The following is a 141,572-nucleotide window of genomic DNA, read 5'->3' as shown; positions in this document are numbered from 1 at the left end:
TTATTTGCTAGTCCACTGGGAACCAGCTGAAGACCTCACAGCAGTGGTGTAAAACTAGCTGCGTTGTGCAGGGAGAGACCAGAGTGGATAGCGCAGGAATGGTCAGGATATTACAGGAGTCTGGATGGAGTCAGTGAAGACTGGGCTGAAAGGCAGCTGTGGAAATGCAGTGTACAGGGAAAAGGATTTTATTCATTCAATCATCCATGTGTTCATGCTTTCACTCATCCAACATGTTTTTCAGCAATGATTTTGTGTCAGGCCCTGGAGATACAGTTGTGAATAAAACTAAATCCTGCACCATGCCAGTGGTTTTTGACAGGTGTTCTGAAGAACGACCCAGTGGGATGTTATGATGGACTGGGCACAAAGAATGAGTCAGAGGAGAGAACCAAAGTTTAACACTTGGGCAAGTGCGTGTGTGTGTGTGTGTTTGTGTGTGTGTGAACATTGTCAGCGGTTCATTCAACATCAAGAACTGCACTACTTGTCAGAAATACAGAAAATAACAATGATAACAACAACAACAATAATAATCGAATCCTTTTTGAAAACCATTAAAAGCTCTTTGCCTGGATTATCTCATTTCATTAGCATGAATGGGAACTATTTTATACCCATTTTGCAGGTGAGAAGTCTGAGGCATGCTGAATATAAGTAACTTGCCCACAGCCACCCAGCTGGTCAATGGTGGAGCCAGATGTGAGTCCAACTAGTCTGACTTTGTTGTTCTGAGGGATTCAAAGTGAGGCTCCAGAGGCAGAGCCAAAGAGCAATGGAAAGAGAACAGCTTGCATGTTTTGATAGAAGTGTGGCCAGAGAGCAGTGGCATCCATGTTAGCCTGGGCAGAGGGAGGGGCAGGCAATCAGAAGGCGCTTCTTGGAGGAGATTGCTTCTTCAGCAGAGTCCAGGAATATGAGCAGCTGTTAATAAAAGGAAGAAAAGGGCAACAGCGCTCAGCAGAGGGGAATCCCCTACGAAGACCGAGCTACGGCACGGCACGTATGCTGGAGACTTTGTAGGAGGGAATTCAGCTGCCCCAGGGAGCTCATGATCTTGGACTCCTAAAAACCTGCATCTCTTAAATGTTGACCCCACTTTGATGGAGAGAGGAGGCCACATGGGTCTAAGGAAGGTGAGGAAGAGGAATCTCTGGTAAGAGCTTGGCCTCTCCTCTGACGCCCAGCAATTCCAACTCCTCTGGCTGACCCCAGACCCACAAAACAAAACCCATCTTAACCAAAGTCTCAAAGGAAACTGGGGCCACCTCCAATGGTCCAGGGGCCTTCCTTCCTGGGGACAGTACTGATAAATGTGCCTTTCTCATCCTCACCATAATTCAGTGATATTTGCTGGTTCTCCTGGAGACCAGCACCCTCCTGATTAATTGCCCACTCAATCCTCTCTGAGTCCAAGGAGCTGCATTCATTCAACTTGGCCGGGAGAACAGTTTTCATGAAACATGAAAGCTGAGGTAACAATAGCAAGCGAGAATCAGCATGCAAGGAGACACATCCACCTGAGCTATGGGGAACAGTGAAGAAGAAGCTTTAGCAGAGCAGGAACATTCATTGATTGCAACCTGAAAACTTACAAAGCCACTGGAGTTGAAGAGTGCATGGAACATTTTAGAAACCAGCGAGTTCGTCAGCATGCTCATCTGTGTGAGATGACAGTTTGGTGGCCAGATAACATCTTCCAGCAGAGCAACTCCATGCCTGTGGCTGCAGGAACTTCGGGCAAATATATGCAAACTGCAGTCTGAATATTCTATATCAGGTTGAGGGGAAGTCTTTCTGACAGCTGGAAATGACAGTCCATTCTATTTTTAATTTTAGCATCTTAACCAACTCCTGGTAGGATGTGGAAAGTCAGAAAGATTTTTTTGGAAGATAAACATGCTACAATATTGCATCTGTGGATGGATGTCTCCTAGCAATTAATCCATGGACCCATGGATCCGTGTTACCAAGAAGAAGCCACAGCGGATGGGGTGTGGAACTGAGACATGACTGGAGAACATGTGGGACTTGGTGGCTGACTCTGGGGCTCCAAAGAGACAAAATGGGGTACCCCAGAGAGGCGGTGGAAGGGCGTGAGGACAATGAGCCCTTCTTTGGCTGGAGGAGATTCAGTTTACAGTGGGACTTTCAAAGGAATTTGCAGCAAACAGGCAGCAATATAGAATCACACTTCAAAAAGGGAACTTGAAATGAAGTTAACTACATGGGAGTCACATCTATAGGAGCATTAAATGTGGCCAAATTGTTAGTAACTGAGATTGTAGAAAAGGGGTTCCTAAAATAGCATCAAGGCTGGTGCAAGTACAATGGTATTTACAACTTACTGATCACAGCCTTTTACAGATTCCTTTGTTCCTTCTCTACTCCCACTGCTTCACTTGACTAGCCTCTAAAAAGAATCATATATATATACACACACACACACACACACACACATACACACACACACACACACACATATATATAATCCCATGCCAAGGGATTGGATTCAGGGCCTGTAACCTCCCTAAAGTCATATGCAACATTTTATGTAAATGTTACTGAATGTTAAATGGAATTTTTTATTAGGACAAGTTTCAAAATCAGGTGCCAGAGAAGAACGTAAAATTTTTCATAGTGGATAGAGAAGCCACCTGAATTGCTCACCCATGTTGAGAAAATGAAATGTCCAGGAGAGTCGGGAACAGAGGAGGTACTGAGGGAGGTGATCTACCTGACCCTCGCCCAAGCTAGTGGTGACTGACTTCCTGCTTTTCTGGCCAGGCAGCCAAGAAGCAGCTAGGTTGAGATGGTCCAGAGCAGAGAAGGAACTGAGGTGGTCGGGATGTCAACGGGGCTCCACATACCTCAGCCAAAAGAACCAGAGCAGTCTTGGCCGAGGCAAGAGCAACCGGCAGCCAGAACAGAGAGCCTCTGTGCTGCCATGACAGGTAGAATAACACCCCACCCGAGATGTCCACATCCTAACCCCAGAACCTGTGAACTTGTTACTTTGTGGGCAAAAGTGACTTTGCAGACGTGATTAAGTTAAGGATCTTAAGATGTGAGATTATCTGAAGAGGCCCTATGTAATTAATCACAAGGGTCCTTAGAAGAGGGAGATAGAGAGTCAGAGAAGGAGACATGCTGGGATAAGTAGAGGTCAGAGAGAACTGAAGAGACTCTGTGCTGGCTTTGATGATGGAGGAAGGGGCCATAAGCCAAGCAGAAAAAACAGATTCTCCCCTAGGGCCTCCAGAGGGAGTGCGACCCAGCCAATACCTTGATTGAATGGCTGGTAACCTCCAGAATTGCAAGATAATCAAAGGGTGCTGCTTTAAACCACTGTTGTTAGTAACTGGTTACAGCAGCCACAGGAAATGAGCACAGCTGCCAGGGTAGCTGCAGGGGAGGGGCTGCTAGCAATGGAGGCTGGGCAGAGGCAGGAAGGGACCCCAGAACAGCCAGTTTTAAAATTCTGCCAAGGCTGGCAAGCGCAGCAGCTGCAGTCAAGTAGGAATTTTCCAGTCCTCTACATCTTCCTCCTCTGCTTGTTCTGACACAGAGGGGCCCTGAAAACCATGGTGAGATGGAAGAGGTAGAGGAGATGTGGTGCATAGGGAAAAAGAGAAAGGAGCAAGCACTCCTCCGCAAATGCAAGTCTCCAGGAGGGAGAAGCGCAACTTTAAATCATGTTCAAAGTTTTGACCATCTCCAAAAACTAGCATTTCAATAACTGGATTGAGACTGTGTATATTGTCTGGGAGTCACTTGAAAAGTCACAGGGGACAAAAAGCATGGCTGAGTCCATGCAAAGGAACACTAGGAAGTGAGGACAAAGCCACACATGATGACATTTCCAAGTGAAGCCTGTTCCCCATAAGGGGCACATTCGCTGTTTTCGAGGGAGTGGGCCACAGCTTCCATCAGCTTCTCAAAGGGGATTTTTACATCTGCTGAGGTTAAGAATTATGAATACAGAGGAAGAGGTCAAGGTTTGGGCTTGGAGAAGAGCTTGTATTCCGGCCTGCAGGGGAGTGGGGAGGGAATAACAAGAAGAAAAAGCAGAGGGGAAAAAAGACAAGATCAAGAGGGCTGGAGGACACGGTGTTCTTCACACTGCTTACCTCCCCATGCAGGGCCAGGAGGGCGAGTGGGCGACAGGAAGAGAACCCACGGGCCACTGGTGAGATCAACCAAGAGGAAATTCTGCCAGTGCAGCCCTGCGGCCGATCGACCACCTGCGCCTCCTGGCCCGGCTTCTTTGGTGCTGCCCTCTTGCCTTGCTACCTGGGGCCTGAGGGAGCTGGCAAGGCATGTTTGCTCTGATAGAAGTGAAGGCCCACGGGCTGCCCACTGAGGTCGGAGATGAACATTGCCAGTTCTGCACAGCTGCAAAGCGCACATGGGAGGGGATCCAGTCAGACCCCCACAGACATTGATAGGAGGGATTCTTTGTGAGCCCCACAATCCTGCCCCACCACGTGCTGGATGCTTACATATACTATCCCTAGTCTTAGAACATCTCTGCAGGAGACGTGTAGTAAGTATGTCTATGCCATGAACAACCTAAATCAGACAATAAAAAACAAAATTTCATAAATACTGTCCAGACAATTGCACAATAATCCCACTACATACTAAGCACTTACTATGAGTCAGATTCTGTTTCAATTAGTAGCAGTATGTGGCCAGCCATGAGAATTAGAGACCAAAATTATGGTGGTTGAAACACACAAGAGTTGAAAATACACTCTTATTTATATAAACAAGAAAATAAACTTTACTATAAAAGAGTTGGGATGGCAATATAGGACTGGCACTGTAATTCCAAAGTGACAAGGGCACAAGGCACTACAATCCTTTCATCTTTTTCTCTCCCATCCTCAGAGCTCCAATAGAGCTGCTAGAGTTCCAGCCATCATGTCCTCATTCCCAACGGCAGATAAGGCAAAAATGACTCTTTGCAACTGAGTCAGCAATTTACAGAGTAAATTCCTCTATGTTTCAAACAACAATTTCACTTAGATCTTGGTCATGAGACCACCCCCACTACAAGGAAGGCTGGGAAATGCCATCTTTATTGCAGGCAGTCCCATACTCAAACAAAAATGCACTTCTGTTACTGAGAAAAATAAAATGAACAGTCTCTGCCATAGGCTCTTAATTATAATATAAGAGTAACCCAATGAAAAGAGCATTGATATCCCACTTATAGTCGCTCAGGGAGCTCAGGGCAGAGGCCAAGCAGACCTCACACTAGGCCCAACTGATGCCCAGCTTCTCACCTTTTTCCACTTTGCCTTTGTGCCACCAGACAAATTGAGGCCATCCTGGAAGCACAGACAGGAGGTAGAGACAGAGCCCTTCCACAATGTTCATGCTGCAGTCATGCCAAATCCTCCATCAAGAGGGCGTGGAGGGCGTGTGTCCCACTGCACTCCAAGGAGTGAACCCTGAGGTCCATGAGTTTGGGGTGTGTGTGTGCAGGTGTGTGTGTCTGTGTGTGTTGTGTGTGTGTTTCAGTGTGAGTGTGGGTGTGTATGTGTAAGTATGTGTCTGTGTGTATGTTGTGTGTCTGTGTGTTTCAGTTTGAGGGTGGGTGTGTACATGTAGGTGTGTGTCTGTGTCATGTGTCTATGTGTTTCAATGTGAGTGTGGGCATGTACGTGCAGGTGTGTGTGTTGTGTGTCTGTGTGTTTCAGTGTGTCATTGTGTATGTGTAGGTGTGTGTGTTGTGTGTCTATGTGTTTCAGTATGAGTGTGATTGTATACATGTAGGTGCATGTGCCTCTGTGTGTTGTGTGTCTATGTGTTTCAGTATGAGTGTGATTGTATACATGTAGGTGCATGTGCCTCTGTGTGTTGTGTGTCTGTGTGTTTCAGTGTGAGTATGTGCATGTACATGTAGGTGTATGAGTGTTGTGTGTCTATGTGTTTCAGTGTGAGTGTGGTTGTGTACGTGTAGGTGCATGTGTCTCTGTGTGTTACGTGTCTGTGTGTTTCAGTGTGTATGTGAGCATGTGTGGGGGTGTGTGTGGTGTGTGTCTGTGTGTTTCAGTGTGAATGTGGGTGTGTATGTGTAGGGGTGTGTGTCTGTATATTTCCGTGTGAGTATGGATAGGTATGTGTCTGTGTATGTTGTGTGTCTGTGTGTTTCAGTGTGTATGTGTGCATGTGTGGGGGTGTGTGTGTTGTGTCTGTGTTTCAGTGTGAGTGTGAGTGTGTATATATAGGTGTGTGTGTCTCTGTGTGCTGTGTATCTGTGTGTTTCAATGTGAGTGTGGGCATGTATGTGCAGGTGTGTGAGTGTTGTGTGTCAATGTGTTTCAGCGTGTGTGGTTGTGTACGTGTAGGTGCATGTGTCTCTGTGTGTTGTGTGTCTGTGTGTTTCAGTGTGTATGTGTGCATGTGTGGGGGTGTGTGGTGTGTGTGTTTCAGTGTGAGTGTGTGTATGTGTAGGTGTGTGTGTCTGTATATTTCCGTGTGACTGTGGATAGGTATGTGTCTGTGTGTGTTATGTGTCTGTCTTTCAGTGTGTGAGTGTGACTGTGTGTGTAGGTGTGTGTATTATGTGTCTTTCAGTGTGTGAGTGTGACTGTGTGTGTAGGTGTGTGTGTGTGTTGTGTGTCTGTGTGTTCGGGTGTGAGTGTGACTGTGTGTGTAGGTGTGTGTGTGTTGTGTCTGTGTGTTCGGGTGTGTGTGTGACTGTGTGTGTAGGTGTGTGTGTGTGTTGTGTGTGTGTTCGGGTGTGAGTGTGACTGTGTGTGTAGGTGTGTGTGTGTTGTGTGTCTTTCAGTGTGTGAGTGTGACTGTGTGTGCAGGTGTGTGTGTGTGTTGTGTGTCTGTGTGTTCGGGTGTGAGTGTGGCTATGCGGCAAGTGTGTCTGTGAGGGAAGGTTGAGCAGGGGTGTCAGGAAAGAGGCCTTGGCTTCCTGGTTCCCTGGAGGCACATGAGGAAGCCTCGAAACAGGCCTTGGGTGTGCCCAAGGCTCCTCCCCTGGGTTCCCACACAGGAGCCATCACTGCACATTTGTGTATCCCATCTTCCCAAATGACACCATAACAGGCCTTCTAGGAACCGAGCGTAACCGCACCAAGCCTGCATTCTGTGTGCCGGGGGACACAAGCTCCAGCCTCCACCCACCAGTGGCTTCTTCCTTCCCTAACTGACTGCCAAGTCTGGGGACTCCCATCAGGTCCCCAGGATGAGGCCTTTAGGAAACCAGAATGTCCAAGCAGAAAGCTCCCTGTGCCTCACACCTGAAGCTTCCTGGCCGCTTCCTTCTCCAAAACCTCTAAGTCCAGCCGAAGCCACTCCAGAACTTGGCGGCATTGGGGAATCATTGGGGTCAGAATTGACTCTCCCTCACTTCACACTTCTCTGCAGGGTGCCTCTGCTCCTTCATCCTCTAAGGGAGGGGATTTTCCAGAACTCGTCTCCAGGAACCAGGTGCGGGGAGAGTGACTTCTGGTGCAGGCATCCCGTCCCCACAGCGTCCATCCCCCACAGCTCACCTATGCATGCTCCAGTCCTGGCCTCCAGTCTCCCTATGTCTCCAGCAGTTACCATCCTCCAGGACTCCCAGGGGCCCTGGCCTGGCTCCCACCAAGACAATGCTGGGTCCACAGAAGCCTGTGTGTTGCTGAGAGAGCAACCCCTCAAAGAGAAAATGTGTGTGTTAGCATGTGTGTGGCATGAACTTATGCAAAAACCATTGCACAGTCTCTTACTGCTCTCCCCTCGAGTTCAGCTGCTGATGAAGGGGGAGGAGGAGGAGAGGAGAGCTGTGGGTGTCCACCACCAGCTGCTCTTAAATCCTGCCAGGGCAGGTAGGATCAATGTGATTCAGCTTGTCCCTGAGGGGTGCAGAGAGGACTCGTCCTGTTCCTTTGCAGCTGAAGGATGATGGCTGAGCCCTGGCAGGCCCTAAGGTTCCTGCTGGCCATTCTACTGACTCTGATGACCCTCACCTACCAAGCAAGGAAGAAAACCTTTCTAAGTGTCCATGAAGTGACGGCAATAGAAAACTATGCGAAGGACACCTTGCAATGGATCACCGACCAGTACAACAAGGAAAGTGATGACAAGTACCACTTCAGGATCTTCCGAGTCCTGAAAGTCCAGAGGCGGGTGAGTGTATGACTTCCCGCCTCTCCCCAGGCCTGATACGCCCACATCAGGCAGCCACTGGTGTCAGGAATAGTCCCACTCAAGGGAAATTCAACCTTGCTTAGTTTGAAGTGAGCACTTTAAGAGAAGCATAAATTCACTAGGGTGAATGAAGTTACGGCACTTAAACGAAACCCAGGGCCAGGGATCCTCAGAACATTACATCCCAAAGGCCAAATCTGCCTGCTGCCCACTTTTGTAAGTCGTGTTCTTGTGACTCAGCCATGTGCATGAGTGTGCTTTGTCTGCCACTGCTTGTTGCTGCCACACTCACGCTGAACTGAGTAGTTACAGAGACCGCATGGCCAAGAAAACCTACAATGTTTACGATGTAGTCCTTTACAGACCCCTATCCAGAACCACTAGCGTCACTTGTGTTATCCAAGGGATAAATTTGCCCAAGGGGAAAGATCATGTTTCTGATGGTTTCTGGTTAATTCTCTTTGAATGACAAAAACAATCATGAGTCAAACAGAAAGAGAGAGGAGCCCGCTAACCTGCCCAGGACCAGGTCCTTGCCCTTGGATGCAGGGTAGCGGAGCTCCCAGGCACAGAAACCACAGACAGGGGAGAAGGAGACACGCTGTACCTCCCCACCACCTGCCGCCCACAGATCACTGACCACCTGGAGTATCACCTGAATGTGGAAATGCAGCGAACCACCTGCCAAAAGCCAGAGACCACGAACTGTGCCCCCCAGGAAGGGGAACTTCACAAGGTATTGGGTAAAAGCGCTTTAACTTAGACAGAAGTCCTTTTCAGTGAGGTTTTTCTGTGGCTTTAGAATGAGTTGGGAAGAATTAATTGGAATTTACTCAAGCTGGCTTGAAAGAATGCATGGGTAACACCTCCTTTCTCAGAGGGGAAAAGCAAAGGTGGAGATGGCTGGGATGCTGCTCCTTTGTTGCTGGAAGGAGTGTGAGGAGGCTGAACGTATCTAGAGAGAGGAGTTGAGGTGGCCGAGCTGCAGGGGCACACTCTGGGGTGAGGGAAGCAGACAATTCTTAATATTTGAGCAGCCTGTGGGAGGGACCTGGCAGGTGCGCTGACTGAATACCTCAGCGTCAACATGACAAGGCTGCGCAAGTGCTGGGCTGTGCAAGTGCTGGGCTGCTGTCCTCTCTCATTTCATCCAGCTGTGTTCATCCAGGGGGAGAAGGAGGGGAGGAAACAAGTTCGGAAATGATTTGACTGGGTGAGGGGCACAAACTTGCATGCGTGTGCTCTGCTGGGAAGCCACCACCCCCGAAGGCAGCTCCAGCTCCAAAAGGCCTTCTTCCCACACGGCACTGGCCCATCTGTGGGACAGTAAGCAGATCCCAACCCACACCACCAGCACCACAGTGTGCATGGGCAGAGTGAACCCTGCATACAAAGCGGCCTTGAAGGTTGCCAATCCTATGCACCCTGCAAATCTCTTGACTTTACCCAAACAAATGAAAACGAGGCTGCCTGGATGTCCCACTCTGCCTGGCATGGCCCTGATCTATGCCTAACTTCTCAGTGCAATCATTCATAGCATCCCCTGTTGCTTACAAATGTCTCCTGGTTAGGTTCATAAGTTATATGATCAGCCTAGTTATAATGGCCTGGGTGTCCTCAACACAGAAATGTGACCCTCCCTGAGCTCCCTCTGCACTTTTTATGTCTTTTAGTTCTTCAAGATCTAACAAGGTAGACTTTTTGTTTTTTTCCTGAAGAAGATTGTGAAATCTGCAAAAAGAGTAATTAAAGATAACAGTAAAGTAAAATGAAAGACGATTTTTGACTCGAGAGATTGAATTAGTGGAGTGGGTATTCTGAATGTTATTTTAAGACAAAAGTAAACACTAAAGCCTAGCACCCCTACCCCAGGCTTTCAAATGAAGAGCAACAAAACAAAATTACGCTAAGAAATTATAATTAATAACATGCATAATATGTTTAAAGTATTATTTTTATTATGGAAAAAGGAAGCAAAATAGAGAAGATAAATTTGGGAGAAAATAGGGATAAGTGAGGAGAGAGATGATGCAGTGGACAGATGGATGAAGAAATGAAGCAAGGCTGCAAGCATGGAGAGAGAGGAAGCAAAATCAGGAAGTAAAGATGGATGGGTGGATGGAAGGAGGGATAAATGGAAGAATGAAAGGAGATGGATGATGGGTAAATGGAAGGATGGATGGATGGATGGGTTGATGAGTGGACAGATGGGTAAATGGATGAATGGGGGGATGGGTGGAAGGATAAATGGATGGACAAATGGATGGCTGGACATATGGGTAGATGAATGGAGGAGTAAATAGATGGTTGGAAGAATGGGTGGATGAATAAATGGAGTCAAGAGAGGACAAGTAAGGGAAGAAGTGAGTTTTAAAAAATGAGTAAAAATGAAGAGGGGGAAAAGAATCAGCAGTACCCATGGTGAATATGGGCTGCTCAGACACTTTATTTCTAAATATCTCATTTGATATTTATTATGATTTCAGTCGCTTGATGGTAACATTGCTGGGATCATTCTAGAAAATGCCCTTCTGTTTGTGGTCAGATAGGATTTTAGGGGTGGAGCGGTGGTGGCCTTTTCTTCATTTTCATGTCTTATATCCTCTTCCTTCTCCTTTTAAATTTCACCTTGCATCTTTTAAAATACTGCCTTTGTTTTTTTGTTTTAGCAAGTCAACTGCTTCTTCTCAGTGTTTGCTATACCCTGGTTTGAACAGTACAAAATTTTGAACAAAACCTGCAGCAGTGACTAGGTGTCCTGGAACATACACCTGTGGCTACTGCATGTGAGAGAATCCTGCAATGAGCAATAATCCTTAAAATAGGCAATAAATGTTTGTCAACATACTCTCTTAAGATCGTGATTCCACTTTTTTTATTTTTCCTTTTAACCAAATTCTTCAGCTCATAGTAATAATCTGAAACTCTGCTGGGCCAGGGCAGTTTGGGGGTCCAAATGAGGTGATCCACATTATTCCTGACCTTATCACCTATGCCTTCATGGCAGCAGAACTTCAATTTCATTATCACATCAGGCAAGATTTTAAGATTCTTTAGATTTTAAAATAGTATGGAGAAAATGAGAAGCAGAATAAGGAGAGGGAAGAAGCTCAAAGCAACTGAACAGTCAAGAGATATTTGCAACTATGGCCTATGATGGCACCTCTGAGGGGCCCAGTGAAGATCACCCTCTCTCCTTGTCTGAAACGCGAAATAAGAAGAAATCACACAAAGAACTAAGAAAGACAAGGCCTTTGCTACTGATGCGATAACCAGGTGGAGAGATGTGCCTTACTTTTGCAGGCAAGTGCACTTTCTAATTGCAAACTCCAGAATTAGACTTCTGCCCCTTTGCACGAGCAACACTGGACCAAACTAGGTCTGTCTATGAACAAATTCCTCTCCTGGAGGAGCAAAGAGATATATGTGCTCCCCATGTGAAGGAGGCAGACCTGGTGACAATGCCCAGTTCATTCTTCCCAAACAGACCTGTCAGATTCATCCCACCAGGAGAGGAAGTCCCAAGGACAGGGAGAAGCCAGGAGTACTCTGTTCAAGGGGCTTTCTTTCCACAGAGGGCACAGCAGCCACGGGAGGAAGCATCCCCCAACTCCATAGCCTGATTCAAGATCTCAGATGATGTCGCCGGGCTCACCCCACTCCACTTCCTCCTCCATGTGGTCGCAGGGAGGCTGCCAGCAGCTCAATGTAGGTGTGTCCTCCTTCATGTCCAGTAAGAAAGAGAGGAAGATCTTGTTCCCAAGAGCTCAAGCAAAAGCCCTGGGTTTAATACCACAGGCGAGGTCTAGGGACACCATAGCGTGCGCACGCGTGCACACACACACACACACACACACACACACAAACACACACGGCATTCATCTCCTTGCGGGGAGAGGGAGTTGGGGTATTTATCCAACAGTTCAGTTCCCGTCAGTATTGGCTCTTAGGGGGCATAAATTCCCTAGTACCTCTGGCCTGGGGCAGCTCCAGGGCAGAGTAAGCAGCAGAGACAGTGCACAGATAAAGGGGCACAGGGTCTGGCATCTGGAAGTCAAGCTGATACACACAGAAAGTGAGAGATTTGAGAGATTATAGACAGAGCACCGACAGGAGAGCTCTTGCACGTGTGAACTGTCAGCTGAGATGCACGTCAGCAACACCAAGTCTCACCAAGATGGGGCTGGCTTTGAAAGAACAAATCATTTTTTTTGGCTTTTACTCTCACTATTGAAGTGCTGGAATGCCCAGGACCCTGTTTCAGTGGGGAGCCCAGGTGGGGTTTCCCTCCACTAACTGCCTGGGATGATGCCAACCTACAATGTCTTCATCTTTAACTGAGAACAACAGCACCTACTCCTTGAGGCAGTTGCAAAGATTGATGATGATAATGCATATACATTGCTTAACACAGTGCCTACCACGAAGCAGGCATTCAAATACATATTAATCATTAGTAGGAACGCTGGCAGTGGCAGTGGTAGTAATTTAATACTAGTCAACATTCAACACTTTTCTGACATTTTTGGCTATGGTGTCCCCAAAACAGGCATTATTATTCCAGGGGAGATTAAAAGAGAAAGTGGAACATTTGTGCCCATTAATCTCTTGGATTTCTCAGCTAATGTTGTGGGGCTTTCTTTGAAGTTTTTAAAAAAATTAGTGTATATTTCCAGGAAGTTACAAAGCTAGTACAGAGAAGTCCCCTGTGTCCTTCCTGTAGTTTTCCCTAATGGTTATCTCTTATCACATCATAGAAAAATATCACAATTAGGAAGCCATCATTGGTACTGTGTGTGTGCCATTGAGTCACATGTGTACATTTGTGTAACAGCACCACGCTCAAGACACGGCACTGCTCCATCACCAGAGAGCTCTGCTGTGCTGCCTCCCTGTACTCAACCAGGGCCTGGGTGCCCACTCCTGTCTCGATGCTGGCTCAGGCCCACCCTTCCTGTTTGCCAGTTATGAAAGCAAGGTGGGCAGGGGGTGGTGGTGGGAGAGTTCACTTTAAAAAATTCAAAGTAATGCCACAAAGTTTGGTAAAACATTATAAAAAGAATAGAGTGTCCATACGAAATTGTATTTAAAGAGATAGAAATACACATTGGGTACAGCGTGCACAGCTCAGGTAAGAGGTGCGCCAAAATCTCAGAAATCACCACGAAAGAAGGTATCCATGTAACCAAACAGCACCTGTTCCCCAAAAACTTATTGAAATAAAATAATAACAATAACAATAACAATAATAAGAGATGACTAAAGTTGGAAAGCAAAAAAAAAAAAAAAGATAGAAATAGTACAATTAGACCATATAAATAAAAGGTGTTCAAAAAGAAAGAACTTAGAGATTGAACAAAATTTAAATTGATAAGTAAGTAACATTAGAAAGACAAATTAGGTAAAAAACAAAAAATGTTTAAAAGTCTTGAGCAAAAAATAGCTAAAGGCTAAGCATAAGCACATCCTATTACCCACTAACTCTTAGGCATATATCCAATAGAAACACATGCATGTGGCCAGGCACGGTGACTCATGCCTGTAATCCCAGCACTTTGGGAGGCCGAGGTGGGTGGATTGCCTGAGGTCAGGTGTTCAAGACCAGCCTGGCCAGCATGGTGAAACCCCATCTCTACTAAAAGTACAAAATATTAGCTGGGCATGGCAGCGGGCACCTGTAATCCTAGCTACTTGGGAGGCTGAGGCAGGAGAATCGCTTGAACCCGGGAGGCAGAGGTTGCAGTGAGCCAAGATCGTGCCACTGCACTCCAGCCTGGGCAATAAGAGCAAAACTCTGTCTCACAAAAAAAAAAAAAAAGAAAAACAAAGAAAGAAAGAAAGAAAGAAAGAAAGAAAGAAAGAAAGAAAGAAAAGAAAAGAAGCGCATGTAATGTGTCCAGCATTAGACAGGTACACGCATGCTTGTTAATAGCTATTGTTCTTAGAAGTTGAAAACGACCCAAAAGTACATTATCAGTACAATAAATTGTGGTATATTTACACAATGGAATTCTATACAATAATGAAAGTGAACTATAACTACACAAGACAACACAGATGTATTGAATTCAAGAAGCCAGAAACAAAAGAATATACATTGTATGACTCCATTTCTAAAAATGCAACCAACAACCTGTGTTAAGCTAGGATGTTAGAATCTGGACAGAGGCTGCCTTTGGAGGCTCTTCATCTACAAAGTGGAAGAAAAGTTGCCATTTCATAGGGTGGTCATGATGATCAAATGTGACAATGTGGGCAGCAGACCAGTGTTGGTTACCTAGTCAGCCCTCAATTAGCTTAGATTTGCAGGACTGGGTGCTTTCTGGCCTTTTTGTTTTTGTGATGTTTGTGGGGAGGTTGTTTTTGCACAGGAATTTCACCTCCTTTAATTGTCTTCCTCCATCCTCTCTTCTCCCTCAGGTCTTGCTGTCAAGTTTGAGGTTCTTGCTCTGTGTTTATTCTTTCTCTTTAGCAATACTCCCTCAAGTTGCCATTATGACCGGCTCGTGGCACTGATGCCTGGGAAGAGGCTGAATGGTCAAGTGGTACAATAGGCACACTGTCAGCCATTGTCTGTGGCTGTGAGACCATTTCTGGTCTAACATGCACCTTCTCTAATCAACTGTCAGCCAGAGAAGGGGAGAAAACACAGGTCTTGTTTTAGCAGCCACAAGAATATGGGAGGCTGCTCAATGACTCAGTGTGCAGAAAAGAGTTTGCATGGCCCGCCTGAACTGCTGTCTTTAGAAAGACTGCTTGCAGGCTGGGCGCGGTGGCTCACACCTGTAATCCCAGCACATTGGGAGGCCGAGGCAGGCAGATCACAAGGTCAGGAGATCAAGACCATCCCGGCCAACATGGTGAAACCCCGTCTCTACTAAAAATACAAAAAAATTAGCTGGGCGTGGCAGCATACACCTGTAGTCCCAGCTACTAGGGAGGCTGAGACAGGACAATTGCTGGAACTTGGGAGGCAGAAACTGCAGTGAGCCAAGATCGTGCCACTGTACTCCAGCCTGGCAGCAGAGAGACTCCATAAAAAAAAAAAAAAGGAAGGAAGGAAGGAAGGAAGGAAGGAAGGATGGAAGGAAGGAAGGAAGGAAGGCTGCTTATAAGGCTGGTCTTGGTTGGAGTTTGAGAACTTGGAGGGTCAACAGTTTGATGGAAAACTTTTCCTACATGATAAGAGGGCCTCAGTGTGTCTACACTCTCTGTACAGCAGTGAGGTTGATGTTGAACCCCTGCTCTCCTCTAGGAGTCTGGAATTTTGGCATATGCCAGGCAGAGGCTGCCTTCATGACCAGCCCCCAATAAAAACCCTGGCTGCTGTGTTTTAAGGAACTTCCTTGTGACACATACTGTCGCAGCTCGCTTCTGGGGGAATTGAGCGTGCTCTGTGTAATGGCACCGGGAGAGGACTCCAGAAGCTTCTGCCTGGTTTTCTGGACCTTTTGCTTTTGCTGGTTTCGCCCTGTGTCCCATTGTTGTCATATCACAGCTGTGAGAATGACACTAGGCTGAGTCCTATGAGTCCTCTAGTGAGTCACTCAATGTGATTTTGGTCTTGGGAATCTCAGACACACAAAACTGTGTGTGAGTCACAGTGTTGTGTATGTGCTGGGAAGAAATAGGGCTCCCCACACTAGGGTCAGAACTAGGGTTGTTTTTGCACAGGAATTTCACCTTCTTTAATTGTCTTCCTCCATCCTCTCTTCTCCCTCAGGTCTTGCTGTCAAGTTTGAGGTTCTTGCTCTGTGTTTATTCATTCTCTTTAGCAATACTCCCTCAAGTTGCCATTATTTCCGAAAAGCCATAGAGAGGTGGGGTGGTGTAGAAAGAATGATGAGGTTTCAAGCCGGGCACGGTGATTCACGCCTGTAATCCCAGCACTTTGGAAGGCAGAGGTGGGCGGATCACAAGGTCAGGAGATCAAGACCATCCTGGCTAACACGGTGAAACCCCATCTCTACTAAAAATACAAAAAAATAGCTGGGCGGGCTAATGGTGGTGAGTGCCTGTAGTCCCAGCCACTCGGGAGGCTGAGGCAGGAGAATGGCGTGAACCCAGGAGGCGCAGCTTGCAGTGAGCAGAGATCACACCACTGCTCTCCAGCCTGGGCAACAGAGGGAGACTCCATCTCTTTGAAAAAGAAAGAATGATGAGGTTTCCCCAATGATTATGAACATTCTGTTCTAATTACACAAGCTGGGTGGGCATGGTGGCTCACACCTGTAATCCCAACACTTTGGGAGACTGAGGCAGGAGGATCATTTGAGCCCAGGAGTTCATGACCAGCCTAGGCAACAAAGGGAGATATTGTCTCTACAAAAAGAAGTGTTTTAAGAAGTTAGCTGGATGGCCGGGCGTGGTGGCTCATGCCCGTAATCCCAGCACTTTGGGAGGCTGAAGTGGGCAGATCACAAGGTCAGGAGATGGAGACCATGCTGGCTAACACAGTGAAACCCCGTCTCTACTAAAAATACAAAAAATTAGCCAAGCATGGCGGCGGGCACCTGTAGTCCCAGCTACCTGGGAGACAGGCAGGAGAATGGCGTCAACCCAGGAGGCGGAGGTTGCAGTGAGCCGAGATCACGCCACTGCACTCCAGCCTAGGCGACAGAGCGAGACTCCATCTCAAAAAAAAAAAAAAAATTAGCTGGACATAGCGGTGTGCTACTGTAGTCTCAGCTACTTGGGAGGCTAAGGTGAAAGGATCACTTGAGCCCGGGGAAGTCGAGACTTCAGTGAACTGTGATTGTGCCACTTCTCTCCAGCCTGGGCAACAGAGCAAGACTGTGTCTCAAAAAAAAAAAAAAAAAAGACAGAAAGAAAAGATTGTACCAACTCCTGAAGACCACTGAAAGTGTGTGTGAGTGAGTGTGCATGTGTTTGACATGTATGAGTGAGTGGGTGGGCGGGGGGATGAGTGTGTGAGGCTGTTAAAGTGGGTGTGCCTGTGTGTGAGTGGTGAGAGTGTGAGGGTGTCGTGAGTGTGAGCGTTGTGTATGGGGGTTGTGAAGGTGTGTGCATGTGTGCATGCGTGTACAATCATGTGTGTGTGCATGTGTGTGTGTGCATGTGTAATGAGACCCCAATGAAGGAGACATGATCCTTTACAGTTTAATAATAGCCAGTGCACAACTCAATCGTCTGAGCCCTCATCCAAGGTTTCTGCTCACATGCTCAGGCTTCCAGACAGGAATTGTTCCAGAGCTGGAAATAGTTTATCCAGGGCACGGTGTATATCAAAGACTCGCAAATTAAACTCTGTGGAAGAAGAAAGAAAACAGACTTTGGGGGAAGTATTTTTCAAAGGCAAGCAACAGGCGCCTGTTCCCCAGGTCTGTCCCTGTAGCCGCTCATGAACCCCATCGGCAGAGAGGGGAGCTGCCCACAGTCAAGGGTAGAAACAGAAAGGAGGGCCAGTCTGCAACAGGAAAGTCACCCTGTCTTCCCCCTACCCAGCCACTTGGGACCCACAGCAGGTGCAGCTGGAGCCTGCGGCCTGGCAGGACCCTGTGATATGGACCAGGCAGGCCAGCAAGGAGCAACAGCATCGTCCCCTCCTCCTGCACCTCCCTAGGCATGGGGGAGCCACTTGTATCTGCCAGCTTTCAAGGGGTGCCACTGACGGACCAGGAAAAATAGGAGGGAACAAGGAGGAAATTGGACAATGCTTAGAGACCTGGAGAGGGAGAGAGAAGACAGAAGAAGGACCCCAAGGAAAGGCAAACACTACTTTCACACAGAGGGTCTGGGGAGCAGGCCAGGTTGGAGACAGGTCCAGGCGACTAGAAGCCTGGGTGCAGGGCTGTACCAGCCCAAATATAAAATCTCCCTCTTTCCCCCTTAGGAGGTGCAGGCAGCTCCAGGGGTGGGCCCCAGCTGGCCCCAATTCACATAAGTGGAAAAACTGCCAACTTCTAGCTGTTGCTTTTTAAAATGTTCACTTCACAAGTCCCTTTGGGATGACTCCTACTACACACCTTTCTCAGCTTCTTGCTTTGCAGGGGACAGGAAGAATTGCTCGTGTCATTCCTCTTGCATTTGGTCCGGCCAATCTTCACGGTGACTATATACTCCACTCCTGTCGTCAGCTGCAGAGAATCAGTTGTGCTGTTAGTGTGGACTCCAAGCATCCGGTGGATGAACCTCTCCTGGAGAAGCTAGGACTGAGAGTAAAGCCCCCAGAGCCATAGTCCTTGTTCCCAGAGCTTACCCACCAAAAGCAGGGCTCCCTTCTCCCTACTTCTGGCTGGAGGGAGGGCAATGGCAGCCAGAGCCCCTGGTCATAGGTTGGTTTGCTGCAGCAGCCACAGAAAGCTTCTCACCTGCCTCCTTTCCATCCTCAGGACAGAAGAGGTAACATGAAGCTGGGTTGCCTGGCCACCACAGGCCACTCCCAGGCTGGCTCATGTGGCCTTCATAATGCAACAGAGTCAGCATCTTGTCCCCACCCTCCCAGTCCCTTCTGCCACTTCCTGTCTCCCTACTATCCTTCCTGACCAACCTAGCGGAAGGCAGCTTAGCAATACAGTTAAAAACAGTTTTGAAATCAAATTGATTTGGGGTACGCACTTTCCATTTACTGACTGACCTTGAGCAAGCTACTTAGCATCCTCAGCTTTTCCACTTACAAAGTACAAATCACAGTTGTGCCTGCTCATGGAGTTGTTATGTGGGCTAAATGGAAGCATGCATTTCCCTTAATGCATAAAATACATTTTAAATATTTTCATAATTATAAATTATTAAATGTTTTAGCAAAGTGTCTGCAGCATTACTTTGAAGCAGATTCGGTGTTAGGAGAGTGACAGAACACAAAATCTGGCTTTATCCCCTGCAGACTCTGTCACCATGGGGGAGTCCCTCCATTTTCCTGAGCCTCAGTTTCCTCATCTAGGAAACAAGGAGAATAATGCCAGTTTCCTATTAGCATGTACAGAAATGAAGGAAGGAGGCGTAGTGGGTACACGAGCCACGGAGAACGCACGCCAGGGATTTCCCCATGGCTCTTTCACTTGTGATCAAGTGTGAGGCCATGAACCCTACAGGGGTTGGAGCCTGGAAAAGCCCTTGTGGGCAGGGAGGTCCTACTCCCAGAAGGGAGACTCTAACAGAGAGCTTGGGGGGTATAGTTCCCTGTCCGGTTCTGAGCTGGATTCCCTGAGTAGATGTGTGGATTAGTGGATCTTCACCAGTGCAGGAGCTCTGGGAGGCTCCCTGCTGCCTTGCCCTGTCACTGTTGGTCAAGCCCATCGAGAGGGCTTGGTCGTCTCTGGGGTGGTGACTGACGCAGAGAGTGCCCACACTGCTCCTGGGAGGAAGACACCCTTAGCAAATACTGGGACAGGGCAGCAGGGGGGCTAGGCCTGAGGGCAGTACCAGGCTCCCAGCACCCAAGCATGCAGGGGCCATCCATGCATGGGCATTTGCAGGGCTGTACCAGGCATGGTCACACTGACTTTCAGCACGCTCGGAATGTAAGAAAAAACTAAACCACCAGTCATCACTGTAAGTGATGTTCCAGTGTGCAAAGAGTTATTCATTATTAGACTTATTTGTTTGATAATGACAGGAGTAGTAGTAATAACGGCAAAGATTTTTACAAGTGCTATTAGATGTTGGCACTGTGATAAGTACTTCCCTCCTATTCTGAGCCACTTTGCAGGTGAAGAAACTGAGGCCTGGAGAGTCTGGATGTCACTTGACCAAGAGCCTCAATCAGAAGGAGCTGGGCATGAAGCCCCAGAGGCACCTGACAGCCCTCCATGCCTGCCCTTGTTCCCTCTGTGAGGTGTAAGGACAGACACAATCGTCTGGGCGCGGAGGTGCCCAGAGGCCCATGCCAAGATCCACCCAGCTACCAGGAGGCATGCGTGTTCTGTCTCCTTACCAATATGAATGACATCAAATGCTCATCATTATTCTTTAACAGCTAACTTAATGGTAATTGATTGATTTCACAAGACAAGCCTCCTTGGGGTCTCAACCAAGAGAGGAAGAACCAAGAACCAAATGGACAACATCGCCATCTTGTGGTAGTAGTGCCTCACTGAGCTAGTCCGCGGGACAGTCTGCACTGGGATAAGGATTTGACCTACGCTGACTGGTCCTGCCCACCCTGCACTCCCTCCTTGCGGGTTCTCTCAGTTACAGTTGCCTTACTCTCTGGCCAAAGAGCTTTCCCATAGCCAGTTGTGTTTTCCCAAATCCAGCTAATTGAACTAGGACATAGCATTGTTGCTGCCCCAACTTCTACAGTCGGCCCTCTGTACTTATGAGCTCCACATCTGTGGATGCAAACAACTGTGCATCAAAATATTCAGGAAAAAAATGTATGGTTGCCTCTATACTGAACATTTTTGTCTTGTAATTAATCGCTAAACAGTACAGTATAATAATTATCTACATAGCATTTACACTGTACCAGTTATTATAATTAATCTAGAAATGATTTACCATATGTAGGAAGATGTGCATAGGTTATGTGGAAATGCTATTCCATTTTACACAAGAGACCTGAGATCCGTGGATGTGGGCATCCTGAGGGGTCCTGGAACCAATTCCTCATGGACACCAAGGGTGACTGTATAATTTATTATTCTGACCTTGAGGAAATGTTGGACCAATAAAAATGGTTCCCAAACAACTTTTCTTTCTTCTATTATCCTTCAATTAATATATTTCAGAGAAATTTTATATGTAAAACAGAAGGTGAGGTGATCTGGCTGAACCCTGCTTCTCACATCCCCTCCACTTCCAGAATAAACCCTCTTTGTAATGTGAAGTTTGTATAACACAGAAAACCCAGTTTTGAATTTTACAACCCTGGACATTGAAAAAATATTGGGGGCTACAGGCCTACAGAGAATATTTGTATTTTGCCAAATGAGAACTTTAAAGGGAGCAAAATCATCCTTGCTGTCACTCTGGCAGGGTCGAATATCAGAATGAAAGGCAATTCTTTCCAAGGAAAAAGAGTTGGCCGGGCGTGGTGGCTCATACCTGTAACCCCAGCACTTTGGGAGGCCAAGACGGGCAGATCACCTGAGGTTAGGAGTTTGAGACCAGCCTGGCTAACATGGTGAAACACTGTTTCTACTAAAAATACAAAAAATTAGCTAGGCGTGGTGGTGCACACCTGTAATCCCAGCTTCTCGGGAGGCTGAGGCAGGACAATCGCTTAAACCCGGGAGGTGGAGGTTGCAGCGAGCCGAGATTATGCCATTGCACTCCAGCTTGGGCAACAAGAGTGAAACTCCATCTCAAAGAAAGAAAGAGAGAGAGAGAGAGAGAGAGAGAGAGAGGAAGGAAGGAAGGAAGAGTTCAATCCTCAGTGAACATTTTTGTTTCTAAGTGTAATGGAGTTAGAGTTCATGCCAGTCCTTAGAAAAGAATTTTAGAAGCATGGCTGAGGACATTCTGGGATCTGAACAACTCTACAATGGACCCACTGCAAGTGAAAATGCTCCCCACTCAGGACCTCACAGAGAACCACTGCTCGGTTGTTTCAGGAGCCACCCCAGAATCCTCACGTGTCTGAAAGGGCAAGAACGGGGCCTGCTGATGTCTGGGAAGAGCAAGGTACAAACCTGCATCTGACTTCGAATTAGCTTCTGAACTCGATATAAGTAGGTGTCGTTGCTGGCATTGTTGTAGGATTGAATGAAGAAGTTAAGCGTTGAATTCATGTTCTTCTTGCTCATAGGCTTCTCCTGGAAGCCCTCCCACCTTTGGAAGTGACCCAGCTTGGCCGACAGGACCAGGGCAATCAGCAGCAGCAGGGGGTTTCTCCAGCATCTGATCCCCATGTCTACAGCCTCGGGAACCTTCTTCCCAACTGCACCTTCCAGGGTGTGGTGGTGCCAGGCAGTAGCTCACTCGTTCTCCCACGGTGACCCTCACCAACATAGGCTTTCCTGGGGGATGGCCTGCCTGCATTTAAACAGAGATTCAAACTGAACCTTGTCACTCACTTTCCAGTCAGTTCATTTTCTACCCATTTACACCACCCATTCAGTTCTTTGGTGATCCAGGCAAGCAAAAATTTTAAACACTTGCCAAGGTGTGCAAGCCCCTCTCCCTGCCTTCACAGGTCTCAGGGAAGAAAGCCCCCAGAACAGCCCCTCCAGTGCTCTGCAATAGGATCTGGGTCATAGAGAAGCATCACTTACGGGAAGGGAGGAGGCCTTATGGAGAAGGTAGTATCTGAACTGAGATATAAGGAAGCAGTCATATGGAGCAAGAGGTGGTACATTCTTCTTACCTACCTTGGGCTCCAACTGTCCTACCAAGACACCACCTGTTCCCTGTGCTTCCTTTAGAGACACGTTCTCCTTGCTCACCTGCCACCCACCCACCACAGATTTCTGCCTGCGGGATCCCCCTGTACCTGCAGGCCCTGCCCTGGCTTTTGCTACCTTGTTGTGACCCTAGTGGAGCTTTGTGAGGTAATTGCAGCCTCCCTATGAGGGACAAATAAGCTGTGAGCCCCATTTAGAAATTATCCTGCAGACCCCTGAAGATTAGGTGTCACTTACCCCCAAAAGTCCATAAGTGCCCTATTTTAAAAACATTTACTGGCTGGGCATGGTGGCTCACGCCTGTAATCCCAGCATTTTGGGAGGTTGAGGTGGGTGAATCACCAGAGGTCAGGAGTTCGAGATCAGCCTGGCCAACGTGGTAAAATCCCGTCTCTACTAAAAATACAAAATTAGCTGGGTGTGGTGGCATGCACCTCCAGTGCCAGTTACTCGAGAGGCTGAGGCAGGAGAATCGCTTGAACCCAGGAGGTGGAGGCTGAAGTGAGCCGGGATGGCGCCGCTGCACTCCAGCCTAGGTGACAGAGTGAGACTCTGTCTCCAAAAAAAAAAAAAAAAGAAAAAGAAAAAGATAAAAGGAAAAACAAAAAGCAGCAGAAAAACACCCTAAATGGAATCCCACCAGAACAAAACATTAGTGGAATAGTTGATGAAATGTGAATAAAATCTGCAGATTAGTTAATAGTATTGTGTGAATGTTGATATTCTAGTTTTCACCGTTGTACTGTGATTGTATAATACGTTAAAATTTGGGGAAGTGGAATGAAGGGTATATGAGAATGCTTTACGCTATTTTTGCAACCTTTGTTTAAGTCTGAAATTATTCCAAAATAAAGGTTAAAATGTCCAAAAGTAAATAAAACATTGTTCTGTGAAGAGTAGCGTGCTGAGGTGGGGGAAGCAGGAGCCTTAGGATCCAACTGTCCCAGCTCAAGTCCTTCGCTGGGGACTCTGGGAGAGTTACCTCATCTCCCTGTGCTGGGTTTCTTCATCTGTAATATGAGAATGGGGAGAAAGACTCCTCTTGGATTGTGGTAGAGACTAACTGGATATAGGCAAAGAACCTGCTCCCAAGTCAGGTGTCGGTGCATAAGAACATCTTCTTCGTGATTCTTCTGTGACTCTGAACCCACACTTAACCCTTGGCCTGGTCAGGCCTGGAAACCAGGCCACCTTCCATCATGACAATGTTGCTAGCACCTGTGACAACATCCTCCCTTGGCCCCAGACTCTGTCTCGAGAGGACTTGTCCAGCCGGTGGAGGTGATACGTTTGAAATTCCCTGAGCCTGAGCTGCCGAGGGCCACTTGCTGTAGAATAGATAATGAAAGATTCTGAGTAATTGGGAGGCCACTCAGACCTGGGTCATCTCAGCACGCCCCGGACACCTGGAATACTCCTGTCAGACTGAGGCCCGTAGAGAGGAAAAATAACATTGGGTGGGCCATATTAGAAACCCCACGGACGTGGGGCTCAAAGCATAAACAATAAATCTGCTTAAGAAACATGGGAGTTGGTTGCGTCTGTAAAGAGGAAAATAAGTCACTGGCAATTTTAATTGAAGAAAAGGAAAACATAGACCCTGGCTATGCTACAGGAGATGTGAGGGGCCTAACAGGTCACACTGGCATTCCTTAGCTTGTGGCAGTAGAACGCTGATCTCTGACTCTGTGGACATGGAATCAGGAAAAAATACGATTCTGGTCAGGTGCATGTATAAAGGGAGACAGGGAGCTTGGTTACAACATGGAATAGGGGCAGAGCATAGTGGCTGACGCTTGGGGGCTGAGGCTGGAGGATTGCTTCAGCCCAGGAGTTCCAGACCAGCCTGGGCAACATGATGAAACCCTGTCTCTACAGAAAATACAAAAATTAGCCAGGCATGGTGGCACATACCTGTAGTCCCAGCTACTCGGGAAGCTGAGGTGGGAGGATCGCCTGAGCCCAAGAGAAGTCGAGGCTGCAATGAGCTGAGATCGCACCAAGCACTCCAGCTTGAGTGACAAAACAAAGGAAAATAGAGGACTTAGTTGTCTGGTTACTGCCATGAAATAATGGAAAAGTAGGGACCTGAGTATTTCCATGGAACAAGAGTAAATTAGCAGTGCTGGCTATAACAAATAGGAGCCCTGTTCTTGCCAATAAAAGAAGGGAAAAATACGAGCTCTGGTTAGACAATGGAATAACAGGAAATGTGGGGTCTGCTTATGTCCGTGGAATGAGGGGCATAGGAGAGAAGGATTGCAAAAGGGCATGAGAAAACTTCAGGTGATAGATATGTCTGTTGTATGAATTGTAGTGATGATTCCACAGATACATACGTACGACAAATCTCATCAAATTGTACACTTTAAATATGTGCAATTTGGCCTGGCGCAGTGGCTCACACCTGTAATCCCAACACTTTGGGGAGGCCAAGGTGGGCAGATCACATGAGGCCAGGAGTTCGAGATCTGCCTGGCCAACATGGTGAAACCCCATCTCTACTAAAAAACACAAAAATTAGCCAGGGAGCACACGCCTATAGTCTCAGCAACTCTGGAGGCTGAGGTGAAAGGATCGCTTGAGCCCTGGAGGTCTAGAATGCAGTGAGCTGTGATTGTGCCACTGCACTCCAGCCTATCCTACAGAGTAAGACCCCATCTAAAAAGAAAGAAAGAAAAAGGAAGGAAGGAAGGAAGGAAGGAAGGAAGGAAGGAAGGAAGGAAGNAAGAAAGAAAAAGGAAGGAAGGAAGGAAGGAAGGAAGGAAGGAAGGAAGGAAGGAAGGAAGGAAGGAAGGAAGGAAGGAAGGAACGTATCTTTCCCAGGAGTCCAGCAAACCAGGCCTCCTATCTCATGAGCTGAACCTGGTAACAGGCCACTGCTGGACCTGGCATGATGGCAAGTGTGGGATTCCTGTTGGATCAACCCGTGGCTTGGTGCTGTGTGGATGAGATGGTGCGTGTCCCACAGGGGCCTTCTATGAGTTGCAGAACTTCCTGGTTCTGTCTGTTGACGACCAAGCTCAGGATTTCTTTATCAGTCAAGCTCCTAGGAGAAGCAGGAAACAAACAAGAACATGGTGATGTGTTTTATCCCAGCAGGCTCTGCTTGCGTGGGCTGAGGAACCTGCAGACAGGGAGTTTCCTGGCTGTAGCTTTTCATCACTCCTTCACCAGTAGATATGGCATTGGTGCTGGGAAAGGGTCACACTGTGACACTCTCTCCATCAGCTTACATCTGCTATCTGAAATTTTCCCATCACTCTGGGGAATCAAATCATCCTCTGTAAATAACACGGCTGATCTCAGTTGGTTTCTTCTCTCCACTCTCTCTTTTCTTTCTTTTTTTTCTTTTTTTTTGCTTGTCGCACTATTTGACAAGCTCTGCTTTTTCCCCTAAATAATTTTGTTCTAGGCTGGCTGCTGACCTGGATATAACCCAGGCAGAAAGCAAGTCTATTTGCGACCCGTCTGCTGCCGGGCACCCTCCACACATGGCCCAGGAAGGAATGGTTAGCAGTCTGTGCCTGCTTGAGGACTCTCCCAGCCATGGCTGCAGGGCGGGGGTAGGGGAGCAGAGTCCACACTGCCAGCAGCAGCTCCCACTGCAGCCCTGAGCCCTCACCTCCAGGGCAGCGGCAGAAGAACATGGCTGACCTTGGCTGGAAATGCCTTCTGATTCTGGGGAGCAGGCCAGCGGCAGGTGCACAGAATGTCAGCAAACAAGGCGGTGCTACAGATGGCTCCAAACTGGCATCACTCCAAAGGTCCCAGGGTACATTTTCTCTTTCCAGACACAGAAACCTGAGAAATCACAAGGCTTAAAAAGTCAGAGCATGTCACAAGAGGCCAAGGATGTCCAGGGTGGAGGGGCTTATGGGGAGGTCATCGTCCTTACCCAGCCTTTGGTCTCCTTTCTGCAGACGTTTTCCACAACACGGTATCTGTTTACCAGCTCTTAAATAGTCATCAGGTTCCATTTTGAAAGCAAGGAAAAAGCAGGTGGATTCTGCAGGCCTTGACACTCCTGCTTCCACCTTCTCCTGAGATCTTTCTGGTTTTCTGTAAGCAGATGCTCTTCCCACTGAAGTAATGAGCAGCAAAAGCAGAAGAGGGCCAAGAGTTTGTTGAAATCTATAATTAAGACTTCAGGTTCAGCTCTTTTGCCCATTTTTCTTTTTGGTTGTCTTCAGTTGATTGGTAGGATTTCTTTATCCTTCTTGCAAATATCATCCTCTGGGTTGTGGTTGTCTTTTCATTTTATTTATGGCATGTTGATGAAAAAATATTCTTAATCTTAATGGAAAGAATGTATTGATTTTTCTCTCATGGTTTGCATTTTTATGTCTTATTTAGGAAATCAAGGTCATAAAGCTACTTTTAAATAATTTTTTTCTGAAATTTTTAAAGTTTAGCATTTCCCATTTATGTCCATAATCCATCCAGATATTTGTGCATGGTACGTTTACTAATGTTTTCTTCAGAATTTTTGTATCTATCTTCATGAGTTAAACTGGCCGATGATTGTTTTTTCTCATATTGTGCTTTCCTGGTTTGGGTTTCAAGGTTATACTGGCCTCATCCAATGAGTTGGGGAGCATGTCAGTCTGGGTCTCCACAGTCAGCACAGGCACACTTGCAACAGGAGAGTTCAGGGAAGTTTCCATACAGGGCACTGTGCAATGGTGCAGGTGCACAGAAACCCCAGGGCACAGGGCAAGTGTCTGCAGCTAGCAGCAACCATGCCAGCAACCCTAAGCCTGAAATATGAGGTAAACAATTTAGAAAGAATTGGAGTGCCAGCTGGCCACCTTGTGGAGGGAGCAGGGGACAAACACCATGATCTCAATCCCCTCTGTCCTCTACCTCATGCCTAGGCATCTTGTTGTCAAACACAAACAGAAGTTATAGGGCACAAGAGCCCTACTGATGGAGTCCACAGCAGCCTGTGTTGTGGAGCAGAGAGCAGCATGGAGAAAGTGCATTAGTCAGGGTTCTCCAGAGAAACACATAGATATGAAGATATTTATTATAAAGGATTGGCTTGTACAATTATGGAGGCCTCGAAGTCCACCATCTGCTGTTTGCAAGCTGGAAACCAAAGAAAACCAATGGTATAGTTTGAAGGCCTGAGAGCTGGAGAGCCACGGGTGTAGATTCCAACCCGAGTCTGAAGGCTTAATAACCAGGAGTGCTGAGCGCAGGAGAAGATTGATGTCACAGTCCAAACAGCCAGGCAAAGCTAATTCAACCATCTGCCACTCGGGCACTCAGTGGATTGGATTGGAAGGTGTCACTCACATTGGAAGCCATTTGCTTTTACTCCATTCACTGATTCAAATGCGGACCTTTTCCAGAAACATCCTCACAGACCTATCCAGAAATAACATTTAACAGACATTGGGCATTCTGTGACCCAGTCAAGTTGACACATAAAATTAACCATAACAGAGGGGTAGCAAGTGGGGCTAGGGGGCAAACAGAAATTAGCCAGCGCCAGACGATTTCCCTCTGTCTTAAGTCTCTTGAAGAGCTGCTAGTTTTTACCTTTTTACCCATTCCTTTTAGGGATTGGGAAAGGGAGATTCTATGATCTGACTTCATTTCATTTCTTTGTCCAGATACTCTCCCAATGTGGAGCTGATTTTCATCATTTGCAGAAGTTATCTTCTATAAAATCTCTGCAAACACAGAAGTAGTAAATGCTAAACCATTGTCCCCAGGAAAAATACAAGGCTTGGTTTCCTTGAGTCTCTGGTTACAACACTTTCTTTCAATTGATCAATATATAACCTCGTTTCATGTGTGTCTCTAGTTAGAGGTGTCTTTTAAAATATATATTGTTGACTCGTTATCATCAAGCTCATCACCAACAGCTCTGTAAATGCCTGAATGAAGCTTATTTAAGACACATTTTCTCCATAAGGCACCTTACAGCCTTCCGGTGCTTAGAAACTAGATAGCACTGCAGCACTATGCCTGGGGCCATTTTAAACGGCAAAATCGCCAACCAAAAAAGCACAAAACTGAAACCACATGTGGTGGCTCATACCTGTATTCCCAGCACTTTGGGAGGCCAAGGCTGAAGGCACTTGAGCTCAGGAGTTCGAGATCAACCTGGGTAACACAGCAAGACCCCACCTCTTAAAAAAAAAAAAAAAAAAACCACAAAATTGCAAAATGTGACACTAAACAGGCTGTGAAAAAGGACACTTGTTAACAATATAAGAGCTGGAACAAAGCTGGGAGTGGTGGCTCAAGGCCAAGGTGGGTGGATTACCTGAGGTCAGGAGTTCGAGACCAGCCTGATCAACATGCGGAAACCCCATCTCTACTAAAAATACAAAACTTAGCTGGGTATGGTGGCATATGCCTGTATTCCCAGCTACTTGGGAGGCTGAGGCAGGAGAATTGCTTGAAGCCAGGAGGTGTAGGTTACAGTGAGCTGAGATCGAGCCACTGCACTCCAGCCTGGTAGACAGAGTGAGACTCCATCTCAAAAAACAAACAAACAAACAAAAAACAACAACAGCTGGAACAAGAAGGCAGAGTGTTGCTGTGTTTGACCTCAGCTTGGAACATATGTGTCAGGCCACCCACATTTTTTCCCACTCTGAATGCCCGTGAATGACTGCAAAAGTGCCACAAGTGTTGATTTTAGGATTGCAACTTAATTTCAGCAAGTAGGTGAATTTGCAAATATGAAATCCATGAAAAATAAGGGTTGACTGTTTTTAAAGCCAGTTACTACCATGCTAAGAGTAGATTTGTGAAGACCCAGTTCTTCCCACCTGATTACGAAGAAATGCTAGCACCGCACCCTAAATAAGCCTGGGACAGTGTAATTTAGTGATGGGAAAATTATTTAACTTTCCAAGACAGTCTTAGATGTTTCCATAAGAGCCAGATGTGATGCAAACCAAATATACCACAGTGGAAAAAGGTTTTGTGAAATTTGATGCATTCAACTATTGGCCATTAACAATCAATTACAAACACGTATAGCAACAGAGAAAATATATGTTTCATAAACAAACAAAAAATACAAACTACAAGCATACTCCTAATAATACTTACATGTGTGTAAGTTTCATGGATAAAAATGAGATAGCACTATATACGTATAAAAAATTAAAAACGTTTCACTGGGTAGGTAGAATTATGACCATCTTTTTTTCCTAAAATTTCTCCTAATGTAATATTAAATAATGATGTGAAAGGAATTCAAAGAGTATGTGGGAAATAAACCATTTTTCCCTTTAAGCAATTGTGTCTGTGGCTCATAACCATAACTTATATTAAGCATAGATAAGAAAGGTCCTAGAACATATAATATAAATAAAAATTGTCAAAATGATCTTTTGCCCATTTGCCATAAATAAAGGCATCAAGTTAATTTCAAAACTTGTTTGTAGACTTTTATATCAGCGAATAAAAAGAAGAATATTTGGTCGGGCACAGTGGCTCATGCCCGTAATCCCAGCACTTTGGGAGGCAGAGATGGAAAGATTGCTTGAGCTCAGGAGTTTGAGACCAGCCTGGGCAAGACAGAAAGACCTCATCTCTACTAAAAATAAAAATTAAAAAAACAGCTGGGTTTGGTGGTACATGCCTGTGGTGCCAGCTACTCAGGAGGCTGAGCAAGGAGGATCACTTACTCCTGGGAGATTTAGGCTGCAGTGAGCTGTGATTGTGCACTTCAGCCTGGGCAGCAGAGCAAGACCCTGTCTCAGAAAAAAAAAAAAAAAAAAAAAAGAAGAAGAACACTTACTAATGACAATAATATGTATCTTCTCGTAAGCATTTATTTTAACTTAATTTACCATTTTTTGTTTTCCCTAACAGATATTTGTGTATATTTAATTTTACCTTTTCTAACTTTTTGGTCTGAATTTTGTAAAGTAATTTTTTAAGGAAAGGTTAAGTAAGATTAATAAAGTTACATTTGGGGAAACTTGTGACAATTTTGACAGGGTGTGATATGTCACCCCACACACATAACACACAAACACATAAACTGATGTTGTTTCAAAAAGTTTTTTAGAGATTAACAAAAGCTGTTTAATTATTTCTCTGAAATGTGCCATTCAAATGTTCTTGGGTTTTGTTAGTCTATGAGAAAAATGAAAAGAATCACTGTAAATAGAACAATTAAATTCTATCCTTAGATTTGCACAACCTCATCCACACAAATGGAAGATTTATTTTCATTAATGCATTCCTTTAACGATTTTGGGTGAAGAGCCTCCTGAAATGGACTTCCTTCTTCCCTGCCTTCTGAAGTAGAACACTCTGCTTTAGATGGTTTGACCTTGTCCGATGACTCTGAGCCACGCTTAGCATTTCAGGCAGAAGCAAGGCTGAGATGTCATCAGAGGAGGCCACTGCAGACCTGGGCAGGTACCCTTGGGCCATACCATGCAGGGCCATGTGAGCTGAGGGCTGTCCCCCAACCCCAGCGTAGGGGCTCCAGCTTCCCAACTTTGTCAATGCAACCAGAGTGGACCAGGGTGAGCACGGACTCCCTCTAACCTAGCTGTTGTGCTGTGAAAACATCTGCAAATCCTTGGAGGCCCTCCCATCAGGAAATGGTGTCTCATTTCCCTCCCCTTTAATGTGGGTGAGCCTTCTTGCTTTGCTTCAGTGAAGCAGCAGTGATGTCCCGTAACTTTCCACACTGGATCTTTGCCTGGTGCTTTCTCTCCTTCTGTGAACACACGCAGATGGCTACACCCTTTCTCCATATCGATTCTGTTCTTTTCTGACTCTGGCTTTCTTAGTGTTGGGGTTCTCCAGTAGCTTCAGGCCTGTCTTGATGGATCATATTTCGGGGTGTGTGTTGATTCAGTCTGAGTGTCCAGGTGTCCACCTCCATCTGCTCACAGGGAAAAGCCAGCAGTACTGTTGGCTCTGCCTTGTTCAGGCTACAGGCTCCTTTCCTGCTCTGACTTCTCAGAAACTCCCCGAAGCCTTTTTCTTCTTTTCTTACACGTGTCTGGAGTTTCTGAAAAGCAAGGCACATAGAGGCTAGTGCAATCCACTAGGACTTGTGCAACGATAAAATTGTTCTCTGTGCAGTCCAATATAGTAGTGTAGGGGGGCATCTCATGCTCCATCCACCTAGGCTCCTGGTGGAGTCTGAAAATTAAACTTATATAAGACAAGTTAATAGCAGAAAAGCACACAGATGTATTTGATACAAGTTTTACATGGCATGGGAGACCTCATAAGGAAATAAAAACCCAAAGAAGCAGTTAGAGTATGTTACTTATTTACTGAATTGGACAAAGAATAGTAAACTGAAAACGTGATGAGGCAGAGGAGCTTGGGCTAGGGTAGTTAATTGGATAGAAAAGTGACTAGGAAGATAAGGGTTAGTTTAACAGGGTTTGTACAGAATTCTCTTGGACTCAACTTCCTGCCTTTGATGATAAAAATGTTGCTTTATTGCTAGTATAAGAAGGACATCTTTCATATGGGAGTTTCATCTCTTGCTTTAAAGAAACAAGAGGTTGGGGCCAGGCGCAGTGGCTCACGTCATAATCCCAGCACTTTGGGAGGCCGAGGCGGGCGGATCGCGAGGTCAGGTGATCGAGACCATCCTGGCTAACACGGTGAAACCCCGTCTCTACTAAAAATACAAAAAATTAGCCGGGTGTGGTGGCGGGCGTCTGTAGTCCCAGTCACTCGGGAGGCTGAGGCAGGGGAATGGCATGAACCCAGGAGGCAGAGCTTGCAGTGAGCCGAGATTGCACCACTGTGCTCCAGCCTGGGCAACAGAGCGAAACTCTGTCTCAAAAAAAAAAAAAAAAAAAAGAAAAGAAAAAGAAAGAAACAAGAGGTCAAAGCATCCAGTGTGTATTCTGTATGCAAAAAGAAAAGAAAAAGGTCAAAGTAATCTTCTTACACCTGTCGTTTTTCAGGTGTCTTTTTTTTTTGAGACAGAGTCTCACTTACTCTGTCACCCAGGCTGGAGTGTAATGGCGCGATCTTGGCTCACTGCAACCTCTGTTCCACCTCTCAGGTTCAAGTGATTCTCCTGCCTTAGCCTCCTGAGTAACTGGGATTACAGGCATGCACCACCACACCCAGCTAATTTTTGTATTTTTTGTAAATTTTGTATTTTTAGTACAGATGGGGTTTCATTGTGTTGGCTAGGCTGGTCTTGAACTAGTCACCTCAAGTGATCCGCTTGCCTCAACCTCCCAAAGTTTTGGGATTACAGGTGTGAGCCACCGCCCTCAGGCATCTAACTTAGTCAATCCACCAGGTGTCTAACTTAGTCAATCCAGCAGGGTGATATATTTTTAACTCTTTCAGTAGCCACTGGCTATGTGTGGCTATTGAGCACTTGAAATGTGGCTAGTACAGCCCTGAAATGGAACTTTACATTTTACTTAATATTATTTAATGTGAATGTAAATGGCCACCAGTGGTAGGCAGTTCCATCCTGGGCAGCGCAGGTGTGGGCAGTGGGTCCTTTGGCTCTTCTCCAAGGTGACTTCTACTCTTCTCCTGATCCACACCAGGGGTGCTTCTCCTTTTCTTTTCCTTCTTGTTTCAAGGATTCCTCAACTGTCTCTCTAGTCAGGCCTTATTCTGTGATGTTCATCTCTCTGCCCTGCCTCATTTCCTCCCCCAGCCTCTGGGAGAAGAAAGCACTTGCTCTACACAGTAATTAAATTTTGAAGGTTTTCTCCCGCTTTGGTGTGGACTGGCAGAATGGTGGGAGTGCCCACAAATTTCCTGTGACAAAGAAGAGAATGAAGGAAATTACCAGAAACCACCAAAAATATCTCTCTTAATTGCAAGTACTAGCTTCGAGGAGGCAGTCTGTTCCGGCTCCTTTTCAACTGACTACAGATTTGAGAATCTAGAACTGTGTGCTTTAGAATAGGGGTGGATTTCAAAATGTGCATTTTCTAGACCCCAGCTGCAAGAGACCTTGATACCAAAACCCAGTGGCCTAGCAATCAGTATTTCTTAAATATCCATTAGAGCTTCTGCATCAAACCACCTTTGGGAACTGATTTAATCAACACACTGATTTACTTAGGAGTTTTTGATTTAGCCTCACTCCATTAAACGCCCATAGACTGCTCTGCTTTCCAAATGCTTATATTCACTTTTTACGGTTTTTCTCTGATCTCCCCTGCATTTACGGTCACCTCCAACTTCCTGCCTCCTTCTCTCTCCAAAAGCACACAGATCAGCTTTTCAAAGTTAGAATAACACATGTAGTAATCGTAAATAAACTGCATGAAGAGCTGAGATTTCTTTCTATTTCTACAGAGGCCTGAAGTGTATGAACTCTGTGATATGTGCTTTAGTCAACTTTCTTTCTAGGAGTTTGGCCCCTCTTGCCTTGCTCTCTACAGACAGTCTTCATTTTTTAAAATTTTGCATGCCAGTGCCCAGAGGGTATTTATTAATAGTTTGAAACTGTCATAAATCCTCAGCATCTCTGCCTTAGCACTGCCAAGCTTGAATGGTCTAGACATTGTATTCAAAAATAACTCCCTCTGGGACAGGCCTGAAAGTCTCTGGCACAGGATTCTATCTATCTACGGATACTTCTCCTAGGAGATTAAAAGTCTTCCTGGCAGGCACAAATTTTGTCCCTGGAGATCCATCCACTATGGCCAGTATTATGTAAAGGATAAGAGTTCAGTGGTTGATATCCACTGAATATAATTCAGTCAACAAAAGAGTGGATTGTGCATATATTGCATATATGCAACTCATTTATAACCAAGGAAGACAGGACCAACAGAAAGTTAGTTTGGGGAGATTTAAAAATAACTGAACTTATATTGGGGAAGTCTTGCTCTTGGAGATAAAAATGGCTTTTATTGCCAGCTGTTGCTCGTTTTTTGGTAGGCGGTATCAAGCATGTGATGCTTTGGTGGCTACACCAGATTCTCTTTTGCAGAACTTGCATGTAGGGTGTGGGTTCCATCCAATCTGTTATCCCCCTGTTCCTTCATCCATCCCATTGCCATGCGAGTTTTACTGAGTAGGTGATATTTACTAGAGGCCACGGATCATTTACCATGTCCTCATACCTAAAAGATTAAAGTTCACCTTGGCCCAGGACCCCTCTGGGTGGTCACGCCCCCTGCGCCGATGTCCCGGGAGTTAGCTGTGCGTATGCTCGGCTCACACACACCCCGCTCCGGGGCCTCCTGGGAACTGTAGTAGGCGGCTCGCGCATCCCCGCCCCCATGACAGAACCTGGGCTACAGCTCCCGAAAGGCCTCGCGCGTCGCGCCTGCGCCTGCGCCCCTGCGGCCGCCAGAGGGAGGGCTAAGGCGCCTGGGCGCGCAGCGAGCCGGCTGAGGGTGCTGTGGCGGCTGCGGCTGGCGACATGGACAACGCGGGGAAGGAGCGTGAGGCGGTACAGCTGATGGCGGAGGCCGAGAAGCGAGTCAAGGCCTCCCACTCCTTCCTCCGAGGGCTGTTTGGGTGAGCGCCAGACCGTGCGTGCCCTAGGGGGTCTCGGTACTTGGCCCCCTTCCTTTCACGCTGACCCCCCGAGTCCCCCACGCGACCTCTGGGACCCTCAGACCACGCCTAGGGGCCCTCAGCCTGCAGGCGTCCTCCAGAAATCCTGTAGGGCCCCCTAGCGCCCCCTGGAGCCCCCAGGACGCCCCGGGGCCCTCAGTCCGCACGCGCCCTCCGGAGACCCCACAGGGCCCCCCAGGGTCCCTGGAAATCCCGCATCCTCCCAGGGGCTCTCAGCCCCCACGCGCACTTTAGAGACCCCCTAGGGCCGGCAGAACCCCCCAGGGTTCCTCAGCCCCCACACACCCTCCAGATCCCCTAACACGCCCCCTTGGAATCCCCAGAGTCTCACAGGGACCCTCAGCCCCCACGCGCCTTTCAGAGAACCCCTAGGACCCCCAGATCCCCCCAAGCGCCCCAGGAAGCCCCTAGAACACTATAGGGGGGCTGTCAGCCCCACGCGCCCTCTGGAGACCCCGGATCTTCCCCGTCGCCCTGGCCCGGGTTGGTGCGGGGGTCCCACTACCTAGCAGGTCAGCAGCTCCCTGAGGGCCGGGGGCGGGGTAGCCCGGGGCGCGCGTGGGGCCCCCTTCTCCGTGCGTGGCGAGTCGTATTGGTGCATTTCGCCACGTTGAAGCCCGTATCGCTCCGGAGACCGGTCCGGGTGAGGCGCGCCTGGGAGGAACCGGAGGGGTCAGTGCAGGGGCCGCCCCTGGCGCCTGGCACGCGCTTCTGGGGGCGTCCTGCCTGCTGGTGGGCCCCGCGGGGGAGGGGGCTGCCAGGCGCCGGATCCAGAGCTGGTGTGCTTGTTGGCCTCCCGCCAGGGGCCTTGCGCCGAGTACACCTTTAGTAAATACTTGAATAATGAACGAATGTATTTTCTCAGCATAGTATTTTTCCTTCTCCGGAGATTGATTGATAGCCAGGGCCTCCTGTTTGATTAACGGTGACGCTGCTCCTGTTTAAGTCAGCGCCCTTTGGGAATCCCGTTAATCTCCTGTAATTCTTCCTTGCTCTCTTAAGGAGGATTTTGAATTCCAAGCTCTCAAAAAGCAGAGCCCGCACTGACAGCCCAGAATTCTTCTGGGCTGTTGAATATGTGAATGATTCAGCTGTTTAGGATGAGAAAGGCAGAAATTTTGTGTGTGCCTGTTTTCGTTTTTTTCTTTTGAAAGTGAAAGATCCTTTGCTGTTACCAAGAGCAGATACTTAACCCATTGCATGACTAGACACGATTTCATTTCTGTACACATTCAGTTCAGACTCTTATTTCCGAAGACACACATAATGGGCTCTTAGCTTGTTTTGCCAACTTCATTCTTTTGGCTATAAATTATAGTACTTTACGGCTATTGATATATCTTTAGGAAATGCTTAAGGACAAGTTTCGTGCAGTACTCATAACTGCAGAAATGCATAAAGGGCTGCAAAAATGCATGAAGATAAGGGTCCCTGTCCTCAAGAACCTCTAAGAGGACATTTATCACAGCTGGTTTCTAAATTTCTCATGTGATGTGTAGGAGATATAGCTATGAATTATGTTTTGTTTTGCATTTAAAAGTTATAACACCCCGTCTCTACTAAAATACAAAAAATTAGCCGGGCGCGGTGGCGGGCGCCTGTAGTCCCAGCTACTCGGGAGGCTGAGGCAGGAGAATGGCGCGAACCTGGGAGGCGGAGCTTGCAGTGAGCCAAGATGGTGCCACTGCACTCCAGCCTGGGGGACAAAGTGAAGACTCCGCCTCTAAAAAAAAAAAAAAAAAAAAGTTATAACAGTACCATCAAGTGCTAGCGCCACACTAACTCCTTTTAAATGTTTTGATTCACAAAACATTTAAAATTCACTCTGATAAAATTTAATGCCATAGTACCTCATGCCAGGAGGTTATTTTAATGTTACAACGTATTTCAAGTCAGGAAGTGCTTCCCTGTGGGAGAGTCTGTAACTGGCAGAGGAAAAAGCATGACAGCACTTGGTGCTTGTCTCAGGAGAACACTTCTTTTGGGAAAGAGGTTTTCGATGTTTTTAGGAAACTAGGCCAAATCTTGAGCTTATAATCCTTAAAGGATTTTGAAAAGCCTTTGTTTTTAAAGAAACATCTCCCTTTTAACTGTTGCTACCTATGTTATTGACAGGACATATACGAAGACCAGTCTTCACCATTCACACTCACTTTACACAAAAGTTAGTGCATCTTAGTTCTTACCTGGGTACAACAGGTCAGTTTATTATCTAGCTTTGGGACTTAGGGCAAGTTACTTAGCCTCTCTGTGCTTCAGTTTCCAGTGTATAAAATGGAGACAATAATAGTATATCTCAAAATTTATGCGGGTTCAGTGAGGTTATGTTTGTAAAACGTTTGGAACCATGGATGTTGGAGACAGTGACTATGAGATATTAATTAACATATTAGTCAAAATTGTCAGCTCCAGTTATTTATCAAAGAAGTAGTAGACCAAACAGATGACTTTTCCAGAATTTCAGAGTCAAAGACCTTTTAGAGTACATCACTGATTTTTTTTTTTTTTTTGAGACAGAGTCTCACACTGTTGCCTGGGCTGGAGTGCAGTGGTACGATCTCAGCTCACTGCAACCACTGCCTCCCAGGTTCAAGCGATTCTCCTGCCTCAGTCTCCTGAGTAGCTGGGATTACAGCCGCCCACCACCACGCCTGGCTAGTTTTTTGTTTGTTTGTTTGTTTGTTTTGTATTTTTAGTAGAGACAGGGTTTCACTATGTTGGCCAGACCGGTCTTGAACTCCAGACCTCATGATCCATCTGCCTTGGCCTCCCAAAGTGCTGGGTTTACAGGCATGAGTCACCGCGCCCAGCCTCATTGATCTTTTAATGAAATAAAATATCTGAAAGAGCTTTAACCATTAATGCAAGTGTGATTTATACTTTGAAGACTGTTATTTCCAGTAATACTTGCTCCAGGAAAGCTTGCAGGAAGAAGAGTACTTAAAGTTTTAGGAGCTGAGTAATATTATATAATTACTGAACCCAGAAAACAGACGTAGTGTCTCTGTGACAGTTGGACAATTAAGATTCTGTATCAGTGTTAGATGTTTAGAATCCTACCTTATAGATGGCACGTATCATCACCTTTCTAGACTGGAATACATGTCACTCCACCCTGCCCCTGCCTTCTTAGCTGTGGAATGTCCCCATATTCATTCCTAAAGGTCTACATGTAATCCTTTATTTAAAACACAGGGTAGTCCATCTCTATGTCAGACTCCTGAATTAACGTAACACAAAATTAATAAAACACACAGACTGACTTGAATATCATCAGAGCTCATGAGCTGACTAGCTAGTGCTTTAAAGAGGACAGGCGATCTGTTTTGAGGTTGTGGCGGTCATTAAAAGGTGCTTTGCATATTGCAGATATTTCACATCACAGACATTCTGAATGTTCTGTCCGCAGATTAAAGCCTGTCATGAGTTTTCCTCTAGTGTTTACCACTCACTCTGGTTTTGTGGCAATACTGTATTCTTAGTAGTATTCTACAGTTTTGTTGTTGTTGTTGTTGTTGTTGCTTTCAGTAAAATTAGATGAAAATATGCTTATGTATTTATGAGAATGTGTCAGTCAAATATTTCTTCTCTGTGTAAGGCACAAATCCTCTGCCTTATCTGCTTGATAGGTAAGGTATCAGTATTCCTTCCCCACCCCCACCTTCCTCCCCAGGAAAAGAGCTGACAAGGGATGCAAACATTGCAGGAAACCACTGTTGTGATGGTTTGTGTTTCTGCTTAATTACCAGTTAAACAGTGATGTGCTTTTGTAGTTGTGGAGTTAAAACTTTTTCTCAAGTTTGTAGTATAATACATTTAGTAAAACTGCTTCCAAAGGAGTTATATTGTCCTTTAGTTTGTTGACAGGAATGAGCTATGGAATTTTGTAGTTAATTTCAAATTCCAACATATAATGTTAATGAGGTACTGGTATGATTTTAAATCGGCCTGAGGCTGACATTAAGATAGTTTTCAATTGGAAAAGCCTCTTTTAGTACTGTCCCCTCCATCTTGTTGCTGTGAGACCTGACTGGGAATAACCTGCACAATGCACATAGAAGAAAGTGCTTAAGAATGACAGTGGATAGGAACACTTTTACACTGTTGGTGGGATTGTAAACTAGTTCAACCATTATGGAAAACAGTATGGCGATTCCTCAAGGATCCAGAACTAGATGTACCATATGACCCAGCCATCCCATTACTGGGTATATACCCAAAGGATTATAAATCATGCTGCTATAAAGACACATGCACACGTATGTTTATTGTGGCACTATTCACAATAGCAAAGACTTGGAATCAACCCAAATGTCCATCAGTGACAGACTGGATTAAGAAAATGTGGCACATTCCAGCCACAAAATGTGGCTGGAATACTATGCAGCCATAAAAAAGGATGAGTTTGTGTCCTTTGTAGGGACATGGATGCAGCTGGAAACCATCATTCTTAGCAAACTATCACAAGAACAGAAAACCAAACACCGCATGCTCTCACTCATAGGTGGGAACTGAACAATGAGATCACTTGGACTCGGGAAGGGGAACATCACACACCGGGGCCTATCATGGGGAGGGGGGCGGGGGGAGGGATTGCATTGGGAGTTATACCTGATGTAAATGACGAGTTGATGGGTGCTGACGAGTTGATGGGTGCAGCACACCAACATGGCACAAGTATACATATGTAACAAACCTGCACATTATGTACATGTACCCTAGAACTTAAAGTATAATAATAATAATAAATAAAAAAATTAAAAAAAAAAAAAGAATGACAGTGGAGACCAGATGCAGTGGCTCATGCCTGTATCCTAGCACTCTGGGAGGCCAAGGCGGGAGGATCACTTGAAGTCAGGAGTTTGAGACCAGCCTAGCCAACATGGTGAAACCCTGTCTCTACTAAAAATACAAAAATTAGCCTGGTGGGGTGGCGGGCACCTGTAATACCAGCTACTTGGTAGGCTGAGGCAGGAGAATCACTTGAACTTGATAGGCGGAGGTTGTAGTGAGCTGAGATCGTGCCACTGCACTCCAGCCTGGGCCCCCGAGCGAGACTCCGTCTCAAAAAAAAAAAAAAAAAATGCCAATGGAAAGATGTTCTTTATGGTTAATGCTGTCTTCTTTTGCCTTTCAGTGTTTAGTCTCAGAGTTTACACAAGAGCTATAAATCTGGCAATGTCAATGTAAATTTAATGAAAGGCCCCACTGGGTTATCTTGAAATAATTATGAATCTATAATTTATTAGCTGTTTGTGAAAATTGTGAATATTAAGCATTGCAGACTATAAATTATCAGTATTCTTCACTTGTGTTTATTTCAACAAAGATTGCTTTTAAGTTTTGCCAAAATATGGTGGGGCCATGTGATAACATAGGTGAAGCATTTAGGTTTTCCTCAGTTACAATTGTTGTTCAAATGCAGATTGAACTTTTAAAAAAATTATTAGGCTCAGGTTTACTTATAGAGACAGGTGATACAGTATAAGAAATATATATGTATATTTGTGTATCTTTCTCAAAAGAAATAGATTATAAATTGAACAATTATTTTTATAAATTATATAATACACATAAGAAATATAATTATATTATTATTCATGGGGAGACCAGGTGGAGGCTCAAGTTCTCATTTACTATTTTGGTGACCATAGTCAAGTAAATCATACTCAGAACTTGTTTTTTTAGTTTTCAAATGGGCAGAGGGACAGAATCTGGTTTTCACGGTTGTTAAGGATTGAATGAGGTCAGAATGCTTATTCAGTTGCACAGAGCTATATAACTTTATTATAATTGTTTGGTTTTCTGATTTTTTTTTTTTTTGAGACAGAGTCTCGCTCTTCGCCTAGGCTGGAGTGCAGTGGCGCGATCTCCGCTCACTGCAAGCTCCACCTCCCGGGTTCACGACATTCTCCTGCCTCAGCCTCTGGAGTAGCTGGGACTACAGGCGCCCGCCACCACGCCTGGCTAATTTTTTTGTATTTTTAGTAGAGATGGGGTTTCACCGTGTTAGCCAGGATGGGCTTGATCTCCTGACCTTGTGATCCACCCGCCTCTGCCTCCCAAAGTGCTGGGATTACAGGCGTGAGCCACGGTGCCCGGCCGGTTTTCTGATTTTAGGTTGTTACAGCTTGGTATCAAATGATAAGCTGTTACCAGACTGGCCTTTTTCTTGTTGCATTTTTGCAGTTTTCTCCACATATTCTTTCATTCTTGTGAGCTCTGTGAGGTGCGGTTACTCTGGAGAGAGAGGGAGGGCCAGTGGTCATGTGTGGCTCCTTGGAAGTGTACCTGTTTTGTTGCTGTGGCTAACACGTCACCCAGCCTGAGGCATGTGGTGGGCACGTGGTAAATATTGGTGGAGAGAATGAATGTATTAATGCTAATATAAATGCTGATTTTTTTCTTTTATTCTTACCTAGTTTTCAAGAGTAAAGCTATACCAAGTAAAGAAGACTTTAAGTCACTTTCTTCCGTTTTATGTATGTATTTATTTTTTTGAGACAAGCTCTCACTCTGTTGCCTAGGTTGGAAGGCAGTGGCCAGATATCTGCTCACTTCAACCTTGACCTCCTGAGCTCAAGAGATCCTCCCACCTCAGCCTCCCAAGTAGCTAGGACTGCAAGCATGCACTACCGCGCCTGACTAATTTTGTATTTTTTGTAGAGACAGGGTCTTGCTATATTGCCCAGGCTTGTCTGCAACTCCGGGACTCAAATGATCTGCTCTGCTGACCTCAACTTCCCAAACTGCTGCTGTTACAGGGGTTAGCCCCAGTACCAGGCCTTTTATTTAAATATTTGTTTATTATAAACATTGTAACTGTACACGGTAGAAAAGTACAAGGAGTACAGAGAGTTTTCTTCTTTTTTTTTTTTTTGGTGGAGTCTTGCTCTGTTGCCCAGGCTGAAGCGCAGTGGCATGATCTTGGCTCACTGCAACCTCCGCCTCCTGGGCTCAAGCAGTTCTCCTGCCTTAGTCTCCTGAGTAGCTGGGATTACAGACATGTGCCACCACGCCCAGCTAATTTTTGTATTTTTAGTAGAGACAGGGTTTCACCATGTTGGCCAGGCTGGTCTTGAATTTCTGACCTCGTGATCCGCCTGCCTCGGCCTCCCAAAGTGCTGGAATTATAGGCGTGAGCCACCGTGCCCAGCACAGAGAGTTTTCAGTTGAAAATAAAAGTTATCTGAGCCTTTTCCATAATCTCACTCCTAAGAAGCAACCATTTTTAACTTTCTCATTAGTTTTTCTGATGGTTACCACCATATTTCTAAATAATTTTAGAGCACTTCTACTTCCTGATTTCTTGATTTTAGACAGTATCTATTGATTTTGCTAAAAATGATGAAGAATTTATTATAACTTTCATAGTCTTAGATTTTCCCCTTTACCCCCTCATTTTACTTAGTTATATCTCAATCTCTATTACCTTGTGTATATAAACAGCAGATTTAAATCTTAATTAATCATATGAATTAATGCTGAATAAGTATTTAAGCTAATCAAAATATTTTACTTAAAAATTTTTTAATATATTTTTCTATTTTTGTGAGTTATGGAGTCAAAGAGAATATATTGTCCAAATTGCGATATTTTTGATATACTAAGGAAATGGGTAAAGTCAGTACTTTCTTGAATTAAGGTATCTTTTTTCATGGTAAGGACATGTCTGTCAATTCCAGTTTTAGTCCGTGTTTTCATTATGCATTAGTGTTGTATTTTGAAGGCCTTTTTGAATATCTGTGAAGATAAACATTTTTCTCCTTAGAGTTATTATATGTTAATTAGTAAATACGAGGCCTCGTATTGTACTGTCCTTGCACTCCTGGAGTAAATCTCAGGATTGTAATATAATAAATAAATTGATATTTTTAAATTTAGATTTTTTTAGATATTTTTAAATTTAGATTTATTTATTTATTTATTTATTTATTTATTTGCGACAGGGTCTCACTTTGTCGCCCAGGCTGGTGTGCTCATTACTCACTGCAACCTCCGCCTCCCAGGCTTAAGTGATCCTTCCACCTTAGCCTCCTGAGCAGCTGGGATTACAGGCACAGGCCACCATGCCCAGCTAATTTTTGTATTTTTATTAGATATGGGGTTTCACCATGTTGGCTAGGCTGGTTTCAAACTCCTGGGCTTGAATGGATCTGCCTGGTTCATCTCCCACAGGGCTGGGATTATAGGCGTGAGCCACTGTGCCCGGCCTAGATTCTATTTTTACATATATAATTTAGGATTATTTTATCTACAGTTCATTTGTATGTAGTCTTTATCAGCTTGAAGTATTGCTGTTGCAGGTGCCTCCCAAAAATAATTTGGATTTTTTCTTTTTTTTTTTGGACTCCAGTCTTTGAAGGTTTAAGAATACACCACAGTGAAACCATTGGGGCTTTTGATGGGTATTTCTTTGCTAACTTTCTTGTTTTTGTCTCTGGAGTTTGTAATTAAATTTTCTTTCTCTACTGCTGTCAATTTTGGTAAATTGTGTTTTCCTGGGAAATAATTCATTTTATCTAAGTTTTAAAAAATATATTTGCATTGTGCATAGTAGTCTTTTCTGACTTTTAAAAATGTTCTGTTTTAGTAATTTTCTTCTGTCACTTTATTTTTGTATTTGTGTTTTTTCCCTTTTTTCCTTGATTCTTTTGATTCTTTTTCCCTAAACAACGAATATTTTGATTGATTTGTTCTACTGGTTTTGTGTTTTCTGTCTTACTGACTTCCACTTTTATCTTTATTGCTTTCTTTGGCTTCTTTTGTTTTTCCCTCTGGTTCATTTTTCTAGGGAGGTGTTTTTTCACTGTTTTCATTATTTTATTTGTATGGATTCAAATATTCATGGCTATACTTTTGTTCCTAAAACTGCTTCAGTTGTATTTTATAGATCCTGTTATACAATATTTTTATCTTAGTTTGTTTCCCCTTTGTTCCAAGAGGTTTTTTTTTAAGGGTTTTATTCCAGGTAGAAAGAATGGCCTTTCTTTGTATATTATTACTTAAACTTTTTTTTTTTCATTATGATCAGAGATTTTCTTTGCCACTTAATATATTGTTGGTGTTCATGAATGGTCCAGGTACACAAATTTTTTTTAGACACGGAGTCTTGCTGTGTTTCCCAAGATGGTCTTGAACTCGTGGCCTCAAACAATCCTCCTGCTTTGGCCTCCCAGAGAGTGCTGGGATCATGGGCATGGGCCACCTGCACCCAGCCCCCATGTACACTTTGTTTTTTTGGAGACAGAGTCACGCTGTCGCCCAGGCTGGAGTACAGTGGTGCAACTCACGGCAATCTCCGCCGCCCAGGTTCAAGCGATTCTCCTGCTTCAGCCTCCGCAGTAGCTAGGAATACAGGCATGTGCCACCCCACCTGGCTAATTTTTGTATACTTAGTAGAAATGGGGTTTCACTGTGTTGGCCAGGCTGGTCTCAAACTCCTGACCTCAAATGATCCAATTGCCTCAGCCTCCCGAAGTGCTGGGATTGTAATCCCCTGTGTATACTTTAGAAAGTGGATATTTTCTTGTCAAATTTTGATAGAGATCCCTCATGTCTAGTTATTGATTATATTGTCTGTGTCTTTCATGTCTGTATTTTTTGTTCACTTGATCTGTTTTGGACTTAGAGGGGCATATTAATATCTGCTTTCTTATAAGTGTATTTCTATCTTTTTTAACTTTTGCAATTTCTGCTTTATAAAGGGGGCTACTGTGTTTTTGGTGCATAGATTTTCACAACCAATATTATTATGAATTATATTTTTAGCATTATGAAGTGAGCTTCTTGAAGGCCTTTGAGCCCAAATTTTGTCTCATTGCAGGGTAGCAATCTCTATTTTCTTATTGCTTGTATTTGCATTCCTTAGGACTGTATTATGTAAGAGGATCATACATGCCGTCTGTTACCGTGTGCCCTCTGCTGCCAGTTGTGGCTGTGTGACTGACTTCGACTGATAAAGTATGAGTGGAAGGCACTTGTGCCATGGCTTTTTCCTTCTGTAAGAAATTAAGAAGAGTATATATACCGGATAAGTGGTACATTCCACAGTAGAGAATGATGACACTTGGAGAAAGAGCCAGCAGTCACAGCCAGTCTGCAGTAACAAGTCAAGTGACTGAGAGAAGCCTTTGGGAGACATCAGGGTTATTTGCTGTTATGACAGTGCTAACAAGAGCTGCTTGATTTGTTTGGTATACTTTTGACCATCCCTTTATTTTAAGCCTTTCGGAATTGGTATTTTAGTTGTGTTTCTTGTATTGAGCACAAAGTTGGGTTTTATTTTGTGAGCAGATCTGAAAATGACAAGTATATGATTGGTTCTTAACTGTCATACCACTATATGTACTGTATATTATATTTTCGTTGTTATTTGTCTTCATGTCATCTCTTTTCTCTTTTTAGGAAGGTTTGTAATTTTGTTCTACTGGTTACCTTTATGCTATAAATGTTTTTAAATATCCTTAGCTCCTTTTCCTTACTTAGGTGCCTATTATTTTGTTTACTCTGGAAAACTCCTATTACCTATGTGCCTCTCAGTGAGCATTTTCTACATCTCTTGTTCTCTAATGTGCCTGTTTTTTTTTTTTCAAGCTGTTTGTACTTTATCAGACATAGAAGTGTTTCCTTATTATTTTTCTACCCTTGTCCTCACATTTTGTCTTAGATATACAATACAACATATGCAGTGACACCACCACTCATTTCAACTATGTTTCCTAGTCATCTCTTAGTTATCCCTTGGGTTCTGGCTTACACTGGGGGTGCTTCATGGATGGCCTGATTGTATAATCCTTGGCTCACACTTTTTTCCCCCTTGAGTTTCCGGTAAAGGATTGTTCCACTGTTCTTTTGCTCTATATATTGCTGTTGAAGTCTTAGCCTGATTTTCTTAGTTTTAGAAGTAACTTTGCCGTTTTATGTGGAAGCCCAGAAATGTTCTTCATTTATAAAATCTAGTCATCTTACTAGGATATGTTTCATAGTAGGCTATTCTGGGTCAGTTTTCCAAGTACATGTAGGCCTGTTCAGTATTTAGATTCATGCCTTTTGTTTCCAGAAAATTTTCTCAGATTGTGAAAGTGGGTTTTTTTCCTCCCTTCTTCAGGGACTCTAATTACATTGATATTGGCTCTTTGCCCATCCTGTATCACTTTTACTTAGATCCTTTTCTCTTCATTTTTGTTCTCTTGACTGTTTGCATAGTTTTCCTTATTGTCAGTAGAATCTGCTCTCCCCTTAGGTATGTTATAACAGAGATTTTATTTCCGAGATCATTTTGTCTTTTTATTTCTGTCCTTCTAGAATTTGAAACAAGAGTTCATCATCTTACTTTTTTTGTGTGTATTTCCATGATGAATTTTTAAATTTCTAACTTATGATGTACTTTCATATCTGTTTAATAATATTTCAGTCATATGGAATTGTTTTCCTGTGCCTTGTGATTGTTTTAGGGAACATATTTTAATTCTTGTTTCTTTTTTGTTTTGGGGTTGTTTTGGTATGACTCAATTTTATTTTAATATTTATTCCTTTTTTACAACTTTTATTTTAGATTCAGGGGGAACATGTGCAGGTTTGTTAACTGGGTGGGTATATTGTGTGATACTGAGGTTTAGGGTACAAATGATCCTGTCACCCAGATACTGAGCATAGTACCCAATAGTTTTTCAACTGTTTCTCCCCCCATGCCCCTCTAGAGTCCTCAGTGTCTACTGTTGCCATTTGTATGCCCATGGGTATCCAGTGTTTAGTTGCCACTTATAAGTTAAAACATGTGGTATTTGGTTTTCTATTCCTGCATTAATTCACTTAGGATCTTCTTTCTTATATAGTAGCTTCATATGGATGCTGTTTCTCATTAATGTTTAGTGTAGAGAGTCACAGAGATTCTTGGACACACAATAGCATGTGTTTCTGTGACAGGAGATGAGGGGTTTGTGTGACTTCACGGGTTTCTTAGTTTAAATGCTGCCTTGTGTAGGTACAGTTAAATGCGGTTTCTTTAATGAATGGTGCTGTAGAGGGGTAGATAGAGGGTTGGCGTAACTTCTAATTTTCTGATACTCTTTTGTATCAAGAATGTATTTCCATCACTTGCCTTCTTTCCTTTCACTGCCAAGCCTCCATAGAGTTGCCCCCACCTTCTAAGTTGCCTTCTCCCAGAAACAGTGTCTTCTGGAAACTGCTGCCTGTGGCAAAGCCCCTCTATTCGTTCCCAACTGCAGTGCTCTAACCTACCAGGTCTTCCACCTGGTCTGGGGTGTTTGCCTACCCTGGTAGGGCACTTCCTTGCTGAGAGTTCTTCCCTGGACAACAATTGCCAGGTTAAACTCCCCTCTCCTCCACAGATTCCCCTCTGACTGGCAGCAGAGGCAGTGTTGCTAGCTCTGGTAGTTTTGGATTTTTTATTTCCTCAATTATATTTAATGGAGGCTTGCTGAATACTGCCTCCTTTTGCTGTGGGCACGGATTATGGGTGGTTGTGTTTGCTTTTTGTTGATCTGTAAGGTTTTTGGAGGATGTGTGGATATATTTATCTGTAAGCAGCCACCATGATTTTTTGGGAATCACATGTCTCATCAATATTTTCTGAAGACTGAAATTCAGCTTAAATTTTTATAAAGACTGAAATTCAATTTAAAAACTGCTCTTGGTAAATTAGGTTGTGTAACAGTCATTTCTGAATTAATCTAGCTGTTACCATTATCTTAAGTATTTAAATATCTGTGTTTTGTTTTATTAATAGGTCCAGTCTATGCCTATTTCTTCTCTATAAAGATGACTACTCCCCATATAAAGTTGAGGCTTTAGAAAACTATTGTCAAAATAAAGTCTAACTAGCTTTCTTTGTTATACTTGTTCTCAAAAGCTTTATTTCAGGAAATTGTGCTTAAACAGAAATACTTTGGTCACAGTCCTTAAATGTCTCCGATTATTTTCTCTGTTTGAGAATCTATGATTTTTGTCCTTAATTAAGCAGAAGCAAAGTGGAAAGTTCCTAGAAAATTGATTCCAAAAGTCCAAGGCCACCGAGGCAGCGCTCCCCTTAGTGGTACAGTGCTAGCTGGCTTGGTGGAATTTCTCTTTCTCTCCAAGGCCAAGACAGGCCTGGCTGCTCCAGGGAACTGAAAGCTAGTAAATAAATGACAGTGTTCATTTGTAGGTAGTCTGACTCAAGCCCATGCCCTGGACCTTTCCACCATACCTTGGGCTTCTGCATTACTGATTTATAAAAGAACAGTGAAACATTTAGATGCTGCCTTTTGATGTAAGAATTCAAATTAGCATTCTAGAGAGTATCTCCCTCCTACCTTTTTTTAAAAAATAGTTTTTAATTGACACATTGTATTGCACATATTGTTGGGGTACAATTTGTTTTTTTGATATACGTCTGTGTTGTATAATGATCAAATGAAGATAGTTAGCATACTCATCCCCTCATACATTTATCATTTCTTTTTGTTGAGAACGTGTGAAAATATCTCTTCCAGTTGTTTTATGTCCTCCTGGGGCCTCTGTATCTCCCCCACTGAAGAAATCTCTACTTTTGCATCACATAAAAGATTTGTACTGTTTTAAAATATATTAAGACCTGAAATAGAATAATTTTGGAAGGGTTAAGTTTATCAAGTTTTTAGAATCTGTGGAGATTCCAGAAGTGAAGCATCAGGTGGAAATAAATTGTTTATAGAGCCTATAATATCACAGTTCTATATGGCAGAGGCACTTTTAGACAGATTTTGAATTTTCCTCTCTTCTGAATTTTTTCTACATTTGCTTATTATTTTGAGGCATACATGGGAAACCTTAAAACATTAATGTGGACAGTTTGTTCCATCCAGACACTAAGCAGTCAGCCTTGTTATTGTGGCAGGCCCTGTGCTGCTTCCTTTCCCCAGAGCATCAGTCTAGTGGCTAAGGAGATACTGCTGGTAAATAATGAGAAAAAAGCTATCCTGCTTTGTGGGGATCCCCCCAGGCTCCCCACACTGGGCAAGTCCCTTTTCAGTCTTTTGGGATGGCTTGAAACACCCCTTCATGGCATCCTGATGTTAGAGCTGAATTTTGCCTCTGGTTCCACATGCTTATCTTCATAGTACTGTCACTGTCACTTTTTGTGGTATTTCTACTCTAATATCTTGTGATTTTTAGAGGCAGCTTTATTTCTACCTCAGGAGTTGTCAGCCTTTTTCTTTGAGGTACATCTCATGATGTGTGTGTCATTAGTTCTCACAATTCTACGATATCTCCTTCCTCCCACCCACAGTTTTAAAAAAACTATGGTTGTCATAGTTTTACAATGCTCTGAAATAGTTATTATTCAGGATGGGGGAAATCAAGATTCTAGATTATTTGAAGATGAATTGGTTTTTATAGCTCTACTGTTCCCTGGCTTCTGGTGGGACATTTGTGGCTTTGACTATGTTTCCTCAAGGGAACATGGGGAATTCATAGGCTTTTTCTCAGACCCTTCTAGCCATGAAGCTTGATATTCTTTCCTCAACGTTGTGACCTCTTTGTGGGCAAGAAGTTTATTTCCTTAGTGTTTTCTGGCACATACAGATCTCAGTAAATGTTTCCTGAGTCAGTATGGTCAAGAAGAAGAGAGTCTGCCTTGCCTCTGGAATGCAGGGGTGGTTCAGCTGCATGAACCACCAGGCAGCCAGGTGGCAGTGGTTTTGTGCTTGCTGGGCAGTGTTTTCTTTCACGGTGGGGAAAATGTTTTCTTCTTCAAAGTCAGATTCCTGTAATACAAAACAATAGTTAATTTAGCTCAGTTTAGCTTCTTAACGTCAATTGAGTGTCATGTATTTAACTTATGTCACTGTGTAATATGGATTCTTCACAGAATATTGTTTCCAAGGATCTTCTGCCTCACTGTGAGACCTCTGGATAACAGTTGTTACTTTGAATGCAAATTCTGAATACTTGTCCATAAAATTTACAAAAAATTAATTTTCATATAAAACAAAATAAGCATCAGGGGTAATTTCAAAAGTACATTTTTTCATGAAGTTTTAAACTTATGGTCAGTTTATGACAAATGGATTTTTAAAGTGAGGCTACCTCTGGTGATTCTGTTTCAGGAGACAGGATCTCATGGTTTAGCAAGGTTCAAAGATCACTGAACTTTAAGTCAAGTGTCAGGTACACTACTGACCTTGGCTTAAATTTAATCCCTTGGATAAGCCATTGACCTCTATATGCCATTTTCTTTTCGGTAAAATGGAGATAGTGTCTTTCATGGTTGTAATAATGAAAATGACATATCATATAAGGAAGTATCTAGCATAAAACCTAGAATAATGTAGGAACTCTGTTAATTCTAGCTGTATCTATCTCTGAAAATAAGTGGATAAAATACATTTTAATTAAGCTAGTTTTATTTAGAAACCTTTAATAAGAATGATTGAACTATAATTACAGTTCAAGATTCCCAGTACTCTTTAGAAAAACAAGACCCAGGAAAGTAGCAAGACTTTATGCCAAGGGAGGTATGGCTAAGGTTGAGAACGTTTTCATGTCAGGAATTTTCCATTTAGGAAACTTATTAGCTATTTTTCTTTTCTTTTTTTTTTATTGTGTAGATTTGAAGTGGAGGGAAAGGGACGTGAAGGTGTGAGAGAAAGCTGTAGCTTACTCTGACACTTCATGTTTGGTATGGCTTGTTGCCATTCCATCTTTCACTGTGTAACATAGTCCCCAAAGGTTTTTGTTTGTTTTTTGATTTTTTTTTTTGGTGTGTGTTAGGGAAGAGGCTTTATTGAGATTTAATACACATACCATACAATTCACTGATTTAAAATGTACAATTCAGAGGTTTTTAGCATATTCACAGGGCTATGCAACCACCGCAGTTTTAGAACATCTTCATCACCCCAGAAAGAAACCCTGTACCATTTAGCTGTCATTTTCTCTCACCTCCCTGTTTTTCCCCAACACTCCCACCTCTAGATGTCTTTGTCTGCTTTGCCCTGCTGTAACACAATAACCTTGGCCTGGGTAATTTATAAAGAACAGAAATGTATTTCTCACAATTTTGGAGGCTGGAAAGTCTAAGATCAAGGCACCAGCATCTGGTATCTGGTGAGGGCTTTCTTATTTTGTCTTCACACGGTAGAAGAGAGAACCAGAGAAAATGGAACCTCACTTTCACAAGCTCTTCTATTAGTGGCCTTAATAAATTCATGAGAGCAGAGCGCTCATGACCTGAACACCTCCCAGTAGGCCCTACCTCCCAACAATGTTGCATTGGGGATTAAATTTTAACTTAGTTTTGGAGGGGACAAAAACATTCACAACATAGCACTACCAACCACTGACCTGTTTTCTGTCTCTAAAAATTTGCCTACTGTAGACCTGTCATATAAATGGAATCATTGTGACTGCTCAACCATGGTGTAGTATGTATTAATACGTCATTTCTTTTTATTGCCATTAATATTCCATTGTGTGTGTATACCACTTTTTATTTATCTGTTAATCAGTTGATGGACTTTTGAGTTGTTTCCACTCTTTAGCTTTTTTTTTGTTTCGAGACGGAGTCGCTCTGTCACCCAGGCTGGAGTACAGTGACACTATCTCTGCCTTCCAGGTTTAAGTGATTCTCCTGCCTCAGCGTCCCGTGTAGCTGGGACTGCAGGTGCCCACTACCATGCCCAGCTAATTTTTGTATTTTTGCTAGAGATGGAGGTTTCACCAAGTTGGCCGGCCTGGTCTCGAACTCCTGCCCTGAAGTGATCCGCCCACCTCGGCCTCCCAAAGCACTGGGATTACAGGCATGAGCCACTGCGCCTGGCCACTTTTTAGCTATTATGATTAATGCTGCTGTGAACACTTGCATACAAGTTTTTGTGTGGATATGTGTCCGTCCTTCCTTCCATTCTCTCTTCTCTTTTCTCTCTTCTCTTCTCTTCTCTTTTCTTCCTTTCTCTCTTTTCTTTTCTTCTTGACAAAGTCTCGCTCTGTTGCCTAGACCGGTGGGCTGGAGTGCAGTGGTGCGATCTTGGATTACTGCAACCTCAGTCCCTCAAGTAGCTGGGACTATAGGCATGCGCCACCATGCTGGCTAATTGTTTTTGTATTTTTAGTGTAGATGGGGTTTCGCCATGTTGTCCAGGCTGGTCTCGAACTCCTGACCTCAGGTAATCCTCCCGCCTCGGCCTCCCAAAGTGCTGGGATTATAGGCGTGAGGCTCCTTGCCCTGACGGGAAGTATTCTGATTTCTGTTGGGTGTGTACCTAGGAATGGAATTGCTCGGTTATATGGTAACTTTAGGTTTAACCTTTTGGGCAACTGCCAACCCATTTTCCAAAGTGGCTGCACCCTTTTATATTCCTCCCAGTCGTATATAAGGTTTCTCCATGTCTTCCCTGACTCTTGTTATTTTCTGTCTTTTGACAGACAGTAGCCCATCCTAGTCATTCTAGCAGGAGCCACGTGGTATCACATATGTGGTTTTGATTTGCATTTATTCTAGATAACATGTTCCTTATGAGACATAACAATGTAATATTCACAAATGTTTTTATGCCTTCCATACATGGATCTAGATATGATAACCATTCTGATTGAGTACCTACTCTGGGTGAAGCTCTGCAGTGGCAGCTGTATATGGATTATTTCTTTTGATCCTCATAATAACTCCTAGGTATACATAATATTATCTTCAATTTACACATGTCAAAACTGAGGTGTGAAGGAGTTAAAGAACTAGTCCAGGGTCAAACTGTTGGTAGTTAATGCCTAAGGTCTGAGTTACACCTGAGCCTTGCTGTATGCCCAGCCTCTGCTCTGCACTAGGACTTGTGTTGACACGGAGCTGCAAGCTCCTCTGCTGGAGCTTGGAGTTTATTGGAGTTCCTGGCACGTGTGTGTGCACTCTTTCATGTACATGTGTTCATACCAGGCCCAGCATCCAGTGTCAGCCTCGACCTCTCCTGTCTCTGAGTCCTTATGTCCACACCCCACTGAGTTCCTTGTTATGTGTACTGTACAGAGTCTACTGCATCTCAGTTTTCCGCTGGTTATTTTATGATTGTATATAGACAAGATAAACGTCTTTCATGGAGGGACCTTAGCATAGTAAGAGCAAAGTTAACTCTTGGAGGATTATGGAGGATAATTTTGGCTTTTATGTGAAAAGAAATTTCCAAGTAGCTTAGAGCTGTCCCTCAGTGGAGTCAGCTGCTCGGTGAAGAACTTTGCAGAACTGTATATGTTCAAGCAACAGTGGAGGTACCCTTCTCTCAGGGTGTTGTAAAATGCATTTCTCAGGGTGTTGCAAAATGCATTTCTATACTGGGCTGGACCCTGAGGCCTCCTCCAGGTTAGAGAAGGACTTGCCCTTACCAGAGTTGACATCATACAGCTGTAGAATGTAGAAAGCCACTTTCTCATCTGATGTGGCTTCTGAATAAACATAATGCTGAACTCTTGGGAGATAACAGGGAAAAGATGTCTTTATCCTTCAAAATTTAATCTCCTTTGAAAAACCTACTTTTAACTACTCAAACTGATATAAAACTTCCAACTTTTATAGATGGGAAGGACTCTGATTAAAGATGTAATCAGAGTAACATCTTTAGTCTGTAACCCCTCTGGTTCTGGGGTCAGCCAGATCTGTGTTTGAGTCTTTTTTTTTTTCTTTTTTTTTGTTGTTGTTGTTTCGAGACATGGTTTTGCTCTTGTTGCCCAGGCTGGAGTGCAGTGGTACCATCTCAGCTCACTACAACCTCTGCCTCCCAGGTTCAAGCGGTTCTCCTGCCTCAGCCTCCTGAGTAGCTGGGACTACAGGCGCCTGCCACCATGCCCAGCTACTTTTTGTATTTTTAGTAGAGGTGGGGTTTCACCATGTTGGCCAGGCTGGTTTTGAACCCCTGACCTCAGGTGATCCGCTCGCCTTGGCCTCCCAAAGTTCTGGGATTACAGGCATGAGCCATCATGCCTTGCCCTGTGTATGAGTCTTAATTCTGAGCTATCCTTTCCATGTCACCTCGGGCTAGTAACTTTACCACTTAACACCCCAGTTTCTCATTTGGAAAACAGATAGTAAGAGTATCTCCTTTAAACAGAGGTTAAGATTCTGTAATGCTTGTCTGACACATAGCAAGTACATACTAAATGTTTATCATTTGAGGGAGGGAGAATTAGAGATGTGGATGGTTGTTAAAATGTAACCTATTTTTTAACTTTTTCTCAGAGGAAACACAAGAATAGAAGAGGCTTGTGAAATGTATACCAGAGCTGCAAATATGTTCAAGATGGCTAAAAATTGGAGTGGTATGTACAAAGAATTTGTTTGTTTTTTAGGCAAATGGTTTAAAATCACTTTGAAGGAAGAAATGACTGTTTTCCCTTAATGAGCAAGACTATTGACCCCAGAGACAGGTGTCAGTGCTGAATAACTGGCCTGGCTGCTGCTGACATGGAGACTGAAGGGGTGTGCTCTAAGTGAATGAAGCTGGAAAGCCTGGCTTAAGTTCAAGCACAGGGACAGTGTCTGTCTTAGTTTCCATACTTCTTAATACAGTAGGCATGTGGTAACTTGGTAACTAAAAATAGTTAAAATTACTTGGAATTAGAGTAATCTTTGTTTCTTACTAATATGCCTAAATAAATACAGTGCTATAAGGAATGAAAGTTGGAATAAAAGTCATTAAAACTAGTGGGATAAAGAGAAATGCCTGGTTTTCTTTACCTGAACATTGGTTGAGAATGACCATTCTCTGCTACACAATAACTGATTGTGATTCCACTGAGAACTATGACAGTGTGGTTTGGGGGGAGGGGGATGGATTTACATTAACCTCAAGAGACTCATGGTTATTTTTTAAAGTAATGCTTTCTACCCAGTGAGACCGGGCATAACAAAATTCACAGGATTATTGTTTTCATTGGTCTGAGATGAGATGGCTCTTTCAGAGAAATTCATCCCTCTCTCTTCAGCGAAAGAGATCTTTCATGCCTTAGTGATGGGATATTTCTATAGTGAAAATGGAGACCACCGTTGACCAGAGCAGGGGACGTGGGTGTTGAGCTCTGGCTCACAGCTGCTGTGGGATTGGAAGTGGGACTCTTGCCCTCTACAAGCTGTTTCAAGGCAGATACTTTAAAATCATTTCAAAGGAGAAAAATGCTTTTGAACTAGTTGAATCTAAAAGGTAAGATCTTTATAAGAAGTTTAGTTTTAGCTAAGGCTTTAGATATGCTATTTTTCAAAACACACTTATGCCTGAATTGTCTTGTGTTTTTAAAATGGAGGAAAAAACAGTTTGTTTCACATTTCATCTTTTGTTTTGGTCAGGTCTTGTAAGTAAAAAGTGATCTTACCTGAAGAGACTACTTATTTATTTATTTATTTAAGACAAAGTCTCACTCTGTAGCCTAAGCTAGAGTGCAGTGGTACAATCTTGACTCACTGCAATCTCTGTCTCCGGGGCTCAAGTGATTCTTGTGCCTAAGCCTCCCGCGTAGCTGGGACTACAGGCATGTGCCACCACACCCAGGTAATTTTTTGTATTTTAGTAGAGACGGGGTTTCACCATGTTGCCCAGGGTGGTCTCGAACTCATGAGCTCAGGCCATCCATGCAAATAATTATTTACATATAATAATTTGCATATAATAATTTAAGCGATTCTCCCGCCTCGGCCTCCCAAAGTGCTGGGATTATAGGCATGAACCACTGCGCCTGGCTGAGACCACTTATTACTAATTGTATCTGGTGATCAGATATTCTAACCTTTGGAAATTCCATTTCAGGGAGGCCACTGATCACGTATATAACTAAGGCTTCATATGTGCACCACCCATTATCTGTTGCCTGGGATGACGCTCTAGCCTCCTGACATCGCCATACTTCTGCACTTTTCCAATCTGTTTCCACTTATGTCTGAGGTTGCAGTTTTTTGAATTTCGGAAATCAGACCTTGGCGATGACCTTAGCAGTAGGATGGGATATAAATACCTCTCACATGCTTAGCGTTCCAGTAAAGGAACACTAGGCATAAATGTGTTAATTAAGTAACATAACACAAGTTAAGCAAGGTCATATCATTCCAAATAAGAGCTGACCTCCCTGTAGTGGCCCTCAAAGACTATCCCCTTCCTTGTGTACCCAGCTCCCACCTCAGAGCCTTCGCATGTACTGTTCCCCCTGTCTCCCTACTCTTCCCCCAAACAGAATGTTGCTGGGTCCCTACTTCCTTCAGCTCCCTCTTCACATGTCATCTTCTTGGTGAGGTCTTCTCTGGCCACCCCTTTTAAAAATAACAAACTTGTCCTTCCTGGAAACTTTTTTTTTTCTCCAACATACTTATCACCATCTAGCAAAAATAAATTACATAATGTTTTATTGATTTATATTTACGTTTTTATTATATGGTGATTCTCATTAGAAAGTAAACCTTGGAAGGCCACATTTGTGTGTTTTATCTCTGCTGTATCTCCAGGCCTTGGATTATTACCTGCAAAGTCATAGGTGCTCAGTATATTTATTGAGTGGATGAATATTAGATTCCTTGAAATTCTATCCATGTTGCATTGGTGATGATCATAACAGCATTGCATCTCTTTATAGTTTTAAAAGTTCTTTCATAATGATTAAGCTAATTTGTTTGATACTCAGTTTTTGAGAGATCATCCTGACAGGTATTATACCAGTTTTGCAGGTGAGGAAATTTAGCCCAAGTTGTGTGGCTTCTCAGAGGCCATTTAATTTAATATATGCTCCTTTAAAGACACTTCCAAGTTCCCTCCCCCACCTCAGAGAATGGAGTCTTGCTCTGTCATCCAGGCTAGAGTGTGGTGGCGCGATCTCGGCTCACTGCAACTTCTGCCTCCCGAGTTTAAGCGATTCTCCTGCCTCAGCCTCTGGAGTAGCTGGGATTACAGGCATGCGCCACCACGCCCAGCTAATTTTGTATTTTTAGTAGAGATGGGGTTTCTCCGTGTTGGCCAGACTGGTCTTGAACTCTTGACTTCGTGATCCACCCTAAGTGCTGGGATTACAGGCATGAGCCACTGTGCCCGGCCCGACACTTCCAAGTTTAGATAGACCGAGCTAGCATTTGCTATTAATGATTGGAATGAATAGTCAGAGTGAAAAAGTAAGCCAGCAACTCGTTTTGGAATGTGGGAATGTGAAAATGTAAAAATTAAAGCACTTACTATTGTCTGGAGATGGAGGTAGCCTAGAAGAGCCTGGGTGTTGTGGTATTACTGAGCAAGAAAAGGATGGACCATGACTGATTCTGGGACAGGAAACATAGATAAGTTACTAAAAATGAAATGCCAGCAGGAGAGCAAGGATGTACGTTGTAAAAAAATGATGGCATTTCAACATGCCAGACCGCAGGTGTGAACTAAGGCTAGATTTGCATATAATAATGAAAGTGGCCACTGTGTGTAATGTGAGTCAGGCCCTTCTAAGCACTTTACTTGTGAAGTCCAAGCTATTACTACCTTCTTCTGAGGCAGAGCCCATCAAAGCTCCCACTTAGCCAGATATGTTACTGAGCTGCCACTTCATGGTTAAGTGCTGTCCCAAGTACCCCAGGTGCCTGGCCACTGCCCTGGTAGTGGCCTTTGCCCCTCCTAGATACCCACCAGCCTCTCATGATTCACCAGGGGCCAGCAGGGCTTCTTCAGTTCCAGCTCTAGCCCTGAGGCTGGCATCTACTCTGATTCTTCAGTGCCTTGCTTTCTTTCTGCTGCTATAACAAAATACCTTAGGGTAATTTATAAAGAAAATGAATGTATTGTTCAGACTTCTGGAGGCTGGATAGTTTAAGATCAGGGTGCCAGCAGATCCCGTGTTTGGTGAGGAATGTTCTCAGCTTCCACGATGGTACCTTCTTGCTGTGTCCCCATGTGGTGGAAGGAGCATGGCAGCTCTCTTCAACCTCTTTTATAAGGGCACTCGTCCCATTTATGAGGGTGGCGCTCTCATGACTTCGTCACTCCCCCAAAGGCCCCACCTCGTAACACTGTCAAATTGGATATCAGGTTCCAGTAATACAAATTTTGGGGGGATACTACCATTCAGATCATAGCACTACCCATGTCATGCTGGTGGCTACATATTTTTCAAAGATGCCTGGGTACTCTTTTAATCAGAAACTGAGATACAGAGCAAGAATTGAACCTGGGCAGGTGGGCTCCAGAGTTTGTACTGTCCCTTTGCCCTCAGGTTCAGAAACCCACATGAGAATTATGCATTTCCTCTGGGGAGAGGGAGTTGGAACAAGAGATGCAACTGAAGCTTTAGCAGAATTGGATGTTTATGGCCAGGTATAATCACCTGTAATCCCAGCACTTTGGGAGGCTGAGGCTGGAGGATTGCTTGAGCCCAGAAGTTCAAGACCAGCGTGGGCAACATAGTGAGAACCTGTCTCTACAAAATTTTTTTTTTTTTGAGACAGAGTCTTGCTCTGTCATCCAGGCTGGAGTGAAGTGGCACAATCTCGGCTCACTGCAACTTCCGCCTCCCGGATTCAAGCAGTTGTCCTGCCTCAGCCTCCAACATAGCTGGGATTACAGGCACCTGCCACCATGCCCAGCTAATTTTTTTGTATTTTTAGTAGAGATGGGCTTTTGCCACATGACATCAGGTGATCCACCTGCCTCAGCCTCCCAAAGTGCTGGGATTACAGGCTTGAGCCACCAAACCCAGCCAAAAATTTATTTTAAAAAATTAAAAATAAAAAAAGCCAGGTGTGGTGGCACACGCTTGTGTCCCCAGCTACTCGGGAGGCTGAGGTAGGAGGATCTCTTGATCCTGGGAGGTAGAGGTTGCAGTGAGCTGTGATCACCCCACTGCACTGCAGCCTGGGTGACAGATTGAGACCCTGTCTCGAACAAAAGAAAAGAATTGTACTTTTTTTCCTCACAAAAAAATTTATAGCAAATGTTTAATATCGGCAGTGAGTACTGCTTTATGATAATTTTTTTAGAAACCTAAAGGCTTTGTGATATTCTTAACCATGCTTTTCGTGGTAGATCAGATTCTTTCCTTTCCATTTCTACTGTACTGACTTCCCCAATGTGACTCATTTTTCGGAGGCACTCTGCCATGTTGCTTCTCTGAACTCAGAAAGTTTCCCTTGTTGATGTTTAAACCCTCTCAGAAGTGGCCTGATGCAGCTTCACCCTTGATTTCCACTGCCCTCCTCCAGTCATGGCAGGCTTGTCACTGGCCTCCACTTCCAGCCCTTTCTTACCTGCAAGCATTTCTTCAGTGTTCATGTGACTCCTCTGCTAGCGATTCCTTCCCTCTTTCTTTTCCAGCACTCCAGAATCCATGGTCCCTGATCCAAAACCTTTTCTGAAAAAGATTAGGTCGTGTACCTTGTATGTTGTGCATGTCCCAGTTGGAGACCTGGGCAGTACCCCACAACCAGATCCATCAGTGATTCTGCAGGGAAATGTGTAAATTTTCACACTAAATGGGGTAAAATAGATTAAACCTCATATAAATTTCAGTCAGATTTTGCTATAAACTAAAGAAAAAAATTTGGATTTTTAGACTTTTATGGATTTCAAAATTGTAGGCCTGATTTTCACTCTTTAGGAAACTTACTTTATCCACGAAGCCCTTCATTAGCAGTTTCTTCCACTCTGACAGCTAAGTCTAGAAGACACTAAGAAAAGTGAGCAAATATCTTTGAGTTTAGTGTTTTACCTTTCTTTAATCATTTGTGGCTTGAAGCCCTTAGCTGGTGTTTATTATGTGTTAGTGGAATTGAATTCAGTAGCCCAAGACTTGGCTTTTGGTATTGAATGGTCAGTTCAGGGAATGGTGGCTTAGTGCCCAGGGACACTTGGAAAGTCTGCTGGGGCTGAGGTGGAGAAGCTTTCATTGCTGTTTGACTTGATTCTGGTTATTTTTATATTTGCCCGAGGTGCACTGGACCACATGGATTTTTGCTTCTGACTAGAATGCTTCTTTTCAGTGGAATATAATAGGGAGGTCCACTATTTAGAGCATGGGTTGCTCTGGGGGGGACTTATTCCTCTGTGTTTAATTGTAGTGTCTTCTTCAGCTGCAGGAAATGCATTTTGTCAGGCAGCCAAGCTCCACATGCAGCTTCAGAGCAAACATGACTCCGCTACCAGCTTTGTGGATGCTGGAAATGCTTACAAAAAAGCAGATCCCCAAGGTAAGGCAGCCAGGCGCGTAGCATGCGTATCTCTGTGTGTAACTAACCAGTCAGTACTTCCCTCAACGTTAAGGTCAGTATTGGTGTCCTTTCGAGTCCTGGTAAAAAGGAATTTTTGTATTTTGGAATAATAGATAAATTTTTATAACCTTACGGATTTTTATTTTTTAATCATTTGGGGGCTTTTATGAGGAGAAAATATATTAAATTTATACTGGCTGTTTAGTTTATAGCATCATTTAATTAAACTCCATTTATACTGCATTTTAGAGAATTTTTTGGAAATAACCTTTGATTTTACGTAAGACTTCTTATATCTTAATTTTGTGAAAATGTATATTGTTCATAAAAGGAAACTCTTATGTTCCCTTACTCCTAAATACCTAAGGAGTTTTCAGATCCAGTTAATGGGAAATTGTAATATTCAATCGTTAAAAAGTCTTATTCATACAGTATCCATTTGGTTTTTTAAAAAGTGTTTTTCAAAGTATTTGTTTTGAGGAAAGAATGCAATTGGATATTTAATGTGATAAAATTTTGTAAAGGTTATTTCTTTTTAGTTAGAAGAGTGTAATTAAAAGTATTTCTTCCCTTCCACCCGTGTGCATGGCAGAAATTTTGTGTTTTTCCTTTTTCTTTTAGCAGTCCATTTTGTTTAACACCAAATCCCAAATTTTGAGAATAAATATGTCATAAAGAAATAGGGTATCTTCACGACCTTTTGTATAAGGATTAATCACAGTTTATTTCCCAAAGTGAAAAACTCATAGGTTAAATGAGCTGTTAGAGTAGTAAAATTGTAATGCATCAGTACTTTAGAATATGGTGCAGGCATTAAAATCCCTGGTTTCAGAGAATCTTCAGTGACCTGGTAAATGTTTACATGGCAATTAAAGAAGCACATGAGATTGAATGTTGTATAATCTCATTTTTAGAAAAAAATTTGTGCGTATAGAAATGTGTTTAATAAACAAAGGAAAAGTACATCTGAATACTAACAGCGGATTTGAGTGGGATTATAGATAGATAATTTTTCTCTTTATATTCTGTATTTCTAAAGGTATAACAGGGATCCACATTTTTTATGTAGTTTAGAGGGAAATTGTTTCAATTTTTGTTTATCTGCTTACCTTTCTAATTTTGTAGTCAGGCCGTTCTACTTTGCTGCCTCTTTAAACCAAAAGTAATAAACTTGGAGCTTATTATATGCCAGTATTATAAACACCATCATTTTATGATAGGGAAAATTTTTTGGCTTACTTTTTAAGAAAATTAGTATAATTTATTAGCATTATTATTTATTAGATTTGTTTCTTCATTTTGTTAGTATGCTACAATTTAGCATCTTTGAACATTATACAGAATGTTGACTTTGCTTGAGGGTTGTTTGAATAGGCATTTCAAAGTGCTTTTGCTTTTGGCTGCATGGAGAGTAGAATCTATTGAGGTGATCGTTCTTGTGATGTGGTGCCATATTCCAAAATTAATATATATGCATGGTATTAATGAGGAATATGTTTGCATTCATATTTTAGCAGATATAATTTATCAGTGTTGGTGACAACCTCCATGGTTTTATTTTTTTAATAATACAGTCTTTTGCCTGGATGGAGTCCTCACGTTAAGGTTAAGAGTAACTAAGACAATGTTACTCCAGCTACAGTTCCCTAAATTATACTGTAGCTGCTGGGAACAAAGCCATGCTGATGAATCTGGACTTGTGCATGATTTTTGTTTGCTTCTCACTAACTAACCTGCCCACCCTCCACTCCAAAATTATACCTCATTAACGTTCTAATAACAGCCACGAAGACAGCCTCACCTGAACCCTCTTTGACTGAATGGATTTTTTCGTTGTTTTTCTTAAATGCCTACGCTTCAGAGGCTATCAACTGCTTAAATGCAGCCATCGACATTTACACAGACATGGTAAGACATTGCATTGCTTGAGTGGCTGTGGGGTGGAGTCTTGAGATGGCTTGGAGTGCTCTCTCTCTTTTTTATGTTCCCAAACTGGCATTCAGATAGGAAAATGGATGTGTGACTGTTTCTTATTTTTTCCCCTAGGGAAGGTTTACAATTGCAGCCAAGCACCACATTACTATTGCAGAGATCTATGAGACTGAACTTGTAGACATTGAGAAGGTAAGCAGTGGGCACACTTCCTCAGATGTGAAGCAGGCAGATAAGCTGACTCAAAGAACTCTCTTGTCCTCAGTTTGAGAGTGATCATAGGTATAGAGTGATCATAGATGGCCTTGCCTGGAGACTTTTAGGGTCTAGCTGGCTGAAGTAGTGGGCTGTTTTCCTGGAGTTGGCATCTAAGACATGAGAGCTGGTTAAGATTTACAGAAATCACCTGTTTTTTCCACTCTCTCTGATTCACGTCAGAACATTAGCATTGCCAAAAGAACCTTCGGCTGTATTGCTTAGTTCTCTAAGGCCCAGTGAAGAAAGCGTAAGAGGTGACCTCTCTACACTCAGTCAGCATCACAGCTTTAAGTATCTGTATGCCAGTGACTCACAAATCTGACTACAGCTCAGACCTGTCTCCAAATGCTAGATTCTTGTATCCACCTGCCTGCTGACCTCTCCACTTTGTCCAGCAGTCATCTCTAACCTGTCTGGGACTGGATTCCCATCTCAGACGCCCTGTCCCCAACCCAGTGTTCCCCTCTAAACTACAGGCTTCCTTGCCTTTTCTCTTTCTCTACAACCTGTGAGCAGTTTTTGTGAGCAGGGTCCTTCCTGCTCCCAAGTCTCAGCACAACTCACTACCTTGTCTCCCAGCTCGCACTTGATCACTGCAGGATCCTTCAAACCGGTCTCCTTGCTTCTGCTCCCCCTGCCTTGCCAACCCCACATCCCCTTGCCACAGAGTAGCCAGAGTGAACCTTCTAGGCATTGCATCATATTCTGTTTCTCCACTGCTCACAGCCTTTCATTAGCCCCCTTTCACTAAGAGAAACAGCTGGAGCTGTGCGGAGCCTTCATGGCTCCACTGAATTGCTTCCTCCCAGCCCCACACTCCCCATGTACCTGTGTGGCCTGGCCTCTCCTCTTTTCTTTTACTCCCCTCCTCTTGCATACCCTGCACAGCCACCCTGGCCTCCTTGCTGTTCCACACACGTGCCAGATGAGCACTCCTGCCTCAGGACCTTTGTACCCGAGATTTCCTCTGTCTGCAAAGCTCTTCCCCAGATGTCCACGTGGCTGACTCCTCACATCTTTCAAGTCCACATGGCTAACTTCTCCATGCCCTTCCATTTTTGCTCATTTATTACCCTTTCCATGAGGCCTATTATGACCCCCTAGTTAATTTAGCCCCCCGGGAAGGCATAGCAGATCCCCACACACCTCACTTAACTTCTTGTATTGCTGAGCAGATATCACCTTACAACATGCCCTCTCATATGCGTGCTCATCATTCTCATATTGGTTGTCTCCCTTCCTCTGCCAGAATAGGCACACATGTCAGCAGAGAGCTTTGTCTCTGCTTTACTGATGTGTCCCAAGAGCTCTGGGACCTAGCGGGGTCTAAATATTTGCTAAATAAACAAGTGCTACCCCTACCTCCACCATACCAAATGGAGTCTTCTTGGTCTGGGGAAAGATCTGCTAGGCAGTACTAAAATTGGACTGGCATTGTTAACATTCACTCTTTTGACTGTGTGACCTCCACCTGTTATTCAGCACAAAATTTGATCATATTTGTTACAATTTATTATTTGACGTCTTTTTTTTTTTCTTTTCATAATTGCCATACTTTTCTGAGGATACTCCCTGATCTTGATCAAGTCAGGGCCACCCTGTGCATTGACATGTGCATGTGAACCTTCTCTCTGGAAGGTTATCTGTGGATCCTGGAGGAAGGTGATGGAGCTGGACCTGAACCTCCTTTGTTCCCTGGTGTGGAATTGATGATGGAACGGAAGGGAGATGGGTCTGGTGTGGCTGGGGTATTTATTTGGTCAGGGTGTCTGCGATGGCCACAGTATCTTTATTTAGGTTTGAGTGAGTCTTGCGGGGATGAGCACTGTGCACAGAGCATCTTTGCCAGCAGAGGCTCCTGTTCCAGCTTCCTCTTTCACAGTGGTGAGAAGGGCACTCTGGGGCAGGAGCCTGTAGTGCTGTGTCATTTCTGCTGCCCAGGCATGGTCTCCAACACATGGGTCTCCATAAACTTGAGAGCAGATAAAATGAAATGTGACATACTCTTTTTTCCTCTTGAAAAAAAAAAAAAAAAAGGGCCAGGTACAGTGTGATGCCTATAATCCTACCACTTTGGGAGGCCAAGGCAGGAGGATCTCTTGAGCCTAGAAGTTCAAGACCAGCCTCGGCAACATGAGAAATCCTCGTTTTTACAGAAAATCCAAAAAAAAAACTAGCCAGGAATGGGGGTGCGTGCCTATAGTCCCAATTACTTGGGAGGCTGAGGTTGGAGGATCTCTTAAGCCCAGGAGGCGGAGGTTGCAATGAGCCAAGATGGCACTGCTACACTCCAGCCTGGGTAACAGAGTGAGACTCCATCTCAAAAAAAAAAAAAAAAGAAAAAAATACCCAACAAAAGCAATTTAAGAATATTACTGTACACATTTGCACACACATACAACACACACACACACACGTGTAGGCACAGGGTTAGGTTGTTACGGTCCCTAATGTTTAAGCTCCTGAGTTGTTTAGAAACATCATTACCTGGTCAGGCGTGGTAGTTCACACCTGTAATCCCAGTATTTTGGGAGGCCAAGGTGGGAGGATCGCTTGAACCCAGGAGTTGAGCAACATAGTGAGACCTCCTCTTAAAAAATAATAAAAGGAAGTATTATTACCTTCTCTTCCCTGGTTGGATTCACCAGATTGTGGTTGGTGGATTGTGAAATTAATGTTTGAAAAATCAGTTACACCCAAGGTACCTTATATCTGGCTTGTTACAGATCACTTTCTTCTCATTTAGCGCTCCTACCTAATGTTCCTTCTCTGATTTTAGATCATTCACAGATTTTAGTTAGTGGACAGTGAAGTGTGTAGTTTCATAGCTTCATATTACCTCTTTTTTGAGATAGAGTATATTAGTAGCTGATAAGTCAAGCAGATGTAACATACCTAATACAAATAAAAATCTTGTGAAACCTTAAAAATATGTATAACATGTTTTGAGGTTTTCTAGAATTTTTTAATGTTTAAGTTCAGGGCTGCATGTGAAGATTTGTTATACAGGTAAACTTGTGTCATGGGGGTTTGTTGTACAGATTATTTCATCATCCAGGTATTTTGCCCAGTGCCCAGTAGTTAACCTTTTCTGTTCGTTTCCCTCCTCCCACCCTCCACCCTCAAGTAGACCCCAGTGTCTGTTGTTTCCAGTGTCTGTGTTCATGTATTCTCATCATTGAGCTCCCACTTATAAGTAAGAACATGCAGTATTTGGTTTTCTGTTCTTACATTAACTTGCTGAGGATAATAATGTCCAGATCCATCTGTGTTTTTGCATAAGACATGATCTTGTTCTTTTTTATGGCTTCATAGTATTCTGTGTTGTATACATACCACATTTTCTTTATCCAGTCCACCATTGATGGGCATTTAGATTGATTCCTTGTCTTTGTTGTTGCGAATAGTGCTGCAGTGAACTTTTCATGTGCATGTGTCTTTATGGTGGAATGGTTTATATTACTGTGGCTGTATACCCAGTAATGGGGTTGCTGGGTTGAATGGTAGTTCTGCTTTCAACTCTCTTAGGAATCGTCATATGCTTTCCACAATGGTTGAACTAATTTACACTCTCACCAACAGTGTATAAGTGTCTCCACAACCCCACCAGCATTCGTTGTTTTTTGACTTTTAATAATAGCCATTCTGACTGGTGTGAGATGGTGTCTCATTGTACTTTTGATTTGAATTTCTCTAATGATGAGTGATATTGATCTTTAAAAAATGCTTGTTGGCTGCATATATGTCTTTTGAAAAGTATCTCTTCATGTCCTTTGCCCACTTTTTAATGGAGTTGTTTTTCTCTTGCAAATTTGTTTAAGTTCCTTATAGATGCTGGATATTAGATCTTTGTCAGATGCATAGTTTTCAAGTATTTCCTTCCATCCTGTAGGTTGTCTGTTTACTTTGTTGATAGTTTCTTTTTCTGTGCAAAAGCTCTGAAGTTTCATGTGTCAATTTTTGCTTTTGTTCCAATTGCTTTTGGTGTCTTTGTCATGAAATGTTTGTCTGTTCCAGTGTCCACGATGGTATTGCCTAGGTTGTCTTCCAGGATTTTTATGGTTTTAGGTTTTACATTTAAGTCTTTAATCCATCTTGAGTTTTTTTTATATGTGGTGTAAGGGAGGGGCCCAGCTTCAATCTTCTGCATGTGGCTAGCCAGTTACCCCAGCGGCATTTATTGAATAAGGAGTCTTTTCTCCATTGCCTGTTTTTGTCAGCTTTGTTGAAGATGAGATAGCTGTAGGTGTGTGGCCTTATTTCTGGGCTCTCTATGCTGTTCCATTGGTCTGTGTGTCTGTTTGCGTACCAGTACCATGTTGCTTTGGTTACTGTAGCCCTGTAGTGTAGTTTGAAGTGGGGTAACATGATGTCTCTAGCTTTGTTCTTTTTGCTTAGGATTGTCTTGACTATTCAGGCTATTTTTTGATTCCATATGTGATTTTGATTCCAGCTTTAAAATAGGGTTGCCTAGTTCTGTGAAGAATGTCGTTGGTAGTTTGACAGGAATAGCATTGAATCTAAATTGCTTTGGGTGGTATGACCATTTTAGTGATACTGATTCTTCCTATCCATGAACATGGGATGTTTTTCCATTTGCTTGTGTCTTCTTTGATTTCTTTGAGCAGTGTTTTGTAATTCTCATTGTAGAGATCTTTCATCTTCCTGCATTGCTTCTTTTACTTCATGAAGTAAAACACTGAACCCCATAATAAATGGGTCCTTTTTAGATGGTTTTTAAAAATGATCTACAGGAAATATAATTCAATTCTATTTTCATCCTCTGGAGAGCCTTATTTAATACTGTTAGTTACAGCATAGAATAGGTATATATGGCAGATTTATGTTAGGTCTCCTCTAGGGGCATTTGTTCTAAAAGAATTGATCCCATTTTAAAGCTACTTAAGGGTATTTCACCTACACAGTGGACTCTTAAGCCTGGAAATTGCATTTGCTTTATGGCACCATTGATGCAGTCATAAGGCCCTTGTTTCTCATTCCAGAATTCCATGTATCGTGACACTCATCCAGGTGCCCCAAGCAGAAATGTTGTGACTTCCTTGGCCCTCTACTTAAACAACAGGATAACCAGCTGGTCTTAAATTTCTGGATTTATAGTTACGTGTGCTGTTGTTATTGGTGGCTGTGTTCTGCTTTTGACATTTATTATAGTCCTTGGGATTGTCAGATATCTAGGTAGGCTGATTTCTGGTGTGTAAGGATCTGCTTGTATCTGATAAATTTCACTACATGTTAAAATTCCAAACTAGATGTGAGCATTTAGAGATAGCCTGTGGCCAGTCTCTTCTCTGAAACTTCTCTGTTAAACCAGTGAATTGTGCTTTTTTTTCAAGTACAATCTGTCACAACTTGGGAAAACCATGGAATTTAATGATTGGTTTAATTAGCATTATTAAAAACCAACTTGAAATTTTTTCTTTCACTGTGATAAATATAACTGTAATTTACATCTCTAAAATTCTAACGAGCCAGTGCCATTATTGGTAAAGTGTTAAGTTACACCAAATTGTCAACATCTAGCCTTTTCTTTTTTAACCTCCAAAGCAGCAGTTACATATGGTTTAACCCAACCCTATTTATTCATTGAGTTCTGGTGCTGTAAGAATTAGGAAGATATGTAGTTATACTCTATCTGTCCTGAAAAAGAGGTTATATAATCCAGTACTCTTCACAGACAGATTTGGTCAGGTTTATCATGATTTGCCCAGTTTATTTTGATGGGAAATGGTGCTAAACACTAGAGAATGAGGCCAGTTGAAAGGAGGTTATTGATTAATCATAAATTCGCTGAAAACCTTTTATTTCATGAGTATTTCACATAATCATGATACTGGCAATAGTTTAATAGGCAGCTTTCATTTGTGATGCACTTTGCCTTCATTCACTTAGCATCTGTTACCGAGCACCCACTTTGTAAACAGGCATCATGCTAGGCTCAGGGCTGTGATGGTGAGCCAAACAGTCATGGCCCTGCCCTCACAGAGCCCACATTTTAGTAGGAGGAGATGTACCTTCATCAGGTCATCCCATGTGTGTATACATAACAGCTTTGACAGGTGTTCCAAAGAAGTATTTTCTTCCAGACTACTTCTGTATGTTACTAAGTATTTGCAAAAAGAGGACCATAGTATACATATTCTTTTATAGCTGCATTTTTCAATTCAGTATTCTGTGAAGGCCAGGCATGATGGTCCATGCCTGTAATCTCAGCATTTGGGAGGCCAAGATGGGAGGATTGCTTGAGTCCTGGAGTTTGAGACCAGCCTGGGCAACATGAAAAAACCTCATTTGTGTGAAAAATTAAAAAATTAGCTGGGCATGGTGGCACATGCCTGTAGTCTCAGCTACTTGGAAGGCTGAGGTGGGAGGATCACTTGAGCCCAGGAGGTTGAGGCTACAGTGAGCTGTGTTCATGCCACTCCAGCCTGTCCAACCTGGACAACAGAATGAGACCCTGTCTCAAAAAAACAAAACAAAACAAAACAAAAAAAACCTTTTCAGGTATCCCATTATATGTAACCACTTAATTTTTTTTCAACTTTTCTTCTACTGTAAATAATGTTCAAAATATGTGTTTTGGGGGAGCATATTAGGTTATGCTAAAGGACTGAAATCATGGACCCAAAATGTAATCATATAAACACAGTATAAGTGTCTGTTTTTCACAGAACTGTTCAATGTGAATGTTTGAGGCAGGGTTCCTCTGTAGTCCTGAGAGGCTAATACTGGCTCTGCCACTTCTAGCTTATGGCCTTCTGGTAGCTCAGTTTCTGCTCTTGGTCATCACCACCACCATCTGTAGGGAGTTGGGGGCCTGGGGCTTGATGGGCCAGGTCTAAGTACTTTTCTAACTTTAACATAGTTCCATGGCCTGTTTTGTTTTATTTGTTTTCTTGTCCCTGCGGCTCTCTTCTAACTCACTAGGAGCTGCCTTGAAGCCACTGAACTAATGGGCTTGGGCAGAAAGGCAGCACCTTTACTCTGATTTTCAAAGACTGCTAGCTCCCTCATTTGCATTTACTGGGAAACCTTTGTAATTCAAGCAGCCTGCAAACCCACCACCTGCTTCTGTATGTTTGCATGCTAAAAATGATTTTTACAGTTTTTAATCCTTGAGAGAAAAAGGCATTTGCTACATGTAAAAATTATATGAAATTAGAAATTTCATTGTTCATAAATACAGTTTTATTGGAACACAACCACACTTATTCATTTATATCTTGTCTATGACTGCTTTTATGCTACCACAAGAGAGCTGAGTAGTTGTGGCAAAGATGCACAAAACCTAAAGTATTTCTTGTCTGATCTTGTTGGAGAAAAACTTGGCTAGAGCCCTGGTTTAAAGAACTGCTTATACTTACCTCTCGTTATCTGGGATATAGAAGGTTTTTTCAATCTTATGAGAGCCTTATTTCTAAGATTGTCTACAACTGTCTACAAACCAGCTGATTCTTTGCAGAGTTCAGCTCTCACAAAACTGTGCTAACAGCAGCAGCACACACTATCTTCTGGCTTTTCTCAGCCATTTTGCTTAGTTTTGGACTCTGGTAGACACCTATTTTTTTGTTTGTTTTGAGACAGAGTTTCACTCTTGTTGCCGAGGCTGGAGTGCAATGGTGCGATCTCAGCTCACTGCAACCTCTGCCTCCCAGGTTCAAGCAGTTCTCCTGTCTCAGCCTCCCAAGTAGCTGGGATTACAGGTGCCTGCACCATGCCCGGCTAATTTTTGTATTTTTTTAGTAGAGATAGGGTTTCACCATGTTGGCCAGGCTGGTCCTGAACTCCTGACCTCAGGTATTCCACCTGCCTTGGCCTCCAAAAGTGCTGGGATTATAGGCATGAGCCACCGCACCTGGCCGACACCAGTTCTTTTTTCTGAGTTGTCACGTGGTTGATTTCACTAACTTTCATCACAGCATGACAGGGACTTCTAGCTTTCTGGCCTGTGATCTCTTTTTCCTCTCCACTTGATGCCATATATTTTTAGATTGACAGCAACATCCTTATTCTAGGTGACACTTAAGGTATTAGTGGGTGTAGTCTGTGCTGCACGTCATAGACCTAAAGTGTAATTAGGGCTTCACACCTCTCTAACAATCCAGTGTGGCTACTAAGGGTTTGACAGTGGTAGAGACATTGGGGTTGGAGGTACATTGTGTCCTTTGTAGTTATTTAGGAATCTGCCTGACAGTTACTGCCATTTTGGGTGTCTAGCTTATAGTGTCACTCTGAACTTGGTCATAGCCATCCTAGCTCATGGGAAGTGGAAGGCCTGGAGAAGGATGCAAAGTGAGATATATGGCCCAAGCCTGGGAGTGGCCCCCAGCATGTCTGTTTACATTCCACTGGAGAGAACTAGTCACAGGCTGCCCCTCACTATAGAGGAAGCTGAGGAAGTAGTGTAGCTGGGCATATGCCATGTGGGGAGGGAGAAACAGATTTTGATGGTCAGCAAGCATTCTGCTTCCAGAGGTGCATGCTTTCTTGTATTTCCTAAAGAAATAGGCCGAGTTGTGAAAAGTTTGCTGGTAGAGTAGGTTTATTTATAAAAAAAATACCTATGCAAATGTGGCTTTAAAATGCAACTCTCCAAATAAATTGTGTGTGAATAAAATATGTATGTTTTCAGGCTATTGCACATTATGAACAATCTGCTGATTATTACAAAGGAGAAGAATCCAATAGGCAAGTATTACTTTTCTTAATATAATTTAATGGGTTTTATTATGTGTGATAAAAAAAAATACTTCTTTTTATACTCTGTGAGTGTATTTGACTATACCAAATGAAGATGTACTAAGGCCCAGTGCACATCTTTTATTTTTCCATTGGCTTGTTATTCATTCTGCTTTGGTTCTTGATTTCAGCTCAGCAAACAAGTGTCTGCTGAAGGTGGCAGCGTATGCTGCCCAGCTTGAGCAGTACCAGAAAGCCATTGAGATCTATGAGCAGGTGAGGATACTGTTGTTTCTTTGGAGAGAAGTTGTCTGAATCATTTTTTAAAATTAAACTTTTTATTTTTCTTTTTATTGAGATATAATCCACACATCATGTGATGAGTACAGTTCATTGGTTTTTAGTCTATTCACAGAGTTGTATAACTATCACCACTACTTAATTCCAGAACATTTTCATCATCCCCAAAAGAAGCCCAGCAGTCCATTCTCTCCTCCCAGTCCCTGGAAGACACAATCTACTCTCTGTCTGTATGAATTTGTCTATTCTGAACCTTGAAGATAAATGAAATCACATACTATGTGGCCTTTTGTGACTGCCCTCTTTCACTTAGCATATTGTTTTCAGGGTTCATCCATGTCATAGCAAATGTCAGTATGTCATTGTTTTTTGTGGCTAATACCTCATGGTTTATTTATCAATTTATGGATGTTTGGGGTTTTTCCACTTTGGGTCTATTATCAATAATGCTGCTGTGAACATTTGTGTTAAAGTTTTTGTGGTAGTGTTTTTAGTTTTCTTAGTTATATACCTGGGAATAGAATTGCAGTTGCTGGGCCATGTGGTAAGTACATGTATAACTTTTTGAGGAACTGCCAGGCTTTTTCACAGTGGCTACACCATTATAACTTCCCACTAGCAATGCACAGGGTTCCAGTTTCTCCACATCGTCACCAATACTTTTTTTTTTTTTTTTAATAATAGTCACCTTAATGAGTGTGAAATGTCTCATTTTGTTTTTGATTGTTATTTCTCTAATGACTAGTGATGTTGAGTATCTTTTTATTTGCTTATTGACCATTTGTATATCTTTGGAGGACTGTGTATTCCAGTACTTTCTCTGGATTTAAATTTGGTTGGTTATTTTTTGGTGGTGAGATTTAGGTGTTCTTTATATATTCTGGATATTAATCCCCTATCAGATATGTGATTTGCAAGTATTTACTCTCATTCTGTGGGTTGTCTCTGGCCTCTGTTATTAATGTCCTTTGATTCACTGAAGTCTTAATATTTTGGAAGTCTAGTTTGTCTGTTTTTTCTTTGTCTGGCTTTTGTTGTTATATAGAAGAAATCGTTGCTGAATCTGTTATCATGAGGCTTTTCCCTTCTGTTTTGTTCTAAGAATTGTGTAGTTTTGGCTGTTAGGTTTAGATTTTTTATCCATTTTGAGTTAATTTTTGTATATATTATGAGGTAAGGGTCTAACTTTATTCTTTTATATGTGGATGTCCAGTTTTTCTAGCACCATTTGTTGAATAGAACTATCTTTTAACTATTGAGTGGTATTATGACCCTTATTGAAAATTACTTCACCATATGAAATATGAGGGCTTACTTCTGGGCTCTCTATTCCATTGAACTATTTATCCATCTTTATGCCAGTATTACACTGTTTTTATTTCTGTAACTTTGCAGTAAGTTTTGAAGTCAATAAGTGTAAGTCCTCCAACTTTTTGTTCTTAATTGTTTTGGCTATTCCAGATCCCTTGCATTTTCATCCGAATATTAGGATCAGCTTGTCAATCTCTGCAAAGTAGCCAGCTTAGATTTTGATAGAGATTGTATGGAATGTGCATACCAATTTGAAGAGTGGTTTTAGGGTTTCCAGAGAAACAGAACCAATAAGAGGTATAGAGGTGTATGTGTGTGTGTTTGTGTGTGAGTGTGTATGTGTGTTTAGAGAGAGAAATTACTGTAGGGAATTGATTTGCTTGATTATATAGGCTGAGAAGGTCTGAAATTTGCAGTCTGAAGTCCCAGGAGAGCCAATGGTATAGCTCCAGTCCAAATCCGAAGGCCTCAGAACCAGGAGAGTTGATAGTGTAATTTCTAGTCTGAGTCCAAGTCTGAAGCAGGAGAATACCAGTGTCCTGGCTCTAAGACAGGCATTGAGAATAAATTCTTCCTTTTAACCTTTTATTTTATTCAGGTTTTCAGTAGATTGGATGAGGCCCACCCGCAATGGGGAGGGCAATCTGCTTACTCATCTTACTGATTCAAATGTTAATCTCATTCAGAAACACCCCACAGACACACTCAGAATAACACCAAATATCTGGGCACCCTGTAGCCCACTCAAGTTGACACACAAAATCAGTCATCACAGAGAGTATTGCCATGTTAAAATCAGTCATCACAGAGAGTATTTCCATCTTAACAATACTAAGTCTGAGTCTATGAATACAGAATTCCTTTTATATTTATTTGGATCTTCTTTCATTTTGCTCAACAGTGTTTTGTAGTTTTTGGTGTGCAAGTTTTGTACTTGTTGGGTGAAACATACTCCAAAGTATTTTATTTTTCTGATGCTACTACAAATTGAATTATTTTCTTAATTTCCTTTTAAGATTGTTAATTGCTAGTGTATAGAAATACTGTTGAATTTTGGGTATCAATTTTTTGTCCTGTAACCATGCCAAACTTGTTTATTAGCTCTAATAGGTTTTTTTGTGTGGATTCCTTAGGTTTTCTATATCCAAAATCATGATATCTGCAAATAACAATAGTTTTACTTCTTCCTCTGCAATCTGAATGCGTTTTACTTCATTTTGTCGGTTGCCATGGCTAGAATCTCCAGTGCAGTGTTGAATAGAAGTGACAAGAGCAGACATCCTTGTCTTGTTCCTGATCTTGTAAGGAAAACTTCCAGTCTTTCATATTAAGTATGATATTGGTAGTGGGGTTTTGGTAAATGCCTTTATCAGTTTGAGGCAGTTCCCCTCTCTTCCTAGTTTGTTGAGTGTTTTTATAATCAAAGGGTATTAGATTTTGTCAGACGTTTTTCTGTGTCTGTTGAGATAAGCATATGGTTTTTGTCCTAATCAGCTTAATATTGTATATTACATTGATTGATTTTCATATGTTGAACCAACCTTACATTCCTGGAATAAATTCTACTTGGTCATTGCAAACTTTGAGGGGTTTCCCAAGAACACCCTCAAATTTATTAATAATTTGTTAGACGAACTTACAGAACCCACTGAAAGCTGTTATACTCACAGTTATGGTTTATTACAGCAAACGGGTACAGATTAAACTCAGTCAAAGGAGAGACTCATGGGGCAGGGTCCAGGAGACTTCCAGGAAGAGCTTTCAGTTGTCCTCTCTCAGTGGAGTTATGTAAACAGCACTTACTTCCCCCAACAGTAATGAGTGAAAATAAGCGTAGACTACTGCCAATCAAGGAAGCTCCCCTGAATCCGGTGTTTTGAGTTTTTACTGGGGCCCAGTGACATAGATGTTGACCACCACCCTTGTGGCTGACTTTACTTTTTGTAAGTGCCAGAATTGGTTTGCTAACATTTTGTTGAGGATTTTATGTCTATATTCATAAAGGATATTGATCGTTAGTTTTCTTGTGGTGTCTGTGTCTGGTTTTGGAATCAAGGTAATTCTGGCCTCAGAATGCATTAGGATGTCTTCTTCCTCTTCTGTTTTATGGAAGAGTTTGTAAAGGATTGGTGTCAATTCTTCTTTAAATGTTTGGTAGAATTCAATTATTTCTCTCTTTTTTGTTTTTATTTTCACTGATTTCTGTTTTTGTTATTTCCTCCATTTTGTTTTCTTTGGATTTGTTTTGCTCTTTTTCTGGATACTTCACATGGAAGTTTAGCTTGCTGATTTTTATCTTTGTTGTGTATGCATTTTTAGTGTTATCAATTACCTTTTCATAGGTTTGGCTACTTCCCAATTTTATTATATCATTGTACTTTTATTTTTATTCAGTTAGTTGGATTTATTGATTTCCCTTGAGACTTCAGTGACCCATGGATTATTTAGTAGTGTTTTATTTAATTTCCAAGTGTTTGGCAGAGATTTTTCTGTAATCTTTCTATTGTTGACTTCTTGCTTTTAATTCCATTGCAGTTAGATAACATATTTTTGCATGATTTCAATTCTTACAAATTTGTTTGTTTTATGGCCTAGAATATGATCTGTCTTGGCATATGTTTTATGATTATGCTGTTATTGGGTGATGTTTATAAATGTTGATTAGCTCCTGTTGGATGATGGCATTATTAAGTTCTTTAATATACTTGCTAATCTATCTGTCTGTCTTTGTCTCTCTCTCTCTCCCTCTTTCTTTCTCTTTCTCTCTCTCTCTCTCTGTCCTCTCTTTCTCTCTCTCTCTCTTTTTTTTTGAGACAGAGTCTTGCTCTGTCACTCAGGCTGGAGTGCAGTGACTTGATCTCAGCTCACTGCAACTCTCCACCTCCCAGGTTCAAACGATTTTCGTGCCTCAGCCTCCCAGGTAGCTAGGATTACAGGTGTGTGCCTTCACATCCAGCTAATTTTTCTATTTTTTAGTAGAGACAGGGTTTTGCCATGTTGGCTAGGCTGGTCTCAAATTCCTGGCCTCAAATGATCTGCCTGCCTTGTCCTCCCAAAGTGCCAGGATTATAGGTGTGAGCCACCGTGCTTGGCCTTTGATTTTCTTTCTAATTCTGTCCATTGTTGAGAGTTGGGTGTTAAAATCTCCAACTGTAGTTGTGGAGTTGTCTGACTCTTCTTTCATTGTGTCAGTCTTTGCTTCACATACTTTGCACCTCTGGATTGCTATTCTTGCTGGAGTGACCCTTTTATCATTACATAATGTCCTCTGTCTCTGGTAATTTTCTTGGCTCAAGTCTACTTTATCCACTTTATAGCCCTGCCTGTTTTCTTTTGATTAATGTTTATATGATATGTTGGTCCATTCTTTTTCTTTCAGCCTGTCTATATCACTTAACTGAAGTGAGTTTCTTGTAGTTGGATCCTGGTTTTTTTTGAGACAGAGTCTTGCTCTGTCTCCTACGCTGGAGTGCAGTGGCGTGATTTCGACTCACTGCAACCTCTGCCTCCTGAGTTCAAGTAATTCTCCTGCCTCAGCCTCCCGAGTAGCTGAGATTATAGGTGTATGCCAGCATGCCCGGCTAATGTTTGTGTTTTTGGTAGAGATGGGATTTCATCATGTTGGCCAGGCTGGTTTCATACTCCTGACCTCGGTGATCCACCTGCCTTGGCCTCCCAAAGTGCTGGGATTACAGGCATGATCCACCACAGCCAATCTGGATCCTGTTTTTTAATCCACTGTGCCAATCTTTGTTTCTCAAGTGGTGTATTTAGATCATTCACATTTAATGCAGTTATTTATATGTTAGGGCTTAATTCTGCTTTCTGCCATTTAAGTTTTTGCTTTCTATTATTTGCTTTTTGTTTCTCTTTTTCCAGCATTTTTATGGGTTGCATTGTTTTATTCTTTTCTTTTCTTTTTTCTTTTTCTTTCTTTTCTTTCTTTCTTTCGAGACTGGGTTTCACTCTGTCACCTAGGCTGGAGGGAAATGGTGCAACCTTGACTCACTCCACCTCCCAACCTCAAGCAGTCCTCCCGCCTTAGCCTCCCGAACAGCTGGAACTACAGGCATGCACCACCACACCTGGCTATTTTTTATGGCAATGGGGTTTTGCCGTGTTGCTCAGGCTGGTCTTGAACTCCTGAGCTCAAGTCATCTGCCCACCTTGGCCTCCCAAAGTGCTAGGATTATAGCCATGAGCCGCGACGCCCAGCCTACTTGATTTTCTAGTGTTTCTAAGTACAGTTATTCCTCAGTGTCTGCAGGGGATTAGTTCCAAGACCTCTCTCATATATCAAAATCTGTGCATAGTCAAGTTCCACAGTTGGCCCTGTGGAACTCACATATAAAAACGTCGGCCTTCCATTTACGTGGGTGTTGAATTCCTAAGACTACTGTATTTTCAATCCACATTTGGTTGAAAAAATCCGTGTATAAGTGGATTCACACAGTTTAAACCCGTACTGTTGGAGAATCAATGGTATATATCTTTGTGTAGCTTTTGTGGTTAAATGCTCTAGGTTGGTGTCATCATTTTATCAGTTCTGGTGAAATACAGAAATCTTTCCTCCCTTTCTGTTCTTTTACTCCCCCTATTCAATATACAGTTGTCTTAATGTTTCCTCTGCATACATTTAGAACCACATGAGTCAATGTTAGAATTTTTGTTTCAGCCACCAAACATAATTTAGAAAACTCAAGAAAGAAAGCCTGTTATATTTACCCATATTTTTGCTTACCATGTTCTTTCTTCCTTCTGGATGTTCCAAGATTATTGTTTCCTTTCTATTTAGAGAACCTCCTTTTGTCATTTTTTTTAGGGTAGGTCTGCTGACAACAGGTTTTCTTAGTTTTCCTCTATCTGGAAACATTTTAATTTCACCTTCATTTCTGAAACATAGTTTCCCTGGGAGTACAATTCTAAGTTGTTCTTTTCCTTTAGTTTGAAAAATGTGCACTTTATGGCTTCCAAGGTTTTACAAACTTCTGACATCAAGTGATCCACCTACCTCAGCCTCCCAAAGTGCTGGGATTACAGGCATGAGCCACCGCGCCCAGTCGGCTTCCATTGTTTTTGATGAGAAGTCTGCTGTCATTCAACGTGTTTTCCCCTATAAAAAAGGTGTTGTGTCCGGGCGCGGTGGCTCAAGCCTGTAATCCCAGCACTTTGGGAGGCCGAGACGGGTGGATCACGAGGTCAGGAGATCGAGACCATCCTGGCTAACACGGTGAAACCCCGTCTCTACTAAAAAATACAAAAAAAAAAAAAACTAGCCGGGCGAGGTGGCGGGCGCCTGTAGTCCCAGCTACTGGGGAGGCTGAGGCAGGAGAATGGCGTGAACCTGGGAGGCGGAGCTTGCAGTGAGCTGAGATCCGGCCACTGCACTCCAGCCCAGACGACAGAGCGAGACTCCCTCTCAAAAAAAAAAAAAAAAGGTGGTGTTCTCTGGGCACGTTCATAATTTTTTTTCTTTTAGTTGTCAGAAGTTTATAATGCGGCTTGGACAGATGTATGTAGTTTTAAGCTATTTGAGTTTCACTAAATTTACAGAATCTGTAGCTTTATCTTTCTTGTCAAATTTGAGAATCGTTTGGCAGTTATTTCTTCAAGTACTTTTTCAGCCTCCCTTTTTTTTTTTTTTTTTTAAGACCGAGTCTTGCTCTGTCTCCCAGTAGACAGAGTGTAGTGGCACAGTCTTGGCTCACTGCAACCTTCGCCTCCCATGTTCAATCATTTCTCTTGTCTCAGCCTCCCAAGTAGCTAGGACTACAGGTGCTCGCCACCACACCTGGCTAATTTTTGTATTTTTAGTAGAGACAAGGTTTCGCCATGTTGACCAGGCTGCTCTTAAACTCCTGACCTCAAGTGGTTTACCTGCCTCGGCTTCCCAAAGTGCTGGGATTACAGGTATGAGCCACCATGCCTAACCAGCCCTTTTCTCTTTCTCCTCCCCTTCTAGAACACAGATGCCACAAAAGTGAGACTGTTTTGTTATCCCATGGGTCCTTGATGTTCCGTTCTTTTTTGTCAGTTTGTCTTCTCTCTGTTGTTCCTGTTGTTGTCTTCCATTCACTGCTTCTTTCCTCTGTCCCTTTCGTCCTGCTGTTGAGCCCACCCACTTTTTATGTGGGTTTTTTTTTCAGTTTTGAAATTTTTATTTGTTTTTACTTTATATCTTTTTTCCTGTGGCTTCCTTTTTCTTTGTGGATGCTTTCCCTTTTTCCATTAGCTTCAGCTGTTGTTGTAATTGCTTGTTGAAGCATTTTTATGAGGGCTCCTTTAAAATCTTTGTTGGATATTTTGGACATTTCCGTCATCTGGAACCATCATCCGTTAATGGTCTTTTTTCATTTAGCTTGAGATCTTCCTGTGTTTTTGGTATTACGAGTCATTTCTGATTGAAAACAGGGCATTTGCACATTAGGTTATGAGACTGGGTCTTGTTTAAACCTTCTCTTTCAGTTGGCCTTCTTTGACATTTCTCTGGCTGGGGAAGTTGGGGATGTTACCTCATTACTGCCAGGTGGAGGTAGAAGTGTCAGCTCCCCACCGGGTCTCTGTTGACACCTGAGGGGCCTAGTCAGCCCTGGGCAGAAGTGGCATCCCCTCTCCTTATCTGTTTCTGCCAGCACAGTGCTGGTTTGTTCTTGGTGTGGTGAGAGTCTTCACCCTCCACTAGACCTCTTTTGACAGCACATCAGCTGGAGAAAGAAGGGGAACTTCTTTCTTGCTGGGTAGTGGCAGGATGCAGGCTGCCAGTGTGGTCTGCACTGCCTTAGTGGCAGCGGGTTGGGTAAGGATGAAGCCTCAGCTCCCTATTTGGCCTTCTCTGAAGCTCCTAAGCAGAGGTATTGGGGTCCTTCTTACAGTCTTTCAAGAATGGACTTTAGGACTCCTTCTTCAGCCTTTGATGATGTAAATGGGGTTAGGGCGTCAGTTTTTCTGTGGTATTTGGCTGGAATAGAGCAGTTATTGTCTAAGTGTTTTCTCTCTTACTGGGCTGCCCCTTTTCTAGTCCTTTGGCCAGAGAAAGCAGGCTTTTGTCTCTTCTCTTTTGATCTGCGCATACAGGCATTTCTGGGTTGCTGGTTCCTCAGTTTCATGCCATGGATATAGGAAGGGAAAAGAAAACCCAGGGAACCCACCACCACGTTTTCCCTTGGGAAACATTTGTTTTTTAGAAAATGACCTGGGCTTTTAGTAGTGCTTTGTGGGAGGATTAGGGGAAAGGATGTTTACTCCATCTTACTGGAAGCAGAATTCTTCTAAGCTATTTTTAACTGGTTAAGACTTCATGTATTTAACGGTCGTGTCTAGTAAAATTTCCACTATATGGTATTGGGTTAAAATAATGTATTTCATAGCTAAACTAACATAACATCAATAATTATTTTCTAAAGGACAACAGATGAGGATGACTTTGCCTGATATAAGAGGGTAAACCTTTTAAATTTAGTTCTGCGTTCTGTGCCTAGGTTGGGGCAAACACCATGGATAATCCTTTGTTGAAGTATAGTGCAAAGGATTACTTCTTCAAAGCTGCCCTCTGCCACTTCATAGTAGACGAGTTGAATGCCAAGGTAAGGAGTCCTTCAGCACTGATTGACTGATTTCATCCTTAAGAACACGTACACATTCTCTCTTGTTCTTGGAGTCGTTTCATTGCGATGTTAGTACCAAGAATAAACTGGGTACATTAAAAATAATAGGTATTTTTCTGTGGTATGTGTCCCAGTTGTAATCTTTTAACAGCTGTCAAAGCTGTTCTCAAAAGTTCCCTGATAGTTTATAGCCATACCACCCTGAACACACCCAATCTCGTCTGATCTCGGAAGCTAAGCAGTGTAGAGCCTGGTACTTGAATGGAGGGCACTGCCTGGGAATACTTAGTGCTATAGGCTTAAATATATGTCTATATTCACTGGTAGCCACAGTTTTGTTTTTGTTTTTGTTTTTTAGTAGTTTTGCTTTAAAGAAATTACAGGGCCGGGCGTGGTGACTCACATCTGTAAACCCTGCATTTTGGGAGGCCAAGTGGGGTGGATCACCTGAGGTCAGGAGTTTGAGACCAGTCTGGCCAACATGGTGAAACCCTGTTTCTACTAAAAATACAAAAAAAATTAGCCAGGTGTGGTGGCAGGTGTCTCTAAGAGCTACTTGAGAGGCTGAGGCAGGAGAATCACTTGAACCTGGGAGGCAGAGGTTGCAGTGAGCTGAGATCGCGCCTCTGCACTCCAGCCTAGGTGACAGAGTAAGACTCTGTCTAAAAAGAAAAAAAAAAGAAATAAGGAACTAAGGGGGAGGAGGAGACGATAAGAGTAGGATAATATCCATTTAAAAAACAACCAAAAAAACAGGCAAGCTCAGAAACGGTGTTGGAGTGAGGACTGGGAAGCAATTGGAAAGCACAGTGAGCACTGGGAGCCAAGAGGCAAAAAGGCAGGCAGCCTTGGCGTGGCCGGTGTCTGGAGTGGGAAGAGTAAAATTAAAGCCACTAAGAGAATGTTCTTTCTGTCAGCTTTGAGCAGGAAGCTAAATGTAATTTATTTGGAGTCTGTACTGTATTAAGAGCTTCTCCATTTAATGGATGGCACAGATACCTGGTCTGTGAGTGTTTACGAATTCATTTTCATTTACACTGTCTTCTTGGCAGCAGCATGACTCAGAAAAAAATGGTTTAGAAATTATTCTTAATTGAAATGGAAAATTCAGAATAGACAGATTGTCTATGTTGATTCTGCTGTTGAGTTTAACTGCATACTTCTTCAACACTTAATAGGATATAGGTAGATCTTATTTGAAGCTGGTAAAATGTCGAAAGCTTTGTTTAGTAAGTCTGAAATTGATGAGTGGTTTTTCTCTCTCAGCTTGCTCTTGAGAAATATGAGGAAATGTTTCCAGCGTTTACTGATTCAAGAGAATGTAAATTATTGAAAGTAAGTAATACTAGAACTTTGAAGAAAAATGCTTTTGTTCTGTCAGGTGACAACACCTAAGTGGGGTTGGGTATGAAGTGAAGTTTTAATCTATAAAGTCTGCTAACTGAGGGGCCCTGGTACTTTCCTGCTTTAGCATTATAGGTGTTCAAATGCAATTAAGGTCAGAAACATGTAGTTGTATTCTGAAATAGGCACCTCAGAAATGTTAGTACAAAAACTAGATCCCTAACTTGAATCTTGACTTGTATTTGAGTATTTCCGCAATTGTGTGCAATATTTGGCAACATTGGTTTTATACTTAAAGTATATATTTAGAAATGGGACTTCATCTTACGGAACTATTTTTTTAAATATTTTTGTGCTACCAGAAACTCCTAGAAGCTCATGAAGAACAAAACAGTGAAGCTTACACTGAAGCAGTAAGTTATGCTTTTGGGACATGTTACATTATTTGAAGATTTAAGTTAAACTTCTTTTCCTTTTCATTATGTAAAATCTAAACATTTATTTGAGCATGACTCCAGCATACCTTGAGTTGTATTTTTCAAAGGTCATCTTTTATATATCACACAAATTAAACAGTTCTATTAGCCATGCTGAGATTTGACTTATATTCAAAAGTAATTTAGCTGTAAGACTAGTTCAGGAGCAAATATTCCATTTATATTCTTATAATTTGCTGTTTTAATTTTTTCTTTTGAAAATAATCTGACCCATAAATAAGTGTAAAGTAAAATTAGTTAAGGCCAGGCACAGCATCTCAGACCTGTAATCCTAGCACTTTGGGATGCCAAGGCAGGCAGATCATGAGTCAAGAAATCGAGACCATCCTGGCCAGCATGGTGAAAACCCATCTCTGCCAAAAATACAAAAATTAGCCGGGCATGCTGGCACGTGCCTGTAGTCCCAGCTACTCAGGAGGCTGAGGCAGGAGAATCACTTGAACCTGGGAGGTGGAGGTTGCAGTGAGCTGAGATTGCGCCACTGCACTCCAGCCTGGTGACAGAGTGAGACTCTGTCTCAAAAAAAAAAAAAAAAATTTACATTAAATATAATTTAAAATATTAAAACTAAGTAGTGAGAATTTGCTGTATTCTTGGCATGAAATAAATGGAAGGTGGCCAGGCATGGTGGCTCACGTCTATAATCCTAGCACTTTGGGAGGCCGAGGCGGGTGGATCACCTGAGCTCAGGAGTTTGAGACCAGCCTGGCCAACATGGTGAAATTCCATCTCTATTAAAAATACAAAAATTAGCTAGGCATGGTGGAGTGTGCCTGTAATCCCAGCTACTTAGGAGGCTGAGGCAGGAGCCTCAGAACCTAGTGGGCAGAGGTTGCGGTGAGTCAAGATCACGCTGTTGCATTCCAACCTGGGCAACAAGAGTGAAACTCCATCTCAAAAATAAATAAATAAATAAAAAATAAAAATATATATATTTTTAAAATGAGGGTTTTTTCCTTTATAATTTTTGTTTTTCCATCTTTTGCCATGTCATGTTTAGAATTAAGCAAAAAAAATTTTTTTTAATATATTTTGAAACAGAGCCTCACTCTGTCACTCAGGCTGGAGTGCAGTGATGTGATCATGGCTCACTGCAGCCTCAACCTCCTGAGTTCAGGTGATCCTCCCACCTCAGACTCCTGAGTAGCTGGGACTATAGGTACGCACCACCACACCCACCTAATTTGTGTGTGTGTGTGTGTGTGTGTTTTTTTTTTTGAGACAAGTTTTCACCATGTTGCCTAGGCTGGTCTCTTAACTCCTGGGCGTAAGCTATCCACATGCCTTGGCCTCCCAAAGTTGAAGGATCACACCCAACCTCAAGCAAATTTCTCAGTAGCCTCCTGTAACATGTTCATCACAACTCAGGAGTGATAGTGGAAAGGAATGTTTTCCTGTTGAACTTTTGCCTGCCACATCATTTTCATCCTATTGTAATTTTTTTCTTTGATAATGCATTGAAATGTGTTAAAGGAATTCCGCTTCCATACATATTCTAACTCTGCAATTAATGTTTTCCCATGTTCAGTGAGTAATTTTCCATATTACTTTCACATTTTTATGCAATGTCCAGTTTCTTTTGCCACAATAATTATGACTGTTAATGAATTTTCTTTTTACACATGTTTGAAAACAGAGAAATGTCAAGCCCAGGAACTAGTCACTAGTATCATCAAAATAGTAACAGGATAATGAAAAAATAAACAATTTTTTAGTGAAGAAAGTTATAAACCGGAATGATTAATTTCAAATAACGAAGAAAGTTAGTAGATTATAGCTGTAAATGTATAAACAGCTTGGGGTACTATTATTTTGTGTTTTTAATGTATTTACATGGGGTAATTCCTGCTCCTCTGTCTTTATACTAGGTGAAGGAATTTGACTCAATATCTCGTTTGGATCAGTGGCTGACCACCATGTTACTTCGCATCAAAAAGTCCATCCAAGGGGATGGAGAAGGAGATGGAGACCTAAAATGAAATGTTTTTGTCTTTGTGGCATGCAGCTAACTCCTCTTTAGTTTTGTCTTAGGGTCAAGTGATCTTTATGGGATGCCCATTTAATGGCTTAATTGTGTTGCATATGAGCCAGACAGCCTGGGTATTGTTTAAGCTCCCCGAGTCTGTGTTGCTGTGAAATGGATGAAGGGGAGGCTCCTGTTCATCTTGTGGTAATGATGGGTTGTTTCATGCTTATCAGAACCCCCAGCGTTTTCTGAGAAGTACTTCAGAATCTCATTCCTCATATTTCATTGGTATTTGTGGAGCCTATGTTTAATGTTGCCATGTGTTTTTATGTCCTTTTTGTTAGACTTGAGTACTCAGCCCAGTTGTTCTCATAGATGCTTTGCATTTTCTCTGTGCTTTGGCATCTGGATATGTTCTTTAAATGTGTGTTTAGTTTAGGACAGTTACTAGGAATGAGTTTATAACTTTATTAGAAATCACTTCTATTTTTGTTATCCTGTGATTATTTTGATGGTGCTAGTGACTAGTTTCTTTGCTTTTTGTGTTGTTCCATATGCTAACATGTGCATGGCAAAAATTTAGAATAGCCAGGGTCTGTAGGCATCACATTGTGAGGAAAGGAGCTTTCTGGAAGTACTTGTTTCATGTATGGATGAGTGTCAAAGTGAATTTGATTTGTACTTAGACACACACACACAAACACACACCACAAGATCTATTAGAAATGGAATTTTTCTCTTTTTCTGGAGATAGTTTTCACTTCTAGTTGGAGTGGAAATCCCTTTATATTTGCATTAAAGTATTTTAATTGGCACAGCCTGCTCGTTATTTTCATGTTTATACACTTTCCCACAGTGAGGTGGTGTGTTCTGTGCTATGGCTATAGAAATCTTGGTCAGGGCTGGATAGATTAAGTCAAGCTTGAGAATGAATGTATGTAATTTTCCTGTTTATTGCACATGATGGGTTAGGTGGGGTAAATGTGGTACAGGAATGTACTGTATGCCCAAGTGGGCAAGAACCCCAACTTGTTTCTCAGGGGACTTGATTGTTAGCTGGTGGAATATTTTGGCTTATGTGTTTGAACTCTGTCATGTTTAATTGGTTTATATATGTATGCTATCTTGATTCATGAACTTGATTCTATTATTTTATATGCTGATATTTAGACATACTCTTATCTCCTGAATGTCCTCTGCATATTTTATAGTTACATGATTTATATTTGAAATGTGTTTGTTGCCATACTTAACCCAGCAGACACTCTGACATCATGGAGCTTCACTGATGACAGATAACGAAACTTTCTATGTTATGTCAGGTAGTAGTAAGTAGTATTGGAATGATGTTTTCATTTTTGATGGCTCTCAACTGGAATTGGTAGGATTTTATTGGGCTGAAGTACAGTGAGTGTTTCCAGGCCAAGGGTCAAGTGCAGGTTGTTTAAGAAATGATGAGTAGGTCAGTCTAGGAAGAAAGAGAAAGCAGCAGGAAAGGAAGTGGGAAGGGCCAGCCGAGGACAGATTGTAGAGGATCCACATCAGATGGCCACGAGGACTTGCAGGCTGTAGTTATGGTGGTGACATGCATGAGGTGGGCTGGTAGTGCAGGAAGCTCTGTGATGTCAGAGCATCCACTAGGGGTGGTGATGAAGATGCTCTGTCTGTGGGCCCTAGAATTTAATGTGGATTTCCTCCTTCCTTCCAAGTTCTGAGATTCTTAAATGAGAGCTGGCTGTCTCTAGAGGTAAGACCTGGAATGGAGTCCCAGTTGGTACTTTTTCACTCCCTCTTAGAATCTCTTATGAAAAAATGATCAGAAGGAAAAGTGGGGTTTTGTTTCCCTAGCTAATAATATATCCTACAACTAGCCAAATGCACTTTTGTGAAAATGGGGTGTGGGGAATGGTTCTGCAGCTTGAGTCCTCTGGTTTTAAGTAGTTTGTTTCTACTTGTTTAAAGAATCTTCTGGTCTGACCACTTAAGGTAAAAACCAAATGATTTATTTTAGGGCAATTATGTTTAGCTTTCATCATGATACTCCAACAGACCCCTGTCGGAAGGGGTATGTTTTTTTAACAATAGTGTTTGTAACATTTTGTTGTGTCGATTAGAGGGTCACTTGTTTGTATTGCAGTAAACACTGGGACCAGTTCTGGGGTTAATAATTAATTTTTGTTTTTAATATTTCACATAAAAAGAATCAAAGTAACTGTAATGGCTAGAAGATACCTGCCAGAAGATAAAAAAAAGAGAAAAAGCCCAGTCAGTGGTGTGCAAACTTACTTCCTTTAAATGTCTCATGGATGTAGGACAGTGACTTGTTTCAAGATGCCTGTGAGCTAGGTCAAGATGTATAGAATGTTACTTATGAACAAAATATAATTGTTTATGGTAAATTCTTGTACTTTAGCAAATCTGGAGTTAGTTCATAGTCAAAGTCAATTAATATTTCTTACAGGAAACTTGCTTTTTGTGGCAACATTTTTATAGCTTGTGTGAGTTCCTTTTTTTATTTAATGATTTCAAAGCAGTATTTTTGCACAGTTGTGACCGTGTGTGGTGGCGTCACTGTAACCAAAGTATATGCACCAGCCCTTGTGCATTTATTGTTTCTCCTGATTTTGTGCATTTAAATGTCCAAATGCAAACCTTTGTGACTTCCTCTGGAGGACCTGGCAGCACAGCATGCCCCCGTGACCTGCCTGCTGTGGTATGAGCTGTGACCAAGAGCAGGCTTCCTGCTCCATGGAGTCCTGAGTTGCTCTGGGATAGGGGATTACATTATGAAAACTAACCATGTGTAACAATAAATCTACCTTAGCAGAAAAAGTATGTTTGTTTTATTTTAATCTGTAAAGTGGAAATTATCAGTAATATTTTGACGAGTCTTCTTGCTAAATTGGCGTAGGTCAAAAGTAGCTTCCATTGTTTCAAGTTGTTCCCGTTAAGATTAAGGCAACAGACGTTAATACTCTCTAGGCTCCAGTCATTTGGTGGGAATTCCAGGGCACCGTAGTGGTTTTGCAGACTGAGGGTTTAGAAGGAAACCCTGGTTACTTCTGTTGATGCAGTCCACTGAAGTACATGATAACCCAGCAGACCCCACATTCTCATCCCTTTCTTGAATCCTTTAGGGTCTACAGTTACTTGCAAAGTTGAGGAAGGCATAGTTGCTGGAAGACTGGTGGGGAGGTGAGGCACCCCTAAGCCTGACACTCTCCTACCCCAAGAAAGTACCACTCAACTATCTGGTCAGTGTGGGCATTTATCTTAATTTTGCAAGTTATCTGCAGGGGAGAGGGGATGCCCCTGGGGAAGGGTCAGTCCCACTGACCACTGGGGCCTGAAGTTCTGGTGAGGAAGAGGACCCATGGTGGGTAGTGCAGGCTGGCTTATCCTACCATCCTATCATAGAGCCTTGACTTCAGGTCCTAAAGTATATTCACAACACTTCAAGTAAGTCAAAGCAAATGTTTTAAATGGTAGAACAAGCTGTCCCCGTCTAGGTGTTCTGAGTTGTTGATCATTCAAAGCCTAAATCAAGTGGCTCTTCTCAGAATCAGTTTCCTAATGAAGATGCCACCATGGTAGTTTAAAAGCTTAGTTTTGTCAGCCTTAGTTAAGACTCCACATACAGATTACCAAAGGTATGCAGATGATTTTCCAAGTCTCATTTAGGATGATGTGATAGATCGGGGTCCCCAACCCGTTAGAAACTGGGCCCCACGGCAAGAGGTGAGCTGCGGCCAGTGAAGCTTCATCTGTATTTGCAGCCATTCCGTGTGGCTCACATTACCACCTGAGCTCTGCATCCTGTCAGATCAGCAGCGGCATTAGAGTCTCATAGGAATGCGAACCCTATTGAACTGTGCATGCACGGGATCTAGTTTGTACGCTTTTTGTGAGAATCTAATGCCTAATGATCTGTCAGTGTCTCCCATCACCCCCAGATGGGACTGTCAAGTTGCAGGAAAACAGGCTCAGGGCTCCCACTGATTGTACGTTATGGTGCATTGTATAATTATTTCATTGTATATTACAATGCAATAATAATAAAGTGCACAATAAATGTAATGTGCTTGAATCATCCTGAAACCATTCTGTCCCCCCACCTGTGGAAAAATTGTTTTCCACAAAACTGGTCCCTGGTGCCAGAAAGGCTGGGGACTGCTGTGCTAGATGGTCCTCTGATCTGTGTGGCTCTCTCAGTGACATCAGATGAAGTATTGTTACTCCCGAGTACATGAATATCATGACGCTTGGTTAAATTAACAAGTACCCATCTTGTTTCCCAAAAATGAACTCCTTGGAGTGACAAGGTTTATTTAACAGGTTAAAAATTAAATTATACACTCAAATTTACTTGTTTGGATAATCACCTACAGCAAAATCACTTATCTGTAAAAATCACCTTAAATGTCTCCACCACACGGCCAATTTTTTCCAAATGACAACAAAGAATTTGGTAAAACCAAAGGCTGCACATCCCTTTGAAGTTTGGGCTACAGTATTTCACAGAAAATGGTTGGAAAATGGTTGAAGTAAGCTCCTAAATGGCCCTTCTTGAGGCTCTGGGAGAGGCAGTGTGCCAGTACCTGGGCACTTTCCTCATTACACACTTGGGACCAATCCACTCAGAGGGTGGCCTCGCTTCCACTCAGCATGGCTGTGCTTGGACTTGGAGGAGTGGGGCAGATGCTCTAGGAGGGCCTCTGTAACCAGTTTCCTACAGGGTTAGGTTTCTTTGTTCTCAGAGACAGAGAAATGTATATAGAAGTTATATCTTTGATGCCTACTTTTTACATTGAAAAAAGTGGCAGAGAACTTAACCACACTTACACATACTCCAGCCTGGTTGCGGCCTGCACATGAGCAGAGGTCAGGATTTCTCCTCTCCAGAATCCCACTGCCAGAGACCAGCTGGGATCCAGGCAGTTAAACAGCTTAATCCTAGGACTGTATGAAATAAAGGCTTATGGACCCTGATTTTACATTTCATTATTCATGTAATTAAGCAAATGATATGTTTCAATTAAGAATCCTATTTCTGCAGAACCTAAATTGTAACAGAAATAGATCTTTAAAAAATTGCAAAACTACTTTTACAAAGCAGACATTTATTAACACCATTTTTTTGTAGAATTTCTAAAGAAACAAATTCAAGACAAAAATCCCTCCAGTAGGTAACAAAATAATCTATTGTTTCAATTCCTTCTGATCAAGTGACTTTATTCCATAAAACAGTACATCAGCTGGGTAGGTTCGGTCTCCTCTGGATGTGTGACAGTCATTATTTATTTGTTCTGTAAACATAAGTAGGATACAGTGACATTGTCATAACTAAATTTGAAGTAAATTAGTATTGTGACCTCCAAGGGCAGGTGTGAAACATGTTATCAGCACCTGAAACACCTTGTAGTGGTTTCACTAACATAAGTTAAAACATAAGCACTTAGGAAGAAAGTCTTCCCTCATTAATTTCTGACATAGTGCAGCTACATCTTCATCCTGGAACTTACGGACAAAGTACCTTCCTCTTAGAAAATCAAAGTGTTTTCACAGCAAGTTTAATAAATTAAAAATGTAGAGAAAAAAGGAACTAGTGAACAAAAGAATTCTCCAAGGTTCCCTTTTTAAATTAGTATGTTTAAATGTTACATGTGAATCAAAGCATTTCACAAGCACATGGCACATACTCAAGGCCCTAGAACCAAATGTCAACGTTTAGCAAATACAGCAGAATTTGTCTTTTCATTGTGAATTTTTTAAAGCAATAATTAAGTCCTGCATGAAACAGCCAAAGGAGCATTTGAGACAAAGTTACTGGTTCTTCACAATCAACTCTTTAAGGCATAATCGGAGGTAAGTGTGCTGAGACTTTTGGTCCCTTCTGCTATGTTCTCATATGCTCCCAAGGAAACAGACATGTCAGTTACTTGCCTGTTTCCATCTCTAGGTGTGGAAATGAGAAGTCTGGGTTTCTGGAAATTACAGAAATCAAGTCAGAAAAACCTGGCAAAAATATTAATACTCTGTTCTACAATTTGCCACAGTCACCTCATTTTGCAAATAAAATGACTACACAACTTTCAAGTACTCTAAAGCATCTTAATTTTTCACGCCTCTGCAAAAAAATACTATATTGTTTTGCTAGACTCTTTGGTAGGACAGCTTTTACCTAATCTGATTTTTTTAAGACTGAAACTGAACAGCCTCATCTCATTTCTAATGAGATTTTAGACAAACTCATTTGATTTTATGACAAACTTCCTAGCTGCATATGTGCTGAGATTACGCTAGCAGTTTTGCAGGTGTTCAATCTGTCATACCTTGTTTACTGCCTACAAATGGGGGGTGGGGAGGCATTAATGCAACCATCCATTTCTTCTGTTGCATTTGAGGGTCCCCACAGAAAATCAGATTTGCTTCAATTCAACAGGGAAGAAATGGCTGAAAATATGTGGCCCCAGTTTTATTTCAGCTTGGAAGAAAAATACCTTAAAAGTAGTTATGAGAGAAGTAAACCCACATGGAAATATAAGGCAGGGTGAGAAGCCAGGAAGACTGCTAACGACAATATCAGGAGCTGGTTCAGTGCTCTGTACTCTGCAATTAAGACCAGCAGTTGTCTAAACAAGATAATCAAGAATTAGAACAATTAACATACACCCTACACCAGAATTAAGTGAGGTTATGTTCACTGCCTTGTTTGTCAATAAAGTAGCTGAGATCATGCAGATCAGGATTTTTGAGGGAAAGCTTTTAAAATGCTGTGATAAAGCCGTGCAAGTTAGCAGAAGTTCAGGAAAATCTGCAGAGGCCGTTCTTGCCCACATCTTTGCAGGTGAACAATTGTTTATCTTAGCCCCACATCATCTTGAGTTCAGCTACCACACACGCAGACTAACAGGATGAGAACTGCTTGAAGCTCTTATTCCATGTTGCTCAAAGAGTGAAGCTGTGTGGGCATTGAGTCTGTCTGTGGGGTCAACTCACTAAGCTCGCTGATGGTGGTGGCCAGCAGGGTGTCCTGGGACACCACGGAGTCATCTGACTTGCAGGCTGTGTCTGCAGAACTGTTCTCCTGCATGGTAGGTACAGTGCCTTGGACTGCAGCCAGGTTGTGGAAATGGCCATTTTCTGCAAAAGACAGCAATTTATCCGAAAGTTTGGACGACACATACTCTTCGTCAGGCTGTTCAGTCTTGTGTCCGTCATCGTTCTTGGGTGAGCCATCTACAATGACAAGGAAAGACTTCCATGGAGTATTCTTATCGTGTATCTATAAGTTAAACACAAAACAAAAGTCACTGAATGTGTCTCTGAACAAGTGCATCTTTTAAAACAACAGTCCCTCTACAACTTCAATTTTCAACTTTCACTAATAAGTACCCGCCTGCCGCCACCCTCACTGTTACAGAGTAGTCATCGTGGATTGTGCTTTCCCTGGGCCTTGGGGCTTCATTCACTCCGTGAGTGTTCCACTGCAGAGACAACCCAAGGAGAAAGTACCTGTTGTCTCGTAACCACCTTGGAGAATGGTGGTAGGTATTTCTCTTTAGGGTTCCGTGTATCTACGGGCAGCAGCTTGTTTCTCAAAAAAGCCAACCCATTGCTTACTGAGGTGTGCCGCCGAAGAGTGGACTTGTCGGTAAATGTCCGTCCGCACGCATTGCACATGAACGGCCTCTCCCCTGTGTGGATGCGGCGGTGACGCTGGAGGGCGTTGAGCTGGGTGAACTGCTTGCCGCACTGGTCACAGCAGTAGGGACGCTCCCCTGAGGCAGGGAGAAAGGAGACTGCTGGTGGGTCTCTTTGGCCTACTGTGCTTAATTCTGAATACACACTTGAATGAATGATGCTGCTGCAAACCACTGGGAAGCCTCAGCATCCAGCATAAGGAAGGTTATGTTGGGAACACCTTAAGGGCTACAAATCTATCTCTATAATACCAAGAATTTATGGCGTACACCAAAAAGGGGCCAAGACATGTGCCTGCAGCAGGTATTATAACTACAGGAATGACACCTGTTTTCCACAGTAATGGAGTTAAAATTACAAGTCCCCTAACAACTGAATATGCATGTGTGCGTGTGCATATACTAACATGTACAGATCATCCCTATGTCCACACATCCACATCCACTTCCTACATTCACACCATGACTAAGCTGTCTGTCCTTTTCAGTAAAAACTCCATGTAGCAAAGGGACTTAGTCTTCTCCCATTGTAAGTGCTCCCACTTTTCAGTTTCTCTGAGTTAGAAACAATCTCTAAAAAAATGCTATTATGACATACAAAGTTTGGCCAGTTTTCTTCAAAAGCTTAGTTCCAAGTAATTTACTGGTAAATCTACAAGTTTTGGAATTTTTTTTTTTTTTGGCCAAACTAAACTCCCTTCCCTGGGACATTCCAACCATACCTGTGTGGACTTTAATATGCTGGTAGAGTGAATTCCGCTGGGCAAAAGTCCTGAAACATACTTCACATTTAAAGGGTTTGGATCCAGTATGGATTCTATTGTGGTGTTTTAAGTACTCCTTAGAAGCAAAACTCTTGCCACATGTTTCACACATAAAAGGTCTTTCACCTACATGAAAAAATGAAATAAAGTCATAAACAATACAGGCATGAAAAACCCATGGAACAGTAGGCCTACACTGTTAAAACCCACGTGAACTCCTCAAAAGTGCCTGTAGGCAGCATGTTACATTTTCTAGTAAAAACTATCATAAAATATACATGTAAGATGCTTGGTACTTACTGAAAGTTGGTGTAAAATATCCTTGGAAATTGCAAGAAAAATTCCATTTGACTAGAATCAAAGAGGTATTGTTTGTTCAGCTGGCTCACATTTTAGAAATTATTCCAAACAAGAAAATAATTTCACAACTTCTGTTTGGAGGAACTGCTGGATTATTTTCAAAGGAACACTTCTATGGATCTTTATCAGAATAAAGGGGAAGTTGACAATGGGTATATATCACTATTCTAGAGTAGCAACTCCAATCAACTTGATTGAATTGTAGGACAAAAGTTTTAAATACCATCTCACTTTTTGTAGTTTAATCCCACAAATCAGACTTACCAAATTATTAGCTGTGCCCCTGATTTCACAGACATCAAAAGTGACTTTAATAAAATCTTACCATGTTAATATTCTTACCAAAGGACCAATTCTAACTTAATCCTTCATTATAACCTGACCTTGTCCCCAATCCCAAGCTTTCTTTAGACACCAATTCTGCTCATTCTGTAGTCGTAACTCATGTCATTAAATGCTAATTTCATGACATTAAATGAGATTTGCATTTAATGACATGAATTATGACTTCAGAATGAGCAGAACTGGTGTCTAATCACACAGATGTGTCTAATGAGTCAGAGACATGTCATCTCTGTCTCACCTGCATTTGAACTTCAGACTTATAAGCCAGTGTTTACAAGTAAGAGTAAAAAATGCAAGCAAAGAAGAAACTTAGAAGAACTGGAACACTTCAGTGCTGTATGCTTCTGTATCTTCCACAAGATTCTGAACCTCAGGGTTACTGTGCTGAAGCAGAATAAAGCCAACTTAAATTTTCTCTGTCACATAATAAATCATAAAGACTTTGGAAAACAGAAATGAGATAATCCTACTACCTTAATATATCATAACAGCTTATTTTCTTCTGGTCTTTTATGTGCAGGTTTTCAATACAGTTGAGGTTAACTGTACGCTTAATTGTGCATTTTAAAGTTGAACATCCAAGCACAGACTTTTTCATGTCATTCAGAGCCCTTACTCTGAATAGCCGGGTCATAAGCCAGGGTATAGATTTACCAGAGTTTACTGGAGCACTTCCTTGTGCTGTTTCCCATTCTTAGTTAATAAAAATAGCAAGAAGTGGGGATAACAGCATATAGCTCTTCCCATATGTTGGACAATTTCTTTAGGACAGAGTCTTAGAAAAAAAATTTTCAGTTAACAACAGTAAGAACTATTTTATATCTCTTGATACCTAAGACTTGCATGCCAGATCCTATGGCCTGGTGGTATGAAAGCCAAGGCCACATGCACACTAGCAACGAAGGCAGTGGGTGTGTTTATTCATTTTGCTCACTTACTAGGAAAAGCTATATCATGGCTTTAACCTGCACCACCTTGACAGATGTCAACTTCAAAGTTAATCAATTGCATTTCCTTCTACATCTAGGAAAGACATTCAATCACAACAGCATGGGTATTTACCTGTGTGACACCTTTTATGATAAATCAGCATGTGGTTCTGAGTGAATCTTGCACCACATTCATCACAGACAAAAGGTTTTTCCCCTGTATGAATTCTGAAAGTACAACATTCAGATGATAACTTAGGATGTATTTCAAAGCTTACTTTGCAGTACAATTTCCACTCTATCCTGCAAAAATCATTTATTCCAAGAGACCTAATGAGAATGACTGTAGTGACAGGTCAAGAGCCCATAATCTCCATCCCAAAATAAACTGAGTTTCTGCACAAGGTCAATGGATCCACACATTTTCCCTAAGTCACTGACCGGAATGTTCATCTACACCTGCTCATAAGCCCTGCTGCTGGTGCTATAAGGCATGTGCAGGTAGAGACCAGGCCTTTGCAGATTTTTTAAAACACTAAAGACCACCATCTAATATTTGTAAAGCTATCTCATACAGAATAATCAGCCACAAACACCTTAGGAACTACTGCTGATTAAGTGTCACATGATCAAAAATGTTACTCTCATTTCCTAATATGACATAACCGGTAGAGAAAGGAGAACTGTTCTCAAAATGCTGAAGGTGGCATTTTTAAAATGCATAGGCATTTTAATGTCACAACTAGTATGAAGCAGCAATCAACCATAATTTACTGAGCACTTCCTAAACCAAGTATTTTTAACTTATTAGATAAAGTAAAAGATGAACACCATGCTACTAACCCAAGACTGACCTAGGTTTGAGGGCAGAACTAGAATAGAACAGAAAACAATGGCTTGTTGGGATTTCAAGAATAAACATACTAAGAACTATAAGGAAACGTATTTAAAAACATCACCACACACCTATAGTTCAGAAACATATTAAGAAACAGAAAGCATTGTCTGTCCAGATTCTGGAGTGTAGACTGCCCAGATGGCACTCCTTCCAAGCCTGAGAACCGAAAGACCAGAGACGAATCCTAAAGCCCTAAATGGCATCTCACTGAGGTCTCTACTGAGACTGTGGGACCTGGGGGGGTCACAGAACTCAAGATCTAAATGAAGAGTCAGGAAAGGAGAAATAAAGGCAACGAGGCCCAACTCTTCCTCCAGCACAGCGGGGAAAGCCCGTGGCCACTGTCGCAGTCCCACCAGGGGGACGTCCATGCCAGCAGGGGCGCCCCGGGGGTCTCAGAACAAGGGAGCAGAGCCATCATTCGCAGCCCCTCTACCTTGACAGAGAACTCAACGCTGTCTCGAAATAAGCCCCCAGGTTTGGAGCGGAGAAATTAAGCAGTGAGACATCACTGGGTCCAAATCCCAGGACGACCTCAGTGCTTGACACGCCCTTCCAGTGCGCAGGGACCCCTCTGGACGGCTCCACGCGTACCTCATGTGCGTCTTGAGCGCAGACGGCTGCGAGAACCTGGCGCCGCACTCAGTGCAGCCGTAGGGCCTGTCTCCCGTGTGTGTGCGCTCGTGCAGCCGCAGCGCAGTCTTGGAGCTCAGGCCCTTTCCGCACTGGCCGCAGCGGTGCCGCTCGCCTCCACCCTCGTGCACCTGCAGCACGTGCCGCTTCACGTCCTTCTTGCGCTTGAACTTCTTGCCGCACAGCTCGCATGGGAAGTGGCGCTCGCTGCTGTGCACGTGGCGCTGGTGGCTCTTCAGGTTGCAGCGGTTGGCGAAGGTCTGGCCGCAGGTGTCGCAGCGGTACACCACTTCGGTGGCCACGCCGTGGCGGTGCTTGCTGTGCTTCAGGAAGCTCTTCTCATACAGAAACGCCTTCTCGCAAATGCTGCACTTAAAGTTGCTCTTCTTCTTATCCCCTTCTTCGTCCTCCTCCTCCTCCTCCTCCTCTTCCTCCTCCGGCCCTGCTTTCTTCGACACTTCCTCCAACTCAGCACCCACCTGGCAACCCTCATTTTTGGAAATTGGCTCCATCTCTGTGCCCACCCTGTCCGGGCTTTGGTCCTGGGGACACCTGTAGTCCCCCATGTCACCCTCAGCACTTTTCTGCTGCTCTCGGAGTCTTCTCGTATATTTCTTTTTAGGGATCTCCACAAAGACCTTCCTCCCAGCCAACCTTCCACTAGCTCTCCTGATTTTAGGGTAGGGAGGCTTAACTACCTCTTTCTTCTTGTCTAGTTTGTCCTTGGACTTCTTTGGTGGCAAATCTGAAGACATGCCATTGCTGGCTATCTCTCCTGGGTAGCCCAAGGAATCCGTGAGACCATTGGGGTGAGGGCCATCCATGGCCACACTTGCCCTGGGGACAGGAGCAGCACTAACTTGGGAGCCACTGCTCACCTCCACCTCCTGGGACTCTGAGAAATTTTGCAACTCCAAAAGTACCGACTCTAACATCTGTTTTTTTAACTGAAAACAAGTTTCTGATAAGTCCAAACATTTCAGCTTTTCAGCCATTTCCAGCATTCGCTGCACCCGATCTTCTTCCACCTGTACCTTTGCAGTGTAGACAAACTCAAGAAATGAAGCAAAGTCAGCAACCTGCACTTCATTTAAGTAGACATTAGTCCTAGTACCATCCCCACTCTTCTCGTTAAGGAACACTTCCTTAAAAAACTTGCTGGTGGCAGCCAGCACTGCCTTATGGGCCATGAAGTCTTTGCGGACGCCCTGATACTCCACGCTGACTGTCACATCACACAGGTGACCCAGGAGGCGAAGCTCATGCATCTCATGCAGTAGGTTAAATGGGGAGGATTTGGATTCCAGCAGAACCGCACCGCTTTCCATCTTTCTTCCTTCCAAAAACAGCTTTGAAAAAGAAACAAGAATTATACATGAGCAACCACTGAAGCAAAAGGACTAAAATTTATGAGGATTCCTTCAGTACTTGAGAAGATATAGACTCATTAACAATCTAGCATTACTCAGGTAAAGATTCGAATGACATTTTACTTCTTAGCACAGTTTTCTAAAGTGAAGTTCCTCATGCATTTTCCTAAGGTAATAAATTGGCATGAAAAAAATAGTGTATTCTAAGATTTGTTCCAGTGATAAACAAATGATGGAAGCTGTGATTAGTGAAATACATTAACAAAGTATTTTGCTCACCAAGGTCACTGTCTAATTTGCTTACAAATATAGACCCCAAAACTGTAAAAGAATTCATGGCAACAATAACGTCTAGTTCTTTGATCAGGACACCAGATAATTAAAACTCATAGCCACCACCATCTGGGAGCAAATCCAAAGCCTTAGGGAATCATTTCTGCCTTTGAAAAGAACCAACTAAATAACTACTTTCCATGAGGAAAACTTCTCGGAAAAGTAGTTCCCAACATCCTAAACTCCTCATAATTTGAATTATTGTTACTCTACTGAAATAATGCAAGTTCCACAGCTTTTACAAGCTGTGTTCCTTTGAGCAAGCAACTTCTCTGAACCCATTTCCTCCTCTGAAGAAGGCTGACCGGCTGTTACCAGGGTTCCATGAGCCTGAAACTTGCTGGCTAATTGTTACTGGTTTCCCACACATAGGCCAAGGTGCTACAGTGATCCCCATTTCATAGATGAGGATCTAACAGGGTAAAGTCAATGGCTGGTTGGGATCTGAGCCAGGCCCTGGTAGGACTCCGGATTCAACTCAAACTACTCCACACCCTCTTCCCCTCAGCCTCGCCAAAGAGGCAAAGGGCTATTGTTAGCCCCTAAATCTTTCCACTGCAGTGGGTATGCAAATTTCACCAACCCCACCCAAGGCCTCCAGATACCTTCACCCCCATCATCATTTGTGCTGCTTTGCCCCCAACTCCCTGAATATGTTTTCTCCACGAAGTTCGTTCCTGCCCTTCAGTTCCTGAATCTAGCTTCCTCTTTAATTCCTGTTACCATCCATCCAAAGCACGGTGCCTTCCTTCTAGCCTCCTTCGTCCAGATCACAGATGTCACCTCAGATTCAACATGTCTAGAAAAAAACTTGTCATCATCTTCCCTGAAAAACCAGTCCCACCCCTCTCCCCTTCTCTGGTCTCATCAAAGATACCGCTCCCTACAACCACCAGTCCCCCAAACATGCAAAAGACTGCTCTCTGGGAGTTCCGCTGTAAACAAGTACCTATGAGGTTTTTTGGGGGTTTTTTTGTTTGTTTGTTTGTTTTTTTTTTTTTTTTTTTTGAGACGGAGTCTCCCTGTGTCTCCCAGACTGGAGTGCAGTGGCATGATCTCGGCTCACTGCAAGCTCCACCTCCCGGGTTCACGCCATTCTCCTGCCTCAGCCTCCCGAGTAGCTGGGACTACAGGCGCCCGCCACCACGCCCGACTAATTTTTTTTGTATTTTTAGTAGAGACGGGGTTTCACCTTGTTAGCCAGGATGGTCTCGATGATCTCCTGACCTCGTGATCCGCCCGCCTCGGCCTCCCAAAGTGCTGGGATTACAGGCGTGAGCCACCACGCCCGGCCTACCTATGAGGTTTGATCAATGTCGCCTGAAGGAGACGCCACAGTAAACTGTGAGAACACTGACAAAGCCTAAGCAAGGGATCTATAAGAGTGGGGCGGGGTTTCAGTGGTCCCAGCCCCAGCCTGGGGAAACAAGGCTGCAGAGGGCTGTCAGCCTGATGCCCATACACACTGCCAGCCCTGACTTCCCCAGACCTCTGCCAACAGGGCCCTCGAGGGGACCTGATTTCTCAATCAACAAAGTGGGTCTAAGCGCGATTTCCTATGTTGCTTGGCTACTGGAGTGCAGACACTGGAGGTGGCGACAGGGCCGTCTGCGGCCGGTGACAGCTGCGTGTCCGCCGAAGCTCATTGGCATTCTGGCCGCCTCCCAGTGCGCCCGGCATCTGCACCAACGTCGGTGGCCCCTGAATCCCCGAGGCTCACGGGGCCAGAACCCTTCCCAGGAGACGCTGCTACCGGCAGCCCCGTCCACGGCCACAGTGGCCGGGCTTCCAGGAGGGCTTAAAGCCGCCGCTGTCCTCGCCATCCTCACGGCACCTCCCACCCTGCCCGCGCCACTTGGCCTCCCCAGCGCCCAGACGCCGCTTGGCCACTCCAAAGACCACCCGGAGAACAAACTACTGCAGCCACAGAGAAGCCCCTCCTCGTCCTGACGCGCCGCCTCCCAACGCGGGCATCCGGGGCCGCGTGGATCAGGCCCTCGGGCCGCCCCCTGCTCCCGCTCCCGCATCCCCGAGACCCCGCAGTTCCTCAGAGCAGCCGGGGAGCGCGGACGAGAGGAAGGCGGCGGCGGCGGGCGGCGAGGGGCCGAGGCCAGGCCTGCGGGCCACGCACTCACCTTCCAGCCGGCGCCCCCGCTGCCGCCGCTGTCCGCTGGACCAGGCCGGTAGGAACGGCCGGCCCGGCTGGGCGGGGCGTGGCACCCTGCGCGGGCACCGCCGATTGGTCACTGAAGGCCCCTCCCCTACCGTGGTCGGCCCCGCCCCTGGCGGGGCTGAGGAAGCGGCTGAGCGCGCAAGTCGGGCAGCGGAGCCGTTTAGGCAGAGTTACCTGATCTGACGTACACGGGGCCGCGCGACTGACTGGCGACCCCGGATTGCGTCACCCGCCGCATTGCGTCACCCGCCGCGAGCCAAGGCCTGCGCCTGCGCAGGAGACACCGACGTCTGCCCTGCGGCACGCCACAGCGGGGCGGAGCCAGTCGCGAAAGGTCACGTGAGCGTCCGAGGCGCGTGGTCACTTTCGCGTCAGTTCCTGGCTTCTGGCCGCCAGGCGCCAGAGCTTCCTTGTCCCAGCATCCTGCGGTCAGGGTGTGCCCTGCAGTTCGCTTCCTACTAAGAGCTGCTCAGGTCCCCGAGGCCGAGCGCACCCGCAGGGCACCGTGGCCACGCGAGAGACCTCGCGTAAAGCCGGGCTTGGAGCTGGCACTCGCCGAGGCTACTGGGGGTGCAGCCGCGCGCAGATGCCTCTACGGTCGCTGGAGAACAGGCGCCAGGCGGGGCGCGGCGCTCTCCTCTAGGGTGCTGTTTCCGCGGTGCCCCCGCCCCTGCTGGGGGACCCGGCGCGCCAGGAGCCGGGACTGCACCCTGAGGTCTTTATTGCAGGGCTTTATTTTTCCAGGAGTTCCCTTTCACTACAGAATTCCTCAGAGACCCATCCACTCTTCTGGGGAAAGCACAATTAATGCCCTAAGATTCGCTGACTCCTCGAAATCTTGCTGTTTCCACCAATTCTTGCTCAATACTAACTAAAGCCCGCTTTGAAACACCTGCCTTAAGTCAGACTTCCAGTTCTCCATAAACTGACTGCCTTTTGCTCCCAACCATTGCTAAAGCTTTGCCAGGTCATGCTGTCCCTTACTGTGGCCCGCAGTTAACTCAGCCTTGTCTTATCGATAGGTTGAGTTTGTAATGTTTGGGGACTGTCAAGACAAGTACAAATTTAAAATAAGAGGTTTATTACTTCCTGTTGAAAATAAGAGATTTCTCTCCCTTTTTCTTTGAACATTTACTTTTAGAAAACTGGTAATTAGTGTACGTACTTTTTCCACTCTTTGAAATATATAAATCCTTTTGAAGACTAGGCCTTTTTGTCCGCTTTTTAACCTAGATATATGTTTCTCTAGGACCTTAAGTATCAAGGGAACTAATGCCCCTATCTCCCAGTTTTAATGGGAGAGTAGGAGCCTAACTTCAGTGGGCCCTTTGCTCCAACTTACAAAATTATCTCATAAAGATACAAGTTTCTTTTTCCTCTAGATAAAGCCAATTGGCTAACACAGAGGATCACCCCAAATATCAGGTTAGATGAACTGTGTGTGATGAAAAGTGCTGCCAAGTTCCCTTGAGAACTAGTTATTGTTTATCTTGAAAACGTATGTAATGGATTGCTTGGCTGCACAAAAGAGTGGGGTTTCTGTCTTTGCAGTCTCTTAGTGGATTGCCTGTGATGGGTATCACATTCTAGTTTAATGCTTATTCAATTAAAAAGTGTTTTCTTTCTCCACTACCTTTCTGAAGAGGGTTGGGAGATTGTACTTTTAATTATATTTCCTGAACAGGAGCCAAGTTCCCACACATAGTAGGTGCTCAATAAATATTTGAAGAATGAATGAGTGACAGAAATCTTTCTTAGGCCGACTCTCTTTATATTTGCATTCCATGATTTGAAGAAATTGGAATGGATGCAGTTTTCACTCATGGCTCCAGCAGGCCCAGAATCATGTTTTATGATTTTGTTTTGCATTACAAAAAGGTGGCCAGGCACGGTGGCTCACGCTTGTAATCCCAGCACTTTGGGAGGCTGAGGTAGGCTGATCACTTGAGGTCAGGAGTTAAAGACCAGCCCGGCCAACATGGTGAAACCCTGTCTCTGCTAAAATACAAAAATTAGGCCGAGTATCATGGCGCACACCTGTAATTCTAGTACTTTGGGAGGGCGAAGTGGGCGGATCACCTGAGGTCAGAAGTTCAAGACCAGCCTGGCCAACATGGTGAAACCCCTTCTCTACTGAAAATACAAAAATTAGCCAGGTGAGGTGGCACATGCCTGTAATCCCAGCTATTCAGGAGGCTGAGGCAGAAGAATCGCTTCAACACGGGACGTAGAGGTTGCAGTGAGAGGAGATTGTGCCACTGCACTCCAGCCTGGGCAACAGAGCGAAACTCTGTCTCAAAAAAACAAAACAAAATTAGCCGGGAGTGGTGGCAGGCACTTGTAATCCCAGATGCTCAGGAGGCTGAGGCAGTAGAGTCGCTTGAACCCAGGAGATGGAGGTTGCAGTGAGCTTAGATCATGCCATTCCACTCCAGCCTGGGCAACAGAACGAGACTCCATCTCTGATTACATTAGCTAGCATTCAATGCTGAAAGGATTGCTTTAGTTGAGTGTCTTAATAGCTTTAATGCCTAACCAAAGAAAGAAACAGCATATGATAATCATATATTTTATATTAAAATTATCTTTAGAAATGCTACAGGAATTTATAAACTAGATCAGGTTCCAAGGTAGAAATTACAACAAGCTTATTCAAAGTAACTTCTGGAAATGAATAAGGTAAAAAACACCAGTCTAACACAAAAGTAGCAAAGTATATCGTAAACTAAAAATAAAATTCTAAGCCTCCCAGCTGACTGAACAGACTCCTTCTTGGCCAAGAGGGAGAAAATAAACCTTAAAAACAGTTTTTTTTTACCCCAGAGAAACCTTAAAAACTGAGTTCCTGGCCATGATGGAACAAGAGGTTGGACAGTCCTCATTTCTGTGCATCACCCATCCTAGCATTAAGGTTAATATAGAGGTCATAAGACTCATGGACTCTGTGGCAATACTAAATGATAAACAATGAAGGGCCATGCCCGGCAAGGGTTGTCACGCACCTCTACACTTCAGGAAGAAACTATGCTCTAACTGCCACAAGGTTTTTATTCTCTAGCAGCCAAACAAGCACTGGCTTCTAGATAAGCAATATTCAAACACTGTGCATCTCATCCACCTCCACATGCTGATGCCCCCCATCCCCCGCCATGCCACTTCCACAAATAATTACTACTTTGATTGGACCAGAGGCTGACTGCAGTAACTTTTTCCTGATGGGAAACAACCGAACAGGGGCTGATTCTGGCGGTTTACAGAGGCTGCACACAAGTGCATTAGTGTCCTGAAAAGACCTTTCAACATAAAGGGTTAAGTGTAATACATGAATACATGTAAATGCTAAGAGTCCACCCCAAAGTAAACATAGGTCACCTGTAACATGCATGTTTGTCCAGTAAGCATGGGTCAGGATCCGTTTTATGAATATTCATAGCTCTTCCTGGGGCCTGTTCATACCTGTACTTGGCTAAGCCTTTCAGCTTGAATGCCTGTCTTAGGCCCCCTTCCCTCCAGGTGCCTGCCTTTTGAGCTTCTGCCAGAGGCTATGCTTCCCAGCCTGTCAGAAGGGCCACCTTGCAGGTTATCACCCTCTAAAGAAATAAAGCTCTCCTTTCTAAGTTTATGTTTGTTGTTTTTTAAAAAATAATACGAATAGACAATTCACTTGAGAGTGTGAATGGCATACTTCACTGACAATGGAATACTATAAAAACAATCATAAACCACTGATAAAACATGAAACGGACAAATATAGTGTTTCATGCTGCAGAACTCTGCACGAGGAAAGTACACGGGAGTGAACTTTTATGTAAGGGCGTTCACTGCAGTGCACTTTTATTAGTGAAACTTTGGAAACAATCTCACCTATAAGGAGATGGTCAATAATTTGATATATCCAAGCACTGGATTATTATGCCGGTCATTAAAACAACGTTTAAAAATATGGTTAAAAATATGTGTAATAGCTTGGGGAAATGCTCACCATGTTACAATGAGTAAAGACGGCCACACTATTTTACACAGGGCCTGATTTGGTTTGAAAACAAATCTATAGAAATAGACTGGAAAGAAATGTATCAAATTCTAAACCGCGCTAGGAAGAACGCGGAAGCACGCGCAACCCCGGCGCCCTACCCACTAGACATCCTCGCTGTCCCTCACCTGCACGGCGGGCGCACGCTCACAGGCTCGTGAGGGCGCGGCCGGTGGGTCAGGCTGGGCGGCGCTCCCCGCCCATTGGCTGTCCCGTAGTCCGGCCCCGCCTCTCCCCGTCTTCTGGAGCTGCTGGTATCGCTCCTTCCAGGGCTCCTTGGAGACGGAGGGCGGGGCTAGGGCGCCGGAGTCACGTGGTGCGCGCCATCGCTGGATTACTAGCTGACAAAAGCGTCCTCCGAAGGGTCCTGCGCGGTCGCAGTGTAGTGACGTCGGCCGTATCCGGGAGACTGGAACCTGCGGTTGAGTGCCAAACCAGCACGACCCCTGCGTCTTGGTTTCGGACTGGTGGTCAGCGGGGTCTGGGCTGTGGTTTACCCAGCTCCTTTGCGGAGCTGCTGTCCTTTCCTCAACATCCCTACTCTGCTGGGCAGCCTACCTCGGTCAGCACGTCCTGGCGAGAGCTGCCCATGGGCGCTCTGGGTTCCGAGAGCTGCTTAGGGCGTGGCGTTCTTGTCATGGGGGAAGAGCAGCCCTCAGAAGAGCGGCGGCCGCGCTCACAAGGAGCCCGGCTTGGAAGAGGGAGCACCAGGAGGCGTGTGGGCTCCGATCGAGAAAGAACGCCACCGCCTCGTGGTGGCACTTCCTAATGTGCAAATTCCAAGGCTCTACAGTGCTGCAAAATAGATTACAGTCCAACATCAAATTAAGCAGCTGGGGTTCAATTCAAGAGTTGAGTTTTAACACACGCCTTTACCTGCTTTAAAATTGGGCAAGGTGTCACAACGTTAAGCCATTTCTCACAAGGCTCGTTGGTGATGTGTAAGATTTTTTGTTTTTTGATACGGAGTCTCACTGTCGCCCAGACTAGAATGCAGTGGCGCGATCTTGGTTGACTGCAACCTTCGCCTCCTGGGTTCAAGCGATTCTCCTGCCTCAGTTTCCCGAGTAGCTGGGATTACAGGCGCCCGCTACCACGCCCAGCTAATTTTTCTATTTTTAGTAGAGATGGAGTTTCGCCTTTTTGACCAGGCTGGTCTTAAGTTTTGCATCATGGATCCCTCCTCTTACCTAGTCGCAGCCTTTTGTCTACAGGACAAAGTAACTTTCTCCAGTTTTCTGTTTGCTCTTTAAAGGAGAGACTGGGCCCTAATTTGGCAAGGTGGTAGGGGAGACAGGGCTGGTGTTTAAGGTCGACCAAAGCAGCATCTAAATCTGCTCTTCCCCCAAATTGTCCAAATCAGCAGCAACAGGTGTGCACCTTCCAAACTTGCAGCAGACCACATTCAGAAGTTTCTTGATTTCCTGGTGTTCTGGGCATAGCTAGATCAGAGGTAACGGGTTCACTAGGACTCCTCAGCTTCACTTAATGTCTATTTCAGCTCCCCCGGCCTTCCAATGTCTCTTCTTCCAGATATCTCCAAGCTACTCTTCCCCTTCATCTCCTCCGCCCCCAGGCCCCAACTCTTGCCCCTCCCACCCCAGCCCCTATTCTCCCTGCCCACCCCGTACCCCACTGGAGTGGGTTTTCATCAAACCCAAATCAAAGAAACCAACAGACCTTGCTGTCACCACTACTCCAGGACCTGGAAGTTGAAGCGAGGGAGAGCCGGTGAAACACAGAAAGCAGAACGCCTTCTGTTCTTCACACCACAGGGTTTGTGGACGTGGCCACTATAAGAACAAACTCGCACTGCGTGCTGATTACACTCCTCAGCATAATTAATTTCTTAAACTTTCTAGAATAACTTAAAATTTACAAAAAGTTGTAAACATAAAAACCAGTAAACTCTTCACCTTCATCTGCCTTATAATTAAGGCAGCGGCAGCGCGCTGGACAGAACGGGAGGGGCTTGCGCTTTCCGCCGTTGGGAAACCCCACCCACAGGGACGAGCCGGGCCATCTGCCTGTAACTGCTGCACGGCCGGTTGGTGATGTGTCCCAGAAACGAAGGAGAAGGGTGCCACGCACACCTGTCTTGCCTTCCCGGGTGGCGGGGGCATGGCAAGGGCGGAGCTTCCCGCTGTGCCCTTAGAGTCCGCCCGCAACCAGGCTAGTGTGGGTGGGGACGCAGTGCCCTGTGCCCTATCCGCCCTGCCCACTGGGGGTCTGGCCCGGACCTGAGGGGCAGTAGTTGGGGCCGACCCGCGTCCTCTGTCCCTAATAGTGAACACAGTCTGCCCCATTCAAATCCTTTTCCTCTCTTAGGATTACTGCTGTGTGTCAGTGTCACACACCCCAAACTGATAATGGCTTAAGATGGGATTTATTTCTCATTTAAAAATAAGTCTTAGGTTGAGTGAGCTGGGCCTATTTTGGTGTTTACACATGGGACCTAGGCTCCTTTTAGCTTAGCACTATCCTACCTCTGGGGTATAGCTGCGCTGTTCTCTTGGCCAAGACTGAGCCAGAGCCTGTGGTCAGGCCAGCATAACCTTTCCAGGCAGCAGGATAGAGGGGGGAAGAAAGAAGGGTCTGTTGAAGGAAAATTCCCACAAGTTCAGTCCTTGTATTACATTGGCCAGAACTTAATCACGTCAGGCCTAGCTACAAAGTGAATGAGAAAGTCAAGTATTTAAGATGGGTCCCTTGTCTCTCAAAACACTGGCCTTCAGATCATAGAGAAGGGAAGGGGTGTCAAGAGGAAACAGCTACCCATGTCACTGTGCTCATCAGAATTCTTACCCTTCTCAAAATTTCCCATTCCAATATCTTGACTACCCTATCCCAAACCTAGCACACTCTTACCAAAGACAACTGGGGAAGCTGCAGTTCCCCAACTGGGGAACTTTGGTAAGAAGTTGGTCCAACTTCTACAGGGTTTTCTATTCTTTACATTGGAGAAATGCAATTGGGTTTGGCCTTTAGGATCAGTAAAAGCAGCTTCTAGTTCTGATGTCCTCCATCACAGTTTCAGTGCTTCTTCCTCTCAGAATCAGTACTGATTCACTTTCTCTTTATGAATGAGTTTAATATAGTGGCTTCATTTAAAAGCAATTGTTAGCTAACTCTAGTATTTCATCTGTTCTCATCAATTCTCAGCTAAGGTGCTAAGATAGGGCCCAGTCATCTGTTAGGTGATTCTGCTACATCCTAAGGTGATGTATCCTAAAAGACAACTAGGGTGCTTTTAAAAACTGCCCATGCCCAGCCCTACCCTCAAAGGTTCAGGCAAACAATTAACCAGTGTGGTGGCATGTGCCTGCAATCCCAGCTACGCAGGAGGCTGAGGCACAATAATTATTTGAACCCAGGAGATGGAGGTTGCAGTGAGCCAAGATTATGCCACTGCACTCCAATCTGGGTGATAGAGCAAGACCCTGTCTCAAAAACAAACAAACAAACAAAAAACAAAAAAAAACCCCTATCCACCACCACACACACAGACTCAAGCATGGTTGGGTCTGCAGTATGGCCTTGGCACAGGTAATTTTCAGTGTCCCAAGGGATTCTAGTGTGCATGGGGTTGTGAATCACAGTTCCAGGTGGGTCAACTGTGTGCATACCGGTGCCTGGGGTAGGTACTAAGCCCTGATCCTCACCCCTGTGCGGGTGCTTCCTATTATGCTTTCTGCCTTTAGCCCTCCTCCTCCCTCAAAACCTGGTCAAACACATCAGACGGGGGGAAAGAAGCAACATGTGTATTATTAAATTATTTGTCAGAATTTCCAGAATCAGAGTCTCTACTGGGCAAGTAGAAAAATAGAAAAGTTTACTACTTTGAAAAGGAAACTATCACAAACAAGTATATATTCAGGAAAGGGACTCCTAGAACTTGAGCAACAAAAAAAGAGTTCAACCTCAGCACAGTGGAGTCTGCAGTGTCTCCGCAACAACAGAAATGAACTTGTGTTCCTCATATCCTTGAGAGTTGAGGTTTGCATTTCTCTACAGAGCTAGGGCTGAATGAAGCAGAGACCTCTGCCACCCCCACTAGCTGGCCCAATCCTGGAAGCGGAAGCAGTCACTTGCGATCTTCCACACTGTGTTGCTGGGTGAGGCCTGGGCGGTCAGGATGAAGTTCTGGTTGAAGTCCCGTTGTTTGTTCCCCTCAAACTTCACTGATCCACAGATCACAACAAGGACTGTGGTCTGGCTCGGTGTGGCTTCATCATGTACAGGTTGGCAGTCTACCACACTGATTTGGAACTCGCTGGAAGGCAGCATTTCAAAAAACTCACTCAAGGATTCTTGTCCTGAAACAGCATTGCCATTCCAGACCAGGGTGGCTGTGCCCATGTACAGGCGGGAGAGCAAACGCCGCCGCTTATCCATGGTGGTGTAGTAGACGTTGACAAACTCCTCAGCAGCTCTGCAGGCCTGATCCACGTAGGTCTTGAAATCCACAGATGCCATTTCTGGTTCTATGGAAGAAAGGCTCCACCAGGGTATTTCCTCTGCCTTGGGGAATCAGGGGCTGCAGGGAAGTAAGGTTGAAGAGAACCCATGTGAATGCCAAAGTTCATTCTGCCCTGACAATGGAACATTCCTCCTTTTCTACTACTGGCAAAATAGTTACAGACTGCAGAACAATGACTGTAGGCTCAAATAGTACCCAACACCTAAATGTCTAATTTTACTAAGCCTCAGTTTGCTCATTGTTAAGATGGGATTACCACTGTGGCAAACTGAGACAGTATACATTGTGTTTAGTTAAAAACATTTAGTTATAGTCAGCACTCCATATCTGAGGGTTTTGCATCCACAGATTCAAGCAACCTCAGGGCGAAACCTGCAAATATATTGGGCTGACTGTGCTATGCCATTTTGTTTTTGTTTTTGAGACTGAGTCTCACTCTGTCACCCAGGCTGGAGTGCAGTGGCGTGATCTCGGCTCACTGCAATCTCCCACCTCCCAGGTTCAAGGGATTCTCTTGCCTCAGCCTCCCAAGTAGCTGGGACTACAGGTGCCCACCGCCACGCTTGGCTAATTTTTGTATTTTTAGTAAAGATAGGGTTTCGCTATGTTGGCCAGTCTGGTCTCAAATTCCTGACCTCAGGTGATCTGCCCGCCTCGGCCTCCCAAAGTGCTGGGATTACAGTCATGAGCCACTGTGCCCGGCCTTAACGCCATTTTATATCAAGGACTTGGAGCATCAGCAGATTTGGTCTGTTGCAGGGGTAGGGGGACTGCTGGAATCAATTCCCAGAGGATGAGGAGGGCTGACTGGACCATTAATTTTTTAAATCACACTTTATAAAATAGAGTACATTTGACTATGGAAGGCCACTCTTTCCTGAATGCTTGCAACAGACATGACTGCCCCTTGGTAAAGACAGTGGACCATTTAGAAGGGAAGAGTGGTCACTGGCTCAATAAAGGCCAACCAAACCAACGAAATGCTCATCAGCTGCTGAGTCTGGGAAAGTCTATCATGAGCTCACTCAAGAGGAACCAGGAGGGCAGAGAAGGCAGGTTTCTTAAGAGGGTAGAAACACAAATGACATGAGGACAGAACCAAAATGGCAGCCATAATCCCCATGGTAAGCTGGAAGCAGCAAACCTCTTGGGTGAGTGGGGATTAGAAGGGAGGACACCCAGCTTACATAGGTACTAATATCCACCACGTAAGTCCTGTGGAGCCACAGTGCCTCCACAGAAAGACATGTTAAATTTCAAAGTTCTTGGGTGTGTGGGCACAGAATGTGTACTATAGCTGAAATGTCACACTGTCCCCCCAATAAAAAAGTACAAAAGCATAAAAAAAATTGACATTTACTTTTTTCAGGGTACAGGTACAACTGTTATGTTATTTTCTCCATAATTAAAATATTTCACTTAAAATAGAGGACATTACTAAGATACTGGATTACTAAAATAGAGGACATTACTAAAATAGTTTATACTTACAAAATTAAATAGTGATTTTTTTTTTCATTTCAAAAAAAGACCTTTTTTTTAAATGATTAGCTTATGAAATCGATAAAACATTCCACATAGGGCTGGAAAGAGCCAGGTTCTTATAACGGCTGCAAAGGTGGTGCATTGCCTCTGGTAAAGGGCTGGCTGGGAGGGAAGCTGTCCTAAAAATGAGCAGTTAAGAGCCAATTTCAGACCTGGGTCTTTCCATGCCCTCCACAGACCTCAAAGTGAAGCCTCAACTGTACTCTGAACTAAGTACAGCGGTCCCTCAGTATCTGTGAGGAACTGGATTCAGGACCCCCGAGGATACCAACACCTGCTGATGCTCAAGTCCCTGATAGAACGGTGTACTGTTTGATACAACGTATGCGCAGCATCCTCCTATATACCTTAATCACCTGTAGGTAACTTATAACACCTAATACAATGTAGAAGGGATGTAAATAGGTGTTATACTGTATAGTTTAGGAAATAATGACAAGAAAAAAAAGCCTCTACATGTTCAGTACAAAGGCATTTTTCTTTTTCTGAAGAGTATTTTTGATTTGAGGTTGGCTGAATCCACCCCACGCGGAACCTACGAAGAAGAAGCGCTGTGTTTGCTAAGAGCTTCACATATATTACCTCATTTAAATGTCACCACAAATGAATGAAAAAGGTATTACTATAACAATTTTACAAATGAGAAAAGGGAAACCTAGGGCTGGATCAAGGTAATGACGGTTAAGAGCATTCCTGATCTATCATTTACAAGACTAGACTGAGGGCTGAAATTTTGTCAAGACGATGCTGTCCTTTTACTCGCGTAAGCAAGTCTCCATGAGGACAACTCCAGGACTGCCGGAGTGGGAATTTTCTCCCAGGGACCCCATTTCTCTTTGGCTGGAATTCCCGATCTCCACCTCACTCCTCTTCCCTCCATGGCACCAGTCCCCCCATCATCTCAGAAATGCCCCTCTTCCCCGCCCCTGGCTGTCCTTCCAAACACAATCTAACAATTGGCCACGCCCCCACACTCCATAGAAGGACCATCTCCACTTTTGGTTCTCAGTTACCTATGGGGCTGTCAGCCCCGCTGCGTCAAATCAGAAAAAGAACCAGACCTTGAGGACTGGAGTAAGAGGCTGTGAAGATCGCCGCCTCCTCCCACGGCCCGCACCGTCGAGTGTCCGGAGCTGGACGGGAGAAGCTGCCACAGTGGCATGGTCTTATTTCCTGCGAGTCGCCTTTAATTCAAACCTAGACAGACGCACGCCCTGCCCTGCCCTCCTCAGACCCGAGAGCTGCTCTGCGAGGGGACGCGCCTCTCCTCATTGAAGAGAATTCGCTGCCACGCGTTTTGCACAGTAGAGAGGCAACTCTACCACGTGGACAAAGGTACAGCCGTGTCTTATTCCCGACAATGGAGGAGGGCGTGGGGTATGCACGAGAGGCTGTCTCCGGGGTCAGACCGCCGGGGGGACTGCAACCTACCTGCGCGGCGACGTCCAGGGTCAGCGCGGGCCGCGGCGCCCACGGTCGGGATGCCCCCCGCGCGGGCCGCAGCTCCACCGAGGGGCCGGCCGCGGAGGTCACAGGGTGGGCCCACCGAGGCCTCGGGTAGGGGCACGGGAAGAGCCGCCTTTCTTCCCTCCTCTTCCTTCTTGGAGGCTTACTCTGGGTCACCGGGGCCCCACAGCCTGGGGACTTTCCGGCGCAGTTCCGCGGCTTCCCGCGCGCTGCTAGCCGGACTCCGCGCAGACGCGAGCGCTCCGGCCCCGCCCCCTCTCACATTCCCGTGACGGGCAGCGAGGTTAGCCAGTGGGACTGCGAGCCGGAAGGCTATCTCCGCCCGTGTGTGGCTTATAAGAGGTGGTAGCTTCCGGGAGTGTCACCGTCCCAGAAACCCCGGCAAATCCGCCGTCGAGTTTTTATTGGTCCACAGGGTCACAGACCCCGGCCCGTCTGGTTAGGTGGGATCCCTGATTGGGCCAAACCTCTCAGGTCCCGCCCCTAGATCCTCGCTTTTCTTTCCGCTGCGCGGAGGCCGGTTGGCTGGAGAGGGAGGGGACGTCGTGTGGGGTTGGGTGAAGTGCTTTCACCTAGTCCCGCATGCCCTTGTATTGGAGTGATTTCAGTTAAAAGGCTCGTGAAACGTCACTACTTGATGCAGTCACGGCCAGCAGCAGCTGCCTGACCCCGCCGAGGCCTTCCGTACGGCAACACGTGAGGCGCCGCGGTGCTTGAGGCCACAGCGAGGGCAAGGCCGGCCGCGCCCTGTGGCATGCGCGTGGCGGAGTGCCTGAGCCGATCGCGCTCCTTAGGAGCTTAAGCCACTTAGAGGCGATGTCCTGGTGGACACAGAGGAAGCCAGTTTTAGTCACATGGGAAATGTAGCTAAGAGTGGGAGGAGACTGGGGCGAGGGTAGGACGTGGGTGAGGCGGGGGCTTGACGGCGGCTTCCCACTGCCCTGAGGCCTGAGGTGTCCCGGGAAACCCGGGCCTGTCAGGAGTTGGGATTCTGTTATTCCGCGTCCCTAGCTAAGTTTCAGCTGTTCTGGAATGAGGACTGGATTTTTACTGAACTTTACCAACAGGCTCAACAGGATATAACCATTCAGTGTGGAGGTTTGAGAAACTGTAGCTTGTAAATTAAAAGAAAAACCTCATTTCTTTAGACAGCATTTTCAGCTCCATCTGCTGGTCTGAGGCTGAAAAATTAATTGCAAAGCCAGGAGAGAACTGGGGCTAGATGAAGTGAAGTAGTTTAACCTGTGCTTTCTTGGCGTCCCATCGGCTCCCTTTGCTTGCATTCCTAAGAGAATCTTGGTCTCAGATTTCAGGACACATTGAAAACAGCTGGGCTGTTTAGTATAGGCCACCCCTTCTCACCCCCACCCCACGCACACACTTCAGTTAAGTAGGTGGAGAGTTTGGATTATTAAAAGGACACGTTGGAGGCTGAGCAGAGAGGCTGAAGGAGCATTTTCGATGCTTTATGAACTGAAATGACTTTATGAACCCCAAGGCAGTGATACTTGGATTGATCTAAATCGGCATGGATGGAATGGAAGTGGGAATGAGAGTTGATCTACTGCACGCTCAGTAGTTTGGATGTTGTGCTGCTTTTGTTTCATATATAATAAGTCCCTTTCATTTCTTTCACATAACTTATTGGGGGAGGTACCATTATTTCTGATTTTATAGACAAGGAGGCTGACAAAGAACCATCCTGGTGTCACAGGGTCAATTCATACCTAGAAAAGCTGGTTAGAAGAACATTAGGACGTTAGAAGAACGTTAATGAAGCTCCAAGGCCTTTTAAAAATGCGAGACTTTAGCCTTGAGAGGCAGCTGTTCTGCCTTGTAGGTTTGGGTCCTTTTAGGTTTGTGTCTCCAGCATATAAAGTTGTGCCTGACCCATAGCAAGGGCTCAATAAATACTCTCTGAATGAACAGACAAGCCTGGGTTCAAATCATTGCTCCTCAACTGCATGGTTGTGATGATCTGTCCTCAACACACTCCCTGCTCTCTTTGGAAGCAACCCTGGCTTTTATTCCCCCTATGATCCTGGAGTTTGGGGAGGTCAGAGACATCCCTGGTTCCAAAGGGCATACAACTGGCACTGTATGCGTTGAGCACAGCTGAGGGTGGTGGGAGGCCCAATTAGGGCCATTGAGCCTGGAGGTGTTTGCTGAGGGATTCTGGGAAAGGATATTTTTCTCCCTTCCCTTCTGGACCCATGGTGTGTAGATAGCACTGCTGCAGCCATCTTGATGCCCTGAGTGGTAGACCCTTGATGATGAGGCAGACAGGAAAGCTGGGAAGAAATCAGGCTCTTGATGACTATGTTGGGAGTCAAATCATCCCTCAAGTTTGGACTTTTTAGTTTCAAGAGCCAGGAAATCCCTTTTATCTTTTATACTATTTAAAATTGGGCATAAACATAAAGTTATTTGCAATTTGACTAGTGTGGCTTAAGCATTAGCAGGGTGGCTGTGGCAAGTGACTTACCTCTTTGGGGCTCAGCTGCCTCCTCTGTAGAATAGGGGCAATGGTCAAATCCATCTCCTTGGGCTGACGTGAGGAGTGAAGGAAACAATGCAATGCTAAGTGCTTCATATGGGGCCGAGCACGAAGTAGCATCCAGAAAGCATTAGGAAAGCAGAATCATGCTTTGACATTTTGCATCTACCGCAGCTTCCTTATCTGCCAACAATCCCTCCAATGACTGGCTTTTAAACTTGGAAGAAGTGTATTGACAAATTGGTGGGATTTGTCACCAAATTGCATGGGCACCTTCTGAAGATGAGCCCAGTGGTTTAAGCAGCCAAGGAGCCAGTGGTCACATGTGCAGCATGAAGTCCGTCTGGGGAGGACAGGCACATCTGGTCACACAGGCAGAGTCCTTGGCAGCTCTGACGCCCAGGCTTGACTTAAGGATATTTAAGTCTGTAAACACAGGATTGATCTTTTCCCTCATTGTCAATGTTGTTCTCTGGTGCAGGATCTTAACAGCATTTGTTTGCCATGAGAGGCTGTGTGACTTGGAGCCAGTCGATCTACAGTGATAGCAAAGCAGTTGTGACTCTCATGCACTGACACCAAAAACACTTTTTTTTCCCGTCTCTCGGCCTTAGCAAGATCATCTGAGCCACTGCCAGTTCAGAGTGAGCTGGGCTGCTTTTCCAGGAGGACAGTTGGGGACCTGACTTTTGAGGAGATTCTGAGGTTTACCGAAGGAGCAAACCTTACGGGGTCAGACAGTGTCTTGTGAAATCTGAGCTCTGCCTTCTCTGTCCCTCAGTTATTGCCTCTGTAAAATGGAGGTGTGGACACTGTAGACATTAAATAGCAGTGTATCAAGGAGGCACCATCTGGAGCATTTGCCCAGCCTGCAGTGATGCCATTTGTCTGAGAAGGTTGTAGGGATCATTTCTCGTTTGGATCTCAGCCCTCTTCCCAGCTCAGCCATCAGCCATCTGGAATTGTGGGAGAGGTCAGATGGCTGCAAAGCCTCTATGTGGAATTGGAACTAAATATGCATGTTTATCAGTGTTTAATGGAAGACTGCAGGATGCTTGCAGAGTCTACAGAAGGCACGGGTAAGGTAGCTCTTGGAGTCTGGGAACAAGAACTGGACAGTGGATGCCTCAAGGGCTGAGTTGGACTGACAGAACTGTGACCAGTGTCTAGCACCTGGGATTCTCCACTAAAGTCAGATTCTCAGGAAAGAGTTGGATTGGCCCAACTCCAGTCATGTGCCACCCCTTTGCTGCCTGGGAGGGATGGGTGGCCTGAGGGATAGTCCCACCAAAAACACCTGGGGAGGAAGTTTCTCAAAAGAAGTAATGTGGAGGAGCTCTTCCCAAAGGAAGAAGGGGGGATTCTGAGAAGGCAGGAAGAACTGAGGCCATGAACACAAACAGAGGATGAAGCAGAGGTCAAGGCCATGTGACCAGAGAGAGGAGAGAACTGGAGCAAGACATGTATGCACACACACATGCACACATGGACACTCACATATGCACACTTACATGTACACACACGCACACACGAGCTATGGAGAGTGGTTGCATGGATTCCTTACTGTGATGGATTACATTTTCTGAAAATGGCCACAAAAAAAAATTTCTGGTCCCATGTCCTCATCTGGAACCTTACCTTGCCATCCCCCATCAGGAGATGGTGTTGAGTCCTTCCCTTGATCAGGCAGGCCTTTGTGACTGTGTGAGCTCAGGCTAAATGGTGTTACATGGCTGCCAAGGTTGACCTATAAAAGGAGATACAGCTGGTGCTGCTCTCTAGCTGTACATGTCCCTGGAGCCCAGCCTGTGCTGCAAGCAAAGCCCAGCTCCAGCTGAGCCACCCCACAGCAACACGTGCCCAGTAGCCAGTTGTGTGAGTGGCTTGTGTGAACCATCATGGTCCCAGGTTGGCATGGCTTGGAGAGAAATGAGCCTACCCTGCCATGCCCCATCCAAACTGCAGATGTGTGAGCAAAATAAATGATTGTTGTCATGCTAACCTACTAAGTTTGTAGTGGTTTGCTATGCAGCAAGAGAGAGTTCTTACTCATTACTTTCCAAGTCCTTGCTGTGCTCCTGCCCCAAGGCTCTAGGGAATAGCCTAGTGCTGGCAATAACTCCTTTTTAATTTATGTCTGACCTGGGTTTGCCACTTACTGCTAATGGAACCTTGAAAATAGGGCCCCTCGGCTAGGCACGATGGCTCATGCCTGTAATCCCAGCACTTTGGGAGGCTGAGGTGGGCACATCATGAGGTCAGGAGTTTGAGACCAGCCTGGCCAACATGGTGAAACCTTGTCTCTACTAAACATACAAAAATTACCCGTGAGTGGTGGCAGGTACCTGTAATCCCAGCTACTCAGGAGGCTGAGGCAGGAGAATTGCTTGCACTTGGGAGGCAGAGGTTGCAGTGAGCTGAGACCACGCCATCACGCCATTACACTCCAGCCTGGGCAGCGAGACTCCATCTCAAAAAAAAAAAAAAAGAATAAGAAGAAAAGGCCCCTCAAGGCCTTACATAGTGACGCTACCTCAACGAACTCACCACAGTCCTGAGGCTGGCTTTGTCTTGATTTCTGAGAAGGGGTCCATTGGCCAGGGACAGTCACAGGAATGAGCTCACAAGGCTGCACTCCAGAGCGGGTGTTGGTTGGTTCATCTACAGCCAGAACCAACTTCCTAGGGCCTAAGCGGTGTGTGTTCATGTGTTCTCTATGTGAGCAGGTGCAGGTGGCTATAAGAGCATGGGCCAGAACAAGAAAGCACAGTAGATGGCATGATCCCAGTGTCCAGGGGCACAAATTGACAGGGCCTGAAGGATCTATGTTCTCAGGAAGGAACATGGTCACCAGGGAGACCAGATACCCCACAGTCTGGTGACCACAGTCCCTTCCCACCAGCCCTGCCCACATTTGCCCCTGTGAATTATCCCACCCCTTTTTTTGGGCGTTTCCATATTCTGGTGGTAGATATTTTAATTTATTCCCCTCATGGGCTGGGAGCCTCTTTTCTTTTAAAGGTGACATTGTATAGGTATGTTCCAAGTCTTACTGACTTTTAACTCTCAGGGACACTGTTATTTCTCTGCTTCTAAGCCGGTTTTATAAATTACTGTGTAGGAAGTGCCTAGCACATGGTACATGTCTTAGTTTGGATTCCCCAAAAAGTCGATCTGAAGCAGGTATTTGGTGCAAGTCATTGATTTGCTAGGCATAGGGGTGTGGGGAATTGGGATGGGTGAGGAGTAGATTACCCAGGCTGCTACCACTGTGGGTGACTGGATCCTCATTATGCTGTGCAGCTCCTCATTGAACAGCATAGAACACATGCTTCAGAATTATTCCCCCTGGTGCTGGGAGCATGTGGGCACTGTGGAATTTACACACAACTCCTGAGAGTTGAAGGCTGCTGGGGAGGGTGTCATTGTCTGGCAAGAGCGGGGGCAGAGAAGATTTTCTTCCACTGGCCTGGAAAAAAGCCCTTAGCCATTTGGAAATCAGCTGGAGCCCCCTGAAAAGGGAAGTACCAGGCCTCAGACAGGCACTGAAGGTGTCAATCATAGCAGGCATTGTAAGTGGCTGCATAAGCAGTTTCTGGAGGACCCGGCACATTCAGTGTCCTTCACAAGCAACCCCGTGGTGACCTTGGGCATAGCCTTGGAGGTGGGTATTCCTATGGACCCAACCGTGCAGGCCAATTGTAGATCTGAGTGGAAAGGGGCTGTGAACCTCATTAAGCCATGGGTACTCGGAGCTGATGACACAAAGGAAAGGTAAGATGTATGATCCCTGCTCTCAATGAGCTGGACTTCGAGCTGAGGGCATGACAGTTATAAACACGAGGCTCTTAGGGAATGATGGCCTTGTAAAATGGCCTGTGCTGCTTTGTTTACTAGGAATGCCATTCTCTGGACATGCAAATCAAAACCCCAATGAGGTGCCACTCTGCAATCTTAGGGTGCCTAGAAGCAAAAAATGGAAAATGACAAATGTTGGTGAGAATGTGGGGAAATTGGAAACCTTGTGCATTGCTGGTGGGAATGTAAAATGCTTCAGTCACTGTAAAAAAGTATATGATGAGTCCAAAAAAAATTAAGCATAGAACTGCCATACTTCTAGTTAAATACCCAAAGGAATTGAAAATAGGTACTCAAGTGAGTATTTGTTCATGATTGTTCATAATAGCCAAAAATTGAAAACAATCCAAATATCCAATGGATGAATGAATAAACAAAATGTGGTATACCCATATGATGGAATATTATTCAGCCATGAAAAATAAAGTACTAGCCAGGCGTGGTGGCTCATGCCTGTAGTCCCAGTGCTTTCAGAGGCTGAGGCAGGAGGATTTATTGAGGCCAGGAGTTCCACACCAGCCTGGGCAACATCATGAGACCTGGCCTCTCCAAAAAAAAAAAAAAAAAAAAAAAAAAATTGCCAGGCATGGTGGGCCACACCTGTAGTACTAGGTATTTGGGAAGATAATGTAGGAGGATCTCTAGAGCTCAGGAGTTCAACGCTGCAGTGAATGATGATTATGCCACTCCACTGCAGCCTGGACAGCAGAAACCCCATTTCTAAAGTAAATAAATAAAAATAAATGAAGTACTGATACATGCTGCAATGTAGATGAACCTTGAAAACAGTGAAAGAAGCCATACACAAGAGTCACCTGTTGTAGGATTCCATTTCTGTGGAATATCCAGAATAGGTGAATCTGCAGAGAGAATGCCGACTGGTGTTTGCCAGGGGCTGTGGGCAGGGAGGAATGGGGAGAAGCAGCTTCATGGGTACCAGGCTTTTGAATCATGGAAATGTTCTGGAACTGATAGAGGTTGGATGATATTGTGAAACTACTAAAATCCACTGAATTGTTTGCGTTAAAATAGTCCGTTTTATGTTATATAAACTTCACCTCAAGAAGGTATTAAACAGAAAAAAAAAAAAATCTCTTTCCTCGAGGCTCAGTTGACATGCCAGCTGCCCAAAGGCATGTCCTCTGATCCAAGTGACTGGAGGTGACTTTTGTGACCTCATGGCCACTGGGTTCCTCTGCTTCTAGATGCTTTGTCTCCCAGCTGCCATATGTCCCTTCCTCCTGACTCTGAGGGCTGGGGCCAGTGTCTCTGTCCCTTCCTCCTGACTCAGGACTGGGGGCTGGAGCCAGCCGTTCCTCTCACGCTCTGAGGCTCACACTTACTTCAGCCTTGCTGAGTTGCTCGTGGCCCTGTAGCTCCTACTGTGGGTCTGGAGTTTGGGCTCAGCTGTCTTTCTCTGGGGCCGTTTGAACAGTCCTGGTGGATAGAGCAGAAAGAGCATGCGAGCTTGGAGCCAGATAGACCTGCGTGACCTCCTGTGAATGATCTAACCCTCTGAGCCTGTACAATCAGGGTACCCGCTCCCTAATGCTGGCATGTGGATAGCTGAACAATGCCTGAGTAGTGGGTACAGCTCTTGTGGCACAATTACCCCAACTCCACTCCCATTTTCTCTTCCTCTCTTAAAGGGTCACTGACTTTTCTGGTCCTGAATCCACACATGCTCCTCAAAGGGACTTGCCTGGCACACAACTGTCACTCTGCAGTATCCCTACTTGTGAGCTCTCCATATCCTAGACTAGGGTCCCAGGCCCAAGGCCCTCCATAATGAGACATGAGCTGGGTTCCCACCATTCTCCACCTGTCCCATGTTTCATCCATGTGGAATCCATGCTGCTTGCCCCAGTCCTTAGGCTGCCCTCTCTGCCTTGCATACCTTGACCCCATTTCTGTACACATTTCCACTATCCTTCAGAGACTGGCTCAGATGCCACCTTCTCTTTACAGCCATCCCACTTTTTGGAAAGGTCTGTGGTGTTCCCCCCTCAGAACATTCCTGTGCCCCTTTTGTGGCTTTCATTTCTCGCTCTCTCCCCAGTGTTAGGCCAGGCCGTGTGGGCTCAGGGCCAGGCCCTAGTTTGCCCAGCATCAGCAGAGACGTTTGAGTGATGCATGGATCTGAGGGCTGCTCTGTGTGCAAAGAGAGGCTGCTCCCAAGTGGGAGACGCTGAGGTGCTTGGCAAAGATGGGACTTGAGAGAGGCCTTGATTGATGAGTGGACTTTGAAAGAAATCAAAGAGTCTTGAGAGCTCAGAAGTGAGCAGCAAGCACTTTTTGTCTCTGCCCCTGCAGCCTGGGAAAGCTGAGTGGAGCAGACAGTGAGGTGCCCTCTTCACTGCTTTCCAGACCAGGGTTTTCTGGCCACAGTCTTCGACCTTACTCAAGGCAGGTCAGGAATGCCCAGCATTAACACCCAAGAGCATCCTTCACTAAGGACAGATGGGAATTGGAGGGTAAATACCCCAGCTTCCAACCCCTCAGGCGGGACATCTCTGAGGCACCACCTGTACTATCCTGGAGCTCCCCAGGAACTGAGCGAGGCACCTGCAGTGCTGCCCCTGTACTGGTTTCCCTGTGCCCTGCCTCACATCCTCACATCCCAACAGGTGCCCCTGAGATCACCTCTCAAATAAGTGACTTGCAGTGCAATTGTTGTCCCAGGGGCTGCTGCTGGGGACTCTGTCTAAGCTAGAGAGCAAAGAAAGGACTTTCTCTCACTATTAAAAGTCTTGAAGAATGTCTAGATGGGTTTTCCTGGTCCCTTGAAGGGTCAGTGCCTTGACTATCAGCTCTCTTTTGGTGCCAGACAGTAACAAATCTAATGCTAACTACAGTTCTCAAAGTGAGGGAGTGTCAGAATCCTTGCTAACACAAGGGTGCCAGAGCCTTAGGTTCAAAGTTTCAGATGTAGCAGGGCCCAGGCAAGGCCAGAGTTTGCATTTCTAACCAATTTCCAGGCATGCTGGATGCCCGGGACCACACTTTGAAAACAACTGCTCTTGATTAGAGAATAAAAGTAGCCTAGGTTGAAAAGTGCTCTGCATGCAGCTTATTTAATGAAGTAAATTATTATTTTATACTCTTCTGCAATTAGTTCAGGCTTGACAGTTGAGCTTAGTTTTCCTTTTTTTTTTTTTTTTTTTTGAGACAGAGTCTCACTCTGTCGCCAGGCTGGAGTGCAGTGAGTATTCTCGGCTTACTGCAACCTCTACCTCTCGGGTTCAAGCAGTTCTCGTGCCTGAGCCTCCTGAGTAGCTGGGACTACAGGCATGTGCCACCTTGCCTGGCTAATTGTTTTATTTTTAGTGGAGATGGGGTTTCGCCGTGTTGGCCAGGCTGGTTTCAAACTCCTGACCTCAGGTGATCTGCCCGCTTAGCCTCCCAAAATGTTGGGATTACAGGCGTGAGCCACTCACTGCGCCCAGCCAGTTTTCCCATTTTTAAAGCTGTCTGATGTCTTGCTCTTTGAATCTGAATTGCCATTCACAGAAGCAGCCACACGAGGGTGGTCTAGCCTTTGACAAGAGCCGGTCTGCTTGCATTGTAGACAGGATGTGAGTGACATCTTTTCTGATCAAGAAACCAAAGTGTGCCTTCCCTATATCAAACATATGGCATGTTAAAAAGTCCAAGGAAATCTCCTTTCGTCTTGACAGGTGGCTGCTCAGAGAGGCTTTTTTGTTTTTCCCTAGGAGATTTTAGAAACGGCTTGGGAAAGCAAATGTCCCTGCCTCTCCAAAGCAGCACTGCTTTTAGTGTGGTGGTATTTCAGATTTCTGAGGTGCTGTCTCTAAAATGCTTCCTGTTGAGCATTTTGGTCTAATGGCTGGCTTTGGCACTTTGTCCTGGGATGGTTCCAAGGCGATGAATGCACAGTGTATGATGGGATGAGCGTGATGGCGGGTGGGGTGATCAGCTCAGGGTGCCGGCGCAGGGCCCCAGGCAGCCCGTTCTTGCCAGGCAGTGCCTATGACCAGCAAGGGGTGGGGGCATCGAGAAGATCCTGCCCCTCCCCGTGACCCCCCACTTCTCCCGTGATGTCAGAGGGTCATCACAGGTGGAACATTCCCAGTCTCCCTTCCTGCTCCCAGCTGTGGGCACCTGGAGGGCACTCCGGGTGGTGAGGATTCTCATCCCTGCTGGGTTTGAAAGGGGAGCCCTGACAGGAGAGCCGGCCATGCCCCAAGCCTCCCCAGCCTTGCCCTCTGCATTCCTTAGAGGCCCTGGTTTCATGGGGTTGAGGGAGGGCAGCTGTCAGCAACTGGCCAAGTGGTTCTCTCTTCTTTCTGGTAACTCTTCTGTCCCCAACCTTGAGTGGAAGCAGAGGCTGCATTAATTTAATTTAAAAATTTAAGCCAAAGTTCCAACTCGTAGTAGTGATCCAAGAGTGTAGAAGGTTTCTAAGGAGAACGGGTACCTCTTGTCCTGCCCCTTGCTTTCCCTTGCATTCAGGCTCTTGGGGTAAAACACTTGCAACTGTTCCTGTGTTTTTGTTCTTTTGGCAGTTACCTCTGTAATTCTAAATAATGAGCTTGTAATTCAATTGCTTGACTTACCAATTTTGGACAATCTTCAATGACTATTACAATGGAATCTTACAAAATAGTCCCTTAGCTAATTTCATTAGATTTAGTTCTAGTGATGACCTTTATAGCTTTAAATACATAATTTCTCTCTGCTTCTTATTCCATCAGTGATAGAGAACTGTTGTCTAACTCTCTGCCCTCTGGGATGGGGATAGCAGTTCTCTCAACCATCTCTTCCTAAGTCCCATCTCTGTGACTAACCCATGAGCTGCTGTCACCTCTATGCTCTCCTCCACCTGTGGAAATAGAACTGTGACTTGCATGGGGCCACTCTGCCTGAAGACCATGCTTCCTAGTTTCTCTCCCACTAGCTGTGGCATATACCTCATCTGGCTGATGAGATGTAGTTTGAAGTGTTGTGTGGGACTTCCTAAAACTAGGGAGGCTGGGCCATCTCCTATGTCTTCATTCAACTGCCTGAAATGCAGATGTGATGGCTGGCACTTTGGCTGCTATTTTGGACCATGCAGATGTGGGCCAGATCCTAGGGATGGTGGAGAGAAGGGTGGAAGGACTTGGCTCCCTTTATTTCATAGAGCTATGATAAGTTCTCTTTTAGGCAAGTGAGAACTACTATAAGTCTATTTTGTTTACATCATTTTGAGCTCATCAGTTAGATGCCATCAAAACTAATTCTAGATAATATGGTAAGAACTGTCTTCACATTTACAGCATCAAGGATGACTACATTTACCTTCTGTTCTACAGCGATGATTAGGTTTATTCTTCGTCTAGATTGAGTCTAAGCATTGAAAAGAAATAAACAGCATTTTCATTATTAGGCCTAACTGTTGATTACTATAGAACCACACACATGTAGGACTCACTCTGTTCTCTCTCACAATGCCTGTACCCCCTAAAGGGTGACGTTCCCAAATTCAAAGTCTAGTGTACAGCCTTCTCTTTTCCAACCCTCCTTATACCATGCTTATTTTAGTTTACTTTCTATTTGGCTATATCTTTATGGAACAGGATCTTGTTTTTCTTGGAGTTCCTAATTGTTTTTATCTTTGTTGCTTTTGCTGTTGACAAAATAATGTGCCTTAATCCCTTCATCTGGTGGGCCAGTCTTTCCAGAGCACCCCTCATTGCTTGAAAGGCCCTTTACCCTGGAGTCACTCCCTAATGATCGTTGGACCTTCCAGTCTGTATGGGTTTCCTTCTCCCTCTGGAAAAGTTATTCTGTTTTTATTTTTTTTATTTTTATGGCTTTCCCCCATTTACTTGCTCTCCTTTTTTGTTTTTGCAATTTTGGCCTCTCTCTTGCTTTTTTTTTTTTTTTGCCTGTGCCTTGGGAATTAAACAAACAACTTTATTGTGTATCCTTCTATTGATTTATTATTTCCCTTATCTTGCCAGTTATATTTTTATTTTCTAAGATTACTTTCATGATTTCATGTTCCTGACTGGTCTTTTTTTCTAGTATTCTGTTCTTCTATTGTACTTTTTGCCTTGTTCCTTTTTATTTGTAAGGAATACAATTACCTCTCAAAATTTATGAGAACAGGCTCAAGTCCATAGAAACCTCTGGAGCTGAGCATCCTCAGTTCAAATCCTGGCTCTGCCATTTACCAGCTGCATGATCTTGGACAAGTTAGTTAATCTGCCTCAAGGCTTTGGCAGGATCAAAGAGTTGCTATGACCTGATGCACACGTGGTGCTTGACTTCAGGTAGGTACTGAGTGCATGTCACTGGTGGCAGATTGCATTGCCCGAAGGTGTCTGCACAATTAAAGATTTCCCAGACCTCCTGCTCTAACAACACGACTGACATTGCTCTCACAGAGAGGTGGCGTCTATGTTCCTCCACTTGAATCTGGGCAGAGAGGAGTTCCCAGGCTGGGTCATAGAAGGTGATGAGGCTTCCACCCAACTCACCTGTGCTCACTCCCTCTTCTTTTTTTTCCTCTCTCTCTTTACCCATCTCCCCACATCTCTGTCTCTCTCTCTGCTCACCCTCGAATGCAGCTACAATGCTGTGAGGAAACCTGGACTAAGCCAGCTGCAAAGAGGACATAGACAGGCCTATCTGGGGAGGAGCTGAGTGAGACCCCAGTGACAGCAAACGTCAGTTGTCAGACGTGCAATGGATGAGCCTTCAGCTGGCTCTGCTGTGCCCTTTACAAATGCATATTTATTATGCAGCCAGAGTTGGCAGCAAGGACTAAGCTGTGACAATGCATGAAGTAATTTAATAGGTGAGGCCCATTCTTGCAACCACCTCTGTGACTAGTGGAGTCAACTCAGATCCCAGATAAAGGTTGGGGTGCTGAGTGAGCAGGCCAAACCAAAGCTACCCCAGGAGGGTTGGAGGAAGAATAATGTGCTGGAAAGGGCTCTGTGGCGTGTAAAAACGGGTATCTTCTGAGGATCTAGCAGTGGGGCTAGATTTGGGTGGAAGAAGTGCCAAATGAGAGCAAAGACCTTGAGGATGAGATTAATGAGGTTACTGCCCTATGTCTGACCTGTGCCCTGCTGGTGCTCCTCTTCCAAGGGCATTCCTGCCCATGGGGAACAGAGGCTTTGGGTAAGGAACAAAGCCATCATATTGTATGAGCAGCTACACAGGGAGGCTGGCATGAAGCTAATACAGGCTACAAGTCTCTCCTGGGAGGAGGCTGCCACGTGGTGCTGAGGACCACATGGAAAGTTGTAGATCCAACAAGGATCCTGGGCCCAGGAAGCTCCACAGCATCCCTCAGTAGCAGGCTGTGAAGTATCTGACCTGTGTTACCAGTAGAGGGCCTTGGTCTTGACTGCAAGTTGTCCAGGTTCTTGGAGTTTTAAACAAAGAATTGGACAAAACGCACAGCACAGCAAGGAAAGAATGAAGCAACGAAAGAACAAAAACAAAGATTTATTGAAAATGAAAGTACACTCCACAGTGTGGGAACGGGTGGAGCAGCAGCTCAAGGTTCAGGATATGGAATCTACAGAGTCCAAATGCCCCTTAGTAGTTTCCCATTGGCCACTTGGTGTTCACCGGGTGTAAATGAAGTGGCGGCCTGCTTTCCACAACCAATCAGAGGCTGAAGTGAAGTTACAAAGTTACACTCTTATGCAACATCTGATTGGTTGCAAAAAGCAACCAATCAGAGGTACTTTCAGTTTCACATCTGCACAAAAAAGGTGAGGGTTTGCAAAGGGAGTAGTTTCTGATCTTTTTGTTACTAAGGTGTGGAAAGTTAGGGCTTTACTTTCAATTTAGTTCTAGGAAGTCAGCTTGAAACGGCCTTAGGTTCCCTGCCTTCAAACCCTATTCTTCTGCCTCATCTGGACCACCCATGTGGGGGCCGCTCTTCAAAAGATTTATCCTTAGAGAATAAAGGGCTCAGAGAAATACTGCCTCAAGCTGCACATTGGCCCAATTCAGTTTTGTTTTATTTTGTTTATTTGTTTGTTTGTTTGTTTGTTTATTTATTTATCTATCCATCTATCTATCTATGACAGAGTCTCGTTCTTGTCGCCCAGGCTGGAGTGCAGTGGCATGGCCTCAGCTCACTGCAACCTCCGCCTCCCGGGTTCAAGTGATTCTCCTGCCTCAGCCTCCTGAGTAGCTGGGATTACAGGCACCTGCCACCATGCCCAGTTAATTTTTGTATTTTTAGTAGAGACGGGGTTTCACCATGTTGGCCAGGCTGGTCTCAAACTCCTGACCTCAAGTGATTCACCCACCTCAGCCTCCCAAAGTGCTGTGATTACAGGCGTAAGCCACTGTGCCTGGCCAGTTTTTTTTTTTTTTTTTTTTTTTTAAAGTTTCTTCTTGGCATCACCAGTTAAAAGAGATTGAGAACAAGAGCGTTCTTTCAGCATGCCCACACCCCTGCCTGCCTTAACGGGTCTGAAATGTGAGGGGAAGCCAAGTAGCCAGCTTGCCTCTGTTACTCATGGCCCAGTGGGTCAGCTCATGACCCTCAGGCCAGCCTGTGCCACTTTGGTGGCTGGTGGCTACTTTGTGGTCAACTCCTGAACAAATCAGAAGTGAAATTCAGAAATGGCCGCAGAAGCCAAACTGTTCCCCGGCCCCTCTGAAATCCCCCAAACACTGGGGGAGCCACAACAAGTTTGGGGACCATTAGGAACATTTTAATCTATAAAGCTATGTGCTATGGAGGGGTAGGGGAGAGATGGTTGCAGGAGGCCATGGGAGGGTTAAGACCCACAGTTGAGAATGTTGAATGTTGACAATAACAAAATACTACTACTGCTACTACTACTACTACTGCTACTACTACTACTACTACTACTTACATTTTAACATTTTTCAGAGCTTTGCTATTTTTATTATTCTGTCCTAGATTATCGCAGCAACATTATGAAGTATGTCTCAGTTTGGGTCCCCTAGAAACTGACCCTGAGATGGAGATTTGCATGTAGGGGTTTGTTGGGGAGGGGATCTTGGGAGTCCCACCTGGGAAGGGTAAGAGGGCAGTGGGGCTTTGATGCTGCTGCAACAGAGGCCTCCACTGGCCCCTGGGGAGCTTGGAGCTTTGGAAACCTGCAGAGTTGAGGCAAGGGTTCCCCGTGTCCCTGCCATAGACTGCTCATTAGACCAGTGGGGGCTTGGTGAGGATGCAGAAGGAGCTCAGCCATCAGTGTGGAAGGGATACCCTGGCCCTGGAGCAGGATCTGAAGAGGGCACTGGGCATCCATCACACATGGGCACTCTCAGGATCTTGGCTGCAGAGCAGGCGCTGAGTAGTGAGGGATTTGCCCAGGGGATGAGCCTACCTTGTGGGATCATCATGTGGACCTGGAGGTCCTGACTTACTCAAGATCACTCAGCTACTGAGTGGCCACACTGGGATTCCAGCTAAAGACTGTTTTAGGTTAGGGCTTCCTGATCTCAGAATGGACTCCCTGACCTAAGAATAGGACCGCCTACCTCAGGATGGACTCCCCAACCTTAGAATAAACTCTCTGAACTCAAAATGAATTCCTGGGCCTAAGAATGAACTTTATGACCTCAGAATGGATTCCCTGACCTCAGAGTAGACTCTCTGACCTCAGAATGGACCCCCTGACCTAAGAATAAACCCCCAACCTAAGAATGAACTTCCAGCCTAAGAATGAACTCCTGAACCAATAATGGATTCCCTAACCCAAGAATAGACTCTTCAACCTAAGAATAAACTTCCTGACCCAAGAATGAATCCCCCGACCTAAGAATAGACTCCCCAACCTAAGAATGAACTTCCTGACCTCAGAATGAACTGCCTGACCTCAGAATGAACTTCTTGAATTAAGAATTAACTTTCTGACATCAGAATGGACCCTTGACCTCAGAATGAACTCCCTGACCTCAGAATGGGCTCCCCAACCTTAGAATGAACTCCCTGACCTCAGAATGGACTCCCCAACCTCAGAATGAACTCCCCGACCTAAGAATGAACTCCCCGACCTCAGAATGGATTCCCTGACCTAAGAATGAACTCCTTGGTCGTTTTGCAGGTGATGCCCAGGAGCACCAGTAGGGAGTGGGAAAGCAGACAGGGAAGGGAAAGAAGGCCGGCTGGGCACAGTCGCTCGAGCCCGTAGTTCCAGCACTTTGGGAGACCAAGATGGGTGGATCACCTGAGGTCAGGAGTTTGAGACCAGCCTGGCCAACGTGGTGAAACCCCATCGCTACTAAAAATACGAAAATTAGCCAGACGTGGTGGTGCACACCTGTAATTCTATCTACTTGGGAGGGTGAGGCAGGAAAATTGCTGGAACCCAGGAGGCGGAGGTTGCAGTGAACCATGATCATGCTACTGCACTCCAGCCTGGGCAACAGTGAGACCCCATCTCAAAAAAAAAAAAAAAAAGGGAGTCACTGGGAATGTCTAATGAGCTGGCAACCTGTGTGGTCTGCTCAGGCTCACCCCACTGAGGGGCTCTGGCAAAGGGTGTAGCACACCCCTCAGATACTTGTGGGATGGAGATGCTGGGCACTGACCAGCCAACTCCTTGTCTGTCATGGACTGAGGACCACTCCTGGGGTTTTGGCCCCTCTCCCAGTACCTCTTGTTGTATGCCTGGCTGACGTGCTGAGAGCCAGAATCACCCTCATACAGAGTTCCAGGAGCTGATATTGGCAGTTTTGGGGTTATAGAGGTGAGCCAGAGGGAGGGTATGGTAGGTCTGACTCCAGGGTCCATGAGATGAACCCTCCTACATGTAGAGGATGTCAAGAGGAAGTGGCTGGCTTTATAAGTCAAGAGGCAAACACAGACTGAGACATAGAAGTTAATGTGTATTCATCCATTCCTGAAACCCTGCAGGATGTACCCCATGCTATGTGCACCCTGCTCAGTACAGACACACCAACCACCACTCCCACCCTCCAAGAAACACATGGTGCAGATGAGAAGCATGGGCCTGTGGGCATGTGTGTGAATGTGTGTGTGAGTGTGCATGAAAGTGTGTGTGTGTGTATGCACATGGGTATATGGGCATGTATGAGTGAGAGTGTGTATATGCACATGGGCATGTCAGCGTGTGTGTGAGTGTGCATGGGTATATGGACATGCGTGTGTGTCCACCTGGGTACATGGGGATGTGCGTGTGTGTGTGCATGGCATATAGGCTTGTGAGTGCGCATATTTATGTGTGCACTTGGGCATATGGGCATGTGTTTGTGAGTTTGTGTGCACTGGAGCAAATGATCATGTGTGTGCATGGACATATGGGTATGTATGTGTGTGTGCATGTGTGTGCACATGAGCAAATGGTTGTGTGTGTGTGCATGGGCATATGGGCATGTGTGTGTACATGTGTGCGTGCACATGAGCAAATGGTCATGTGTGTGCATGGACATATGGGCATGTGTGTGTGCAAGCGTGTGTGTGCACATAAGCAAATGGTCGTGTGTGTGTGCGTGGACATATAGGCGTGTGTGTGTGAATGTGTGTGCACATGAGCAAATGGTCGTGTGTGCATGGACATATGGGCGTGTGTGTGTGCATGTGTGTGTGCACATGAGCAAATGGTCGTGTGTGTGCATGGGCATATGGGCATGTGTGTGTGCATTGTGCACGCATGAGCAAATGATCATATGTGTGTGCATGGGCATATGGGCATGTGTGTGTGCATGTGTGTGTGCACATGAGCAAATGGTCATAAGTGTGTGTGCTTGGGCATATGGGCATGTGTGTATGTGTGTGTGCATGTGCGTGTGCACATGAGCAAGTGGTGTGTGTGCGTGTGTGTGTACACATGAGCAAATGGTCATGTGTGTGAATGTGCGTGTCTGTGTGTGCATGAGCAAATGGGGGTGTGTGTGTGTGCATGTGGGGTATATGGGCATGTGTGTGCATGGGCATATGGGCACATGTAGGGGGGCTTTGAGAGGACATAGTTATGGAGGAGATGACTCCTGGGTGGCATCTCCTCCCCTGGTAGCAGGGTGGAGGGAAGGGGAAGGAGTTGGGAACAGAGGCGCAGAAGGCATGTGGTGTGGAGACGTGCAGCTAGTTTGTTGGGGGAACAGGCCAGGGACAGAGGTGAGTTATCACGAGAGCTAGGGCAGGGCAGGTGGGCAGTGGTCACTCTGAAGAGGGCCTGGGAAGCCCAGCTGAAGCATCATCTTGGGAAAATGGGTTAGGGAAGTGTTTTATGCAGCTGAATTAGGCTCCAGGTACTATGGGCTGTGAACCAATTGCCCCTAAACAAGAGCAAAAAATAACCTTTCATTATGCTCACAAGTTATGTGGCTCAGAGATTTGGACAGGAAAGGGCAAAGATGGCTTGTCTCAGCTCCATGACATGTGGCCTCAGCTAGCAGGCGGGAGTGACTCAGCAGCCGGGGGCTTCTCTTACCTGCTGGTGGTTGATACTGGCTTCTGGCAGGATCTCCAGGGTTCTTTCCTGGGATTCTTCAGAGTGTGAAGCTGGGTTCTAGAGCTGTAGAGGCGATGCGGGGGGTCACACAGAGAGAGATGGAGGGAGAGGGAAAGAGCCTGCAAGTGAGCCCAGTGGGTGCTGTGTACCCCTTAGCATGATCTGGCCTCAATCATCACATAGCATCCCTTCTGTTGCATTCTGCTGGTCAGGATGGTAATCAGGTTCTGCTCTACATAGACCCTCATCTTTGTGGGAGGAATGTTGACGTCATACTCTATGAAAAGCATGTGGGATGGGATACAGATTGAGGGGCTGTCCTTGGAAGTTACATCTACCACCAGTTACATGGGCCCACTAGCCCTAGCACTGTGGAGGGGGCTTTCTGGGCGCTGGATGGAGACAGGAGGACAAATTGAAGACAAGCACAAGGCTCTCTTGAATGCAGTAGCACTGAAGGTGCGGATTAAATATTATTAGGAAGAGAGTCCCCGAGACTTGGACACTAATTGCTGGTGGTGGGGAGAGGGAAGAATGAGAAGGAATCCAGAGTTTTTCCTTGGGTAATTCCATCCATAGTGATGGACTGGGGAATACAGAAGGGGATGACTGGGGGAGAGGTGGATGTGAATCTGGAATACTGTGCTGGAGGTGGGTTATGGGATGTCAAGCGGAGAAGGCCGTTTGGGGCTGCGGCCGGAGCGTGGGTGAGATTGGGGCTGAAGGTCTGCATTCTGGGGATCTGATTGCAAATGGAAGACAAAGCCTCAGGAATGACAGGCACAGCTGACCTTGTAGGGGTGTATGAGTACAAGGAGAAGCAAAGGAACCCAAGCTGTTATGCACCTGGCTTAGAGAAAGTTCTTTGTAGGTGGCAGCTGTCATGATCACATCACACCTCATTTTTCTCTGAGGGTTCCTTGTGCTGTTTGTATCAGCCAATATGCTGGCTCCATATTGCTCTTTTATAGGTTCTTGTGTGTCTGTTGAATATTAGAATTTATTATACTTCTAGTAGGAGGGGAAAATGAAAGTGGCAAATTGGATGGAATATAGAGTGATTTGTAGGGCTCACTGGAGCTCAGGAGGATTGCAGGGGTGCCATGGATCAGAGTTTACACTGGGGATACCAAGTGATTTAAGTACCTGGGAGTAGCACAAAACACTTTGATGATTCATGGAGGAAAATGACCAGGAAGAATTAGGGGAACATTTTGAAGAATAAGGTGGAGGGGAGGGCTTTAGTTGCAGTTTCAGGAAAGGGCAGTGGTGGGGACATTTTCCTCTTCCCAGACTCCCCACACTCCAAGAACTGAGGTCTTGAGCCAGGCAAGGTAGTGCACTCCTATAGTTCCAGCTACTAGGGAAGCTGAGGCTGAGGTGGGAGGATTGCTTGAGCCCAGGAGTTGGAGGCCAGCCTGGGCAACACAGTGAGACCCAATCTCAATTAAAGAAAAAAATGAACTGAGGTCTGATGCCACTGGAGAGATGGGATGCGAACCTGACCTGCTTGCTACAGCAACTGAGTGGTTAGTCTCAGGCCTGAGTGGAAAGACTAAGGAGAAATAGGGTAGGAAGGGCCACCTGGGTTCCCTGACTGGATGAGGCTCCTTAGCCCCAGCCCCAGAGAGTCCTGTAGTAGCACTTGGTGATTATCTGTCCAGAGCCCTTTCTGAAGCATTGCTCTGCAGACCGTCCAGCCAGGGTTTTCATTAAGTAGCATTAAGTCGTAACATTAAGTAATATAGCAAGGATGCATAGAAGGGCAAAGCCAGTCACTTCTTGGACCCCGAACCCCTCAGCGAAGGTTGGTGCATGCAGCGGGCTGGCCTTTGGGTGGAGACTGAAGGAAGAGTTTGTTGCAGGTGGGAATATTATTTAACCAGGGATTGATGGAGGACAAAAGGGGTTTCTGGTTCCATGAGACAGGAGATAAATGAGATGGGAATCCTGAGTCATGCATTTTATTCACTTCTCTGGAAAGGGTTTTGGGGGCTTGTTTAGCGGAGAAATTAGGACAAGAAAACTGGACTCAGCTGGCATTGGACAGAGACAAAGCCAACTGCCATCTGGGTTCTAAATTTTTTTTTTTTTTTTTTTTGAGACGGAGTCTCGCTGTGCTCCCAGGCTGGAGTGCAGTGGCCTGATCTCGGCTCACTGCAAGCTCCGCCTCCCGGGTTCACGCCATTCTTCCGCCTCAGCCTCCCAAGTAGCTGAGACTACAGGTGCCCGCCACCACGCCCGGCTAGTTTTTTTTTGTATTTTTAGTAGAGACGGGGTTTCACCATGTTAGCCAGGACAGTCTCGATCTCCTGACCTCGTGATCCACCCGCCTCGGCCTCCCAAAGGGGTTCTAAATTTTTTTTCGTCTTTATCCATATGTGTTGGTTGTTTGGGTTGATTTTCATTGACTATTGTAAGTTAAATCCATATCAGGAGGATCTGAAAAGTTTATAATAAAAATATAAAGTAGAGACCAAGCATTCTAAAAGTGGCATTTTACTCAAGATATAGTCAGGCTGTTTTACAATAGTGGGTAGTAATGAATAATTTAAATGAAAACCCTCAGGGGTTAGATGATGATAGAGCTGATGCTCTTATTTACCAAGAAGCACCAACCAATCTTGAAGAGGATCTGGTTTTGTAAATGAGCAATGCAGAAGAATTCCCAGAGGGAGCCTAATGTCTGCAAAACGTCATATATTGCTTACATAGAAACCAGTTACTCAAAGAGCTATGCTGTTCTTGTGCCCTGTGATGGATCCACTGGGCAGAAAGATCAGAGCCTGTCTGCCTACCTCAGCCTGTGCACCTGATCTTCCTTTTCCGGAAGCAGCTTGTCATGCTTCACATTGCACACCTGAACTGTTCCAAGCCAAAAAGGGATGTGCCTGGACGTGTGTGGATAGATGGTTGAGGGAGACATTATTGTTGGTGAGTGAAATGGTTCTTTCTTCCTGGGTCTGGCATTTTATTTCAATGATTCTTTAGAAATTACTTAAAAATTTTCTGCCAGGCAAAGGTTTGTACAAGTGTCAACAAATAGCTCACCCTTACCCAAAAAAGGTGGGATTTGAGTTCTGGAAGTTTATGTAGAAAGGAAGACGTCGATTCTTATGGTTTTAAGATTTATAATGGGAAGTGACGGGGATTTGTCAGCATTGAATTGTGGTGATTTTTAATGAAGCTATTGTGAGAGAAAGGTGAATTGACGATCTCAGGATTGAGTCCCTCGCGAAGGACCTTGGTTGGTCAGATATGCCTCTACTGAACATCTGAGAAACAGAAAAGAAGACTTGAATGTGGTCCTTTCTGTTACTGATACCGTTATCGTCCCAGTCAGTCATGTGTAAAACATCAGCATTAGTCACTTCTTCCTCTTTCCTTTCCAGTCCCTGCCATGGGTCTCTTGCAGTATTTTCCAGTTAAACTTTGCTTAGAAAAAACACCAATAAAAATCCTTGCAAACAAAATCACCAGACCCTGAAGAAGTAGCATCTTCTCTAGGGATTGATTCCTTTTCTCCTTCTAACACCAATAATACCTCCCTTGGCCAGCCACTGACACCCTTTTGGGGACTGTATTTTTGGCTTGAAACTTGGCCTGTCAGTAAACTTGAACGGGTGTGTGTTGTTCCAGGGTTGATGTATTATAAGTCTGCAGGTGCCCTGCCCAATTCATTTTACTGAGTGGTCACACCCCCAACTATTGTGTACGCTGGCTGGAAATAGCCGCATTACCAACATGGTGCCTGTGAGTCAAGGTGGATCAATGCCACAGCGCAGTCCCTGCTCCAGAGCCCCCAGTGGGACCAGGCTAAGGTGTGACTGCAGCAAATATAAGGCCGTCTCACTCCTTCCCTGACCTGTTATGCTTCCCTCCCTCTCTTCCTCCTGAGTCCTCCCTCCAGTCATGGGCATCCACACCCCTGTCTCTGGCTCTGCTTCTATAAGACCTGACTCTAGGCTCTACCTTCACACTTGGAGTATCACAAGTGCCTCCATCCTTCTTTGATCTTCTCCAGGTGTCCAGCACCCCCTCCACTTAGTGCATATTACATAAACTGCTGGACTGAACTTCCTAAAATGAAGCTCCTGCATATGTCCTTATTCCTGAATATCTATGGCATTGGTTCTCAAACTTGTGTGCAACCACAAGCAAACAAATTATGCACGTTTCCTTAAAATGTTGAAGTCAAGACCCATCTCTAATGTTTTGATTCAGTCCATCTGGGCAGGACCTGGGAATGTGCACTTCCACAAGCCCCCACTCCCACCCTAGGTGATTTGTATTTTGAGAAATCTACTTTAACACTGATTCTTTCCTGGTTCCTATTCAAGTTCTGAACCTGTTTTGGTTTCCTTTCTGGAGCATCTTTGAGGCAAGTATATGCAACTCTTTCATCTTTGTGGGAGTCAAGCTTGGCCCTATCTCTGAGTATAAGTAATCCCATGTCATAAATATTCAATAAGGAAGAAAGGAAGAAAAGAGAGAAAAAAGTAAGGCCAAGAAGGGGGCAGTTGTAGCATGTATGTGGGTGATCATCCTGGGATACTGTGGGCTATGCAGAATGCTACTACACTTGGTACAGTAGTCAGGGTTCTCCAAAGAAACAGAACCAATAGGATAGTGGAGATATAAATCTATATATCTTCAATGGGTGCTGTTATATATAATATATAATAATATGATAAACTATATGAATATAAATTATAAACATAAGAATTATATGAATAAATATATTTCCAGATATATATCTAGAAAACAAAGATTTGTTATAAACCGTTGGCTCACATGATTATGGGGGCTGAGAAGTCCTACAATTTGCCATCTGCAAGCTGGGGATTCAGGAAGGCAAGTACTGTGGTTCAAAGACCTGAGAGCTGGAGAGCCGATGGTGTGGATTCCAGTCCAGTCTGAAAGCCTGAGGATCAGAAGCAGAGGGCAGAATATCCATGTCCCCGCTCAAGCGGTCAGGCAGTTCTTCTATCCAAGAACTCAGGAGCCAGTGCTCTAAGACCTGGCTGAGCCTGAAGACCCGAGAACCAAGAGCTTCAGTGTCTGAGGATGGGAGAAGATGGATGACCTAGTTTCAGAAGAGAAAGCGTTTGCCCTTCCTCTGCCTTTTTGTTTTATTCAGGCTCTCAACAGATTGAATGATGCCCATCCACACTGGTTAGAGCCATCTCTTTATTCAGTCTACCAATTCAAATGCTGGTCTCTTCTGGAAACAGCTTCACAGATACACCAGAAACCATGTTTAACCAGCTCTCTGGGCACCCCGTGACCCGGTCAAGTTGATACACAAAATGACCATCACACTTGGTGAAGTTTTATTATATCCTTGACTTGTGTGTGCTGGACTTTTGAGAATAGGGTGCAGCCATGCAAAAGCAGACTGAGTTCCACAAATTGCCTTTGATGGAGAAATTCTCCCAATCTTAATCATTGGGTGGTGGCAACAAGGAATGACTCCAATATGCACTATGGAGCCAAGAACAGCATCTCACTTTATCAGATACAATTCTTCAGCTAGGGTAGTCATTTCAGCTCTCAAGGACCTAATCTTTTTAGCAGGTGGCAAATAAAGGCATTCGTGTAGGTAGCAGGTCAGCAAAAGAGATGGTATCCATCCAAACCGGGGACACTGGGCCTTCCTCATTTTATCTAATTTTTAAAAACTGGTAGAGCCCACTGCTAACCACAGCAACAGCCCCAGTGGGGTCTGGTTGGCTCTGTGTGTTACGGGCTGCACCATGAAGGAAGAAGACTGAAGAGATGCGTCTGGGCCCACCAAGAAGGGGTGGACAAGGACTGAATGGGAGCCTGCTGGGCAACTACAGGCATGAGGAAGAGGTGGGGTTCTAAAGGCTTGGGCTAAGAAGGAGAAATGCCTTGGTGGTACCATGGCCCATGAAAACCATGAGGTCTCAGGAGGGCAGTTCTGCCCACAGGTATGTGTGCAGAGCAGGGGCCCCAACAAGCCAGAAGTCAGCCACCTGCACTTTGTAGGTACAGGGGCCTGCAGAGATGCACTCCCAGCCCTGAATAAGAATGTGGTACAAGAACTTTGGGGGTTTTGAGCAGGACCAATGATTGGGAGCAGCAGGGCAGCCATGGTAGAAGAGAATGGCCCACCAGGCCAATACGTCAGGAGTCAACTGCCTCCCCAAAGAAAAAGAGAAGGCCACTTTCTTCTTGAGATCCCTAAGGCAGAGGGCAATGGTGAGGGAAAGGCAGACACCCTTGGCCAAGGCTTACCCTCACCCAGCACAGCTGCTGCTAAAATACAGCCCTGGATTCTCTCTGTTCTTGTGCGTATTTCTTAAAGCCTGTGCTGTTGCTTAGGAACAAGCCCTGTAATTTGGAAATCAGATCAGATATTTTATTTTAAATAACTTGTGTAAAACAATTGCAAAATTATCATTATTCACTGTCAGGATTCATGATTGGCAGCAGCTCCTAAATTGTGGAGTTTTTTTAGGGGGAGGGAAAAGCAAGCTGATGATGTTCCAAACTGAACATTGTTCTTCAAGATTCTGAGTTCATTGCTGCTTTTCTCATCTTAAATGGTGATGAATGCTTTCATCTGGGTATGGCTTTGTAGTTTTGGAAGATTTTTACAATGGTCCTGTCAGGTGGGTTTTATGACTGCCTCCATTGTACAGATGAGGAAACCGAGGCTGAGAGGTGAGGTTGGGGCACTGTGAGGAGCAGCGTCATGCCCTTTGTCCGGGCAGGACTCCAGAGAGGGGCTGCACACACCTGAAGAACCAGCCAGCTACACCTCAGGGCTCTGGCTGGATGGTGCCTGTCGACCTGGCCAAGCTCTGTGACCTGAACCCCTTCCCTGCATGGCTCCAGGTTACAGTTGGCCAAAGAAAAACTTGCCTGAGATCCAGGAGGCTGCAGCGAGGTGCCGGTCGTCGCTCTCAAGCATTGTTGAGGTCAGATATGGTGATGGACAGATGCAAGATGATCAGCAGGTCCTGGCATGGCATGGCCCTCCTTTGCTCAGGTCCAGCCTGTCCTCCTGACCACCAATCCTGCTGATCAGCAGTGGCTCAGGCTTGGGAAATGTAAACATCAAGCAGCCTGAGGTCTGACTACCAATTAGAGTGGAATTTGTTTTTACCTTGAGTTCTTAAATATAAGAAGTGGACAATTACATAGGAGAACTCTTTGACCTGCAGCTTGAAGTGGCCACTTTGCTCTTTTGCCAAAAGGGAGAAATCTAATCTCTAGGAGCCCACTGAGGCCCAGTGGCTGGTGCCAGTGTGGTGTCCCTCTGCTCCTGCCTTGTGTTGCAGACACTGAGCCTCCTGAGAGCCCTGTGCAGGGTGCCGGTTGCTGGGGAGACCTTCGGATGGTGGCCAGCGGCCAGAGCGGTATAGAGCTTTCAGGTCCTCGCCCTTCCAGATGCAGGTGATGCTGAAATCACCAGGCTTCTGCTGGGATCCTATGGCCTTCTGTGGTTCCCTCTTCCCTTTCCCTGCACTGCTTAATTCCCAGAAAAAAATCCTTGCTATGGCACTATCGAGAAATGATATCTTCCTGAGGCCATCTGGAGAGAAAAGGGTGTTTCTGTTGTTCAGCCGGCTGTAGCCGTCTAAGCCATCCCCACCAGAGGTGGCCCCTCTCCCAGATCTTGCCCCATGGCCCTGGTTGAGGGTCTCTTCTCAAGCCTTCCCAGCCTGCAGCCCCCTCCGTGTGTCTGGGGCTCTTCCCGGCTCTATTTACAGCCCTCGTGTGACTTAGATTGTGGGTAAGTTTGTGACATGCCCCCTTGTGCTTCATCTGGAATATGATGACATCAACCCAGGACACTGGCTCTTCCTCATTTCATCTAATTTTTATTTATTATTTTTATTTTTTCTGAGACAGAGTCTTGCTCTGTCACCCAGGCTGGAGTGCAGTGGTATGATCTCGGCTCACTGCAACCTCCATCTCCTAGGTTCAACTGATTCTCCTCCCTCTACCTCCCAAGTAGCTGGGATTACAGGCGCCCACCACCACGCCCAACTAATTTTTGTATTTTTAGTAGAGACAGGGTTTCACCATGTTGGCCAGGCTGATCTCGAACTCCTGACCTCAGGCAATCTGCCCACCCTGGCTTCCCAAAGTGTTGGGATTGCAGGCATGAGCCACGTGCCCGGCCTCATCTAATTTTTAAAAAACTGGTAGAACCCACTGTTGACCTAAGCAGCAGTCACCTATGGGGTCTAGTGGGCATGTGTGGAGAGAATGTTTGCAAGCACTTCTTGTGTTCTACACATAGCTGTCTGCCTGTCACTGGCTGGTTCCATAGGGGAGCAGTTCTGCGTTGAGATTGGAGAGCAGGAGGTTCACTGGGGAGAAACAAGGTTGCAGGTGTCTCTACAGAGGCCTCAGCCACCCACTGGAGACCCATCAGACTATAATGGCTCTTCAGAGCTGGTCAGCTCAGGGGAGGGCCTCCACCCTCCAGGCAGATCAGTATTGGGTGCAGCTGCTCCCAGGAGAGACAAGACTTCATGTGGACTCAGCTGGGCTGAGGTGGCTCCTGGGAAGGGCTGACAGCTGAGGGTATCGGCCGACACACCTCCCAGCAGCTGGGGGACAAATTCCTCGGTCGTGAAAGCAACATGGCTGCTGCCATCATCAGCGAGGGGGAGAGGCCTGGATCAGGAGGGAGGACACTGTGTGTTTCTCTTACTTGTGGGATATGCCAAGCCCTGGGTTTCCAGTTGGAAACCTGGGGAGGTTGGAGACAGGGAGGCTCCGTTCCTTCCCCACAGCTTGTTTGCTAATTCCTCATGTCATCTGAATGAGGAATTGCATTGTGATAACCTACTGAGAATCTGTGATTTCAGCCCCCTTTATCCCCTGAACCGGAATTGGTTAGGGCCTAGATTTGTCTGCTCTGATAGCCACCCCATAAAGAGAGGTTCCGCGAAGAAATAACTGGCATAACTTGCATTCTTTTCACGTAATAGGGCAGGTGTAGGAAGTCCAGGCAAATGTGATGGTCCACGGTATCTGGTACATTTTTGTCCTATTCCTTATCTTCTTGACCCAAGCAAGATGGTATATTTTGACCAAGGTGGGAAGGAAAGGGGAGACAACTCTTCTTTTTCGGCGTCAGCAGTCTTGGTGGCTGGAAACGTCCTCATCATAACTCAGATGGCAAAATCATTAACTCTTCTTTTTAAGGACAAGACCAAGAAGTTGTACACTTCTTCCTGCTTACTTCCTGCTGGCTGGAAATTAGGCACATGGCCATGCACAGCTGTAAAGGATGCTGAGGAATGTGGCTTTTATGCCGAGTAGCCATGTGCTCAGAGGAGTATTGGGGAAGGAGAAAATGGATATTGAGGGACCATTTTCTTCCTTGATAGACAGCCTGCATTTGTCACTGTGGATTGGGTGTGCCTCTTCTAGAGCTTCCCATGAATAGAATTGCACTTAAATGTGGTCCTTTGCACTTGGGTTCTTTTGTTCAGCATAATATCTTTGAGACTCATCCATGTTCGGTGCATTGATGGTCTGTCTCTTTTCATCACCGAGTAGCATTCCATGTATGGCTGTTCCACAATCTCTTTATTTACCTATGGGCTGTTTCCAGTTTTGGACAAATAGGGCTTCTAGGGGATATTGTCTAGAAGCCTTTTTGTGGTGTTATGTTTTTATTTCCCCCGCCCCCCATTCCGCCTACTTTTTTTTGTTTGTTTGTTTGAGACAGTCTTTCTCTGTGCAGTGACTGGAGTGCAGTGGCATGATCTCAGCTCACTGCAACCTCTGCCTCCCGGGTAGAGCAATTCTCCTGTCCTCAGCCTCCCCAGTAGCTGGGACTGCAGGCGACCACCACCATGCCTGGCTAATTTTTTATTTTTAGTAGAGATGGGGTTTCACCATATTGGTCAAGCTGGTCTCAAACTCCTGACCTCAAATGATCCACCTGCCTCAGCCTCCCAAAGTGCTGGGATTACAGGCGTGAGCCACCGTGCCCAGACTTTATTTCCCTTGAGTAAGTCTCTAGGAGTAGAATTGCGATCTTGTGGCTAAGTGAACATTTCACTCCTTAAGGAACGGCCAGTTTTCCAAAGCACTTGCACCATCTTACATCCCACTACCACAACTAGCACAGCATGAGAGCTCTTGTTCTTCCACATCTTCACCAGGACTTCATAGGAATAGTTAAAACACAAAGGACTTTATATGAGGTATCAGCTAGCAAAACAGCCTCCTGCAGGGATTGCAGTGAATGGAGGGTTTGCTGTAGCTGGAGAGCAGGCTGCATGCTAGAATCAGCAGGAGAGCCATTTAAGCTTGCTCTGTCTGGGCCTCATCCTAGATCAATTAAATCCAAAATTCTGGGGTGGTTCCCAAGCATAAGCAGTTTTCGAAGCTGCACAGCTGAGGCTGAGATCCACTGTTGCAGGAAAGGTAACATCCTACAGAAAGAGCTATTTTGCAGAAAAGGTTGGGACCTGGTGCTAGGGAAGGTGCTGCTGCCACCCAAAAGGCAGGAGCTGTCAGTCCCAAAGGACCTTGTTACCTCTTCTCACTCCTAAGGTGGATTCAACCTCCCAGCTGCCCTCTGTCCTGTTTCTGCTGCCTCAACCGATTGCATTTCTTCCTGAGCAGGGGGTGCAGTGGCAGGATGTTGGGCAAAAACCAGAGAGTGAGCCCTTTTTCTTACTGTTCCCAATTAAACTCATAAAAGGAACAAGAAACACTCTCTGCATATCTCTCTCCCCACCAGAAGCCTCTTCTCAGTCTCCTGTGCTGGTTTTTCCTCATGGCCCAGTCTTCTAAGCACTGACATTGAGAGTTCAGTTCCCACACCTCTTTCTTTCCATTCCCAATATAAACAGAGCCTGTCCTGGGGTGTCACATCCTATCCAATTGTTGCTGACCCCACAACTTACATTTCCTGCTCAGATCCCTGAATTCCAGATTCAACCTCCCACCAGCCAGCTCCACTTCTCTTCATTGGGTGCCCAGTAGGATGTCCCAAATCAACACCGCCAAAACCAGGGCTTGACTCTTGCCCCCTCCCCACAAACCTTCTTCTTCTCCATCTCACTAAATGACAAGTCCAGTCTCCTGGTTATTCAGCTAAAACTTCTGCGGAGGCAGAATAATGCCCCCTAATGATGACCATGTCCTAATCCAAGGGAACTGTGACTACATGACCTTACATGGCAAACGGGACCTGTCATGTGTGGTTCAGTTGAGGATCTTGTGATGGGGCAATGATCTTGGCTTCCCCATCTGGGTGGGCCTGATGTTCTTCTGATAGGAGAGAGGCAGGAGGATCAGAGTCAGAGAAGGGGAGGTGACTACAGAAGGAGAGGCTGGAGTTAGGTGGCCATGAGCCAAGGAATGCAAGCAGCCTCTAGAACTGGAGAAGGCAAGGTAAGGATTCTCCCCTAGAGCCCAAAGAAGAAGCTCAGCCCCACGCACACCTTGAGTTCAGCCCAGTGAGACCTGCACCAGACTTCTAGAGGGCTGTTTACTTTATCTGTGCTGTTTCAAGAGACTGGTTTCTGGTAATTTGTTGTGCAGTCATGGAAACTGAAAACAATTTTGGTTCCTGGCTCCCCTCCGTCACTCACATCCACACCTCCGTCATCAGCAAAACAGGTCAGCTCTGCCTCCAGAATATTTCCAGAATTTCACCACTTCTAA

General features: G+C 44.7%; 5 protein-coding genes and 1 long non-coding RNA gene across 13 annotated transcripts; 3 read left to right on the top strand and 3 right to left on the bottom strand.

Moving 5' to 3' along the window:
- The first annotated feature begins 7,862 nt into the window (after window positions 1–7,862).
- On the top strand, window positions 7,863–11,013 carry CST11 (cystatin 11). Of its 2 annotated transcripts, XM_025400273.1 has the most exons (3): window positions 7,875–8,136; window positions 8,789–8,893; window positions 10,827–11,012. In XM_025400273.1, exons 1-3 carry the CDS (start codon window positions 7,909–7,911, stop codon window positions 10,908–10,910), a joined length of 417 nt encoding a protein of 138 aa, XP_025256058.1. In that variant the 5' UTR covers window positions 7,875–7,908; the 3' UTR covers window positions 10,911–11,012. The 2 variants fall into 2 exon arrangements, with proteins under 2 accessions (XP_025256059.1, XP_025256058.1); XM_025400274.1 differs by lacking the exon at window positions 8,789–8,893 and having other exon boundaries at window positions 7,863–8,136; window positions 10,827–11,013.
- A 6,250-nt stretch (window positions 11,014–17,263) lies between these two features.
- Window positions 17,264–22,594, bottom strand: CSTL1 (cystatin like 1). Its single transcript, XM_025400378.1, has 4 exons — window positions 22,427–22,594; window positions 21,753–22,095; window positions 18,144–18,254; window positions 17,264–17,424 (listed from the first exon to the last, which is right to left on the bottom strand). The coding sequence occupies exons 2-4, from the start codon at window positions 21,969–21,971 to the stop codon at window positions 17,341–17,343; spliced, it is 414 nt and encodes a 137-aa protein (XP_025256163.1). The 5' UTR covers window positions 21,972–22,095; window positions 22,427–22,594; the 3' UTR covers window positions 17,264–17,340.
- A 12,119-nt stretch (window positions 22,595–34,713) lies between these two features.
- Window positions 34,714–86,915, top strand: NAPB (NSF attachment protein beta). 5 transcript variants are annotated; one of them, XM_025398490.1, is made up of 11 exons: window positions 34,714–34,928; window positions 54,196–54,275; window positions 60,037–60,153; window positions 62,036–62,082; window positions 62,221–62,298; window positions 71,015–71,070; window positions 71,253–71,337; window positions 80,151–80,255; window positions 81,543–81,611; window positions 81,983–82,033; window positions 83,986–86,915. In XM_025398490.1, exons 1-11 carry the CDS (start codon window positions 34,831–34,833, stop codon window positions 84,094–84,096), a joined length of 897 nt encoding a protein of 298 aa, XP_025254275.1. In that variant the 5' UTR covers window positions 34,714–34,830; the 3' UTR covers window positions 84,097–86,915. The 5 variants fall into 5 exon arrangements, with proteins under 5 accessions (XP_025254275.1, XP_025254276.1, XP_025254278.1 ...); XM_025398489.1 differs by having other exon boundaries at window positions 34,766–34,928; window positions 60,025–60,153; XM_025398491.1 differs by lacking the exon at window positions 83,986–86,915 and having other exon boundaries at window positions 81,983–82,647.
- Window positions 86,916–88,389: 1,474 nt separating this feature from the next.
- On the bottom strand, window positions 88,390–99,809 carry GZF1 (GDNF inducible zinc finger protein 1). Of its 2 annotated transcripts, none has more exons than XM_025400453.1 (6): window positions 99,766–99,809; window positions 95,677–97,064; window positions 94,318–94,412; window positions 92,509–92,676; window positions 91,707–91,864; window positions 88,390–91,368 (listed from the first exon to the last, which is right to left on the bottom strand). In XM_025400453.1, the coding sequence occupies exons 2-6, from the start codon at window positions 97,041–97,043 to the stop codon at window positions 91,018–91,020; spliced, it is 2,139 nt and encodes a 712-aa protein (XP_025256238.1). In that variant the 5' UTR covers window positions 97,044–97,064; window positions 99,766–99,809; the 3' UTR covers window positions 88,390–91,017. The 2 variants fall into 2 exon arrangements, with proteins under 2 accessions (XP_025256238.1, XP_025256237.1); XM_025400452.1 differs by lacking the exon at window positions 99,766–99,809 and adding an exon at window positions 99,554–99,763.
- A 4,206-nt stretch (window positions 99,810–104,015) lies between these two features.
- On the top strand, window positions 104,016–105,537 carry LOC112633605. Of its 2 annotated transcripts, XR_003121556.1 has the most exons (3): window positions 104,016–104,186; window positions 104,988–105,077; window positions 105,158–105,537. It is a non-coding gene; the product is annotated as an uncharacterized LOC112633605 (long non-coding RNA). The 2 variants fall into 2 exon arrangements; XR_003121555.1 differs by having other exon boundaries at window positions 104,028–104,186; window positions 104,988–105,537.
- Window positions 105,538–107,371: 1,834 nt separating this feature from the next.
- NXT1 (nuclear transport factor 2 like export factor 1) lies at window positions 107,372–111,406 on the bottom strand. The gene is made up of 2 exons (XM_025399382.1): window positions 111,081–111,406; window positions 107,372–108,161 (listed from the first exon to the last, which is right to left on the bottom strand). The coding sequence occupies exon 2, from the start codon at window positions 108,098–108,100 to the stop codon at window positions 107,678–107,680; it is 423 nt and encodes a 140-aa protein (XP_025255167.1). The 5' UTR covers window positions 108,101–108,161; window positions 111,081–111,406; the 3' UTR covers window positions 107,372–107,677.
- Window positions 111,407–141,572: the final 30,166 nt, after the last annotated feature.

Source organism: Theropithecus gelada, chromosome 10, assembly GCF_003255815.1.
Source record: "Theropithecus gelada isolate Dixy chromosome 10, Tgel_1.0, whole genome shotgun sequence".
Taxonomy (NCBI): domain Eukaryota; kingdom Metazoa; phylum Chordata; class Mammalia; order Primates; family Cercopithecidae; genus Theropithecus; species Theropithecus gelada.
Note: the sequence above shows the minus strand (reverse complement) of the source record. Positions and strands in the feature narration are given on the sequence as shown.

Excerpts from the sequence above, each read along its gene's own strand:
- GZF1 (XM_025400453.1), bottom strand. The coding sequence starts at position 97,043 with ATGGAAAGCGGTGCGGTTCTGCTGGAATCCAAATCCTCCCCATTTAAC. Across the intron at positions 92,677-94,317 it reads TCATAAAAGGTGTCACACAG|GTGAAAGACCTTTTATGTGT; the intron begins GTAAATACCCAT and ends TTTTTCATGTAG. Across the intron at positions 91,865-92,508 it reads GCATATTAAAGTCCACACAG|GGGAGCGTCCCTACTGCTGT; the intron begins GTATGGTTGGAA and ends TCCCTGCCTCAG.
- NAPB (XM_025398489.1), top strand. The coding sequence starts at position 34,831 with ATGGACAACGCGGGGAAGGAGCGTGAGGCGGTACAGCTGATGGCGGAG. Across the intron at positions 34,929-54,195 it reads TTCCTCCGAGGGCTGTTTGG|AGGAAACACAAGAATAGAAG; the intron begins GTGAGCGCCAGA and ends ACTTTTTCTCAG. Across the intron at positions 54,276-60,024 it reads GATGGCTAAAAATTGGAGTG|TGTCTTCTTCAGCTGCAGGA; the intron begins GTATGTACAAAG and ends GTTTAATTGTAG.
- CST11 (XM_025400273.1), top strand. The coding sequence starts at position 7,909 with ATGATGGCTGAGCCCTGGCAGGCCCTAAGGTTCCTGCTGGCCATTCTA. Across the intron at positions 8,137-8,788 it reads TCCTGAAAGTCCAGAGGCGG|ATCACTGACCACCTGGAGTA; the intron begins GTGAGTGTATGA and ends TGCCGCCCACAG. Across the intron at positions 8,894-10,826 it reads AGGAAGGGGAACTTCACAAG|CAAGTCAACTGCTTCTTCTC; the intron begins GTATTGGGTAAA and ends TTTTTGTTTTAG.
- NXT1 (XM_025399382.1), bottom strand. The coding sequence starts at position 108,100 with ATGGCATCTGTGGATTTCAAGACCTACGTGGATCAGGCCTGCAGAGCT.
- CSTL1 (XM_025400378.1), bottom strand. The coding sequence starts at position 21,971 with ATGGGGATCAGATGCTGGAGAAACCCCCTGCTGCTGCTGATTGCCCTG. Across the intron at positions 18,255-21,752 it reads TAATTCGAAGTCAGATGCAG|CTGACGACAGGAGTGGAGTA; the intron begins GTTTGTACCTTG and ends GATTCTCTGCAG. Across the intron at positions 17,425-18,143 it reads AAAGCAAGAAGCTGAGAAAG|AGTTTAATTTGCGAGTCTTT; the intron begins GTGTGTAGTAGG and ends CTTCTTCCACAG.